Source organism: Daphnia magna, linkage group LG1 (assembly GCF_020631705.1).
Source record: "Daphnia magna isolate NIES linkage group LG1, ASM2063170v1.1, whole genome shotgun sequence".
Taxonomy (NCBI): domain Eukaryota; kingdom Metazoa; phylum Arthropoda; class Branchiopoda; order Diplostraca; family Daphniidae; genus Daphnia; species Daphnia magna.
Window position 1 is genome coordinate 17,502,157 of NC_059182.1, and position 113,996 is coordinate 17,616,152.

General features: G+C 39.8%; 12 protein-coding genes and 5 long non-coding RNA genes across 51 annotated transcripts; 8 read left to right on the forward strand and 9 right to left on the reverse strand.

The window, feature by feature from the left end:
* The first annotated feature begins 2,327 nt into the window (after positions 1-2,327).
* On the forward strand, positions 2,328-3,151 carry LOC123475620. The gene is made up of 3 exons (XR_006650996.1): positions 2,328-2,556; positions 2,772-2,890; positions 2,956-3,151. It is a non-coding gene; the product is annotated as an uncharacterized LOC123475620 (long non-coding RNA).
* A 4,690-nt stretch (positions 3,152-7,841) lies between these two features.
* LOC116932952 (protein odr-4 homolog) lies at positions 7,842-10,040 on the forward strand. Of its 2 annotated transcripts, none has more exons than XM_045178593.1 (8): positions 7,842-8,222; positions 8,298-8,503; positions 8,593-8,770; positions 8,842-9,027; positions 9,092-9,202; positions 9,266-9,359; positions 9,437-9,603; positions 9,727-10,040. In XM_045178593.1, the coding sequence occupies exons 1-8, from the start codon at positions 7,950-7,952 to the stop codon at positions 9,925-9,927; spliced, it is 1,416 nt and encodes a 471-aa protein (XP_045034528.1). In that variant the 5' UTR covers positions 7,842-7,949; the 3' UTR covers positions 9,928-10,040. The 2 variants fall into 2 exon arrangements, with proteins under 2 accessions (XP_045034528.1, XP_032796752.2); XM_032940861.2 differs by having other exon boundaries at positions 7,843-8,222; positions 9,440-9,603.
* A 12-nt stretch (positions 10,041-10,052) lies between these two features.
* Positions 10,053-18,342, reverse strand: LOC116932939 (tolloid-like protein 2). The gene is made up of 17 exons (XM_045178582.1): positions 18,135-18,342; positions 16,652-16,967; positions 14,799-15,239; positions 14,594-14,708; positions 14,441-14,504; positions 13,389-13,495; positions 13,203-13,329; positions 12,904-13,128; positions 12,711-12,833; positions 12,308-12,649; positions 12,119-12,241; positions 11,884-12,044; positions 11,560-11,746; positions 11,233-11,486; positions 10,942-11,155; positions 10,630-10,880; positions 10,053-10,482 (listed from the first exon to the last, which is right to left on the reverse strand). Exons 1-17 carry the CDS (start codon positions 18,340-18,342, stop codon positions 10,324-10,326), a joined length of 3,417 nt encoding a protein of 1,138 aa, XP_045034517.1. The 3' UTR covers positions 10,053-10,323.
* Positions 11,678-18,704, forward strand: LOC116932971. Its single transcript, XR_004399817.2, has 3 exons — positions 11,678-11,805; positions 17,428-17,645; positions 17,721-18,704. It is a non-coding gene; the product is annotated as an uncharacterized LOC116932971 (long non-coding RNA).
* A 3,880-nt stretch (positions 18,705-22,584) lies between these two features.
* Positions 22,585-68,894, reverse strand: LOC116928664 (collagen alpha chain CG42342). Of its 20 annotated transcripts, none has more exons than XM_045178605.1 (30): positions 68,047-68,893; positions 34,491-34,561; positions 33,974-34,009; positions 33,591-33,626; positions 32,536-32,571; positions 32,074-32,145; positions 31,405-31,473; positions 30,657-30,710; positions 30,110-30,155; positions 29,830-29,981; positions 29,552-29,630; positions 29,436-29,453; positions 29,278-29,366; positions 28,194-28,311; positions 27,984-28,072; positions 27,774-27,863; positions 27,542-27,586; positions 27,232-27,261; positions 26,637-26,663; positions 26,141-26,179; positions 26,024-26,057; positions 25,886-25,956; positions 25,782-25,826; positions 25,648-25,710; positions 25,284-25,364; positions 25,009-25,035; positions 24,790-24,825; positions 24,562-24,702; positions 24,142-24,245; positions 22,585-23,869 (listed from the first exon to the last, which is right to left on the reverse strand). In XM_045178605.1, exons 1-30 carry the CDS (start codon positions 68,471-68,473, stop codon positions 23,755-23,757), a joined length of 2,340 nt encoding a protein of 779 aa, XP_045034540.1. In that variant the 5' UTR covers positions 68,474-68,893; the 3' UTR covers positions 22,585-23,754. The 20 variants fall into 20 exon arrangements, with proteins under 20 accessions (XP_045034540.1, XP_045034537.1, XP_045034553.1 ...); XM_045178602.1 differs by having other exon boundaries at positions 31,405-31,476; XM_045178618.1 differs by lacking the exon at positions 33,591-33,626.
* Positions 68,895-69,846: 952 nt separating this feature from the next.
* Positions 69,847-71,783, forward strand: LOC116928759 (protein Peter pan). The gene is made up of 6 exons (XM_045178675.1): positions 69,847-70,004; positions 70,065-70,544; positions 70,620-70,804; positions 70,873-71,127; positions 71,188-71,399; positions 71,465-71,783. The coding sequence occupies exons 1-6, from the start codon at positions 69,972-69,974 to the stop codon at positions 71,710-71,712; spliced, it is 1,413 nt and encodes a 470-aa protein (XP_045034610.1). The 5' UTR covers positions 69,847-69,971; the 3' UTR covers positions 71,713-71,783.
* On the reverse strand, positions 71,768-73,583 carry LOC116928806 (protein phosphatase PTC7 homolog). The gene is made up of 5 exons (XM_032935930.2): positions 72,924-73,583; positions 72,681-72,863; positions 72,424-72,622; positions 72,108-72,364; positions 71,768-72,053 (listed from the first exon to the last, which is right to left on the reverse strand). The coding sequence occupies exons 1-5, from the start codon at positions 73,183-73,185 to the stop codon at positions 72,004-72,006; spliced, it is 951 nt and encodes a 316-aa protein (XP_032791821.2). The 5' UTR covers positions 73,186-73,583; the 3' UTR covers positions 71,768-72,003.
* Positions 73,584-73,719: 136 nt separating this feature from the next.
* Positions 73,720-76,984, forward strand: LOC116928748 (leukotriene A-4 hydrolase). The gene is made up of 15 exons (XM_032935848.2): positions 73,720-73,933; positions 74,084-74,199; positions 74,272-74,411; positions 74,502-74,613; positions 74,715-74,783; positions 74,874-74,992; positions 75,066-75,171; positions 75,235-75,375; positions 75,428-75,533; positions 75,665-75,765; positions 75,843-75,987; positions 76,054-76,234; positions 76,300-76,542; positions 76,602-76,706; positions 76,769-76,984. The coding sequence occupies exons 1-15, from the start codon at positions 73,882-73,884 to the stop codon at positions 76,887-76,889; spliced, it is 1,857 nt and encodes a 618-aa protein (XP_032791739.2). The 5' UTR covers positions 73,720-73,881; the 3' UTR covers positions 76,890-76,984.
* An 81-nt stretch (positions 76,985-77,065) lies between these two features.
* On the reverse strand, positions 77,066-78,941 carry LOC116928767 (cytoplasmic tRNA 2-thiolation protein 2-B). Of its 2 annotated transcripts, none has more exons than XM_032935868.2 (6): positions 78,735-78,941; positions 78,606-78,680; positions 78,345-78,550; positions 77,886-78,274; positions 77,698-77,826; positions 77,066-77,641 (listed from the first exon to the last, which is right to left on the reverse strand). In XM_032935868.2, the coding sequence occupies exons 1-6, from the start codon at positions 78,797-78,799 to the stop codon at positions 77,108-77,110; spliced, it is 1,398 nt and encodes a 465-aa protein (XP_032791759.2). In that variant the 5' UTR covers positions 78,800-78,941; the 3' UTR covers positions 77,066-77,107. The 2 variants fall into 2 exon arrangements, with proteins under 2 accessions (XP_032791759.2, XP_032791768.2); XM_032935877.2 differs by having other exon boundaries at positions 78,606-78,675; positions 78,735-78,939.
* A 156-nt stretch (positions 78,942-79,097) lies between these two features.
* Positions 79,098-80,416, forward strand: LOC116928815 (eukaryotic translation initiation factor 2 subunit 2). Its single transcript, XM_032935940.2, has 4 exons — positions 79,098-79,258; positions 79,325-79,703; positions 79,757-79,958; positions 80,024-80,416. Exons 1-4 carry the CDS (start codon positions 79,241-79,243, stop codon positions 80,340-80,342), a joined length of 918 nt encoding a protein of 305 aa, XP_032791831.2. The 5' UTR covers positions 79,098-79,240; the 3' UTR covers positions 80,343-80,416.
* A 100-nt stretch (positions 80,417-80,516) lies between these two features.
* Positions 80,517-82,472, reverse strand: LOC116928780. 3 transcript variants are annotated; one of them, XM_032935896.2, is made up of 9 exons: positions 82,330-82,472; positions 82,131-82,255; positions 81,944-82,011; positions 81,753-81,870; positions 81,561-81,692; positions 81,324-81,493; positions 81,185-81,265; positions 81,009-81,119; positions 80,517-80,946 (listed from the first exon to the last, which is right to left on the reverse strand). In XM_032935896.2, the coding sequence occupies exons 2-9, from the start codon at positions 82,252-82,254 to the stop codon at positions 80,566-80,568; spliced, it is 1,185 nt and encodes a 394-aa protein (XP_032791787.2). In that variant the 5' UTR covers position 82,255; positions 82,330-82,472; the 3' UTR covers positions 80,517-80,565. The 3 variants fall into 3 exon arrangements, with proteins under 3 accessions (XP_032791787.2, XP_032791796.2, XP_032791779.2); XM_032935905.2 differs by having other exon boundaries at positions 81,561-81,686; positions 82,131-82,455; XM_032935888.2 differs by having other exon boundaries at positions 82,131-82,452.
* A 244-nt stretch (positions 82,473-82,716) lies between these two features.
* LOC116928650 (cleavage and polyadenylation specificity factor subunit 1) lies at positions 82,717-88,578 on the forward strand. 2 transcript variants are annotated; one of them, XM_032935748.2, is made up of 17 exons: positions 82,720-83,254; positions 83,314-83,835; positions 83,899-84,230; positions 84,293-84,427; positions 84,488-84,625; positions 84,689-84,808; positions 84,870-85,175; positions 85,231-85,358; positions 85,418-85,522; positions 85,740-86,135; positions 86,238-86,331; positions 86,402-86,554; positions 86,618-86,784; positions 86,839-86,947; positions 87,154-87,465; positions 87,549-87,925; positions 88,136-88,578. In XM_032935748.2, the coding sequence occupies exons 1-17, from the start codon at positions 82,882-82,884 to the stop codon at positions 88,524-88,526; spliced, it is 4,158 nt and encodes a 1,385-aa protein (XP_032791639.1). In that variant the 5' UTR covers positions 82,720-82,881; the 3' UTR covers positions 88,527-88,578. The 2 variants fall into 2 exon arrangements, with proteins under 2 accessions (XP_032791644.1, XP_032791639.1); XM_032935753.2 differs by lacking the exon at positions 88,136-88,578 and having other exon boundaries at positions 82,717-83,254; positions 87,525-87,563.
* Positions 88,579-88,586: 8 nt separating this feature from the next.
* Positions 88,587-89,995, reverse strand: LOC116928796 (HAUS augmin-like complex subunit 4). Its single transcript, XM_032935918.2, has 3 exons — positions 89,566-89,995; positions 89,277-89,505; positions 88,587-89,218 (listed from the first exon to the last, which is right to left on the reverse strand). Exons 1-3 carry the CDS (start codon positions 89,803-89,805, stop codon positions 88,689-88,691), a joined length of 999 nt encoding a protein of 332 aa, XP_032791809.2. The 5' UTR covers positions 89,806-89,995; the 3' UTR covers positions 88,587-88,688.
* Positions 89,996-91,117: 1,122 nt separating this feature from the next.
* LOC123475707 lies at positions 91,118-92,398 on the reverse strand. Its single transcript, XR_006651009.1, has 2 exons — positions 91,668-92,398; positions 91,118-91,521 (listed from the first exon to the last, which is right to left on the reverse strand). It is a non-coding gene; the product is annotated as an uncharacterized LOC123475707 (long non-coding RNA).
* Positions 92,399-94,388: 1,990 nt separating this feature from the next.
* Positions 94,389-97,995, reverse strand: LOC116916608. 7 transcript variants are annotated; one of them, XR_006651011.1, is made up of 7 exons: positions 97,723-97,995; positions 97,424-97,643; positions 97,255-97,349; positions 95,346-96,020; positions 95,138-95,186; positions 95,015-95,078; positions 94,389-94,575 (listed from the first exon to the last, which is right to left on the reverse strand). It is a non-coding gene; the product is annotated as an uncharacterized LOC116916608 (long non-coding RNA). The 7 variants fall into 7 exon arrangements; XR_006651013.1 differs by lacking the exon at positions 94,389-94,575 and adding an exon at positions 94,630-94,922; XR_006651010.1 differs by having other exon boundaries at positions 95,138-96,020.
* Positions 97,996-100,170: 2,175 nt separating this feature from the next.
* Positions 100,171-101,339, reverse strand: LOC123475722. 5 transcript variants are annotated; one of them, XR_006651017.1, is made up of 5 exons: positions 101,245-101,339; positions 101,060-101,188; positions 100,834-100,960; positions 100,343-100,493; positions 100,171-100,230 (listed from the first exon to the last, which is right to left on the reverse strand). It is a non-coding gene; the product is annotated as an uncharacterized LOC123475722 (long non-coding RNA). The 5 variants fall into 5 exon arrangements; XR_006651016.1 differs by having other exon boundaries at positions 101,150-101,188; positions 101,245-101,315; XR_006651014.1 differs by having other exon boundaries at positions 100,834-100,993; positions 101,245-101,314.
* A 2,644-nt stretch (positions 101,340-103,983) lies between these two features.
* On the forward strand, positions 103,984-108,355 carry LOC116928003 (protein Wnt-9a). Its single transcript, XM_032935090.2, has 7 exons — positions 103,984-104,205; positions 104,291-104,460; positions 105,434-105,693; positions 105,790-105,888; positions 106,006-106,304; positions 106,788-107,060; positions 107,672-108,355. The coding sequence occupies exons 2-7, from the start codon at positions 104,294-104,296 to the stop codon at positions 108,248-108,250; spliced, it is 1,677 nt and encodes a 558-aa protein (XP_032790981.2). The 5' UTR covers positions 103,984-104,205; positions 104,291-104,293; the 3' UTR covers positions 108,251-108,355.
* Positions 108,356-113,996: the final 5,641 nt, after the last annotated feature.

Genomic DNA, 113,996 nt, shown 5'->3' on the forward strand with positions numbered 1-113,996 from the left:
CGAACCGCAGACGTAAAGTTCGTTCTGGAACGACCTCAGTCGTACTCAAAGACCAAGATGGTAAAAGGACTCATCAGATATGTCTTATTCAATAGAGTCTCTAACAGTGTGATGCTCTTTGAGCCACACCATAATGTTTAATTGGACATTTTTCTTTCTTTTTTTCTTTCTCTTTTCCTTTTAGTTCATATAGCATCTTCGGCGAAGACATAAAAGAGAATGTGAGATAGATCCTCTTGGATTACGTTCAAGTCTTACCTGGAATTCTGTTGTCGAGTTCTGGATAGACCCAGCCCTCAGTAAACTAGTAACGTTTGAGTGAATTAACTCGGTTCAAATAACCAGCCCATGGCTGGCGAATAGTCAATAAGCAAAATCTTCTTTGAGGAAGTCAAGGAGCTAGAAACGGAATTCTTTTCTTCTTCAATAAGCAACAAAAAAATACGGTGGTTAGACGGCAGTATATAGTTCGTGAATGAAGTCAACGACCTGGAGTTAAACACAGGAAAAGAGCATCATTCGACAGACTAACAAACAATACAGCGGAATGGAAATGTGTCAAGCGCTTGGTGTATTGCTGTTTCCTCTCTTTTTCGATTGCTCAAAAAGTTGCTGCTCAAAAGCTGAGTGAAAAACAAAAATCCATGGCCCTCCACGAGAAAGGAAAAAGAGTTTCGAATGACGGAAGCAAATAGGAAGAGAAAAGCCGGAAGATGACATTTCAATCGCAAGGTAACCAAATGAACGCCATCGCCTCAAGTACGACACCCAGAGCTCAAAAAGAAAGACGAAAAATGGGAATAGATTTGCCCTTTTTCTTTTTTGGTTGTTGTGTTTCCTATATAGGATTGCTCGAACGGGGGTGAAAAACAATCAGACATTTTACTTTTTTCCCTCTCATCCGCTTGTTCGTCATTATTTTTCTTGGTCTTATGATGTCTCGAGATCAAGCCAAACCGAATGTGGCTGAACACGCACACACACGTATCGTTCGCAAATGAAAAGATCACACACTGCCAATTGTATGTCTGTGGTGTGGCACTCGAACCAGACTTCTCGATCTATCCCTTCTCTATCCCCCCCCCCCTTTTTTTTAAATTCTTGTCTAACACTGAAGTGTGTAGGTGGATATCTACCATCTCAAGAGGAGGACCTGCCTCAAGTTCTACTTGACTTTTTTTTTTTTTCCTGTATGTGTCAAGGGAAACCTTGACCAATTAGTTGAATCAACTCTTGCATCACCACTCGACGTTATGGAGGTTATGCGGCCTTATCCTCACATCAAGGAACGTTACCACTTCACGTGTTATTGCACGAACTGTCTATATTTTTTTATTTTCCTCAACACGTATGTTGTTTCTTTGGCTTTCCTTGCTTTTCATCTCGACTGCGGTTTTCTTTTTCTTATCTCTGTTGTTTGTTTGTGTGTACGTAAGAAACTGCCACGGTGCCATGTACAAGTTTATCCCGCGGTGATCAGCACGCCGCCAGCGAAACTCTGTCGTCCCCTCTTGAGCACACTTGTCTCTCTTTCGTTTTTCTATCCAACAAAATAAAAACACAAATATCATACACCGACATATTATTGCATACGTGTGTGTTCTAGCTCTCAAGTCGTGAGCGATCTGGAAACAATAATAAAGAGCACACGGATAAGGTACGGGTATATCAGAAACGGGATTTACCGAAAAAAAGGTTGTTGTTGACTCTATAACCTTCATGTATATAAATAACGGCATGAAATCTATATATTTATGGAGAATACCTATCTATATCGAAATCGGGATTGTTTATTTAAAAACGGAGAGGGGGGGAGGAGACAGAGATAAAGGACTGGGGAGGACGTGGGATAAGGGAGATGAGGTTTGTCTATAAAGGCACGTAGCTGAGAACGTTCACAAAGAATTCCACAAGTAGATTTTTGGAATTCATCGTTATGTATTGAGCCATAGACAAACCATCACGAGTCGTAGTGTATACTTTTATTATTCATGTACGGTCGATTTGTCCTTTAAAATGTTTCGTGCGTATTTTGGATAAAGCTCATGCACTTTTCTTGGAATGGCAGCATATTCATGACATTTTCATTCCAAAGTGTCACGTAAACATCAAGAAAAGATATACGTGAAATAGAACGGCCATTTTGTGTTTTTATCGGAGAGAGGATCACAACTTTCAATGGTCCATCAAAATCCATTTCACAGTTTTGTTTTTTCCTCAGCTTTCTGTAGATAGAGAAGGAAGATCTATAACATGAACGTGAGGGTGAAACTACTTTCTTATTATTATTTTTTTTTTAAACAAGGGTCCTAGGACTATAGCCGATATGAAGCAGCACAGTAGCGATGTGTCTGTGTATTAACCGGAGGAAATGGATGGATCGTATAGCCTATTTAGATCCCGAGCAGTAGGGAACACGCAACCACAATCCCCCCAGCATTCCCTTGATTTATGGCTCTAATTCAGCCAAAGCAAAACTAGCTGTCACACACTTGCAGCTGAAACAAGTCCCAGTTTTAAGGCACGAAACTTAACATTAAAGTCGTTGCATTAAAGGTACGAAACGAAATTGAATTCATTTCTCTGTTGCTATCGATTTGAAATGGAAATCGATTCATCACATTGTTGTCTTACGTTCGCAGCATTCCTCGTCAGCATTCACTACATTAATTACCTGATTTACCTTGTTTCTATGCTTTATACCCTTCGATCGTTCTGTTTGTTCCTTCGACTGATTTGTTCAACTTCTTTCTGAATTCGATTTCTGACAGCGAGTTTAAAGGCAACCTGTCAGCTGCTGTCATGAAAGTTACCCTGCCAAACGCAGTTGCTAACGGGTCCATGATATCGATTCAAATTCGCCTATAGATCCCATCGGTTTGTGGCCTTGGTAATAAGCTTCAGCCTTCCACTGGAAACTTCTTGTATTTTATTTTATTTTTTTTTCAATTCCAGGACTGTCGACGTTTCTACAAAAACTGCAGCGTATTGTATATGTACACATACTATGAGGATGTTAGAATTTTTTGTTCGTTTTATTTCCGGAGAACTCTGCAGCTACATATACATAAAGGAGCATTGAATCTAAGTATGAGTAAATATAGAGGAGAGTGCATGACTTCATGTCTACAGTCTTGTTTGCGGTCTGTAATACCCAGCTCAAGGGCATAACAAATTCAAAGAATTCCCTTTGAATATTTTTCCATATTTATAACGCAGATAGTTGAAAAGAATAAAAGAGAAATCTAGAACATGGATCGGTGGAAGTTACAAAACAAGAAAAAAGACCAGATATTTTTTAACACAATTTTGAAGGCCAAGGAAGGAATAAAAAAATCTAAGAGCTGGAACAAATAAGTGTCGTTGGGTGTCGTTTATCATTTGGCTAATGACGCAGGCTAAGCTGAGGAGCCATTACAGTGATTCGCCATGTTTCCCCCAAGAAAAAAAGGGGACTGTCTACCAAGAAACGATAATTAATGCTACACGAAACGAAAATATATAAAAAAAACTCGTGTTTGTGTATCTATTGCTGCAACTTTCAAGGATGGAAGGCCGTATACTGTGGCAATTGAAGCATTGGGGAGCAATGGTGCTGGCCCATAGCGACCATTAGTGTCACGTTCTACCGTCTAGCTCGTCGGGCCGTAGGGTACCACTACACCAGCTATTTTTCTGGCCTTAAGGTTTGCCTTCCGATACAGAAAAAAAACCACAGAAAAGATAAAAGGAAGAAGCTTAAGGTATCTGTACATCTTATCCATTAGTACATGGAGCCATACGAAGCCATGGGACTTATTTATAGGACAGCTGGAGGTACTAATGACCTAGTCATTCATTTGCCCTGTAGTCGACATGGATACGACACGGGCCCAGCTGTCCGCCTTTTCGTGCGTCTTCCTCCTCAAGAAGCGATCCAAGGTTTCTAGATGTTGGCTATACCGTGACGTATATTCTGGATGAAGCTAGCTTGTATAGCACGCACATGGTAAACAACGAAACGGGATGACAAACAATATACACATTTACGTAATCGATATCTTTTGTTGGGTCAATTTCTTCGATGTCTTGAAACTGAAAATGAATCACTGTCCAGAAATTGAAATAAACAATCAAATTAAGAATATACATTTGAACGATAGTTGTGGTATCGATTGGCGCCGCAGACAAGGGCAAGTATAATTATTTGAGTTGTTGGTTATGTTACGATGAATGTACGTACATTACAGAATGTGTATATGAATAGTACTACTAGACACAATGGTGAGTGTATTGATGTTCAACTATGCGGGTATGTGTATCACGCACGGTAAAAAAAAAACACTTCAAAGATAGGAAAAGTCTGAAAAGGCAATATCTTTTTCATCTCCCCGTTAAAAAGGCATCTAGATCCTCGTCCGATTTACACACAAAAAAAAGGGGGACGCAAAGAGAAACTGCTATAGGATTAAGTTACCTCGGCCCCGCGATGAAAAATGGACTTCTATCCACGCTCTTCACCAAGTATGTAAACAAAAGAATTGAAAAACACACAAAGAGAAAAATCGAGTATCTTTCTAAATAAATAAAAAAACATGGACATTTTAAATTTGGCGCGGATTGTCAAAATGCGCAAACGTAGACACAATCCTTTTCTATTCAATAATTCCGGTGCCCGTTATCATCATCATCTCGTCCGAAAACAGCCATCCATAAATAAAAAGGCCTTATCTGGTTATCTCTGTGCGACCGCATCCTCTCCCTTTTTTTTCTTTTTTATATATCTTTTCCGTAACCCACGTAGACGTAATGCAACGTGCTTTTATAATGCTGCTGCGGCTGCATTTCCTTTTTGGTCATTGTTCTTTTAATTTCCTGAATCGCGTGGATATATAGGAAACGTTCTTGCCGAGACCCAAAAGTCAGCGTCTGTTCATTGGCTTTTCGATGTCAGCGGATGCCAACTAGGATGAGACTCCATCTGAAGAAAAGAACGAAATAAAAGGAAAAAAAAAAAAACAGTGGAAAGCGGAACTAGTGGTATACAGGAGCCTTAGAGAGAGATATAACAAACGCGCATAGGTACATATATATATATACACAAGGAGTGAAAGGAAATGTCTTGCTATTTTTAATTGGATGCTTCTAAAGCATGTGCTACTTATTGGTTTTTAAAGGTAAAACAAACATGTACGTTCATAATAAGGAGTATAACTGCGTTCATTTTCGTGAGTGAGGCATTTGAGGACGCTGTAGTATATCTTCAACACGTTTTTTAAACCGTCAAATTTCTGCTGATAAGAAAGAGACAGTTGCAGAGGCATTAATCATTTTACGGGTCTAGATTTTGTTCTGTTTCAATGTCATTATTTCATTCCGAATGCTAGCAATGCATCAACAACGAATACAATATCATATGACATGTGGAGTATAGTTGTTTGTGTTGATGGAGGGGACATTGTTAGAATAGTGATGATTACCAACAATTCTGGGACAATCCTTTGTTGCCAGTCTGTTAGAAATTAATGACATTCGGTCATGAATCCGTGCTGCATTTTGCGAATTCATCATTCTACGCGGGAAGAACAAAAATGACAACAGATTTGCATTTAGGATGCAGACGGGACGTGCACAAGTATAACGAAGGGTGTTTTTATACCGTACACCATCGAAGTGAACCTTAGCTTATATGTTTAGTGAACGATTTTAGTGAACTCGAACCACATGTTCCAATCACATCGATTTGCATAACCGTCAATAAGAGAAACAAAAATATAAGACAAAAGAGCCGTTAATAATAAAAGAATCCTTCTTTTACTGTATAACTTTCAGACAGAAAAAAGGCCAGGTAACACGGAGGACGCTGCAACAACAAACTTTTCGTCCTCAACAGACAATCCAACCAAAATCCTCAGCTAAATATTATTTATTAAATCTAACCCGAAAACATGTCCTGTCGTATTCAAATAATTAAAGCATTTGATTTTATGTTAGAGATGCCATGTATACGAGATGAACGTTAGTTTTTGTTATTTTTAAATTTCCCACTTCCCCGGTGGGTGATTAAACCTCCTGTTTCTCCATCGCATGCGTCGTGTTAATGAACTCGTTTTCGTCTTATTGGCGAAAAAAGCGCCGCAGTAGCTAGGCCATAACAAGTTGCTAAGACGTATAAGTTGATCAGGTTTCAGTTCCATCTCCTCTCCCTTTACCAAGAATCGATGGATACAAACTTGGCCAAATCATTTTGGCCGTCTAATTAGTAAAATTCTTTTTTCTTTCTTTTTTCTTCGTAATGACTTTGCATGTTACTCAAATTCACAAAGAAAATCTGCTCATTATAATGGCTTGTGGGAATCGTTTGAATCATCTTATCTAGGAATCAAAATAATTACACCACTACGTCCCGTATAGTTTCAGAAACTCAAATTTCCAACACGTTGTCCCCGAGTCTATCTTTCGATCGTGAATACCCGTTACATTAAACTAAACTTATTTTAAAACATTTAAAAATGTATATATTATTTTCAAAAATGCAATAGCACTGGCAAGAAAAGTGTAGCAGACGTCTATGCCAAGAAAAGGATCCAGAACTATCAGGCGGTGTAATCCCACGGCTTCACTAACCTGAGAACTTCCACGATATCGTCGTGGGTGCATCCAGCAGTGTCAAGCTTCAATGTTTTATAAACTGAACGTATTTGAGAAAATGAAAACAAGATTTTGTGGTGGACCTGCAATTTGTATCCATTCTAGGTACCTAATCAGCGTCTTCAAACTGAGTAGAAACGCCTAGAGTCCAATGACTATAGAGGAGGTTGCATGTCTTTTTCTCTAGAAAAGGAAACTGACAATCTCGCCGAGCACACCAGCATATATCCCTCTGATTTAGAGACGGCTGATTGATTAAGACAGATATGTTTCAATCTGCTTATACTGCCTCCCCACGATAAAAAAACAAACAATCAAAAACAAAATAAGAATGCAACCCGAGCGGATTTTAGAGTTGGGAAGAACCTCTCTCGTTTTTTTTTTCTCGCCAAATATCTACCCAATGTCTGGGACTATCCTTATAAATCCTTCCCTAAGCTGCTATACTTAAGGATCATTTATAACAGAAAAAAAAGGAAAAAATAATGCAAGGCAAATAATAGAGCTAGCGAGCAACGAGAACGGGTTTCAAAGAAGAAAGGGAAAGCTGGAACGCTTGCACGCGCATCTGATATCGTTCATCTTCTGTGGCGGCTCGTTTTTATTTTCTGTTTCTTTTCGTTTCTTTTTATCTTGGTTGTGCGAAATTGATATGTAAAGCTAACAAGGTCGAACAGCAATATTGCTCCGGAAGCATCAAGAGAATCATGGAAGGCCACATCCTACGTTAGGGACGACGGACAACAACGCATGATCAAATATGATTAACTGTCATTTGCGCTATAGGCTACTCTTTCAGTCACTTGATTTTTCTGTCACGGTTGCTATTGAAAAAAAAGAAACGTTATAGGCAGTCATTACCCTTTTTTTTGTTACCTCTGCCACACTTCCGTGGTTTAACGGGAAATCCAATTGCAAGTACAGACTTGTGTTGGTTGCCTGACAATGTAAAATGGCACGTGAATAGTGACTCTGTGCACTATTCATATTTTGTGTGTGTGTGGCACAGTGTGTGAAAGATAGACCATAGTTCGCGTTTTCGCGGGGCATAGACGTAACATGATAAAAAAACTATTAGTTCACGGGTATGTAACTCAAGTTAAGCAATGTATGTACAACTAAACACTTTTAGCTGTTTGAATTTCCAGCATTCCCACCAAATTTAGTTCTTTGCTGAATATCGATTGAGTTTCGTCTCGATACGATTCATAGTTCGATATACTGGAACATGCTAAATGTCTTCGCTGACGGTTTATTGTTGACGTATTCTTTTCTTTTAGTTTACGTACAATCAACATTCCAGTGTTCCAGTCGTTGACATGGGTCGGACTGTCATTGCTGAGGATGGAATTGAGACTTATGTCGCAAGTTTGGCATCGAAAAAAGCAACAGTGGTTGGTTTACTCTTTGGCCAGGAAATTTCTGCACAAAAATCATGTGTGATACATTTGGCACGAACGCCTGATCCCGCAATTGAAGATGAAGAAGAGGAGTCGGAATCCTCATTAGAAATACAAAATAAAAATGTGCGCAAAGTCAACAGTCCAACAGAAGACTTTGATGACTCTTTAGTTCTTGATCATGCTCGGCAGGTACATTTCAGGTCTCTTTCTAATTTTGTGCACAGCCAGCATAACTAGAACATTTTCTTCCTTGTCGTAAAAAAGGTGATGAGATCTCTACCTGGAGGAATTACCATATTGGGTGTTTTTATTGTTTCGAACACAGATCCATTTCAAAATCCTGCCATGAACAATCGTATCAGAAAGCTACTGACTTCCATTGATGTTATCATTGGGAAGAGTTCCATTACTGTCAGACAGCAATTGACATGTGAAAGGATTGCATTGCATATATCTAATACTACAATTAAGTAAGATGGTTCACAATGATGGTTAAGAAGATTCAGTCTGATGTTAATGAATTCTTCACATTCCTAAAATTTTAATGACATTTATGAAGGTATACTTGCAAAACCTTGGAAATTGATAGCCCATTAGCTTCACCCAAACCTGCCGATTGGAAGTTTGTTAATGCTGCTGGTTCCCCCTGGATAGAGTTGCATTGCACCACAAATGTTGAATTTTTCATTGGCCTGTCTGATTCAGAATCTTCAGGTACCCTGAGACAACAACTGGAAGTATTGTGAATTTCTTATTAACCTGGTGACTTATGGTCAACTATAATCTGTATTCTGCTTTTCAAATTTAGACTGGGATAGATCTGTATGGCAAAGCTGTCAAGCAATGCATCTGTCTCTTTGGTGGAAAATTCTCTACGGATTTGGAGTTAGTGGATGATGCGTCAACGGTAATGGGCACCGGGAAGAAAAAATCAAAACAACAGAATAGCGAGGAACGAATGAAAACTATTAATGTTCAAATCCTTATTCCAGAGGTAGGTTTTCAGGTTCACGGCCTTAATAATATCCCTTCTCTTAACAATGTATTTAATTTTTCAGCTTGAAGTTAAACAAGAGAAACAGGAATGTTCTTCAGAGCTCAGATTCGGAGGTCAAATGTGCATCAAGGCATACATACACGGAAAAGCCACTGTTCGGGAAGCAAGCCAAGTAAGTTATCCCCCTCCCCTTCCCAAAACTGCTTTATTTTAATGACTTGCAATCAATCGATAGGTCATCAGAGAGGATATTTTGCGTTCGCTATGGGCTCGATGTGACATGCACTGCGATTCGCTGATTGGAGAAGAGCAACGTGGACAGCCAGATGGTACATTTGCTTCCTTTGTCCTTTTTTTTTTTTGCCAGTCATCCTTTTTAATGAGTTTCACCTTGTCCTAATAATTGAAGTGAAAGCTGTTCTACACGAACCACCACGGCGAGTCTTGGCTCCTCTTCCGTTCAGCCCGATATCTGTATCTGATTATCTGTTCCCAGGCGAAGGACCAGCGGATTCATTGACGTCGCTCGCTGATTTGTTGGACTTGGGCACGCTATTGGATGGCGATGTTCAGGTATTCTAAGTTTTCCCTTCTTTGTCTACGTGACACGTGTTTTCCCTCTTACTGTGCTATCGATTTCTTTGGTTTTCCTTCATCTATTAATTGAAACATCATTCGGTTTCTATGTAACCAAAGGATTATTGGGAAGCAGCTGCTGAGGTTAATGATGCCGAGCTACAGATCCAGTCGGACAGTACCCTTTTAGAGACGACTATTTCCAAACAGAATTCTGTGGCACCTTCCACGAACTCCCGCGCCATTTTGCTGTCTGGGCTTATCGCTCTTCTTGCTATAGTTTTGTCATACTTGACACTTCAGATATTCAGAACTAACTGATATATCTTATCTCTCTGGCCTTTGAGGTTGGCATTGGTTGACCTAGTGATAACCTGTTACTATGGCTCATGAATTTATTTTACGTGGTAATAAAGAAAAGGGGTTTGGCTGTACGTCCTTTCTCCTTTTCTTTTTGTATCTTTTAAGGTTTATTGTGCTCCAAAGGTAATATCTCCAAATGACGAATACGAATAATAGTTAAATTTTTGGCGCAAATAGATGCATGCACTTTTTTCCACAAAGAAAAAACAGAGAGCTGGAACAAAAAAACAGAGAGAAAGGAAAGAAATTACGTAGAAACAAACACTGACGACAATGTGGATTATTCACACGTTTACCAACCGTTTGCTGTTCCTTCATCTTTTATAATTATTAATTATTTTTTTAAAAATTCTCTCAGTTGTATCTAACATTTCGTTGCGATTTGGGCAGATCCTCGTTCTCATTCTCGTCGATAGCTACATATGCGGCTGAGAAACCTTTGCTGTTGATGGTGTCGTCACTCTTGAAACGAACTAGAAGCACCTCGTTCGTCGAAACGATCTCCGGAGGTACCTAATAATTCAAAAAAATAATGATCCTATTATTAGCTTGAAAAGCTTCTATTGAAGACAACAAAGAAAACAAATGCAAAGTGAAATACTTTTGGTTTCATTCCACATGCGAATGCAAACTTTGCGTGAGTAGAAAGCTTTTAATTACCCGATTGCCACAATAACGCCCATTAGTGGGTCCTGAGTCATCGAAGCCTTGATAGACCTCGATGGAATCATATCCGCATTCGTGTTCATCTTCCAGCTCGAAGGTAAGGAAAGTCAAATGGACGTTTTTCCCAGGTGGGGCCTCAATAACCCAATCGCAATCTTCTTTGTTTTCGTAGTTATGGTCACCGTATTTGGCGTGAGAGTAAAAGTGTTTGACACCATTCGCTGCCTGCAGATGGCCTCCACAAACTGTTTTGAAAAAACGAGAATTGTCGAATCGAGAGCCAGATAAACATATCCAGTTGATTACCGGTTGCGTGCGTTGCTTGAAAGCCACGACGTTGAACGGATGAATCCGATTTGAATACCAAATAAAGCTGATTGCTGGAAGCCACTATTGGATGAGGTGCTTTCAATCCGCAGAATCGACCCAAGGTCTGATCGTCGCTACTATCTCCATCGTACAGGATAACATGGTCGTAAGCACACTCGTGATGAGATTCGATTTCAAATTCGTGGAAAACCTGAAGGAAGTACGAAAAAGATATCGAACGTTGTTATCATCGAAGCTCATCACGCAAAATGTAAGCGATTGCCATACTAATTTGATGCGATGGCCTGGAGTTGTTGTGAAATGCCAGACGCATTCCTTTCTTGCTGGATAGGGATGCGGGTAATTAGGACTCAGAATTTCGCCATAGGGAGCTCGAATTTCATGTTTACAACCGCCTTCTTTACAATCGTGACCATTTTCGTGAAGTGTAAATCCATTGTGGCAAGCACAAACGTAAGAGCCGATAGTATTGCGACATTCCTGCTGACATCCGCCGTTGTTCACTGCGCACTCGTCCTTGTCTTATGAAAAAGGAATAGAAATGTTACTCCACTTTGTTTTTATCATCGGAATGCTATCAGCCTGTGAACGAACCGGTAAAATAGACGGCGGCAAAGCCCGTCTTCTGGACGGAATTGTCTGAGGCGAACTCGATGCGAAGGACGTTGCCTTCTGAAGTAACGACGGGAGGCAGGTGGGTACCGCAGAAGACGCCGTGTTTGCGCAGTTCGTTCTCGCTCAATTTGCTCCTCACCTCTACGTGATCGTATTCGCAATCTTGCTGCAAGAGAAAATCAAACCAATACATTCCTATATCATGTCAAATGATTCTTGCTAAAGGTAAGAAAACAATCAAGATATTCGGCGGGTGTGTCAGACAATTTTGCGCCCACTTATATTCCCTGATTTGCGACTCACATTGTTTCCTTCCAGATCAAAGTGCGTAAAGTTGAGAGTAATGCGATACTGAGGCGGGGCGAATATCTCCCAAATGCAGTGCTTGTTGCTTGGATACAAATCAGGAAAGGACGGGCTGATTATTGTCCCGTTGGGTGAATCAATCAAACCACCGCAGGCATCTGTAGAAATACCGACATTGTTTGATTATTTTCTGAGGCTTCGTTTTATTGATTGAACTGTTCGTTGATATTACCTTCGCATCTTTTGCCGTCTGAATGGAGCTCGAAGCCGATTCGACATTGGCACTCGTAACCGCCCAAGGTATTGACGCAACTATGCTCGCACCCGTGATCCAGCGAAGCACATTCATCGAATTCTAGCAAAGAAACGTAGGCAGCGTTGTTAACTTGCATTTAGTACAACGAATAATCAAAGGATTTACCGTTCATGAAAATCGCTGAAAATCCGGCCTTTTGCACGGAATTATCCGAGACGAATTTGATCCACATTTTGTTGCTACTTGATTTGATGTCTTCGGGAATATTGTAACCACAATAGACACCGATCAGCGGGCTGGTGGGATCATGCCCGTCGCGAATTTCCAGGAAATCGTAGACGCAGTTGTCGTGGTTTTCGATTTCAAAAGACTGGAATTTGAGCGCCACTTGATAATCGGATGGGACAGTAATCTTCCAGGTGCACTCCTTGTTGGGTTGATAATCGTCGGGAAAGTTAGGCGATTCAAGATGGCCGCTATCCACGTTCAAATCTCCGCCGCAAAGAGCTAAAATAATCCCGATTACATTGTTACACACGAATCTGTGATGTTTTGAATTTGAGATTACCCTCGTAAGAGGCACTGAATCCTTTATATCCAATCTGTCGAGGTGAACTCTGGAAAGTCACCAGCATCCGACTTCCAGTAGACATGACTGGATCCGGCAGACGTGTGCTGCCACAGAAGCGCCCTAAGCGTGAATGTTACACCATTTAAAGAATTCAAAATCAATGGTAAGAATATCTTTGAAAAAGACATACCGAGTAAAGGCGATTTGTGCCAATATCCATCGCGAATTTCGACATAATCATACTTGCAATTGTCTCCTTTGAAGACATCCAGTTCTGTTATGTTGAGGACAATACGTTCTCCGTGCGTGGCCGTGATACGCCACTCGCATCGCTCGCCATCTTCCGAGACTGTACCCGGTGGGAAAACGGGCGAGGTGAATGAAGCTTTGTTTTCCTGGAATGTCCGTCCACACTCTTTGGACAGAGGAAACGATTGAAATTAGATCTCGGTCATTGAGTTACACGAGTGAAAGAAATGGTTGACCTACTTGGGCATTTGTAGAGCTTATTGGTTTGCGAGATATCACCTTCGCTAAGGCGAATACGTTGGCCAATCTCGGGTCGTGATTTGGTCTCGGGATCTGCTTGCGGCAAAATCGTATCCAAGTAAGTCCCCTGTTTGTTCAAATGCTCACAATTAAGACGTTGTTGACATGCAAATCATTCTCGTGTACCTTGGAAAAGGTGTTGCGTGCGTAATGCATGATGGAATCGAAATCGTAGGACAAACCCAGCGAGTTGACCTCCTCCGATGTCAGTTTGTTGAAATTGTACTCCTGACCTGAAGTAAAACAAAATGGGAAATTTTTTTTTTACGTCTTTGAACACAAGTTTTCAGCTGGGAGAGACAAGAATCGTTATCGCTCTATCCCTCCCCGTCATTCCAATACTATAATGCGTATATCGAAGAAAATTGCTTTGCAGTGGCATCGTTCCAACAACAAAAAAAAAGAAAAAGAGCCATCGTACTCTAACACAGTCATAAAGATTCTGGGCGAACAAACAATGATAGCATCCCACTAGAGACGTATTGATCGGGCTGCAACGTCGGGATCGAAGTTGTACGTTAGGCAAGATTCATTAATTCGACTAGGCGGGTAAATGTATACACAAGAAAGGGAGAAAAGAAGACGTTAGAGACAAAGGAAGCGACACAGAAAGAGACCAGTTAAAGAGCTTGATAAGATAGCTGTAATAATCGGGGAAAAGGGGATTCTCGTATTCTTCGCTATTGCCATGGAAGGCAATAGTCTGTTGATCACCTTGACACTAATTGTCGGGACACGAAAGTGCGAGAGGATGAAATGACGTTGCCTTCGCAACACGAAGAAGTCGATGGACACTTTGAAAATGAAAGCCTGACACGAGCGGAAAGAATGGTAAACACTTTGAGTAGAGCTTTAAATCTCATGCCCCACATCCAATCGTCTAGGATAACTTGACTTTCCTCTCGTGTTGTTCCAAAACAGCTGTCATTTACGAGGAGAAGTAAGGCCCCAACGAATTCGATCTCTTCCTATACGTTTCTCGATATCCGATTATTCAATCAGAACATCAGTTCTATCCACAATAACTATTAGATTTAAAAGAGCTTCCCAAGGTCTTTCTTTCGTCAGATCCTCGCGAGAAGTCATTATAGTTGTCCAGCCTTCATTGTCATTCGCTGTCCGTGTCAACAAAGTCGAATATGTTTACAGAATGACAAAGTATAAACAATAGAACATACCAGTCATGATGTTTTCGCGGATAATGTGCACGTGATTGTCTCGGTCTGGTCTTGTGTGCTCGTGCTAAAGTGAGGGGAGGGGGAGGAAAAAAAAAAGAAAAAGTTAGACAAAATAAACATACACGAGCGGACGTCTAATTCGTTGGGCATTACCCAAAAGCCAACGACGTGTCCCAGTTCGTGGACGACGATCCCAAATTTATCGCAGTTCTTTCCTATAGAAATGGCCTGCGCTCCGTTGCCTCGTTTGCCGACGAAAGAACAACATCTGAAAATAGTTAGCGAGTTCTTTTTCTGTTATTATCTTTGAATAAAAAAATAAAAAAATGGACAGAAAGAAGCGGCTAGACACAATTACCCGCAAGCGCGTTCCGTGAAAACGATGAAATGGGGATGATCGGCCGTGCGTTCGACAAACTTGACGCAGGTAAAATTTTCCCAGTGACGCATGGCTTGTTTGAAGAGGGCCTTGTGGGCCCCGGAGAAATTGGCATCAATCTCGTAGGGGATGACTCCGAAATCCCAGATGCGCTCCTTGCGGGCCGTTGCCGCCCGTCTGGTACGGATTAACGCTCCAGGTTTTTCGGTGATCTGTCTGATCCGATCTTTGCGCTTGTTTCTCCTGGCCTTGATCGTCTTCGCGTTGAGTCTCTTTGTCGTCGTTTTGTCACCAACGGGTCGCGACGGCTTACCCTGGTCGTCATGGCCGTTGCTATGTGCTTCGTCGCTCGATAGATTCCGTTGTTTAGACGGATCCAACTCGACCAGTTCATCCTCCAGCTCGCTCTTTTTCCGACGTCTATGATACACCAATCAAAAAGAAAGAAAATAAAAAACGTGAAACGGAAGAAATCAAAATAAGAAAATGAAAAAGGGAAGAGAGAGTGGATGAAGAGAAGAAGATATCACTCGCAATCAACTGAATCGCTTGGAAAAACGGGGATCGAGAACAAACTTCTAGTTATTGATTCACTCCAGAAAAGGAAGGGTGGGGGGGAAAATCAGTTTTCAGATGACGATGGTCTTCCTCCGGACTCGGGAGTAGCTGAAAAGATTTGCAGAGTCAATCGACAAGGCTCTCTCCCCTCCCCCAGCATGTCTTGGCTGAACCAGCCGATGGTTAGGAGGAAGTTGGTTACCATCACATTGAACATCTTCCGCCCAACATTCATAAATCCTCTTCCTTTCCCTACGCCATGCTCAACTTGTTCTTTGTTCGTCTTTACGTTTATCTTTTTTCCCTTCAAAATAAAGAACCGCCTTCCTTCGTTTCCCGCTCTCGGTTTCCAAATCCTCTGGTCTCTAGTTCCCGAATGGCCAGATTTGTTTCTATCTTTTTTGCTCCGGTAGGTACGCGCTTTGAGTCGCACCCGTTCTCGGGTTCGTGCAGAGCTGATTAGTAAGAAAATATGTTTTCCGAACAGGGTTTCTGAAGCATTAGTGATCGGATCAATAAATGCCCCGCTGCCCATTGAATCCATCGAGATGGATTTATTTTTATTTTTTTCTTTTCTCCTATTGGATGCCGAAAAAAAAAACAGATCTGAATATAGACTCCCGAGGATTGCATTTCGCAACAATAGCAAAGAAGATGAAAACTTGGAAAACGTGTCGCCAGAAATGTTTTTTTTTTTTATTACTTCTTTTAGCAAGTTGGAAATGGCTGGGAGCTGGAAAAACAAATTGGTTTCTAAGATTGCCAGCCTTGCTGATTCAAGATTGGAACTCTTTGAATATGAGAAAAATTTGATTAGAGCGCTACCGATTCTCAAATAAGAATGAAAAACGGATTTGACGAATTGCCATGGCTATGTACTCAGACGTAATCCATCACACTATCGGTGAGATTCTACAGCCCGTTACGAATTGATATATTGCCAACCATAAAAGCTAAAAATGGATAACAATAACAAACATCGACAGCAAAGACGCGGCAACGTTGACGGTACCCACTTATCGATTTCGTCTTCGTATTTTGATGGCTTTTATTTGTTGTATAGAAAGCAAGTTTGGCAAGCGAATTCACACGCGGCGGAATGCTCAATGCTCGAACTGAATTCCATTGCGTGCTCGAACTCGATTTGGCATCGCTGGCCAAAACCAACCTTTCGCGGCATGACTTATTAAGATGGGTGTCCAATGTATCGCAAACGGAACGCCAGGGAAAGAAAAGGGCGGTAGAAAAGCAAAGCAGGATGATGGATGACTTACTCTGTGATGGATGTGTGCTTCCTGCCTTGGCGTTGCCTACCGCCCGGCTTCAGTTGCTGGCCATCGTCAGATGTTTCGTCCGTCTGTAGATGAGCAGAATGATGGAGACGTTGCTGCTGAAGAGCGGATGAGCCGTTGAAGGAAGCGAAACGATCGGCTTCTTTCTCTGCTTCCGCTTGATTGCCGTCGATCTCCCAGTCGATGAGCACTTGACCTGTTTTGACGGCCAATTTTTGCTCTCGATCCCGTCTCGATTGAAGCTCGTACTCCAACTCGTAGCGGACATTGGGCAATGCAACATCACCGACGAATCCCTCTAAAAAGAAAAATTAGATTTGATTGTTACTCAACGTTATTATCATTTCGCGGTGTTGCCCCCGGTGCAATGAACTGGCTCGTTTTTCACTTGCGTAACTAGTCGATTTGAGTATCCAATTACGGGCATTTGGGTCCTCGGCAAGAAGCTAAAAAGGAACTTTACCGTGTGACTGTCTGACATAAGAGTCGCTAAGAGGAAATAAGCAAATTACCAAAAACGAAGCCGATCGTGTGCGCGCACACTTAGGGTTTCCATCGGTGTTGCTTAGTTTTCTTTTTCTTTGTCGCAGGTTTTTCATCGGCCAATCGATAGGTTAAAGAGAGGGGCTTCAATCGATATTTTCAATCACACAAAGACATCATTCAATTGCCGTTGGTCGGACCCCGTGACTCGTTAAAACGATGTTTTGCGCTTCGTTTTTAAAAAATGTTCGCTAATTTTTCTTCTTTCCCGTTAGGGCAAATGGCACGTAAAATTCCCTAACGAGAAGTGCAGCCAGTCAAGGACCCCCACAACCGCTTGCACAAGTTTTAAGCGTTTCGCCATTTGATAGTTGGCTCTCCATTAGCCGGGCTTCCAACCTTGATAGAAGCGTGAATCGTCGGGGAAAGAAGAAACGGGTCAACAGTCAACACTTTGGACATGCCTTTATTGGCCCCGTTTTCCCTTGAAGAGGTTCGAATGGAATGCAAAATAAACCGAAAGTGTCTGCAAAATAACGCACACGCCCTTTTTTTTTTTCTCTTTCAGACTAGAACTGAAGCGTTCGAAGAGCTAAATATTCACAGCAACGATCGCATCAGCACTTGACAAGCTACGAATATGTAGGTCGTCGTAAAAGGAACATCTCCAATCGATTTGATCAAATATGCAACTATGCAAAACTGTTGTTAACTGGGAAAAAGTTCCCACATTCTTTGAATTTATCGATCTAACTATTGAGAAATTGGACTATTTTTCACGAGAATTGGGGCTTCGGGAAAAAATGTACGTCTAGTGCCTGGTCGACGTTCATCAAAAGCTTCCCCTCTATGTGATTATCTACTTGCCTAAGGAATGCCGAGTTGGAACAAACACGATTTGCATAATTTGCCGAAGGTCGTGAATTGAAATTACAACACAAGTGGGCACTGAACTCGATGCACTTGCAATTGGTTTTCTTACCTGCTTTACAAGGATCCAGGTAGATGTCGTCAGATATCCGATGAGGAAAGCGTTTAGTTAGAAGTTCATGGATGCTAAAGTCATCAGCAGAGGCGGCCGATTGCGGCCCGACCAGGAACGCAGAAGCGACGATTACAAGACCCGCACGAAACAAAACGATGGCGGACGGTCGTCTGACTACGACCGGACTCGTTATGGACGGACGCATCTTAATGATTTCCTCTTACAGAGAGGAAGTTGGCTAAACAGAAGAAAAAGAAAAACAAAGAAGAGAACGTTTTTGTTTTGTTTTTCTTCTTGTTTCTCCAGTCGCTCAACTGACCCCCCGCACTGCTCCGACTGGATAACCTTCTTTCTTCGTACGTACGAAAACAGAGACTGTTTAAAAAAAAAATAAATAAAGCACCAAACTAACGCTATTTTTAGGTAGGCTCACAATCGGCTTGTTCTTCCTTTTTAATCGCTAGACCCAATGGGACTGTCCCCTCCAACAAAACGTAGCTGCTCGAAGATGAATCGACTCTCCTCTCTTTCGCCTTTTTTTTTTTTTGTGTGGTGAGGGCTTATTTTCTAATTCTCTTCTGGACAGCAACAGCGCACGCAGACTTGTACATTTGATGATTTGGGAAATATCAGCTGTTTTTAGTTTGATCACTGGAAACTGGAGCCGTCGATTTGGGACCGAATTGTATTAATAAGCAACAAGGGACGACGCGGCTTGTCACTGACACCAAAAACCACTTTGAAAATAATAGACGGGGGGAGCAAGAAGAATCACAGCGCGATGTTGTCGGAGTTAGCTGCTCTTGTTGATGGGACAGATCGATCCGCTTCAGGTTCCCATGTCATCTCAAAATGTTCCAGATTTTTATTTTTGTTGTCTTTCAACGCCGAAAGATGAAATGACAGCATACACTCAACACTGGGCGAAAAAACGAGAAGATGGGGCTGGAAAAAAATATAAATTTTGTTTTTAATTTTTCTTTTAGTTGTCTGTGCTGAGGAAGATCGGGTGGAGGTAAAAATGGGGGCTGACGTCGCTGAGAGCGCGTGTGGACACCACCGCGGCTCAGCGTCGAGTGGTGCTTGTGCCCGTCGCGACCCGGCCAAGAAGAAGATGGGACAAGGAGGGAGAAGGAAAAAAAAAAGAAAAGAGAGAAAGAGAGAAGAGAAGAGGAAAAAGAAGAAGAAGAAGAAGGGGGCTATATCTAACCTTAAGACATAAAGACAGAAGAAGAAACTAAGAAAGAGGGAGGAATATTTACACAAAGACATTTACAACCCTCTCTGTCTTTCTAGTATTCTTTTGTTTTGTTTAGTTTTTTATTATTTTGGTTTCATTGGTTGTGTTTTTTTTTTATTTTGTTTTAACCGAAGCGAAAAAGGAGGTTGAATGTCCAAGTAAAATATTGTGTGAGGGATCCCCTTTTTTTGTTTTTCAATGACGAAATCGAGGATATTTGTTTCCGGCCACCCTTATTATTGAAATTGTTGCTTAACCCGCTCTTCGGGGGATGCCGGCATGGAATGGCACTAACCCGATAGGCCCAAAAACGAGATATTTCCCAACCCGTATCGGCAAAGGGTTTTTTTTTAAAAGAGTACTCACGCTGAGTGTCGGGTGGAGGCATTGATGGATGAGCGGGATCGCATTTTAACATAAGTCAACCAAAATAACAAAAAAAAGAGGCTAACCCATGGGGTTAATCAGATATAGAATAGTTTTCTACGCACTTGTTTGTTTTTGTTTCACAATCAGGAAATAAATGAATAAAATAAAAAGGGTTTGTTTTACTTTGCCCACCTGCTTTTACCAGATCTGTTATGTAACCTATTGCGTTTTGATGTTTTGATGAATGTATACATGATTTGTGGATAGCATTCGATGCGCATGTTTATTGTATTTTTTTTAATAAGAAGGATTATTCTTGATGAAAGTGTTAAGACAACTTTAATTTAATTATGCCAATTTTAACTGGTTTGATAAGAGAACAAAAGCGTTTTCTGAAATCAGCGTAAAATTTTGATTATAAACTATGTTTTTTATTGAATTCAAAGAGATGTCATTTTTCACGGATTTTGACAAAAGTGAGAAGGGTATAGCCTTCTCACTTTTTCATTTTTGGCTAAATTCTACTTATTGTTTAAAATACATGATTTCGATTCAAAATTAAACGAGAATCACGAAAATCCAGTTTGTTTTGACGACGGGCTTTTAGTGTTTTGTTTTTTATTCAAATAAACGTATAGAAAACGGACGAACAGTGCTGGCGCGCCAGTAGCATTATGGTTCCATTATTCCAATTTTAGCTGGTTTGATAAGAAAACAAATACGTTTTCTGAAATCAGCGTAAAATTTTGATTATAATATGTGTTTTTAATTGAGTTCAAAGAGATTTCATTTTTCACGGATTTTGACAAAAATGAGAAGGGTATAGCCTTCTCATTTTTTCATTTTTGGCAAAATTCTAGATTAAAAAAAACTACATGATTTCGATTCAAAATTAAACGAGAATCATGAAAATCAAGTTTGTTTTGACGACAGACTTGTAGTTATTGTTTTTTTTATTCAAATAAACGAATGGAAAACGAACAAACAGTACTGGCGCGCCAGCAGCAATATGGATCCATTATTCCAATTTTAACTGGTATGATAACAGAACAAATGCGTGTTCTAAAATTAGCGTAAAATTTTGATTATAAACTATGTTTTCAATTGAATTCAAAGATATGTCATTTTTGACGGATTTTGACAAAAGTGAGAAGGGTATAGCCTTCTCATTTTTTCATTTTTGGCTAAATTCTACTTATAGTTTAAAATACACGATTTCGATTCAAAATTAAGCAAGAATCACGAAAATCAAGGTTGTTTTGACGATGGGCTTTTAGTTTTTAGTTTTTCATTCAAATAAACGTACAAAAACGGACGAACAGTGTTGGTGCGCCAGTAGCATTATGGTTCCATTATTCCAATTTTAGCTGGTTTGATAAGAAAACAAATACATTTTCTGAAATCAGCGTAAAATTTTGATTATAATCTGTGTTTTTAATTGAGTTCAAAGAGATTTCATTTTTCACGGATTTTGACAAAAGTGAGAAGGGTATAGCCTTCCCACTTTTTCATTTTTCGCTAAATTCTACTTATAGTTTAAATTACATGATTTCGATTCAAAATTAAACGAGAATCACGAAAATCAAATTTGTTTTAACGTAGGACAGATAGTTTTTGAGTAATTCAATTTTAAAGTGATTGCGCTAAAACCACTTTGATTCCGTTTTATTCGAAAACTGCTTGGCTGATAGGAAAACTAATATTTTATTATTTTATTCGGAATCGGCGTTCAGTTTTGGCTATTCCAGGATAGGTTAAATCAAATTCCAAGGCAACATTTTCATTCCAAATTTTTCATCAAAAAGTCGGACTTTAAAAATAAGTTCGACAAAATAAGCCCGACTTTTTCTATTTTTTCTATGTATTTGATCAAAAAGCAATATTTATAGCTATGAAAATACATGGTTTAGATTCAAAATCAAACGAGAAACACAAAAATTGACGTCGCCTTAACGTGAGATTTATAGTTTTTGAGTTATTCGAATTCAAAGTGTTTAAACGCTCAAACCCATTTTGATTGCGTTTAATTCACAAGCTCTACATTATTATTGTTTTATAGGTTACGAATAGTACTGCACTAGTACAAGATCCCACATAAAACTAATGTTACCATACTAACAGGCAGTCTCTATTAAAGACCAACGAACGTGGATTTATAATTCATTCAAGTTGTTGACCATGTTCTCACATGGAAGCAATTGATCTTACACAAGACTCTTCGTCGCTTCAGTCTGAATTCGATCTCTTTGACGCTCCCCAGGTCCCGACTTTGAAGAAAGAAGAACCTCCTTTCTCCCCCAAAAATTGGATTTTTTTGTGATCCTTCTCTTTCCCCAGCTGGTATCTGGTTTCCGATTCCGGTTTCCGAAAGTTGTTTTTCTTTCTCCACCGACAGACAGTTGATTCTTTGAATTTTTTCTTCTTTTTGCTCTACGTGACAACAGACACGCAATCCAAAGCGTCTACAATCTTCCATTATATTCATACGATACCCAACAGTGTGAGAAAACGAGAAGCCGAGATTCCATTTCCTACGTTCAATCAGATGTAGTTATCCATCTCCGGAGACTCACGTAACACGCAGTTTACACGGCTCCGAATCCCAGTTATGGGATGGAAATAAATTACCGTGATAAACATCGCCCCGTCCACACAAACCCATCGCCCAACCCAATCCAACTTGAGTTTTATTGTGTTCCTTTTTTTTTCTTTTTATGTGTCTGTCTTTTAAATTGAATTTCAATTCAGTTTTCAATCCACTGGACACTATGTAGCAACAAGAGCTAGCCAACAACAATTTAATTTAAAAAAAAAATTGACATTTAACAAGCAGAACACTACCAGATGATTCTCTATTGTTTTGTTCGTAGTCATTCATTCTTTTGTAATTTCATTAATGTTTTAAAGTGAAACATCTGTTGTTTGCGGAGGATTCTGTGAACGCTGTGTGATGAAAATGTACAGCAATGTGTAATGTGATAGGATTTGGGGCGGTTGGGTAAACAGAGGTTAGCAAGGGAGGAAAATAACACACCATATTCTGATTTTTTCAAAAAGGGAGGGAGTTAGACGTGAAGAGGAGAAAAAAAGAAAAAGAATTTTGGCGTTTCGAAGACCGTTCATAGAGATAGTTATACATATTTAACAATCGTTTGTTGTTCTGTTAATTAAATAGCATATAGTAAGAGTGGAGTTGGGAAAAAGGAAGTGACAGGAGGACGCAGAGGGGAGGCAGTACATTTATACAAATGTCACGGTGAGTATTTCAGATTGCATATTTAAAAAATTGAAAAAAAAATAAAAGACGGGCATTTTAAATCGATATTGTTGGCCAAAAACTGGGGGACGCCGAGAATGACACGGTGACGCCACGAGCGAAGAGTTGGATGGAAACTTCATTTTGAATTTATTGAATAGAAAAATCAAATCAAATTTCGCGGAGACATTTTGGCAAGACAATTTTTTGTTAATTTTTTTTTTTGTTTTTTTTTTTTCCTTTATGTTTGTGTATGATCGGCATTGGAGCGGATGGACATAATCGTGAAAAAAATCGCCCTGTATATGGTCATATAACGCATGCAATTTACATGATTTTCGGAAAACAATGGTATTTAGAAAACAAACAGAATCACTGCAACTTTTTGTTGTTTACTTGCGAAGACATCAAACTGTTCAAGAGTTTAAAAACAAGACAAAGAAAAAAGAACTAAACAAACAAGTTGATTCTATTTTCCGAGAAAATGTGTTGTCATACTGTTAGTCGCATATGTTATGATGAACAAAGAACGCGCACAGAACGAGAATTTTAAAGAAAAAGGAGCGACATCGAGGCCCAAATGATTCCCGCAATTCATTTCTATCTTCGGGCCTCGTGTTGTAATTTTTGTTAGTGATCATGGGATGGGAAAAAGCGAGCTCTTTTTTTTTTTTTATTATTATTATTACTTTATTTGTTTGGGGTAAATGTTTTGTAAATTTTTTGTTTTCTTTTGTTTTTTGTTTTTTTTTTTACTGTACATTTTTCAATTTGATTTCTCCCTTGTCGCCTCCACTGCTGCTGGTTCCTCCTCCGATCTGTCCCATTAATTTAAATCGTCCGATGCGCTCGTTGTGTTCGGGCGTCCTGCGCAATTTAATTCCATTCAAAGCAAGGCATAAAATTGCGGTTTTTAAGAATAAATCACAAGAGCATAGGGTAGTAGGTAAAAGAATAAATAAAACTTGTTTCCCATACGCTATCGCCTTTTGTTTTGTTTCAAACGTTTGAAAAAGTGATGCGTAGGATGAATGTGAAAATGCTGGGTTCGGTTAACTTTGTTTTTCCGGGTTTTTTGGGGGGGGATTTCTAACAGGAAATGATGAGGGAAGATTCAAGGAAAAGTTTGAAATATTTACACATCGTCATAGTCGTCTTCGTCTTCGTAATCAATGGAGTCGGGTGTGGTTGTTGTCGTAGTCGGCGGCCCAGCTGGGCGGTTGGTGCTGCTCACTCCGTAAGACTGAAATCATCATCAAAAGACGTAGATTCATTAAAAGCCCATTCATTTACTAATTAAAAAAAAAGGGAAATCAAGGACCCCTCTTATTAATAATAGAGTGCACTGCAGCTAACTGAAATGTTCGCCAGCTGTCGCAACTATGTCCGTTTCCAAGGCTTTTTATTTGATTAGTTCAGACTTTTGATGCCGCAACATCCTCATCAACCATACGTGTAATTAACCCACTACTCTGCCCAAAATTGAGGTTCTTCATGATGCTCTATGTCTACAAATTAATCTGATTTTGTCTATCAAGACAGAGACGGTGATTACTCACTGGTATGTTTCCTGGTCTCCATCCGCATCCGGGAACGGGGAAGCCGTCCGAACCTAACGGGCATGGCGCATCCAATCCTGGGGAACCCTGTTCACCCCGCGGTCCTCTTTCGCCCTTCTTGCCTTTCTTTCCCATCATTCCCTACAAAGTAAGACGACACATGGTTAATATACACGTAGTTGACAGGCTAAAAATGTGTACAAAGTTTGATTGATTGGTATTGCTTACCAGGTCACCTTTAGTTCCTTTTTCTCCCTTTTCACCCTAAAATGAAAAGTTAAAGGAGATGTATTAAAATGTGATCGATGTGATGTGACTTTGAATTAGATCGAAGCGTCATGCGTGGCAGCCAGTGCCACTATTTTCAACAGAACCAAAAAGAGAAAAGCCAAGGCAACTATGGAGGCTGCGTTTTTCGGTCAAACGAAAAATGAATGAGTGGACTACCTTGATTCCAGGTATTCCGTCCGTCCCCTGTGTCAAACAACACACCAGCAATCCAAACAAGGATCATCAAAATGGTGAGAGTTTTTTTTTTTTTTAATTTTTAGTCAGAAAAATTAGTTGGGGTTAAACCAAATAAAAAAAAAGGGACTACGAAATGAAACCATGCAAACAAATGTGTTAAATTATTGATTTAGAAACCGAGTCAAAGTTTAAAAAGTATTAACCTAAACGATCTATGAAACATCCAAACTTGTTCGTATATTTAAATGATTTACCGGTAGGCCAGGTTCGCCTCGTTCTCCTTTTCTGCCCGGCTCTCCTCGACCGCCTTTGATTCCGTCCAAACCGTTTGGTCCCTGTTTTCATTCGATGATAAACAAAGTGGGAAGAAATGAACATGTGAGACACGCATTAGACTTCAATTAAACGTGGCATGCCGAACTGATAAAGTAAATTGCCTAAACCAAAGATCTAGTCGCTAAATCAACCGTGGATCGGGAAAGCTATGGCGGTGTTATTGGGGTAAATGCGTGTACACATATAACTATCAACGCTTTTCAAAAAATAACCGGGTAGATGTTAGTGTTGTGCCCATGAAGATTTTGGGCGTGCTTCGATTTTCTCTCTCGTCCGTCTTACCATTGGGCCCATTTTGCCTGTATCACCTGCTCGTCCTGGCTCTCCGCGTAATCCCATTGGTCCCTAAATGAATAAAAGACGATTGATTCATTTTTTTTTTTGTTTTTTCAAGTTGAATTTTATGGAATTATTACCGGAAGACCAATTGGCCCAGAGTCGCCCTTTTCACCTCTTTCGCCCTGTTTGAAAGCAATTAATTAAGAACGTGATATGATGCGAGGAATAACAGGGAACATACCGCTTCGCCTTTAGTGCCATCATTGCCTCTGTCTCCTTTAATTCCAGGTGGACCTTGTAGTCCAGAAGGTCCTAATAGTAATTAAATAGTTTAGCAATTGAAAATCGTTCAAACTCGGACTATAGAAATTTCACATACCTGGTGGTCCTGGAGGTCCTGGAGCTCCCATGACCTATTCGATCCAATATAAAACAAAGGTTGTGGTTTAATACGGGTTATTTACGTGGCATAATGAATTGGATGTTGTTGACTTACAACTTCAGTGAGGACTCCATCGATTGCGCCGTCACCTTGCTGAAAGTAAAGGAAACGTGGTCGTTATAAATAGAGAAACATTGTGAAGCTGCTGTCATGTTAAAAGGATGGACAAGAAAAATGAGGGAAAGTTAAATTCAAAGCGACTAAAGTACAAGTTAGACCTTCGTTATACGACCGTGGAACAAGGCCAGATGAAATTTAATTATCCACAGCATTCAAAACGAGTTTAGACAGAAATGCCCTTCAAAAGTGGACCATCACGAAACAAAACAAAGTGACGTGCACTGCTATATAAAACATTCAAGCTTACTGCAAAACAGGTATCTTGCCAGAACCGTATATAATACAATTAAACCAAAAAGCAGGAGTCTAAACAGTTTTGGTATAACAGCGTATCGACTTTTATGTTTTTTTTTTGTTTTAAATGCACAAAAGGTTTCAACAGGTAAAATTGTGAGTGGCATTTACAGATCGTAAAAAATGTGAAATTTACCTGTCTTCTCCTGAGTTTTTTGTATTTCTGTGCGTTGGGTTTTTTGGTCCATCATAGAGAAGTGGAAGAGAGCACCGCAGACCAAAAGACAAACGTGTTGGGTTGTTTTGAATGAGGAAATGAAAACGGAAAGAGAAAAAACAAAACAAACAATAAAACGAATGAGAAGAATTTGTGATTTTCAATCAACGATCACGAAAGTGGCATGGACATAGCACTATACATGCGCTTTCAATCAATACGCTAATCCAAGCCTCTATCCGACGTTATTTCTCATCTAAAATGTCAGTAGATTGACACAACTATCGAATGCGAAAGGAGCCTGGCCAATTCCTTTGGGTTGCGTCTGCGAATGGCAGGTGAAAAAAAAGAATTGGTGATGCAAGAAGAAAATCCTATAAGGTGCCAACGCTTTGTGATGATATATATATATATACGAAACTGGCAGACACATGTCAGAAAACTACTTTTCGAAACACCTGAGCAAGAAGAGGAGAAACAACAAAATTCATCGAAAAAACTTGGCATTTGGTTATAAAGAGAGGAAATTGGGTTGGAGGAATGATTGGAAATTAGCATTGGCATAGTGACTTACTCGTTTGAAAAGACCTTGTCTGCCAATCGACTGTCGTTGGTGAGAGACACACAAAATTCAAAGAAAAGAAAACCGAAGAGAATCTCAAATGATTACGGTTTCTTTCTTTTTGGCCTTTAAGGAACATATTTAATGCTATACGTTGCTATTCCCCCAAAAAACCCTGACGACGGCGCACTATATTTGAAGAAAAGCAATGATGGCGCATCTTTGTGGCTGGCGAGCCATATATGCGGATGAACGTTGTTTTATATAGCACATGATAAGAAACACGTATAGAAAGACTTAAGAATTTGGGGTCAAACATTACCGATTCTCCTTTGTCGCCTTTTTCTCCCCTGACGCCAGGATAGCCCTATTTTCAGAGAAAGAAAGAGAAAACAGTTAAATAGAATCGTCGCGACCTCACCGCATGAATTTTTTGAGTTGCGATAACGAAAATTGAAAGAAGAGGGGGAGAAAAAAAATAAAATAAAAAAGAGGTGTAACATAAGGGACGACAAGAAACAAACCGAAGGGGAGGATATTTTTCGACTACTTACAGGTGGTCCAGGTAAACCAGGGGGTCCCATCAATCCTGGGGGACCAATATCACCGTACTCGCCTTTCTCGCCTTTAGGCCCCATGAGTCCCTGTTGCATTAAGCCATGGAACATCATAATGAAAGAAAACAAAAATGGTGTGTGGATCAATGTTTCGCCTTTCGCTTCATCATGTTAAGTTGGCGATTGGATTCTTTTATTAACACGTACCGGTAAACCTGGCGGTCCCTGAGCTCCCACCTCGCCATCGTTGCCGTCGGCACCTGGTGGGCCACGCAATCCGCTTTCACCTTGCACACCTTAAATAAAAAAAGAAAGAAAACGTTTTATTTTTCAAATTCGGAATATTTCGGCGGTTTTCTTTTTTGATTCACAAGTTTCTAGAAACTAGTGCGTTTTCTGTTTGGTAGATGGCGTTACCTGGTAGACCCATGTCTCCTTTCTCCCCCTTTTCACCGCGATAACCGCGTTCGCCGACCTCGCCCTTGGGTCCGGGCAGTCCGGGAGCTCCGCGTTCAGCAGCTTCGCCTGACTCTCCCTTTTTTTTTTAAATGTAAAGAAATAAATTCACGTTTTAGAAAATTTTGTTAACAGCTGTCAACACGGTGACCGCAACAATCACGAAGCCTTTTCTGCTCTCAAACCGCAAGCCACAAGCATGGTAATATAAAACGGGAGAGAAAAGCGACCAAACAAATTCTTTTTTCATTATCGTGAATCATGCGGATGGCCAAGACGAGGAAAGTGTCGAATGACATATGAAATAAAGCTTTAACGTGCTGTGTAGATGCAGCTGGGAATATGTTTGTTCAAAAATAGAGAGAAAAGAGAGGCTTGGTTCGCGTTGAATGAATAGCTTGTTACTTACTCCAACCTATGGAAGGATGTTATGTTACAACTCCTGCAACAGCAGAGCTGTTTTGGATGGGGTTGGGCTAATACAACATTGTGTGTACACAGCATTTGAAGAAGAAGAAAAAAAAAAAACTCAAGTGGTAAACGAGAAAAACCAGTTATTTTGATCTGTGAATAATAAGCAGCCAAATGTGTGCCCGGAAGGAAATAGTAAAAAATAGGGGATATAACATGACACTGTTGAACGCAGTACAATTACGACACCGACCAAATAAATACGAGATAAGACACCGATCTCTAATGTGAGCTAAAACAGTAATAGTAATACGCATATGTAAATGTGTAACACAATCCGCCATAGCCCCCTTTTCCGTCCATACAGAACACGATCCATACAAGTCATGTAGGGTTAACAATCTTTCGCATTTTGTTAAACGACACCGAAAGCCGTTATATATGTCTACTTGTATGTTAGACACTAAAGGGTTTGAAAAGAATATTTTAAAAAATAGACGATACATTGATACAAGGCTTAGATTATGCATAAACTGGAGGGACGTGTAAAACGATCCTCGCTAGATGTGTTTTTTTTTTTTTTTAATCTTAAATTCTTCAAACTACCAAATGAAGAGACAAAATGGAAACTTACGCGTTTGCCTCGTTTGCCGCGAGCACCTTTTTCTCCGTCACGGCCAGGTGGACCAATTGCTCCCGCTTCTCCCTTTTCACCGGGCACACCTATTTATTGGAATGGGAATCATATGAATAGATAAGATTATTTTATTTTTTTCAAAGTCATTGACGTACCTGGAGCTCCTGGTGGTCCTGAAGTTGATGAAAAACGTGATTTTTTTGGATGGTAAATTTTGGATTGCTCATTCTTTGAATTGTTTCATTATATTCTAGAGAGTATATAAATGTACCTGGTGGGCCTTCGATGATTCCGCCGGGGAAATTCTTTCCATCTACATTCACGATCGGTCCACGTTCACCTTTTTCTCCCTGTCAGTAACACGGACCCACTCAATTATCTTTTTTTTTTTTTTTTTCTCTCGTTGCAAACAGCAATTTTTGAACGTAACTCTCAATATATTATGCGAGATGAGTTGTGAATGGACTTTTTTTTTTGTTCTTTTTGATTAACGATTCCGACTATGTTTATTACTGGATTTATTAGGTATATATATATATATATACATACCTTAGGGCCAGATGAGCCAATCATTCCTGGAGCTCCGGGGAGTCCGGGAGCTCCTGGGGATCCAGGGAATCCTGGCTGTCCGGCATCTCCTGGCTGTCCAATTTCTCCTGGGGGTCCTGAACGACCATCGATACCGGGCAAGCCTGTCGGTCCTTTTCAAAAACAATAGATCGATATTTTATAGAAACATTATAGCGATCCATTATTGGCATCGTTTTGCCAAAGGTTCATAGATTGAATTTCTCAAAAAAAAAAGACAGGCAAATTGAAGTTAATTTACCTGGAGGACCGGGCGGTCCAGGGGGTCCAGGATCTCCTGGTTCACCCTATAAATAATACCGCGTGAAAGGCGTACAAAAAAAAAATTAATGATTAGAATCAATCAATCAAGAAAGGGTTTGATGGAAGAAAAAAAAAAGGTTTAACAAAAAAAAAGCAGTTTCAGTAAAAGTAAAAAGCAATCAAAATCTTGTCTACTAGTCAAGGCCACCATTTGATAGTTGGCCGGTTCAAAACAAAAGAAGAAGAAAAAAAAAATAAAAATAAAACAACATAAAGGGTTGGTTTGGCTGTAGCCCATTCTTATCCAGGAATCCTGCTTCTCATTAACCGTACAGGAGGACAATAGATATATAGTTTGATTAAACAACCCAAATTGCCTATTTTACCATTTTATTAAGTCTTTTGCCCAGTTGAAAAATGTTAGAAAAGAGAAAGACCCCTCATAACCTGATCTACTAGTCATATTAGTGATATAAACAAGAGCGAGAATAAGAGAAAGAAAGAGAACATTAAGGAATCGATTCTCGTCAGTCGACCTTGTGTACCTTGAGCATCAGTATCGATTCCGGATCAATGTTGAAACCCAAGCCTTTTAGACCCTGTAGGTGAATGAAAAAAAAACAAAAAAACAAGGGCAGGTGAAAGGGCGTGCATTTCTACTGCTGTCATACATGTAACTATATTAGGTATAATTTGAATGAGAAACGCCGCCAAATTTCGCTGGGGATTTATAACTGCAAAAGAAGACAAAGGCCAATGATTGGTGATATGAAAATGTTCGACAGCTACTCGAGAAATTGCATATCAAAATGTAAGAGAAAGTGACCTCGACTGCAATATAGCCGCAAACATTAATTTTATATTCATTCTTTAATTTTTTTTTTTTTTTTTTACTGGAGGGTTCTTGTTCTTTCTAGGATCTTTTATCTTTGAAATCAGAGAGGTATTTTTCTTTGTTTGTTTTTATTTCTTTTTGTTTCGGTCAGCGTGCAGGTGCAATTCGAATTGCAATGAAAAAAGAAACCGAACCCCAAGACTTGAAACACCAAATTTGGAAGGTTTTCGAGTTTTTTTGCGTTGATGTTGCACTCGAGATGATCTCCCACCATAGCCAATGTCTACATTCAGACGGTTCAAATCAATTGTGCATTAAAATCCCATGCCCTCAAGCCAAGAAAGCGGTTAACTCAAAGGCCAGGTGATACAGCAAAAGGTGAGAAACAAAAGATTGTAAACAAGCAAACAAAACTAACAAAGTCGTGCGATCATGAGGATGAATTCATTAGTTTTCACCTTGACCATGTAAACGGTGCCATAGCCGAACAGTTCGGTTTGCGTCGTGATGGCAGATCGCTTGATGTTCTGCTGCGCATCCCAAAATGAATGGTACAAGCGTCCCAGCACCAGAGTCGATTCAAAGATTCAAAGCGACATGCAATTTTTTTTAAAAAGAAGACGAAAGAAATGGAGGCATAGAGTTATAGCGTTAGCCAATGCAATTGAAAAAAAAAGACGTTAAACTCCAAGAAGAATAAATTCTTCTAAGTGAATTATGCAACGAGGAGCGTCACGAATTTTAGAATGGAAAGTAAGATGACGCAGCTTCACTTTGGCGTACGCTTTACACACAGAGAAAAAACGCATCATAATCTAAATGAGAAAACATTGTTAACACAGTCAAAACCAAACAAAGCGGGGCTTTCCAACTATTTAGAGGCTTTGATCCACTGACGATGCATATAAGACAACATTCCTGTTGTCGGATATGAATCCAGCTGATTACAAAGAACCCGGGGTGTGTTAATAGCGTCTGTGCGCCTTGGGCCAGTGATTAAAACGTTCGTCATCATCATTAATTTTTTTTTTTTTGTTTTTGTGTTTAGTAGAAATAAATACACCGAAGAGAGGATAACAATTGTAGTCCTTTTTTTTCACGTGTTAGTCGTCTACCAGCATAAATACCTTGGATGTGGAGAGAAGATCGTAACCGCTGTTGCCCGTTTCGCCTTTGTTGCCCTTCTCGCCGGGACGGCCCTACAATAATTCAAGACACAAATAACAGTGATATAGAAAATAAAAAAAAAAAAAACATGAGGGCAATCAGAGATAATATCTAAAGTATTTGCATTGTTATTGCTCTATCTAAAATGAAAAGGAGGGAAAAGAGAACTAAACTAAACGGTGGGTCTTAATGACAAGAATTTGTTTTTTATTGTCCCAATGTTATCCCCCAGGTAAGTTGAAAAATCCCGGTTAAGGAATGGGTTTAAATGGATAGAGAAAGCTCGACAGATTTAGGCTGATTTTATCAGACAAAAATTATTGATCGTATTTAATTTTTTTAATATCTTAATTTTATTTTTAAAGCAAAGGAATGCGAACGGAGGGAACTGATGAGCGCGCAGAAGCGTTTAGGAAACTTACCGGTTCGCCTTTCGGCCCATCTAACCCAATAGGGCCCTGCAATAGCCGTAAAAAAAAAAAGATAATTTTTAGTATTAAGAAAAAAAAAAATCCATGTTAAAAAAAAAGCTTGATTAAAGAAAATGAAGTTAACGCTACAAAAAGTTCGTGTTACGTTATGTCGACTCAATACAAGATGTACCAGAAAATACCAGAAAGTTCAAACACCAATGATTTATGAACTAAAAGCTGATGAAAGACACGTGTGTTGAAGCTAAGCAAAATTCTATAAAGACAAGAAATCACATAGAAGATACGTCCGACAAATTGATGATGTCAAGGCAGTATACCACCAGGTGAAAACTCAATGTCTATTTTGTTTTAATTATTTGTCTAAACATTTCTTGTTAATCTAAAACAGAAATTCATTAGTGCTGATTTCAGCGTTGCACACAGTCCCGAAACACGAGAAAAAAACCTATATATATATATATATATATACGTTCATGGCTCGTGTGTTACTCCCGCATGTTTGGACGCAAGGAAAAATCATCAACCGTTCGAGCCGCTCAGCTCTCTAGTTTATTTTGGATCAACCAAAATAATCATACAGAAAAAAAAAAAAAGAAAAATCATCACAGCTGACGGGCTTTTGACGTCAGGGTCGAGCCCCTCACCAGTGAATGTGATGTAATAAAATGAAATATAAGGGAGGAAAAAGATCACGAACCGACCGCGTCTATATAACCATGGCAGCTAATATCGAAAAACGTTGCGCATTAGGGTAGAAAGAGAGGCAAAAGACGTAGAACGATGGATGGGAAAAGTTTGTGTTACCCCCTGGACCCATCGGCCATGGCATAGAGTAAGTGAAAGGTGAAAAAAAACAAAAAACAGCTCGCTAGAGGAAGACCGTACCCACTTGAGACGTGTTAGTATATTGATTTGACTTAACAAGGAAGACGTTGGGAAAAGAACTAATAGTCGGAAATCATGAAAACTAGAGAAGATTTTTTTCTTGAGAAGGGGGGAAAAGAAAATATAAAATAACAAAAAAAAAAAGCACATCCACCAACCGGAAAACCCGGGTAGCCTCGTGCGCCAGTCAGTCCCTGTAAAAAGAAACATAACAAAAAAAAAAGGGATGTCCGCTGTGTTGAAAATATCGAGAAAAAATTGATGGAAATTCGCTTTTCTTTTAAAGAACCCCGTTATTAAAAATAACTAAATTTTTAAATTTAATTCCTCTCTAGAGGAAACAATCAAATATTCACAAACGCAATTTTGCATGTCTGGGGTATGTGTACAAGTGACGTCACACAACACCTGAGAATGTCGACTATTTTTCACAAAGAATTTGTCAAGAACAAATGCGTGCCTTCCAAAAACGTCACAAAATGCCACACAAATTTCAAAGATAAATCAGCAAACCAAAAAAAAAAAAAAATGTTTGACTTACAGGAAATCCGTTTTTGCCGATTGGTCCGGGCGGGCCCTGCACGTAAAACCAAACACAAAAGTGTTACATTTTTTTTATTTTTTTAACACATCAAAGAAAAATACTTTAGGGGGGAAAGAAAAGAACTTTGACACGTCATGGCCGGGCAAAATGAAACGACTAGATTAGCATCAGTTGAAACCGAGCCGTCACAAACCAAAGAAGGAAGAGGGGGGGGGGTTGAAAAATCTTCCCTGAAGCCCCGTCAATAAATCAGGAAAAAGAAAAAAAAAACGAGTTGTTCGGCAACGCCGATATCCATCTAGGATCTACGTGTCAGTGAACAGATGCTAGATCCCCAATTCCTTCTTCAGCAGGGGAATAAACAAAAACAAATCAGATCAGTTGAGCCCGTCATCAACATTATAAATATCAAGATGTGTCTTGTGTTATATAGCCAATAACATTACTCTTCAAAGGTCGTGGAGTACAGATATAGAAAGTATTTTTAAAATTTCGTTTCTTATGTTTTTCTTACCGCAACTCCGGGTTCTCCTGCGTCACCCTTCTGACCGCGTTTGCCTCTCTTGCCCGGCGGGCCAGCTGGACCTGAATGTTCGAAAAAGAAAATCAAAAATTGGCATGAGGGCGATAGAAAAATGATTTGAATAGTTGAACACGTGTGATGCAATTCGTGTGTTTAAGTAAACGGACAGGAAGAAGGAGGGAGGACAAGGAAAGAAAGAACAGCCCCCACGAAACATTTGGTTTCATTTTTGATGTTGTGTTCTCATTCCCCACTGCCCTTTTGTTTTGTTTTTTCAATGCCGCTCATCATGCAATTCAAACTGCCTTTCATCATCATCGTCAAAACGCATGGAACGCATGAAAAAGAGAGGGTGGAGGACGAAACTTATTCATCAACAGGATCTTTGCATGGTCGGCTTTACAGCAGGTTTTTCCTACAGGTGAAATGATGGACAAGGATGATGAATGTGTCGGCTGCAATGATGGGCAGACGCACATAACCAGAGGCATAGGAACAGTGTGACTATTACAGGAAAAAAAACCAAACAAGAGAGAGAAAGAAAAATGATGAAGACACGCAATCGCATCATCGGTGTGTGACTTGTTGTAATGGCCGTGATGAGGGGCTCCCCCGCTCACGTAATAGTCCCTCGTCGGTGTTTATTACAACTCCTTTCAAAAGGTCAGGTGAGATCCATCAGGAAACTGTATGAAAACGCACCTGTCGCTTTTTTTTTCTTCTTCTTCAAAAAGCTGTGCGTATGCGTTTATAAACTCATTCTCAGTTAGGACTTTATTTGTCGGCCAACAGCACAGAAATAAAGAAAAAAGGCGGTAACGGTTAAAACGGATAGCCCATCCGATCGGAACTTTAACCATCAAAAGCCCTGTTGGGGGTAGTCAGTAAGTGAGACGTTTCATCGACGAAGACGAAAAGCCCCCATTATTAACATTTTTTTCATTATTATTAATAGTCATTTGACATGGATGATCCGAGTGTTAGTGATGGAACAACAAGCTCCTTGTACGTGTGCCTATTAGTCCCTACCTGATCGTGTAGAAGAACGGAATGCCTTGTGTTAAATCATTCGAATTTTTCCTTTGAAAAGCAAATCGAATAGATGATCGATATAGCTTAAAATGTGATTGAGATTACAGTCCTAGTGTGGTCGAAGGAAGGAGGACAATCCGAAGTTTGACATGAAAACGTTCATTCAAATGACGGACACATCAAGAAACGTGACCTACTCTTTCCTCTCAATAGCCCACGGTTTTTTTTTTTTGCGTTTTCTTTTCTTAACGAGACGAGCATCTGCTCGTTATGAGAGCCGCACTATTTTTCCAAAGGGCGCTAGTCAATTGCGAGCCAACACATCTCACCAGAGCTCGCTGCCACGATGGCCCTTCAGTCTAAAATCAGCAGTTTGCCTTTCTTCAACCGTCTAATGCCAGTTAGACGATTCTGTTTGACTTGGCCACTGGCGAACTCCTTGCGTCATCGAAAGTGTTTCGAGGCCCCTTTCTTCTATTTTCTTTTCTCTTTTTTTTTGGAATAACGTCAGCTTTGAATTAGCACGTCCATTGCAGATCGTTGACAGCAGCGAGACTGCCTCCATTTTCGTGTTTGTTGACATCAACGACTAGAATAAATTCAAAAGCCAATAACGGACCAGCAAGCAATTTGCTTAAACGCATCGGGATACGCAGCCGATATGAAATAAAGTCTGTGCCTTATCTGCGAGAATTCCAGAAAATCGGTGTAGGCCTTTGGCTAGAATCGTTTAACTGCATTTCGGGATGACGTGCGAGGAGTTTCACGTTAAAAGGACAGCAAAAAAAGATAAACGTTTCTTCTTTTTTTTCGTGAATGTTGAACTGCTGGGACCAGCTGCTACTGGTCTGGCATTGCGAGCAAGTCTCTTCAAAGTCTTTTCTCGAAATGGATGAGGGAATAAGTGGGCGATCCCCCGACGCAGTAGGAAAAGTTCTTTTTTGGACCGCAACGCGCTGCGAAGAGATCAACATACCGGCAAAACATCAGACCAGTTTGTACTAAATATACGTCGACTGCTGTCTAGCTTTTCTCCCGTTGGACGACAAGCCGAGAAAGTGGGAAATCTTCGGAGAATTTCTTTCTCGCCCACTTTCTCTCTATCACTGATCGCTTAAATAATCCCCTCTTTTTCTTTCCTTTCTTCAAGTCGTAAAAGGCCTAACGTGTCAACAGCTATTACCGTTTAGTCCATTAAGTGTCACGACTGGCTATAAAGAACATTTTCGGACTTTAGTCACGCCAGCAATACTTTTAGCCAAGTAAATAAGAGCAGAAAAAGTGTATCACGTACAAATTCAAAACAAGCAAAAAAGGAAAGCTAATTCAAATGAAATCAATTACGAAATGCGTGTGTACCGATGTACACCTATAATAATAGCATACGTATACATGTTTGTTCTGACCGATTGGAGCAATCCAATCACTCTTTTTTTTTTAATCCCCCCCCCCATGTGTATATACACAAAGCGCAGGGGGGTAATTCAATGAGCGATGGAAAACAAAGTTTTTTCTTGTGTTTCAAATATCATCTGTTCGTGATGGATTAGCAGCTGAGAGCTATGGAAAATATTATAGTCCGTCTTTTTCCCGCTCCATCTTCCACGATTTCTAGACACAGGAGCGCGACCTTCGTCCAAGCTCCTGGATGGAAAAGAAACCCCTTCAAGGGAAGTCTACTCTTGGTTGCACATCAACAATAGCCATATATATATACTCATTTTTCAGCTGTTGGTTTTTTTTATTTTGGCTACTTGCCGCGCACTACTGGACGCTGCAAGAGAAAACCACTCGCCATGTGAACTGTAATTTCGCTTTCATTTCAAGAAGACTGGTTGTTCTTCTAGACGAAAGGTTCGGGTTTCTTCATGTCGACTCTCTGAGTTTGCGCATTGCGGGGGAAAAAGAAAAAAAAGAAGAGTGGGCCGCCCTTTTGGCAGACCGTGTTTCTTCCTCCATGTTCTGTGCAACGTCTTGGTGACCGACGCCAAAACAGCACTCGGGATTTTCAAATGGGTTTTGTTTCTCCAAGTGGCTCTATTGACTGACGTACGGTTTGTTATTTCTTTAACCGCGGGAGCTGTTGTCTCCAGTCCTAAGAGGACGACGCGGGATTTTCGGGAAGACGAAAAGAAAAACTATAGAAAATAGAATTTCTAAAGAAAGTCCTTGTCTCTTTTCCTAAGTGGCTATTGCCAAACGAACCAACCGCTGAGGGAGATCGTTGTGTTCTTTTGCTCTACTTATTACCACACGACGCCGGCTGTCTATATGCAACCAAACAACGAAGAGCAAAAGAAGGGGAACAACATCCTTTCAGGATGAATGAACCCGGCACGCGTACGCCTCGGCCTAGCCAGAAGGAATCACAAAAGGAAAAAAAGAAAAACTTCAAATAATGAGAAAGCGAAACGGAGTCGGTCACGTTCTTGTAGTTTGGTCCGTTTGGGCGTGGCCTATAGATGATATTAACGGGGTCAACAGAAGGGCGTTTGGTGGCACCACAAATGAGCTATACAGTGAGCATATATATATCTATATACAATCTACACTTAATATAAACGAAATGGTTCGGCCGCGTGTCGTGATTGCAAAGCACACCTGTGGAGTTTCGATGAAACTATAAGAGGCCCCGACTCGGTATGCAGAATCTGATGGTGACCGGTTGAGTGCAAATGGCCAGGTGATAAAACGCAATCAACAACAACAAAAATGGGTGGAAGAAATATTGATAAGAAATGACAGAAGCCATTCAAGTGTTCAACTTTGCAATCGCATTTTTTTTGCCGTGTTTCAACACGAAAGTCGTAAATTTCTTTGTCCATTCCTGCCCAGGCCAAATTTGAAAAACGAACATGAGTTACGTACGCTCGTTACACGTCAACCAAACTAATACTCGGAAGCGAAGGATTTAAAATAGACACGACCGATAAGAAGAATGAACGAAGTTCTTTAAAGCTCCTGCGAAAAAACAAAACAAATGAGAATCGCACGAGCCAGCAGGACGAGTGATGGATGGACTTGATAAAAGATGCTGCTTAACAATTCCAACGTGCCTAATGTTTTTTTTTGTTTTTAGTTTATTCGTTTTATAGGTGCTGCACAACATCAAGAGAAGCCAACAAAGATGAATTGGAGTTAGTGCCTTGTTATTAGCGCTGTCTGTTTGGCGTGAGCATCGTGTACACGCGCGTGTAGTTCATTTTCTTGGTACGTTTTTTTTTGCTTCTTTTTTGGTTTTGTTTTTAATTTGTTTCCCCATTTTTCTCAATGAGGCGAGTCGTTTGAATATTTTTTGTGTCTTCACCTTTTTTTAGATTTGCTTTTTTTGTTTTATCGACAAGGAAAGGGCGTGACGGAAATTGTGCCGTTACGAAATCCGCGCAGCGCGCGCGCACTTTTATTTCCCTAATTCAAAATGCACAAAATGCCGGTCGACAGAGAAAAGGAAGGTCTGGTTTGGACGCACTTTTGTGCCACAAATCCCGAAAAGAAAAAAAAATAGGATGATTTTTATAAATATTCCTTTTTTTTAAAGAAAATCATTCGACCGAACGACGGTATCCTGTGCAACAACAGAACACGAACGCGGATACATCAACCGACTCTATTTCATTTTTGAATTAAACTGTTTAGGGAATGACATTTTTCCGAATAAAAGGGGGGGACTGAATGGTTGCAAGGCATTTGGACCCGTAAAAAAGGAGAGTATACGCAGTGATTCACAATTGTGTGTGTAGTCCCGTTGCCGCTGCAGGGCCATTTCTCTCTGAACGAAATGGTTATTTTAAACATTGTTAGATATGCTAAAAAGAGAGACATCAGCTGCTAGTGTTGCGTATATACGAGAGCATAAACGCTCAAATCGAGCAGCCAACGATTGTGGGCTGTCTCCATTTTCCTTCAATCCGTTTTCATTTCAAATCTTATACAGCTATATGAATATATACCTGGCCGCTTAAACTTATTCATACGGTGGGTAGCGGTTGGTAGGGAAAAAAAAACTAGTTTCTCCCGCACGCAGCACCATTCATTTAACGAAGATGCATTCGGCCTGAGGCTAAACATTGGACGGCTTGAATATGTTTCCCTCTTGCCAGAACCACACAAAAAAAAAACACACCATTCATATTTGAAAGGTGGGAATCTCCTTAGAAAAACATCGTTTGGCTGATCCTTTTAACATTTAAAGAGGCCCTGTCTTCTTCGGTCTTTGCCTGCTCCTTCTTTTTTTTTTTCATTTCTCTCAAAAGGCCAACACCAGAATCAGAAAGATGATAACTGGATGAATGTGTATAAAGAACTCGATGGAATGTTTGCTCGCCGGATGATGGATCAGCTCCAAGTGGCAGCTGTCTCTCTTCCCTTTTTTTTTTTTTTTTTTAAATAAATGTAAAGGGTATACATCAACGAAAGCATCCGCCCCTTGTATATAAACCTCTGCTGATTTCCAGTATCGTTTCAATAGATCTCATTCCAGGCTATTCGTTCGTATGCATTTTTCCCCCCCCCGTCCGCATATTGGACGTCCTCTTTCTTACATGTGCCGACAAAAGATTATACAGTTCATCTTTTGCATGTTGAAATGGTACGTAACACATACGCATGAGAAATGGAAGAAAGAAGGTGGACGCAACCCTTGCGCGATATATCGCGATTGTTACGCTCTTACCTGCAATGTCCTCCACCATCGAGCAAATGTCGCAAACTGTAAGCAGCTGGGGCACATCTGGGGGATTTTCTTTAGCTATTCGAGCATCAGATACAAGCGGTGAATGGTTAAGTAGTAGGAGGTCCACATAGCTTATCTCACCTATTGAATCACGTTTTCATGCATATAATTTTGTGCTATTCTGAACACAAGGAATCCGATTTTTTTTTTTGCCTGTCTCAAATAAAAAAAATGAATGGCTTCGAGAATTCCATACATTATATCGACATGCCCTAACAGTTTTCTTACACGACATGTTCGTTTCTGCCTTCTTCCCTTTTTTTTTTTTATATTTGAAATCTGCTGAATGATAGCAAAGGGCTGCGCATTTTTTCGGTTCTAACCAGAAACAGACAACCAAAAAAGGGGGAGGATGAAAAGAACCTTTTGTGCCTTATACCACACGCCAAACTCTTCATGACGAAAGAAAAGGCAATGAAGAAGAAACTCGCGGCTAAGCAACTGAGAACAATCGGCAAAAAGAAGTCAGGAAACGACTTTTTGACTTTGAAATGGGGGGGAGCTGCTGTGCTACTCGATGTATTTACGAGCCCCACAAGCCGATAGAAAATGGCTTGCAAGATTATTGAAGCCTCTAGCTATATTGGTGGAGGAAGATTCATGCACGCGCACTCACGCTCTTATTTCCAATCAAATAAATCACTGCAATGAGAGAGAAATGCTTGGAAAAAGAATAATGAACAAAATGCATATACAGCAAGAATATAAGAGCCAAGTGAAGAAATCATTCCAGCAGCAAGGGTGGAGAGGTCATCATAAGTGAGGCGGACACGATGTGAAATATACAGGTGAGTTTAAAGTTGAAAATGGTTAGAATATCCATCTCCGTCATTTTCATCGGTACTCGCAAGGAAAACAAATATACGACAAACAAGAAAAAAAACCTTGGCCTTTTCCATTTTAATATGCATGTATTCTCAGTGGAATTTTTGTTTTAAAGAAAGAAATGCCAAAACCTCTTAACTTGTTATTCACTCAGTTGAAAGAAAAAAATAAATTCAATTTTTTTTTCTTTTCTTCTTCTCTTCGTATTGCTATTGCCGGTCTGTGAAAATGTATAGAGAACACACCTTCGAAAAGAAGTTTTTTTTTTCCTATTTCCAATACGTGTAGAAGGGGGGGAAAAAGAAATAGACATATCTATATACAAATGGCTGTTTTCTAAGTAGACGAGGCTCGTGTGTGACGAATTATTTGACTTGGGGTCCACGATTTGTTTGGGTGGAAAAGGGCGGATGAGAGACAACACCGGAGGGGTTCAACGTGAAAAAGTTCACGAAGGAAGAGGCGAACGTTCATCGCCCTACGTCCGCCACATGTGCAGCATTTGTCAAGCCTATTCTCCCGTCAAAGTCACGGCATTCCTCATTATAGCCGCAGCCAAAGCCCCAAACTCGTCGCAAAGACATCGGCCAAAGAATTTAAACAAAATAAAATAAAAGGATAGAACTTTTTAAAAAAAAAATCGTCAGTTCTATGTGAACTGTTATACATAGCTGAAGGACACGTGATAAATCAAAGCTATATACGCAACTCTTTAAGTTCAGCCCTTTCCATCTAGTTCTCATATTATCGCGGACGACTCGAAACCACAGTGACTCATTTCGAGCCAGAGGGGTCCCTATTTAAAAAAAAATTATATCCACCTTCTTTAATATATAGTAAAAAAGAGCTTTAAGGTTTGCGAGCATGTCGTTCTTTTGAAAGGTAAATTCAGGTGCTGCTGATCCGGATGTGGGCAAAACACGTGTCGTGAGCCGTTCAATCCGATTAGTCGGCTAACTATATTTTATAGTAGCTTATATACGTTTTCTCATCATCTGATTATCTGAATTGTTTTCAGCTTTTTTTATGATAATTCCAGTGTCTTAAAGTCAAAGGTAAGCAACGGGTATAAGAAACTCTTGAAAGGGGCTAGCCATTTAGTGAAATGCGCATGTGAAACAGCTCATTATGTCTTGTTTTGTTTTTTTCCCCTCCGCGTGCTGGCGTAATGATCGGTTTCGGCGTATTTCGTTCAACTCTGTATTTTTTCACGTTCCACGAGGCAAGGTTGTCTTTTTCGCTTTTGTTGTCTCTGATGCGCGTAATGGCCTTATTTTTACAGAGGCGCCAACGAAAGGCTTGTCGCTGGCAATCATTACGTCGATGATTACCAAGCCTTCTTCTTCTTTTTTCGTTAAGTATATAGGAAAGAGAAGAGAATCTCACTGCACATTTCGTCTCCTTTTATTTTGACTACGCCGAAACGGAATGTTTAAATTTTAATTTTAAATAAGAGTTTTTGTTTTTGGTTCTTTTCTTTATTTTCCTGTTTTAACCAAGTGTTGTTTTAGAGGCACAGACTCTTTTCTTTTAACGGCCGTTTGCTAAAACAAAGAAGAGTTAGCCTGATTCTCGCGCAAAGAGAAATCTATTTACACATTCCCGAGAGAACCTATAATAAACTTCAATTGTTTTTTTTTTTCTGGGATTCTTTGTTTGCTAAAAACAAAACCCGAATTTTTTTTCATTTTCGATTCATCGAGTCTTTGGATTATATAGAGACGAACATGTTGGATCATCGGAGAACTCGAACCACACGGCACAGGTTAACTATATGGTTATCATATGCGTATGGAGATGAACCAGAGTCTCTCCGGCTGGAATCGACACGTTCGTTTCCCTTTGATTTTTTGTTCGTTTACACATCACGACACAGCTGACGGGTTAGACAGTAGAAAAAGAAAATGTGGGAATTAGTCAGCCACTCAACTTGTAAGAGTTTTGAATGACGGGAATGCCTTTTTTTTCTTTCGACATTTAAACTAAACATTCCGTCCTCGCCAAGGTAAAAAAAAAAAAAAGAGAAGACAATTGGAAATTATTTTTCTTTGATTGAACGTGCGCTATTGTGTCAGCAGTCAGAACGAACGCGTAAAAAAAAAAATGTTGGGAGGTACACACACGAATAGGTCATCACTGCCATTTCAGGGATTTACGTCTTTCCTTCGAGTCGTGTTCCGTTTGAAAGTCTTTTACTTTCAAATCTCTTCTTGTTCCCGCTCATTTTTTTTTTTCTTTTAAAACTTCGATGGCCTATTTCGGCCCGTCTATTTTCTGATAATCTGGTGTTTGTGTGGCCAAAAAAAAAAAAAAAAAAAAAAAAACATAAGAATCGATGGGGCACTCCTCGTGGAGTCATGGCCCATTGAACCGTTGGTTCTTACAACGTATAGATAGACGGTTAAAATGCATTTTTTTTTTCTCGTTTTGTACAAGTATACGTGTGTAAGGACGAGCAAGTTATTGTTCGTGCTCCGATCACGGGCCGCGCTCTTCTACCCGCAACCGCAGGGGAGCCGACCAAATGAGACAAAGTTGTCAGCGGGGAGTCGCTGCATCGCACACAGGGCACAAGACACGTATACATTCAACCGAGAGAAAGAGGAACACACACACACACACAAAATGAAGGGGGAGGCAAAAGGAAAAAAAAAAATTTTTGAGTTTTTTTGTTGTTGAAGGGGGGAAAAGAAGAGAAGTCGCCATTAGGCCTATAACATTCAAATTGAAGGAGCGGCTGGAAGAAAAAAAAAAATTCTTTCTCCCCCTTTCAAATGACAGGGGGGGGGGGGATGCATAGGTGAAGAAAAAAAAAGAAAAGGTAGTTTTACAACATTTTTTGGTCGCGTCCATTCTGTGCTGCATAAAGAGAGACGGACAAAAAGAGTGGGCGAGAGCGGCGTCGCGATCTGTTACACGGTGCGCATTCTCCGCCTCATAAATATCCAATAAAAACCCGAAACTGCCAACTAATAGTCACCCCCTTTCTTTCTTTTTTCTCCCATTTTTCTAGGTTTTTATTTTTACTTACAGGGAAGTCCCTTAAACTCAAAAAAAAAAGGCACACAAAGACCCAACCCTTTTCTCTCTGTGATAAAAGAGTTTGAGGAAGCAACAAAATCAAAATAACGTTATGCCTTAACACGACAAGGATTTTTTTCTTTTTTTTTGGGGTTGTTGTCTCTTCCTTCTCTTTTCTTGTTTTCTGGCCATCAAAAAAAAAAAAAAATGTTCCCTGTTTTGAATATTTTACAACACCAACCACACAAACAGCAGTTTTTATTTTTTTGAAATCGAAGAAGGACATCAGACGCTTTGAGCTCCGGTCAAAGTCAGTCAGTGTCAACTTTTTATATGAAGTGGAGGTTTGGGGGGGAACCTCGGCGTGAGCTTCTCCCGGCTCCAGCAGCCGTATTTAATAACCATATACGAGGCCGTGCGTATAAGAAGATCTGACAAAAGCGGACAAAGTTATGACATTTTATAAGCCTCTTCTCTTTCTTAAAAAGGATCATTCTTTTTTTTTTTTTTTTGTTTCAAAAACAACAAGAGGAGAAAGAGAATTTTTGGAATGTATAAAGTCTACATATTATGACGAGGCAAGCAGTCGATTTTTGTGGTTTGATTATTCCCGAAAAAAAAAGAAAACGGGATCGAACACCTACAAATGCCGCAGGGTATCAGTGACGTGGCTGTCGCCCGTCAGCGGTCTATTAGACCCTTGTTGGGTGTGGTACTTTTATAGAAATTCTGACGATGATGATAATCAGCTGATTAACTATATTTCTTTTATCCCCCCCCCCAAAAAAAAAGAGCCATTCCTGCTCCATCTGGCTGGCGCTTGTGATTATTACTCACGGTGAGAAGTTGGCGATAAAAAAAAAAAAAAACCCCAGTCGCCATGGAACTGAAAAATAACAAAAATGTACCGGTTTTCAACGCGTCCGGCTATCACCTGCACGGTGTAAATGAAAACAGACGGTTGAATTTATATATATTTATACATCGCCCTCATATGTCTGTTTCTAATAACAAATAGTAGATCTTATTACATTTGTATCTTTCCCCCCGTCTATGTAGCATCGTATCAAAAATCGTCATCCTCCTGGCCATGTATAGAAAGTTGAAAGAAAACTTGCGTTTGTGTCTTGTTCACGGACCTTGTTTCAACGTTATTTTCCTTTAGCTATCTTTATAGTGTACATTTATTTAGAATATAGTCATCCCCCGTTGGCCCGTCTTCAAGGTTCATCCGCATCGAATAAATCCGTGGCGCTATCAGGCCTCGCAGCTGCAGTTGGCGTGTGATTTGTCGTGATCGACGCACGAGATGTCAACGTTTCTCTTCTTCTCGCCACGAACACAAGCGACGTCCCCCCTCCCAATAATGTACACCTTTTCCCTTTCCTTTTTTCTAATATGGCCGTGTCTTAATGACTCACTCGGCCATTTCAAAAAAAGACTTTCTCTATTTCTTTTGTTTTCGTCTTGTTGTTGTTGTTTCGTTTTTTTTCCCGTTAGAAGGTCTTAATGTCTATTAAACCGCGATTGAATCCATTGTTCAAAGTTGTTTTGTTTTTCTGGACGCAATCCAATGACCAACATTTTTTTTTTTTTTTGTCGGGTTTTTCATATCTTTCCCGCCGGCTGATTGCGTCCATCACTAGCAGTCCGTCTGGGCATGAAAAGAAAAGAAAAAAAGCTTTGGTACCTTGCCCACAAGGTCGTGATTGAGCTATAGCCCTACGGGTTACATCAAGTTATATGGTGCTGGCATCAGTTTGGGCAAGTATATAGACGATGAAAAAAAAAGAAGGAACGACTGTCCAACAACAGTGTTCCCCTTTATAACATAACGGCCGTCTTACCATGAGCATGGACATGACAGACTCGATTTCTAGCTGGACAGTTGTACATGTGTGATTTCTAAAGAAGCGGGGAAATGCCTTGCGCTGCCAGTGACATATCGTAAACGATGGTCAAACTCTTTCGATGTAATTCCAATCAGTTTTTTTTTATTTATTTACTTTTAAAGGAATTATTTGCTTTAAAGACGTTGGTCGTGTGACGGTACCAACGTTCGTAATGTACTCAACAGGTTGGTGGAGTCAAAGCCAAGGCCATCAGATCCATCTTGCTGCTCATTTCCATCGAGTCTATCCATCAGCCCGAAAATGTTTCTTTAAAGCCTCTCTCTCTCTATGGCTAACTATTTAGTTTTCCCGTTGATTTGAATATTACATTGATTTTCGTTAGTTCCGGTGCCATACCCAGAATTTTTCATTCAAATTGACTTCAAATTAGAATGTTATTAGTATTTCCTAACTGCGTTCTCTTGGCTGTTTAACGTCCATTCCAGAGACTGAAATTTTTGTTTTTTGAACCACGTCAAGGTATTTTAATAGCCCACCACCGTAGGAACTCATTAACCTGATGAGCATAGAACGAAGGCGCTATATATGTACTAAATCCTCGTGCTTTGCGGGGGGGAGAGGGGGGGTCTTTTCATCTTGCATTGATTTAATGCGAGTTACGCCGTCCGTTGTGTTTGGGCTAGAAAAGACGGCCCAGTCACGAGATGATTGGAAAGAGCTTTTGTTTTTCCCATGTCTACTACCTTCTAGACGTGTGCGTGTTACCAGCTCACAAGACACTATCCCCTTGATGAAGACATTCGAGCACACGGTGATCTATAAAGCAAGAAAATAACAACCCTAACAAGAAAATGGAGGGAGGCCTTTTAAGATGATGAAGCCCACCGGAAAGGACTCGCTCTGTAGGGAGGAGGGGGAACAACGAGAGAATGGATAGATTCATTTACCATGTCGTATATAGACACAGAGTTTACGTTGTTAGGCAAAGAGAGGCAGAGTACCTCAGCCAAACAACGACGAGGTAAGGATTTATCTTCTCCCATTTCTTGATCAAACTCACGCTATGTATACAGAAGGGGTCGTCTGACTGTCGAAGACAAACTGACGATGTGAAATTGTTATCAAAGATATAATTTTCTTATTTTTGGTTGGCTGTGCCTTACGTCTACATAATCCCCTTGATCTTTCCTTTTGCTATTCGATCGTGGGGAAGTAGAAGAAAAAATATCTAATCTATTATCGGCTCCATTAATAGATGGCCTTTGTACACGTCCCTCTTTTGTGTACCTCAAAGGACGTATAAGATGGAAGGCACACCAGTAAAGGATATCAACCCAAACAGCCTCAAAAAAGACTAGCACTTAACGTCTGAACACGGAAGGTATACGCAGATTGCTGAAATAACCTTGTCATATTACTGAGGGGTTAGCATGTCCTCCGTTTCTACAAAGTGCCCCCCCCCCCATCTATCTTCTATAGATCGATACAAGTTCATTTACTTTCTAAAAGATTCCCCCACCCCCCTTTTTTTTTCTCCCTGCCTAACGGACCACATACGTCTTGTTTCGGTTAAGAAATACCTGATGTGTTTTTCGCTACAAAAATAAAAAACCCTACGTCCAAAACAACAGCCCAGTCTCCCCCTGCTGGGCCCCAAAAATGTTTCAGTTTCATGGTCATAGAGGCCTGATGTTCAAGGAGTGAGATGTTATATTTCACTATATTATAGACATATATCATCTATATATTTTATTCGAATAATAATTTAGTGAGGGGGGACACGTTCCAGCAACGCTGTTGAAATGCGGAGGAATTGAAAAGGTATTTAGGATGATGAAGTAATGCAATGAACGACTCGTTTATACGCTCTTCAATAGGCGAGTAAATTGAGAGAGAACGTTATATACACATAAGAGACCGCAACTCCATTGAAAGGCTACATGTTATTCAAATGAAGACATTAAAATCTATAAAACGTAAGCCGCGTTATCCGGATAAGCGATTTTTGTTTACAATTATTCAGAATGTTATTTTTTTTCCATGAGAGTTGGGAGAAGAGGGCGAGAGAAATGAACAGGGAGGATTCGGAATTATTACATGGGTTAGTGGAGGTCGCCAAGGGGGGGAGGAAATTTCCATGATACGATTTACGAGCGCCGTTTATTTTCTTCTTCTCGACTTGACAAACGGATTATCCACTACCACCTCCTATATTTTCTCGTTCGTTTCGTCCTCATTTCAAGTTCTATTGAACAAGACCTTTATATTCAAAAATGTCTTTATAATAAATTTTTTTTTTTTTTAATTCCCATAGAGTTTGAATATACAAAATATCTTTCCCCTTTTTAAAGAAAAGTTTTGTTACAAGTCTCTCCTGTGTATACAACCCAACCACCCGCGGCCGTGACGATACGAACGAGTCGAACGTATGCACAGCCCTGCATTGAAAATCATCCAGAGAATTTGTTGCATTACAGAACCTTTTCAATGTCAAGAAAAAAAAAAAAAGTTTTTCTTGCCTCCGTTGACGGATGCAGACGTGGCACATAAAACTTGCATATTCCCTATTCCGTACGTTCAAATTGAAGTTATATAAGTTTTAAAAAAAAGGGGGGGGGGGCGTAGAAGAGAAATGAATTTTTCAAGTTTGTTTCTTTGCTGGATGACGGTGAAGAAAAAAAAAAATCAAAATTAATTCAGTATAAGAAAAAGAAAAAGGGCGAAGATATGCTGTGCGATGCCTGATCGATGGTCTCCGGGACCGCCCGGCTATAGACCCGACATCCCCTATGTGATGTAACATTCTCCCCTATATATATATACGTACATATACGTTGATGAAGAAAGAAATATATATTTTTTTGGGGGTGGGGGAAAGAAAAATACAATTTTTTAAAACAGCATGACGATTGAATCAACAGAAGGGAGATGCCTTCTCATTTCAGTGGAAAAAAAAAAAAATGCGAGTTGTACACATAAAAATAGTTCCGAAGGGATGGGTTCCAGTGTCGTATATATATAGACAAAGGTGAGCCCGAATGTCACATTTTGTTTAACGATTTTTGAATGATGGCTAAAATGTCTGGAAATGTGACCGTCAGGGCGCTGTTCGTGAGAACGTGAAGAACATTGTAAAACTGTACACATTTTTAAAAGATTTTATTGTTACATCTCTATGGTATGGCCGTGTCCTTTACCTCCAAAATTCAACAACAAAAAAAATACAATAGACTGTACGGAAAACTTTGTTTGCTCAACAAGGTCAGTCGGGAGCAGTCAAGATTGTCTGCGTGATTTGAATGCAAAAAAAATATAAAATAAATAATAAATCTATACGGTTCATTTATGACAGTTAAACCCCAAGGCTTGAAATGTTCTACTTTGATATACTAGACACAACCAGATGATGAAAAATGTACGATGAGAACGACAGCATGTCAAACTAGGATATATTTAATCAAGGAGTAATTCAACAAGTCGGAGAAGCAAGAAGATGGAATGGGATGGAAAGATGAAAAACGTGACACGTAGATAGCCCACAGTTAGATGGATCCTACCCCTCCTTGCTCGTCGTGTATAGCAAACAGAAGCGACACTCAACAAGCGGTTAATTATACACATCCGTCATCTACCACGTAAGAGAAAAAAAAAACACACATCAACTGCACCTGTTTCTTATCTGTCACCTGCTGTGATCACGTGCCCTACTTTTTATTTCAAGCGTATATACGTTCCTTGAATTGTATAATATTTCTAAACATATAAAGTCAATCATTAAGTTACAATCAGTCGCCTTGGCTCTTCAATGTCATTCTACCGTGAATGTTCTGATTGATTGCGGTCTCTGCACACGAGAGTGGCGAGCCTGCGAGTGATTGAGTTCCTTTTCAATCGCATTCGGTGGGGAATTGAATGTGTCACTTCGTTTTCTAACTCTCCATTTATCCGGTGGGGGGGAAAGAGCCGCCAAGACCCGAAATGGAAATAAAAGGGAACCATCAGGACCAGTTGTGACTTCATTTTCGTGTGTCCGACATGTCGATGAAGAGGCAACTGCTGACAAGGACAGCACCCGAAATTGTGTACACAAACCGTTGACGAAAGTCGGTCAACATCCAAACGCAGCCTGCGGGAGCGTTGGCCTTCTTCTTCTATCAATACATCCCATCAAAAGGAAAAGGGTCCGATGAACTTCTAAACGGTTTTGACGCGCTCGCATCTTCTTTATTCCGCGTCCAGTGGCGAACTCATTGCGCACCGTTCACGACCTGCTGTTTTGGCCTTTTCTTTCATCGGTTTACTGAAAGGCAGCACTTGTTGAATTCTTCCTTCTCCCAAAGTGTAATAAGAGTCTTGTCAAATCGACATTCTATCCAATGAATTGCGAGTGCTTTCCATAAGAACTTGTATAAAAAAAACCTCCTTTTATCGCAAGATTTCATTCGCTTTGAATAGACTCTGACACATATTTCTTCCAACAGAATTCGACCGCCTCATTCAATTAAAAGAGCGGCCCGTTTCTACATAGCCGGACCTCTTGTTGTTCTTTTCGCATGATGGAGTATAAAACGAAAGGAAATAGGGAAGTTTGCCGAATAGAAAAGGAAAGAAAGCCGAGACATCGATGAAGACAGATCGACTGCGTGGGTTTGAAGCAGCGCGAAACATGGGTCTATACGGGCGGGTATATTTTTTTCCCTATAACCATTCGGGTAATCACTGTGTTATACAGCTAGCACGAAACGGACAAGGAACAAGAGAAACCCCCCCCCCCCAAAAAAAACGAATGGATGAGTTTGCGCTGCGCATTTGATTTCGTGTATAGGGGGGAGGAAAAGATAACCAAAAAATAAGGAAAGATATCTTTCAACCGCAGTTCACTCATATTCTGCCAGTACGAACTATATGGCCTGTAGGCCTTGATGGGAGAACACGGGCGCTGTATGGCCTTCTTCTTGCTGAAGCATCGATATCTTCTCGTCAGATGGTGTATAATGGATGACCTAGAGGCCCGTCGTCGACCTTCCCTTTTTCTCTCTTCTTAAATAAGATAACTTATTTAGTGTTACAAGGAAGACGATGGCCATAGGGTGGAGACTGTTGTGTATCTTTGGTGGATTGTCCAAACCAACGGTGATATTGAAACGCAGCGAGCATTCATCAATGGCATGGGTGGTGTATTTCGGCTATTTAATTCTTTGTTTTTTCTTTGTGTGGAAAGAATGCGGGATACGATCACGGGACAGATGAGATTCCGAGACAGTTAAGCCATTGATATATGGCTGCAGTGTGTTGTTTCCCTCTTATCGTCATCATCAATACTTGTACGATATTATCCGTTCATTTTGGAATACACCGAATAAATGGCGCCCACTTCATCTTCTATACGTTTACGTTTATTTATTTATTTTTTATTTTTTATTGTCCTTGCGGCCGACAGTTAATTATGATAAGAAACGAGAGTAAGCATCGCTAGCGGCTTACGATTGGGCCACCCTCGTTTTTTGTCGGAATCGTTCACTTAATAAAAAGACTCAAAACAATGTTTGGCTGTTGCGGTTCTCTCCACTTTTGATTAGATATCCCTGCCTCGAGCTTATCCGAATAATGAGTCTGCACTTTTTTTTGTATTTTTCTTGTTGTTTTAAGAAAACAAAAGCCGCACTACTTAACATTCTCAAACAGCACGAACATGGAACAAACAGAAAAGAGAAAAATGAGCGATTCATTTTTCTTTTTCCATCTCATTTCTCGCGGACCATCAAGGGGGAAAAAAAAATCAATAAAAATTTCTTTCACACAACTCCCCCCCTTCATAGCGGCAGATCTGTGTCTAATTCCCCGTGTTTTTTTTTTTTTTAAATAATGATCAGGTAGTTTTTGATTGGCGTCATGGGAGCCCTTGGCTGCCGCGTGGCCGCGCTACACCGGCAGCGAAAACAGCAAAAGGGCCGACCGATTTCTCAGAACTTGTTGTCGCCCTCCGTCAGCATTTAAGCGTTACTGTACAATTTTTACCCATCGAATCAAAGACCTAATGAAGAACCATACCAAAATAGGTCATTGAGATAGGGGAAAGTTTCACGGCTAACCATCAGATTTTTCTTCAAATTGAAAAAAAAAAAAAATACAAAATTAAGTATCGAAATAGATAGGAGGAAATGGACAGGTTCTTTTCTATCGAGTTTTGATCAAGAAATAGCTGGGTGAAGTACGTTTGCCGGGGGGGGGGGGCGTAAAGAAATTCTGAAATCCGTAAAGTTGCTGATGGTCTATCCGAATTAGATGAACACGATTAGATTTGCTTGAACCTTTTTGGCTGGTGGAACAAAAAAAAAAAAGGGACATTTAGAAATGGTTCGACTCTGATTGAGAGGTCAAAAACTATAAGAAAAACGACAGAAAAAAAATATGCCAAAGAGTCAACTGTAAAATCGTTTCTTTTTTATATTGAAAACTCAAACGATTTCGATTGTGCCATCTAAATTGCTCGGGGTCGAAAAGGACAACCCCCAAAAAAAAATCTTTATTGGAATGGAAGCCTCTTTTCTCGTGTGATCCGATATCTATTATCTATGCTCGTTTAGGGGGACAAGAAGAAGAAAAAAATAAATAAAATTGGGTTCTAGCAGCAGCCAATGCCAACAACGCGCTAGATTGATAAATGACTCTAGAGGGCATTGTAAAGTCCCCCCATATCTTTCACTCTTCTTCTATATGCACGTTGTATGGACCTCAGGTTGTATACAACAATCCTATCTGATTGGCAGCCACCAAAAGACTTCATTCTTTTTTCTTTCGGTCGTGTGCCCCATGTTGCCTTTTAGAGTCCAAAGAAATCTATAGATATATAGGATATAGACCGTATATCGATGCATGTCAGCTTTTAATATGTATACACATGTGTGCCACGCAAAGAAGAAAGAAATGCGCCCTATAGCAATAGATCAGTGGCAAACTGACAAGTTCTTTTTTCTATTTTACAAGGAAAAGGTGCGAAACAAAAAGTGGCAGTGGCTTTTCGCTGCGTGAAATTCAGGTTATCGTGTCCAGGGGGTCTTGTCTACTCTATATGCATGCGTCTAAAATATATATAGATGAAAATGTCCAGCATCTGTTTGAAATGCTCATCGTACTATCTGCTCTGCTGATCGCCCCCACTGGATTCTATTTCCTCATTCAAAATGGTATAGACATTTCACACCATTTGTCAAGAGTCCTCGTCTTCATTGAAAAGGCACCGTCGTAGACCCACGAGTCCTTCGCATTCCTTGGCTTGTTCCAGCGTAGTTTACTGCCGTGCATCTCTGGGATGGATATGTACATCAATATATTCACTGGACATTATTTTCAAACATTGTTGTTTGAAAGTTTGGTTCGATGTGGGCCATTTGTGGGGTTCCCTATTCTGACCGAGTCTTTGGTTAAGGCCAAAACGAAGAGCCCCGATGTGTTCCATGATCTCCCGCTGCGAACGCAATGTCGATGTCATGATCTTCCATTTCTCCCTTCCTTCCAATTCATTGTTAACAATTAGCTTGTTATACGAAAGCTCTTTTCATTTAACATTCTTAAATGGAAAGGCACTTCAAATTTCCAATTACGCGATTAAAGTTTAAAAAGGGAAAAGAAACTCGTAAAACTCTAAAAAAAAGCAGCTGGACAGCGTTCAGGTAGCAATTGAATTTGCTCCCCCCTCCATCAACATAAACTTCCCCTTCAAACAAAAACCCAGAATTCAATTTTATGTTTTTCTTTCTTGATTTGATCAACTTTCCACAGCCGTCCATGGCATCTGTGAAAGCCGTTGATCAGTAAGGATTAAAGCTTTAATCAGTGGGCATAAATAAACAAAGGCAGCTAGCCTCTTCTTATATCCGATAATATGTCGTCTTACTTCAACCCCCTATAGCTGCACACGCACAAAATGTCTGCGGACTGATCCGGATTGAGCTGCTGGACAATCCAATCTTTCTATATACGTCCGGTCGGCAAGTCCATAACCACAGCAATCATCGCATCCGTTTGTTCATAATCCTTCACTCGACAATGTCGTGCAGCTCTCAGCAATGTCGAATTGACGCTGCAAAGCAACAGAATTTATATCTCGCCGTTACTGGATGGAACCGGACTTTGAGACGTTCTTTTGGCTCTGCCCCGTGTGGTGCTCCTTTCTTGGCGCTGATGTCAAGTGCGTTCGGCAATCGCTTTCCGTTGCCATGGCTTTTTTTCGAAAACGAGGCTTGACCGCGTTCAAGTGCTAATGCGCTCCCTCTATTGTTTCCTGGGGGACTTTGCGCGTGTGTGCAATAACGGTTCTCGGAGAGAGGCACGAGCAAAAGAAGAAGAAGATATCAGTTCACGCGGCACACACTCGACCGCCAAACCTCACCGCCGCATGGCGGAGAAATATATCAAAAGATACGGCACCTAGCCAAGTGGCACATTGCCGCCCTTCTCTCTACGGTTTTTTTTTGCCTTTTACCCTGGCCCATTCGATGACGGACATTCTGAACGAAATTCAATCAAATTCAATCGTATATACGTCGGGGTGTAGTCAAGATTCGTCCTCCTTGTTCCGATGACCAATGCAAAAGACTCTATACATATATAGATAAGTTGAGGTGATATCATCGGGGAGACATTGGATATATATATACTCCGGCCGGGAGAAAATCTGTGCGTGAACGAGCGTGACACATCGATCGAAACACCAACTGGACTATAAGCTTCTTCCTTCGGCGCGATGCGCATAACAAGGGGCCATCAGCTATTCATGCCTCTCGTTCTTCGGCTGCTGATTCATTACCGAGCGTCCCTTCCGATTGTTAAGGAAGACACACAGTCCCTCTTTTTTTTTTTTTTACCTTGTCGACCCCCCTCTCCACTTTGAAGAGACACACACTATAAATTTAGTGCCGTTGCATTGACGCCAGCATCGAAGGGCGACTGCTTTTACGGATCGAGGTGGGGGGAGGGGATCATTGACGATGGAGAGCGGAGAAAGGGAATTTGTATAGAAAAAGAGACAGCAGCATCCCAAACGTGTCGACCATCACCATCGTTTTGGATGGGCTGTTTGGCATCGATCGATCGGCGTTAACAGAGTCTCACACACACACACCTCCGTGGCCGTTCGTCTTCTTCTCGCTGTGCGTCACTGATACGTAAGACTCGTTTCCTCGAGTTATGTCGTGGGCGTAATCTATTCCAATCTTCAGCACACGTCGAAAGAAACGAAAGAAACATTTTTTTTTTCATTTTGTTTTAATTTTCTAAATCAAAGAAAGAGAAGAGGATGTGGTTTATTTTATTTTTTTTTTCGGACTCCAAAAAGAAGGCCGGATATGATGAGGATCACTTTAAACGGGAAGTCGTTGACGTTTCAAATAAACGCCACCACTATATATCCTTTTGTGGTTATTTACTGATGTTGACCTATCTGTCCATATCTTTTGAAAAAAAAAAAAAAGACTTGCATGCACTTCTTTGAGTTGATATGGCAACGTTTGAACGTCTGTCAACGATTAGCCAAACGGACGAGCGGGGGTACTACAGTCGAGGGTCCCCCACTTATTAGCTGCTATGGGTGTGTGTCATTTTACGACAGCGGAAACGCGAGACTTATCGCGTTATCGCCCGTTAAGTTGGCATTTGTCAACTGGACAACGACAATGAACTCTTCACATGAAGTCTTAAGTTAATCATGCACTCGATAGTCGTTTGTGAGTTTCCTTGTTTTCACGTTCAATATATACGGCTTCGCTTTATCTTTGAAAAATGGTTTGACTTTTTTTCGATCCAATTCTATTTATCTAACTTTATTATTACGATGGGGGGTGGGGGGGTATAGTGTTATTCGTTTAACGCCTGGGCCGCTGGCTATACCCAAGCCTTGTATCACGCCTCGGCTGATTGACTGTCGGCGGAACTGGCCAATTGGATTTCCTAACAGATCGAAACGGAGACAAGAGGTACAAAGGGGAGCAATAGCCAATCGAAAAATTATTTTTAAATTTATTTTTTTTCTTTTTCAAAATGACTTTGCCTTTCTTTTGATTTATTTTTTGGAAATTCTTCTCCGTCTGCAAAGCTTGTCAGCCCTGATTAAAGTCGATTGTTTTTTCTTGTTGTCTTTGGCTCTGGTTTCGTCTGTCTATAGAGACAGCTGACCGATTTGGGTGTTTCGCCTCCGCCCTGTATGTCCGTCTCGACCACCACTTGAGACGGGCCGACTTTATTTTTGGGCGGATGCGCCCGACACACAGCAAAACGGCGGAGGCTCGCAACTGTATACTCAGTGAGACTATAGCAACAACAAGCAATCATCCAGTCTCTTCTTCTTTTTTTTCTTTTTGAAATCTTTTCTTCCACCGAGAGAAATAAAACAACAAGAAAACACAAATACCAGAGAAGGAAGAAAACAGGATCAGATAACACGGACACGCAGAAATTTCTTACAGAGAAATTGAGGCTGCATTTATTTCCAACAAAGGAACAACAAGGACTGTGTATGTTATACTACCCTTGACAAAAAAAATTGGCTTCGGTTGCGCGTTGTGCCGCGGAATAAACGCGCCGATCAATTACCTGGCCGTATTTTTCCAAGGCAAATGTGTCGATATATTTGGATTCCCTTTCCACTTGTACAGGAAGTTCTCCTGTTTTTTTTTCTCGATGTTTTTATCGCTGACATATGATCAGACACCCTTCTATTTCAGTAATATTCTCCACCCTTGTCCAGCTGTCAAAAATTCTTGTGAATTCTCTTCGTTCTTGAAACTTGGTCTTGTCTATTTGTTCACAAATAAATGATGAAAAAGAAAAAAAAAAGACAGTCGGACGTCCTTCGTTTGTTGTCCCCCTTTCGTTTCATATTGAAACGAGAGAAAAGAAGTAGATTCAAAGTAAATAAAACAAGGAAAAAGGCAGAGCCACTTCTTCTCTTTTCTTTGCACTGGGGTCATGGAAAATGGAGGTACTAGTCGAAACGTTTTAAAAGCTTTAGATATACACACAGATAATGCCAGATATGAACTGACTATAACCATAAGGTTAAAGAGACGATTCACTGACCGCTGTAACCCAAAAGGTTTTTAACAGAGAAATGACAGCAACACAACGCAAAGTTGCATAATCTCCAGACGGGAACGGATCATAGTTTATGAAGGCGATTCAATCAAGCGTATAAAGCATTTCTTCCTGCTGTAGAGTTAATTCTTAATGACTTTTTCCTTTTTTTTCTGTGTGTCTCTTTTAGCGGCACAACGTGGAATAAAAACAAACGAAAGTGAGACGATAAAAGGCTCTTTAAAATCAAATGTGTGTGGGGCTGGGCTATGATGTCGTTCTTCCTCCTTTTTTTGTATAGTATATAAATATATTCCATCGTTCGTTAATGACCCCCTTTTTTTCCCGTTGTGCGTCGTATTCATACGCGGAATTTGTCGATTCGCCGCGCCGCATACGACGAGAGAAGCTAATCACTGTTACATATAAAAATGGGAAATTCCAGCATTCCTACATTTTTTTTTATCTTGTTCGTCTTTTGTTCAAAAGAAATTTATTTTTTTTTTTTTCAAATTATTTTTTAGTTTTGTTGTATCGACAGGATAATATCATTCACGGCCCAGTCACGCTCTCTTCGGTTCAAAGAGTCAGGTGAAGGAAATAGAATTTAAAATAAAAAAAGAGGGACGACGTTATATACAACTGAAAAAGAAAACTTTCTTTCCCTTCGTCGTTCCAGACACACACAAGAAAAAATCAAGTGAAAAAAAAAAATGCTTAGATCACGGGGCCATTTTTATTTTTTTTCCCTTACACCCGAGCCGCCAAGACGAAGTTCCTCACTCATCCGGGTCCTTCTTTTTTCTTGGGAGCCTTGCACGCGCAAGTGTCGGATTGCCTTCATACACCCCATGCTGTTTTTAAACTTTTTTTTTTTCTTCTTTTCCCCTTTTCTTCTTTCAATCGACTCGATGCCTCTGAACACAAGTTGCCGGAAGCTTTGATTCTTTGTGGGCCGATGGATCTGCTGGTTGTAGAGCTGTCCCTTTTTTTTTTTTCGTGACTTAATATATTAAGACCATTCAAAGTGCCTTGTAACTCTTTACGTCTCGAATTCTCTTGTCGAGCGACGATATATACACGTACATTTCGGAGTTTGTTCGATGCTGTTATTCTCTTTTACGCCCTTTCGCCGTCCTTATGTTTCTTTCCGCCATTTTCTTTTTTTGTGTGACTCAAGTCTCGTTCCATGTGCTCATACCAGCTGGATTTCTTTTGCTTGAACTTTTTGCTGTCAACGCTATGAAACAAAGATGTCAACTGATATTCCGCCATAAACCAAAAAACAAATAATTATGTCCGTAAAAAGTCAAGAGAGAAACGGGTGGACACACATCCGCTCGTGCATCAACTGTAAAAAAAAAAAAATCTGAATTTCTGATGCATCTATAGGCTTCCGTGCGAGGCATCTTTAAACATCGCACAAGCCGCTACGTTGTATACCAAAAAAGAAGAAGAAAATACCTAACCAAATCACATCCATCTTGTCGAAAAGAGCTCGAGATTTCTATTTTTCCAGCAGTGTTGACATGTCCAGCAGTAGCCTCAATGGTCGAGACAAACAGACACGCAAACAAACACACACACAAACTCGGCCTTTCGTTTTTTTGGTCGGTCTACAGTCTCTGGTTACATTCCTCCTCTTGAATTGAGTAGGAAGAAAGAAAGGGAACTTTTCTTTCTTTCCCTATTTGCCGTGTCGTTTCACGTTAAATGCGTATACTGTGTGTGTGTGTGTGCGGCTTGTACAGAACGTGTAACCCGAGTCCTGCCTTTCTGAACACACACCCTTCAGCCTGTGTAGCGGAGACATCAAATCTGGAACCATTTCAAGAAGGTTTTCTTTCCTTTTTCGTTTGTGTCGCTTTGCCAGTTTTGGTTTTGTTTCGTATTTTGATGATTTTTTCAACTGAATACACACAATCCACTTATCGTGACGTGGATTTGTGGATGAGAGAGAAAACCAAACGAGCCTCTATATCCTTTTTATTTTTGTGAGGATATAGGGGGAGAGATTGAAATAGAAAAAAAAGGCCGAGTCATGGTGCATTGGTGCACAGCACGAAATTTCGACTTGAGTGAATCTAAGCGCACGAGCGCCGCACCCGATATTATTTACAATTCCCCCCCCAAAAAAAAAAATAAACGAAGAAAAGAAAATCAAAATTGAACAAAAAGAAAATGCACAAAAAAAATAAAAAATAAACTAATCGCTAGATCGACATTTGAAATTCAAAGCCATACACTCGGCAACATGTCCTACGTGAACGTATAGAGTAGCCCACTTGGCTATTATTTATCACGAAAATGATAAACATCTTTACTCCGGTGTTCACTTTCCAAGTCGTATATATATTTATCAAATACTGCCACCAACATACCGCCTCCTTGTTGCTCTTTCGTTCTGTTTACCTCCTTGGCTATACTGTCGTTCTCCAAAGCTTATTATCCCGCCCTTTTTCTTTTTTTTTAATGTGAAATAAAATTCTAAAAGACAAGGCGAACGATATACTTAAAAAACAAACAACAAACGCCGCGTGACTCTCTCACGACTTTTTGGCACGTCCTTGCGTCATCACTCGTCTATATATTCCTCGTTGGTCTTTTTTCGGGTTGGGTTATTATTTATTACGGCTAGTTAAAAGCACTAACATAGTTATATATACATCTATTTAAAAAGCCGTGAATATATAGCGTTACAAGGTCGTATATAAAGTCAGCATCGGTTTGCGTGGTTTTCAAATTGAACAGACCAACGAAATGAAATAAAAAGAAGAAATGAATCAATGTGTGGAACAATAAAAAGTCCAGCTATTTTTTAAAAAAATTCTTTTGGATCTCCAAATTAAAACCACAATGGCACGCACATGGACTCAAATCACGCAATTCCAAAGAGGGAGGGGGTGAATATCAATCGGAAAACACCTATTGTTGCCGAAAGGAAATAAAGACAACAAACGAAATGACAGACGGGACAGGATTACGCATGTGAACAACGTGTGACGATGATTGTGTGTGTACATTCTCGTACGATTGTTTTATCGTGTTCTTTCTGGCGTACGATGACGATAAGATGCGAGAATGCGCTCGATTGGCCATCGCCTCCACACGTGGAGAGACAGACACATGTACACAAGAAAAGAAAGGAAAAATGGCCCGCGTGGCCGCGCCCTTGACGTTTGTGTACACACACACACACGCCTCAGCTCGATTACCATAAATACCCCTTGCTGTGAAATGACCGACAAGGGCTCCCGCGGCTACCTCCCGATGCTTTAGCTGCCGGTTATTTCCATTCAAGTGTGTTATTTTACTTCTTTCTTTCGTTTTTGGGTTGCTGCTTATTCCTATCTCCCTTTCTTTCTCTTCTTTCTCTAGAAAATCTAGAAATATAACGGAATGAAATCGTAGGAATTCAAGACAACAAAAATCTTTTCGTGTGAACGACGTGAGGTACAAGAGAAGCCGGCCGAGAGGCTCAACATTTTCATCGGCCTATAAAGCTTTTAAAAGGATCGCTTTTTGCTCCGGTGCAGTACCGTAGCGACTCTTTTTTCGGAGTAAAAAAAAAAAAACTATAAAAAGAAAACAGGGAACCGTATCGTAGAAGACGCACAGCTTCAATGAATTTCAAATCGAGGAAAGAGACGAACGATATACATTAAACATGAGCTAAAAAAACAAAACAAAAAAAGACCTTAAAGAAAAGAGATAGACGAACAAGAGGAGCAAACAAAGTGGCTAGCAAGAGGAACACATCAGTGATATACGAAACAGAGATTTTGTCTTATTTTCTTCGAGTCACTCGTTAGTTTGTTGAATAATGCACAACCACCAGCTCTACTTCGAACCCAAAGTTTTGTTTCCCCTTCGAATTCTTATAGGCATTTCTTCATCCTTCTCTTCTTTATGATTCGATGCTCAAATAAATTCGAGTGCCATTCTGTTATCAATAAGAAACGATTTCTTTTGTCCTGGCGCATACATCGTTTACAGCAAGTAGCCAAAAAATGTCCGATGATTCTCTTTGTCACTGTCTTTCAAGATGTGAGCCGTGGCTAAAATTGGCCATAAATAAATCACTGAACTGCGACATGAATCGTAGTGTTCAATGCATTCCAATCTGCTTGGCTATCCATATCCAGGTAACGCGAAATAGCAGATCACATCACGGTGAAAAGTTTGTGCGGCGTGTCGCAAGTTTGATTGTCTGTCGCCTATATGGATGGCATGAATTTCGGGTTCACCGGTTATTGCGCCATCAACTCCGGGCATTTTTCTTTTGATTATTTAACAACCGTACAATGCGTTGCAAAGGTGGAAGAGAGAAAGCAAGTTCATCACACAGGACAACAGAGTTTATATAGGGCCCAACATTCGAGAGGACCACCACTATAACTAAAAGAAAATAAAGTATAGTCGAGAGGGGTCGACCACTGCTGGAACCCCCCATCGTTCAAACATTATTGTGTCGCCCATATAAAATCTGGACGCTGAACTAAAGGTGTTCAGTTCTCCAAAACACTATAAGGATGTATTCTTTCTAAGCTCGGCAACACCAAGAATAAAACATTTTTTTTCTTTTTCTTCCCTCTTCCTCTCGGGCGACCCCCACTTTACCTCCCGGGTCTTTATTATTGACTGATTACTCTGTTATACACAAAATATAGCCAGTGGCGGGGGGGCGTTTTCTTTCTTCATTTTTCTTTTTTTTTTTTGTAACCCCCCTTAAAAATAAAAAAAAAATATATTCATTTCTTTTTTTCAAACTCTCCCTTCTCTACGGCCCTCATTCTCATGCGCAATTGCGGCTCTTCGGACCAATACACTCCAGCAATTCCAAGAGGTGTACAGTATATAGAAGAGGGGGGTCATTTCAAACCTGGCGGGCGCCCTGGAACAATGGAAAGGCCATAGGCCAAAGCTAGTGGAAGAAAGAAGAGGAATGATGGCAATAAGTCCATGTACTATGGCAGCTACCACTAGCGACTACCAGCAGACAAGAGAACTTGACATTTATGAGCATTCTTCAGCAGGCCGCCGTGTTCCCTTTTCCCCTTCGTTTATATAACACGTAACGTCTGCGTGTGTACGTACATACACTAGAGAGAGACGTGTTTTCTGTCGACAGTCATAATGAAAAAAACAAAAACAAAAACAAAAACCGACACTTGAATGAGACGACCGGGACCCCTAGAAAAGAAAGAAGCGCCCCGTGAATTGAATGATTCGAACGTAGCAACGGTAATATAACGGTCTAAGCTCACGGACCCGACTTCTTTTCATCCCCTACTGTATTCGTTTTGTTTCGTTTTTTTTTCATGAATACAAATAGAAAAAATGCATTTTTTGATTTTTGAGACAAAAAAATTAATAAATTCTAAGAGAAGACGGAAAGGTACGAGAACAAAACAAATACACAGTGGGAAAATCAAAGAAGCTGTCGAAACAAAGGGGAAGAGTCAATCGAGTGTGAACCTTTTTTTTTTTTGTTCCCCTGCGTGTTGTCAGGACGAGGAGTGTAGAAAAACGAAAATGGACGCGACAGACCAATTGGGGAAAAATACGAAAAAAAAATAAAAATAAAAGGTGACGTGAGCGCAACACCTGTAATTTGCACCCGGAACTGGAACAAGTCCCCCCCTAAGCATAAAAAGAAAAAAGAAAAATTGGGGAGAAATACAAGAGGAAAAAAAAACAACACAAAAAAAAACCTCTAAACAAAACAAAAAAAATTATGTACAATGACGACCAAACGTGACTTTAGCTCTACGACGTGCGTTCCGGCAACAGCCGAGTTGGCCAGTTCGGTGCTGCGTCTGACCCTTAACGCGCACACACTCCCCATCCGTATGTTGATTTTTTTGTTTTGTTCCTCTCACTCTGTTTCCCCCCCACAAAAGTTGTTTATCAACTAGGACCTTTAAAAAAATATATATATTTAAATGCACCTGCCGATGTTTGTTGAGTTCGACACTTTAATCTACTGCCATATACGCTTGAAAGAGAAAGAAAACGTGACGGGTGGTCAATCCAGCCGGAAGATGGTACTCGACTGACGATGTTCGATATTATATAGTCGCAACAGAATGAATGTCGTGAATATACGAGAGGCCGTTATATTTGTCGATGGAGGAATTTTACCGGGAATGAATTGCGGGATTATCTGAAAAATCCACGCACGTTTCCCTCGCCATCCCGCAAAAAAAAAAAGGAGTTACATATATATATTTTTTTTAAAGGTTTCACAACCCCAAATAAAAAGAGAGACATCACGGTACTATAAAAGTAAGGCAACAATGCGCTTCGTCTCAGTCGTGAAAAAAAAAAAAAAGAGAAGAGTTCGAGTTCTGTTCAGGTGAATACGGCAATCAGTTCTTTCATTTTTTTTATTTAAAAAGGTTGGACTAGCATGTCCCCTTCTCTTATTGCGCCATTCTAAACCAATAAATATACACCCCGTCATTGTGCAATGTTCCTAAACAAACCGGAGATGAATAAACCATCAAGCTGACTAGAAAAAGAAAAATGTTAGAACGAGCACGACAACTCTCTCTTTTTCCTTTTTTTCTGTCCAACTATAAACACAACAACAAAAATAAAAAAGAGCGGGTATAAAATTGTGGTTGGCAGTCCCGCGGACAGCGGAAGTCGTTGCCTCTGCATCCGCAGTTACACTATTGGCAAAAAAAATATATAAAAATAAACTAACCCATCGCATCACGCAATGCGAAAGAAAATAGAAAGTCAACAAGTGATCCATCGATTGAAAACAAAAGAGCTCAAACGCAGCACTCATTTGAATATAAGGAAAACAAATAATGAGGGGATTTGTCTAAATAGAAGCGATTGTTACGTTCAGCTTTTGCGACCCTGTTAGGTATCTTTGCGTTGATTTGTTGCATTTTCTTTCTCTTTTTCGTTTAGAAGACGTATGTCTTTTCTTTTGTGTGTCGACGTTTATGTTAAAATGCTTGGATTTGTTCTAAAACGGGTCCCATATTTCATCCCATTTTCTGCCAATCCTATTGATGTCGTCATGCCAGTTCACACGCACTCAACGTTTAGTGATCGTGTCACACACTTGGCCGCTTCTACGTTCTCTTCCTGTTAGAAGAGCGCGGGGCCATGTCGAGAAACGAAAATCGGTTGGTGCGTGTCAGAGGTGTACAGTGTTATACGTCTGTCGTGGAGCGGGGGAAGATATACAGCAAGGAATAATAAGAGCACTGGCTGTGAACGACAGAAAAGGGAAGTAATAAGCGCACAGCGAAGAACACGTAGAAAGTAAATACATATATATGAAAGACGATGGCTATTTAGACTAACTAGTACAAGGAACTGTACACGTCTAGGGTTTCCATGATATCTCCTGGGTAACTCAAACCATGGCAACGTCAACTTTTGGCAGCTCTTTATTTCTCATCAGCTGTTGCGCTTCCTGTATGACACCTGAGTCGTCCGGAATAAGGAAAAATGATGACGGGATATACTCTAGTAGGTCTTTTGTCTTATCCCGTAAAGGGAACCCCCTCATGTTACAATACCAACCTGAAAAATGTGTCAAAAATCTTGCTCGACAAAACGAGAGGATAGAAAAACACACACTAACAAAAAAAAATGATTTCCCTCTTCAAAAATGATCAACGAAAAATCTCGCCTGCTTATTTCAACGTGCCTTCCAGGTAAAACAAACATCCAAATTACGAATATCTCCCCCCCCCCCATATTTGAAAAATAACTGGGGGTCTCGACGAGGAAAGCTTTTAAAACAGGGCGTAGGTTCTGTTGCGTGTGTGGTGGTTCCTGGCCGTTACGGGTCCAACTCTGGATATGCATCAATGAAGGAGAGCCCTCTCACTTGGAAAACGGGGAGATGGGGGGGTGAACTCAAATAAGTGGCTATATAAGAACAGGGAGCTACCTATAAGAAAGACAAAACAAAATCCGTTTTTCTTCTTTTTGTGGTTGTTGAAATACAATAAGAAAACTAAAAGAGAAAAAGAAAAATCTCGATTCTGTTATCGGTCGAATCCCAGTCGCAACATGGAGCTGCTATTAGCGCCCCGGCATAGCCGTGCCTGTTAGCACAGCCCATGGTTCCAGACACACACAAAAAAAATGCTAACTCGGTCGACTGTATCAGAACGAAAGAAAGAGAGGAAAAAAAAAAGACTTGACGGAGGAAAAAAGATGAAAAAGACCGGAGAAGGGAAACGAGGGAACCGAGAAAAAAAGAAAAAGAAGGAGGAAAAAAAACAAAAAAGAAGCCTGACAACAATTAGCCGTGACTGTATCCTATATAGTATATTTATATATTATATAAAGAGAGAGAAAAATAAAAAAAAAAAAAAATGAAAAGAAATTCAACGTCTTAAACAAGACAGCCAAGAGAGGCACACACACGAGCGGACAAGCCATTTCCTTCCCCACTCTTTGCCTTTAGATGTAATCGCATTTCCCTTCGTTAGCCTCTCCATTTGGCCATAGTCTCTTGTTTCTTTTGTTCTTTGTATGTTCCTTGTACCAAGTAAACCGTTCGGTCAAACATCAAAAATAAAGGACGAAGTCGAAAGCGTTTTAGAGACGTATAGTGCGTAGCTATGCGCTCTTCGACGTCCTTCTATTCGTTTTTAGATTAAAAAAAAAAAAAAGTGAGACGAACCCTTAGAATAAATAGAGGACTCGTGTTTTGCATCAAGGCCACCATTAATTATACATCGCTCGGCTCGTTGGCTGTCGCCTAAAAATTTGAATAAAAACAACACAACTGGTTGGTCCATTTCAATTTTTCGATCGCCTTTTTTTTTGTGTGTGTGTTTTAATAAAAAAAAACTCCGAACGCTACAGCAAAATGCCGAAGTGCGTCGCGGTTAGGTTATAATCTTATCGAATCGTGTGTCTGTGGAGCTTCTGCCTCAATGGAAAATAAGAAATGGGGTGGAAAAGAAGAAAAAAAGGAGAGACATATCTATCGTCTCTCATTTGGAACCGTCCCTTATCGCTGCAAGGAACTTGTATAAGTCAGCCAGCCGAAATCTCGTTATATTATTGAGAGGAAAAGGTGTTGGGTGTGCGTCATTTGTTGCGCCTTTTTTTTTGTCACTTCTTTCATCGCTCTCTTATTTCCTGCGCGTTGCGTTTTTGAAGAAAAAAATTTAAAGTTAAAAAACAAAACAAAAAAAACAAGGGACCTTAATGTGCATTCCCTATAACGTTGTCATGATCGCTCCCGTAAACTCAATTGATTGTCAATCTGATCTTTAAAAAAACCAAACGGGAATGCTGTCTAATCAACGTATAATTAAATTTTCCGTTTTTATTTTTGTTTTTTTACCTTGGAGATTGTTGGACGTGAAAACGGATTAGTTCCATTCAACTTGTCGACTTCATGTCGTTAGAAGAATGGGATAATAATAGCTGCCGTCATAATAGCGTCTCGAGGAATGAACGATGAAAAAGAAAAGCGAAACGAAAACGTGAAAAGCCATCCGTCAGAAAATAGACACCAGTCGGGGGGACGAGTTGGACGCCTCATCACATTCCGTCTTGTCGTATAACACGCAGATCACGCTGACCGGAGAGGCAGACCGTTGAAAGAGTAGCCCTTTTATCCCACATCGTCATAATGGGGGAAGCAAAAAAATCAAAAAAGGATCAAGGAAAACAAAAGAATTCTAAACAGAAAGTCTCCATCACGACAAGAGACTTGCATGGGGAAGACGGGATCCGAACGCAAAAACATATAATCATCGGTCCCGGCGCCAAGAGTTTTATGTGTCACGGAAAGGAGAAGCCGATCACGCGCGTCACACACACTCATGCTCTCGTCCGTCTTCTTAAGACCTTCTTATTCTTGTCCAAATATGAAGATAATGTAACACATTGTGGCCAAAAAGAATATGACTCATCGAAGGTTATGTATAGGTCTGCAGCCAGCCTTTTGTTACGAACCTCCGTCTTCATGCATTTTTTAGTTCTTGCCTTGTCTCACCTGTGTGGTTCGGCCTTTCTTCTCTCTTTCGCATTGCCTCTCTCTCTCTGTTTTTCTATTCCCCCTTTTTTTTTAAAATCATTTCTGGCGCGAGGAGAAGCCAAAATAATCGCACATCGTCAGTCGCTAAACGTTGGACCCATCATCTGCAATTATCTCCTTCTTCTCCTTTCGGCCAAACATCGATGGGACTAGCACGTCATAATGCGACCTCAAATCGCTGGCTCTTGTGCCGCAAAGAATTTTTCTTTCAACAACAAAAAAAATTGATAACTTGCTTCTTTGCTTTTCGTCGTGAACAAGATTTACGTTCAGAGATACCGACGTACGCATAATACGTATGCATAGATATTTTATATATTTTTTCTTCTTCTTGTAAAACCACAATGCTGATGGGTTCATTTTTTCCGAGAACCAACGTCTATACGCGCTGTACAAACCCAATAGACTCCCTCCATTTTTTATTTATACACAGCACTCGTGTTCTTTTCTTTCCCTTTTTTTCTCTCTCTCGAAAGGATTCAAATCGGCTGTGTCGTAACAGACTTTACACGGAATAAAGGGTAAAAAGAAACACCACTGGTAAGCTGTAATAATCCGGTAAACGGACCGGCACTGGGTATAAAGAGGGTGAAACGGTAGAGAGATGTATATACATAGTAAACGTTAAATACATTGTCCTTCTATATGCATTATCGCATTTTCTTTTTTAGACTTTAATCACAGGGTAAGAGTCGATGACGATAGAAGTGTAGGGTATAGGGGGGGAGACACGGATAGGAGGGGGGCAGATATAATAGCACCACATAGTAGCGCAAAAGGAAGAGAAGAATCTTTGTAATTTTTTTTTTAACGCATTATCTGAAATATTTATTTTAAAGTGTTTTGTTGAAGAGAGAAAAGTGGCGGTTGTTTAAAGAAAAAAAAAACAAAAAAAAACGAAGGTGTAAAAGAAATGAGAGGAAGAGACGTATAGTATCCAAAGGTAGTAGAGAGAGAGAGAGGGTGATGAAGAATTACCTGGCGGGCAGAGGCATTCTGCCGGTGTTGAAGCGACTTGTCTTGCGATGCGGCTGCGAGCCTGACTGCTACCGCTACCAGCATCAGCGCTGGCGGGTAAGAGCATCAGTTTGCTGTCCAGCAAGGCCTGCAATTTAGCGTCGAGCTGCGGGTCGTCGATCGTCAGCGAGGTCTTTAGTCGTTGTTCGACTAGCAAAAGACGCCGATGAGCTGACGCGTTTTGAGACCAAGTCACCGCGCACAAGAGAACGCTCAGAGCGGACAAGACGAGCGCCAGCGCACAGTACCGTCGCCAAACCAGGTGATTTTTGCTGTCCAGCTGACCTGACGGTAACGAATTTCCGACTCCGCAATAGCAATCTGATGACGTTAACAAGGTGGATGGTTTCTTCTCATCCGACCGGCCGGTTGGGTCGTGGTCCGTCATTTTCTCGCCTTTGATTTGTGTGGCCTAGTTGGCGCTGAACGCTTCCGCAATTGTTCAATCGGATCGATCTTGATTAACGCAGTGATTAATATCCCAATGCCAATCGCATTCGCATCAATCAATTGAAATTGACATGATAGTTTCACTATCGATCCCACTCTTTGCAGCTGAACATGCGCTAGGAAATTGAATAAATACTTGTCGCAAAATTCAAAGACGCACGCACACAAAAATCTTTTTCCTTCGCTTTCTTTTTCTTTCCCCACAACGTCCCGAGAATGCAACACACGAAACACGGCAATGCTATTTATCTGCTGTTGGAGAAATATTATAGATATATATATATATATTTTTTTTTCACTAACAACGCACTAGACACATCCAATCACGAAGGCAGTGGGCAAACTACTGACGGAGCATGGAGAAGCTCAGACATACAGACCTTAACGGTCCCCCAGTGCTCGTTTCTACACCACTAACGGCTCCTCCCCCTTTCTACCTCATCTTCTCGCTAGCTGCTTCTAAAGCGCTGTGAAAAAAGCAAATAAATGGAAAATAAAATGTCCTTAGTGAAACTTTGAGAGAAAACAAAAACAATCGTACCCCAGTGATATTTACCGCAATGACCAATTTTTTTTAGCAGACCATCTTGGTTCCGTGCTTAATAAGAACACAGGTCAGCACTTTGCGCAGTATGAAACACGAAAATAAGTAAATAGTATTTGATGTATAAACTTTGATATGAGTAATTTGATTGCTCTGTAAACATTTTATTAAATATATATATCTTTTTAGATTCAAAACTGTCTGATTGATTAAATTTCTGTTGCGGTAACGTTCTTATTTTATCCATACCGATTATACGCTGCAACCCTTTCTTGGCTTGTTCTAGGGATAATGCACATACACCATGAAACGGTTAACGTGTAGCAATAACTTTGCGCTGTTGGCTTATTAGTCAACAGTTACCAATAAATTTTTAACAAGATTAGGGTTTTTGACCTCATGATTCAAAATTGTAAGACAGCCAAATGGCCTTACCAAAATTTATTACGCTGTAGGTATTAGAATTTGTTAGTGTATTAGTAAAATGAATAGTGAAAAACTTCTTCAAAGTAGTCAGACTCAGCTATGAGGATAATTTTGAGAACATTTGCAAACTTTTTCATTCATTCTACAGCGTTGATGGAATAGCAACCTACAATAGGCGATCGAACTTTTACAATGCCATCTGGTGACTGAAAATTTTCTACCTTAACAGAAGTTCAAATCCTTTCCACTAGGCGAAAAACAATCGCCGTGCGGTAAAAATTGTAACCACCATGCTACAAGCTACATGTTATCTATCGAGTTTCATTTTAAAAAATTCAGAAATTGGAATCGTCTGCTTCCTTCCCTCGTGGTCTATTCATCAAGCATTCATTACTTGTGGCTGTCGGAAAAGACGTGTTGGTCTTCAACTTCATTACGATTGAAGCTTATTACTTAGCTGAAAAGGATGCCACCTAAAAAACAAAAACATAAAAAGAGGGTAAATTCAATCTTGTGTACTTCACTTGACAAACTTACAAGAGGAAATTCCATTTTCTAGAAAAATAAGCCCAAGAAAAACTGGGACGAGCCAGAAGAAATTAAACGGGCACCTCACTCTATTGTTGTTTTCCGTGGAAATGTCGGAAAATACATCGAAACATTGATGAAGGATTTCCGACGAGTGATGGAGCCTAATACAGCATCTAGCCTCAAAGCAACAGAAAAGAATTCCATTAAGGATTTCGTGGCAATTGCTGGCCCACTTCACGTCACTCACTTGGTCATGTTTTCACGTTCTGAACTGAGCCCCTTCCTTCGAATCTGTCGTCTTCCCCATGGTCCAACATTAACCTTCAAAATTTTGGAGTATAGCTTATCCAAAGATGTTGTTTCAATTCAAAAACGACAGAACACGTATGACAAACAATATCTGACTCACCCACTAGTTGTTTTGAACAACTTTGCTGGTGAAGAACTTAAATTAAAATTGATGACATCCATGTTCCAAAATATGTTTCCCTCAATCAATGTGGCTAAGGTGTGTAAGATTAAGATTATTTCTATAGGGAAATATTTAAAAAATTATTACTTATATTTTGCCCATGCTTTATAGGTGAAATTGAACACAATTCGTCGTTGTGTTCTATTACATTATTATCCTGAGGATGGAAGCGTGGAATTTCGTCATTATTCTATCAAGGCGGTGCCTGTTGGTGTTTCCAAAGCTATCAAAAAGCTTGTTTCAAGTAATGTACCTAACCTGGGAAAATTGAACGACATTTCCGAGTTCATTGAAAAGTACAGTCAATTTTTTCGAATACTGTTTTTGAAGTTGCGATAACAATTTGTCATATTTTACTTGTTAGATCCGGCCAATTTTCAGAGAGCGAAGCTGAAGACGATCCTGTAAGTAATGTGACTCTACCGCAAAACTTAGCTGGTAGAGGCTCCAAAGCTGGTGCAAAATCGGCTGTACGTATGATTGAACTGGGTCCAAGAATTCGTATGGAACTGATAAAAATCGAAGAAGGTATACTTGATGGTGAAGTTCTTTACCACCAGTTCATCCAGAAGACTGAGGAAGAAAAGAAAATAATTCGGCAACGTAGAGAAACAAGACGGTATGGCATATGATCACACTTATCCGTAAGATGTCCCCTAACTTTTGCTTTGAATTTTAGGAAAAACGAAGAGAAAGTGCGTAAAATCCAGGAAGCACAAAGAAAAAAGAAAGAAGAAGTAAAAGAGAAACACAGGGAAAAGTCTATGGAAGGTATGAAGCGGAAACAAGACAAAGAAGCTCTCGGAAAGTTTGCTGAAAACGAGGAAGAGGCTGCAGAAGATGACGACGCGGAATATTATCGAAGTGAAGTCGGACAGGAACCGGAGAAAGGTATGGAATACTGCAAAGGGTTTGAAGCCAGAACTGAAAAGATTTAAATTTAAAATTTGCCTTAGATCTGTTCACTGCACGCGCCAAAAGTGCCAAGTCGTCTCTGTCTGGGCCAGCAGCTAAGAGGGCTAAAATCGAGAAAAAGAAAATGGAGAAAAACAGTAAAGGCAAATCTGGTGAGAAAAGATCGGCCAAAGATCCGGGTGATTCTCGGCGAAAAAATTTCAAATCTGGACGATCTCCAAAATCAACTGGAAAACCGAATAGTAAAATCGGTTTTAAAGGCGCTTCAAAAGTACAGCGGAAACGGTAATTTTCACGTTCAAGTCCCAAGACGCAATCCGAAAGAATTTAAATGCATTAATACACACAGTTTTAATTGCGTTTTGTATTACATTCGGTATTCGCTTCCGATTTCGATAGCAATTCTCTAACGTGTTTGAAACTACTTATTTACAGACCAGTGAGCATTCAATCTCTAATTCTAAAATCACTCTGAAATCACGACTGGTTTCACTTCTGAATGTTTACGGACATAGCGACATACAAACTAATCCACACTAACACTTCAGACTACAGAACTGTAAACGCAGCTTTATTTATTTCAAATTGCGACCGTTGCTAGAAGGACCGTTATATCATCAGGTTTTCCACCTAGAAGAAAAAATTAACACTTTTTCCTAGTGCAATAAGTTTTGTTCGTATTACCAACAGCTCGAATTCCATAATCTCGAGCTCTCTGGGCAAACGGCGACATGTATCTCCCGTCGAAGGACAAATTTCTCGCCATCAACGCAATACTGTTCGCCGTTTGTTGAACACACAACTGATCTCTTACTCCACCAAGCTTGCTAAGTTCGGCTACAAGTACTGGTTGTGGAACATTGTCAAAGACCCCATCAGTCGCCAGTAGAATAACATCACCATCTTGCACAGCAAATTGACTTTGGCTAGCAGACTGTGGACTGCAATAAAACAAATACTAGACTAGTTTTATTACAAAAGTTAATTGGTTTCTAATTACCTATCACTCAAGGCAGAGCCATGATGTCCTGGAGGAGGTAAGGCCAACTGAAAGGGAGTATTGAAATAATGTTGCTGTTCTTCAGATTTATGAACCACCTGGCCTTTTCTAACCACCAAAAATCCAGAATCTCCAATATTTACTGTAAATAAATTATTTGATTCATGCTCCAAAATTAGAATACATGCAGTGCTGCTTCCTGCAATAATAGTAGATATTAGTCTGGTGATTCTTTAATTTTGATGATGAAGACCTACCTGTAATTGGCCGTTTAGAATGCAATAATTCATGAAAGGCAGCAGACAAGAGATCAACAGGATTTCGAAAATTACAAGGGTTGCTGATTGAGGTTATTCTTTCAATTGACCTCAACAATGACAATGAGAAATCACTTGGATCAACTCCATAATCTCTCCATCCTCCAACACCATCTGCAACAGCTAAAAGAACAAGAGCAAATATTTGGAGGAACAACAAATAATGAGAACAGTATCAGTTACCTAAAACATCTGCACTGTCTACATTTTTTACAAGCCAAGCATCATCACCTATTTGGCTTTTTCGGACTTTGCCAGATTTGAAACTTTTTGGGAAACCAGCAACAGCAGAAACCAATTTTGGTCTGGACTTGGGGGACACATTTTCATTTGTAGTATTTGCAACTGCCGTACGGGAGGTTCCACTAGAGCTGCTTGATGAGGAACAGTTATACAATCCATTGACTATTGAACGCGACAATAAACGGCCATAAACACTATGCATGGTTACGGTGAGTAAGCTGCCGTGGTAAAAAATAACTCAACTAAAACGTATCTTTTTAACCTCTGAAGTATTTTCTGTTTTTAATATGGACGCTGTTGCATGATATAACACAAATAGCACAAAAAGAACGAATCGAAGTTACCGATGACCACTGAACTAAGTTCTTTTACACTTTTACACAACAACCAGACGACGACTATTTAACACCAACACGACGTGAATGCATAAATCAGACTCGTTTTCAATAACATTCTGAAAATAACTTTCAACCGAATAATTACATATGGTGTTTGTTCCTTCTTTCAGTGTTACTGCACTGCTTAAATTTCCCAGAGGCAAATCATTATAGTCATGTGATTTGGATATTTTTTGTAGAAAATGGATAAAGGAATATATTTGTGTACGCAGAGCTGCAGAAGTTGCTTATATCTCCAATAGATGGCTTAATTGGTCAATCATCCACCATGTTTTGTCTTGCAGATGGCGTTGCCTTTGTATTCTTTAATTTTCTTTTCTCTTACCCGTCCCCCTTATTGGTCAGGGTAAATTGTCGGCGCTCAGCAGCGATGACAGTAGTCAACGTCAGTAACGTAAGGTAACGTGTTGTTATACTGCGTTGGAAGTAAACTTCAACGAAAACTATTTCCAAGAGGGTTAAGCTATTTTCTATCAAATTTGTATTGTCATTCATCACAAATGACAGCTGAAAGATTAAGTCCGGGAGATCCAAACTCATTTTCAAGGCCAGGTAATTTCCGATCGAACTCGATATCACTATAGTTAGTATCACACTTGGGGATTGGTAAATACTACCCTAGGCCAAAAACCTAACTCCAATTGTGGATCATAATGCAAATTTGGACAGTAGACTAATTCTAGAGCTTGGCATATTTAATAGATGAAGTTAAAGTAACCCACATGGACCTTGTGTTGGATGTGAGTTTTGATGCAAAGACATTGTCAGGTCATGTTGTACTATCAGTTGAGAAAGTTAATGTTGAAGCAAATGTATTGGTAAGTTACAGTTTTCATTAGAAGGTTGTTTTAGTGAGAATGTAATCTAATTGCTTGGAGTATTAAATGTAGATTCTTGACAGCAGAGATTTGACAGTATCTATGGTACAGGACTTTGATACTAAGCAATCATTAAAGTATGAACTTGCGTCAAGCTCCACAACTTTTGGTGAGAAACTGGAAATTCATCTCCCAGACAGTCCAAACTTCAAGTATTAATTTACATTGTGTCCTTAAATTTGCCTTATCTTCAAGAGTGTCAATACTTAAACAATCAATAAGCATTTGATACTTCATCTTAGGCCCAAAATATCAGTACATTATACTACTTCACCAAAATCCACTGCCTTACAGTGGCTCTGCCCAGAACAAACTTTGGGGAAAAAACATCCATTTCTTTTCAGCCAGTGCCAGGTAATTCACAGCATTCTAGACTGAAAGAAAAGAAACAAAAAATAAATAAATAAATAAAAAAATCAACAGCGACAACAACCATAAATTTAATTTTTTTATAGGCTATTCATTGCCGCTCGTTGGTTCCTTGTCAAGATACACCAAGCAATAAAGTTACCTACGAAGCCAAAGTATAGTATTTTTCCCTCCCGCCCCGCCCCCCTCCTTTCTTTTTCGTAAAATAAAATATATTTTGTTGTTGTTGTTTTTTTTCCTGAAAGATAACGGCGCCGCATGACTTAACTGTATTGATGAGCGCCATTCGCCAGGGAGAGCCCGTCAAAAATGACGATAAAAAAATCCACAAATTTCATCAGCCGGTACTCATCCCCTCATATCTGTATGGTCAAGTCCAAGCATAAGATAATATGTCATCTATGTTCTCTCTTCTCAATCAATCACGTTTTTGATAGATTGGCCATTGTTGTTGGAGATTTAGAATCCCGTCAGATAGGCCCGCGGTCTCACGTTTGGTCCGAACCCGCTTTGCTAGATAAGGCTGCTTACGAGTTTGCGGAAGTATGACCTGAATGGTAAATTCTTTAAAATGGATAGACCAATATAACTATTATTATTTTGCAGACTGAGGCTCAGCTGAGTGCCGCTGAAGATGTTTGCGGACCATATGTCTGGGGAGTGTACGATTTGCTCGTGTTACCTCCTTCATTTCCCTTTGGAGGCATGGAGAATCCTTGTTTGACTTTTGTCACGCCTACTTTGATAGTTAGTTTTCTTTCATTGCAAGGCGAAACCTTATTGATTGTTTTTGGTCTAGGCAGGAGACCGTTCGCTTGTAGATGTCATTGCACACGAGATTGCCCATAGTTGGACTGGAAACTTGGTCACTAATAGCAACTTCGAACACTTTTGGTTGAACGAAGGTAAATATTTACTCTATGCATAATACTAATACATAAGTAAAGCTAACCTGGATAAATATCTTGTACCATACATGTTATGCTTGGTGTCAATACTTTCCACCCCGCTATAATAAATCCAATTTTTGAAATAGGTTTTACTGTTTTCGTTGAGCGGAAAATCGTGGGGCGTCTTCATGGCGAACCTTTTCGCCATTTTGCAGCCATTGGCGGAAAAACATATTTAGCCGATACGGTATGCTTTGGTGTTTTGTTCTTGTCGTTTAATGAATTTCCTTCAAATGATTTGCGGCACACTTGATTTTTTCATAGATTGAATCGATGGGAGCATCGAACCCTTTGACGTCCTTGATGCCAGACCTTACTGGTATCGACCCCGACGATTCATTCTCAACGGTTCCTTATGAAAAAGGACAAGCATTTCTCTGGTATCTGGAAGAATTAGTTGGCGGCCCAGGTAAATCTGATTTTCTTCATCCACAATATCGAAGCGCCATAAAATGATTTACTTCAATGTTTGAAGGCGAGTTTGACCCTTTTCTGAAATCGTATATCGCCAATTTCCAATATCGCTCAATCGAAACGGATGATTTTGTTCAGTATCTTAAACATTACTTCCAAAATACTGCAGCCGCCGAAAAACTTGAAAAAGTTGATTGGCAAACTTGGTTTCACTCTCCTGGAATGCCGCCAACGTTTGTCAAGTAACTTGATTAATGATGTTGATCTGGGCGTCTTTTTTTCTTTTCTTAATAAAATGTTTTTATAGCTATGATGACAGTTTAGCCGTACCTTGCAAAGAACTCTGTCAGCTGTGGAGTGATTGGAATAACAAGGGTTGCCCCGAACCTATCCCTATGTCGCCTGAGGATTTAAAGACACTGTCTCCCTCACAGATTCAAGAATTCTTGGCCCAATTATTGCTCGGACCTCCTCTGTCATGCCAAACTATCGAAAAAATGCAACAAATTTATGGCCTCAACGGCGTCCAAAATGCGGAAATTAAATTTAGGTATGCTTTTTCTCTTCGTGTTAATGTGATCAAATTCCACAGTCGTCGTATGAGTGCAGGTGGTTACGTCTGTGTCTGAGAGCGCAGTACAAAGAATCGATTCCTTTGGCGGTTCAGTTTGCAACTTCACAAGGACGAATGAAGTATTGCCGACCGATTTTTAGGTATTATTGGTATTTTTGTTTAGCATTGCAAGTTTGTGTACACATTTAAATATATTTTTTAGGGATTTGTATAACTGGGAAGATGCCCGGTCGTCGGCATTGGAAGCCTATGATAAAGTAAAGGACCAATGGATGTACGTGTGTGCGTACACAGTGGGAAAAGACCTTCATGTAATCCAGTGATTTTACTTCGACAATAGTCTAAATGGCGATTGAAGTAATGGTTTGAAAGAGAAAAAAAAAACAACTATAGTAATCAATAAAAAGACTTCGGGGAATTGCTTGTAGAACCAATTTTTTTCCGATGTTGTATAATTTTTCATGTAAATCACTTACAGGAATGTGCACGAGTGATAAAGTACAGCAGAACGCCAAATGTATTAAAAACATGTTGCTGATAACTACAACAAAAACTGCTCTACTGATTGCCTCATCATTTGGCGACGGGATCGCAGTCGAAGCTCTTCTCGAAGGTTTATGGGTACAAGTTCAGGCGTTTTTACGTCTTCCATTGTGACTCTACATCCATAACAAAGAACAACACTCCAATCTTTCATTGTTCCGGCATCCATTGTTTTGCAGCATTGTTTTTCTGGATTACTACAGTTAGCATTACAGGCTGCTGACTGCTGTTGAGCGTTGGTGCTATATGGCTCAGATTCAAGATCGTTTAAACCACTCGGTCCACTTCGCGAAATAGTCTGCGAAATGCTTCGAGCGGTAGATGCACTACAGAGAGTTGACTCTTCAATGGCTGAGAGGCATAACAGACAACGAGAATCGTCTTTAAACTCGGAAGAACTCCTATCGACACCGACGTTCGATTTGAGTTTGTCGCTGGTACGAAATAAAGTTGATATCGTAGCAGGAAAATTTGCTTGTAATGTAACTACAAACTCTTCGGTTAATCGCCCAATACTGGCAGTCGGACCTAACTAGATAGTGCACTTCGTTTTAGAGCCCTGCTGTAGAGTGGTTGGAAAGAGATTACCTTTGATGACAATGTTGGTAAACACAGGGAATCAACCTCCAAAAAATTTGCTAAATAGGCAACTTCTTTATCGACAAACTCGCGCATGGGTCGCAGGAAAACTACACCTGTGCGTGAATCGGCAAATCCCTGTAACAGGTTGAAATTAATTTGGGGTAAAGGTATATGGAAAACCAGCAGCTACTTACAATTTCTTGAGCAATTTGTGCCCCTCTTCCTTGACCGACAGCAGATAGTAGCTGACCAGCCAATCTAGTAGCATTGGGACCCAAAAACACTTTAGGGTAATTTAAATGGGTAGCTAAGAGCGTAATCAGACGCTGTTTCAAACGTAGGAGCAAATCTTCCTTTGCCGTAAGGCTTTTTACGGAACCAAAAAGTTGCTCAAGTTGGTTTGCGTAAACCGAAGGTTCAACTTCGTAAGAATTCTTCTGTAGCTTCACACCACTGATGTCTGCCGCCAAGCTGTATTCAAGGCTACAAATGTAGACATCCAGGCAGTTTCTTTTAGCATATTCAAGGATAAAATCTGCACTAGCCTTTCTTTCTTCCTTGGGAAGATTTAAAATTCCACCTTCTGAAAAACATATACAACTCAACAATTATTCATAATTCTCTCATTAAGATATTCTTTCAGGTTTACTTACCATCTATGTGCAACAAACTGGGTTTGATAACCAATTTCATTTTGTTGGAGTCTGATGCTTCTAAACCTTGCTTGATAAGGTGTATCATAGACCCACTAGACAATCCACCAGAATATGCTAATAAAACATGTTCGTTGTGCTGGAGTGCACGAGCTTTTCCAAGGGTTGAACGGAATTTATGGACAGCATACTTCATGAAGCAGTCCCTGAAGTGGGAACACCAATATTAAAATGCTAAACCAGGAATTAAATTTACCTTACCGGCAATATGGGTCTGTTTTACGAAGAAGAACCTGGGCCTTTACAATCCGACATTTGCGGCATACAGCATCTTTACTAATAAGAAGGGGTTGAAATTGTTTTTCCTCATTGAACTTATATTTATCTTACAAAGGTAATGTTGGAGTTGCAACCATGGTATCGGCGAGTAAATTTTCTTCATTAATGGAACACATGTTGAACTTTTTCACATATGTGAACGTCAAACAATTCAAAAATGTAGCAGAGGATTATACCAGATCGGGCAAAAATGAGGACACTGCACGAGCCGTGGAAAATAACCGAACCCTCCAAAATATCATGTCGTCTGCTTCAGACAAATTGTGTTTGCCAAAAAACTATTTTCTGCCTAAGCAATCTAAATGAAAAATGTTTAATTCATGACTGATTGAAATATTAAAAAATAAAAAATTTGAATTTGTACTAATTGACAAAACCAAAGTTCTTTCATCGCATTAACCTGCATTAACCTTCCATGAAATCTTGGCAACTCCCAAGCCGTAGCTAAATAGCATCTCGTCTCCCATTGCATCAGCTGGTGTATCCCGGCTAGACACGTTTATAACGTGATATTTTTGGTTAATTGCTGGTGTTGCAGGATTAATATTTTTTCAACCATGGCTGAAGAAGAAGCAGTAAGTCTTTTAGTTACCACTGTTTTTTGTTTCAAATTATCGTAACATACTTATGTTTTTGTCAAGATCTTCGATCCATCTTTGAAGAAGAAGAAGAAAAAAGCAAAGAAGACTCCATTTGATTTTGATGCAGCTCTAGCCGGCGGAACAGCTGGTAATGAACCTGCCGAAGTGGAAGTAGGGAAAGAGAACGAGAATCCTGAAGAGGAAGAAATAAAAGAAGTTGATGACCTGGATCTGGAGAGCTTTGGCAAGAAGAAGAAGAAGTCAAAGAAGAAGGCTTTCCCAATTGAGGACCTTGAAGTAGCCTCACCTGAAGTAGAAGGTCAAGATGGAGAGGCAGTTGAAGATCAAGAAGACTTAGATCTTGATTTTTCTAAAAGTTTAAAGAAAAAGAAAAAGAAGAAAATCACTGGTGCTGTAGAAGAAGAAAAAGATGAAAAAGGTGAGAAAATGCTGTGTTTAGCAGAAGATTTTTTAACCATAAATTCTCTGCAGAGGAAAGCACTGGTGTTGCATGGACCACTGATGGAGACTACACATATGATGAGTTGCTTAATAGAGTTTTCAACATCATGAGAGAAAAGAATCCAGAAATGGTAGCAGGAGAAAAGAAAAAGTTTACAATGAGGCCTCCACAGGTTGTCCGAATTGGAACTAAGAAAACATCTTTTGCAAATTTCTCCGAAATCTGCAAAATGTACGTGCTTTTAAAAAACTATTATTATGCTTAGTTTTTATTGTAATATAACATTGATTTGACAGGTTACATAGGCAACCAAAACACGTATTAGCCTTTCTTCTGGCCGAGCTTGGTACCAGTGGATCTGTCGATGGTAACAACCAACTCATCATCAAAGGTCGTTTTCAGCAAAAACAGATGGAAAATGTGTTACGTCGTTACGTGAAAGAATACGTTACTTGTCATACGTGCCGATCGCCCGACACAATTCTTCAGAAGGATACTCGTCTCTTCTTCCTACAGTGTGAAACGTGTGGTTCAAGATGTTCTGTGGCCTCGATTAAGTCGGGTTTCCAGGCCGTGACCGGAAAACGTGCGGCCATTCGAGCCAAAACGGCGTAAATTGGTTCGTTTTGAAAAGGAAAATATGTGCTGTGTTCTGTCATAACGTGAGAAATAAATTTCTTTCGTTTTAATTTAATTTTTTACTATTTAATAATTAATGGCGTAATAATAAATATTTTACAGCACAAATTTCACTTTCAAGAGAATGCAAGTTAAGGTAAATACTATGTCTCAATTTTGTTCTCATTGAATATTAGCTCCACTAGTCATTTTACATAACTTAAAGATGCTCGACATACACATCGCTTTGATCTGGAGGAACACCTTCGCCAAAGCTTGTTTCTGATCTGGTTATTTCGTAAGGTTTGTCTTCGTTTGTCGCATCCCTTTTTTCCTTCGAAGGAGAAACGCAATCGCGCTGTATCAAAGAAATATGGTCAAGCTGTGCATCCACGACGCCTTCAGTATCTTCCGGCTGAACAGAGGAAAACCAATTTCCAATGATCGGTACCACTGACAGGCCCCGGATACCAGGCGGAGCTGGTTGTTCATTGGTCTCGGAGCTTAGCAATCCACTTCCGTTCAATTTCGATTGACCTTTGTAAAGTGGTATGTATAGAGCCAAGTCGTCATCGTCAGCATCCATCCGCTTTCTTTTGCGCTGTAATATTAAAGAATATTATGAAATGAATCTAAGTTGCTTTATAAAATGTATAGACTTACGCCTGATCCAGGTGCAACGTCACGAGGCGATCCAGATTGCCGTACCGATAGCAACTCGGACAGCGATTTCCACAAGCGGACGAACAAACTGTTCTTTGATATTCTGCGAGGCTTCACAGTCAATGAGAAAATTTGAATAGAAATTTTTATGTTGTTTTAGAAATATTGTTACTAACAGGTTCAGGAGACCAAGAAGGGAATTCCTCTGTTCCTTCCAAATCTTGAATAGCCAGGCGCCACATTCGAATTTTAGAAGCCTAAGAAGAACATTCTTTGAACACCTTTGCTTTTTTTTTACTGAAAGTGAATGCTTACCATTTGTTGGCGCAAATCCCGAATTGGGGTTGAAATTGTGCTTTGAGACAAATCTTCCATCAACGATACGCAGCTGGGATCAAACATACTTTCATCGACGGTAGTAGATACTGACGAGAAGGGTGTCCAATTTTCTGCTTCAGATGATTTTTCTTTGTTACAGGGTGTACCTAGTTTACACACAAAAAGGTTCATAACAAAATACTCAACTAACTTGTTTTATAATGAGACAATTACCATTTGAAGAATTTGATATGTGACGGAGATTCAATAACTTTGGAAGTCCATTTATTTCGGTCCCGATAGTATTTGAGGATGCTGACACCAAATAACTATTTGCCTTGGGTGATTGCTTATCTTTTACTGTATCTTCAAAATGGAAATCAGCATACACAATAGTCTATTCTTCTTTCAATTACTGCAACTTACGATTAGGAACAACTAAGTTTTCCACCACATGAAGTAGGTGATCAACTGCATTCAGAGATATCCTAACCACCTTAAATTTTTTTAATTTTTGGAAAAATCCTCCTTCTCGATTTGTGACCTTAACATGAATTTGGAAGTAACAAATATTTTTTTAAGGAATTGTCCACACAAATTTTGAATTAAACATTTACCATTCTTCTTGTAAAAAAATGTGAGCCTCCAATAAATAAAGTTGATAAAACCAAGGTACCCAGGGCCACTGAATAAAAATATTTAGCAGTTAACTTTATTTCTTGCAGTAACTAAAAATCTGGGTGCGTGGGAGGAAATAATTCCACAGAGTTGCAAGAAAGATCTGCTTGATTAACATTAACTTACTAAATTTGTGGACAAAGGAAACTTTTGCTAGATACGCCCCAGAGGTACGAGTAAATTCGTGAAATCCTGCGGCAATCAATGCCAGAGTGCTACGTTGATCTTCATGGCGGCCATAGCTAGCCATACTATTGAAAATGATGGGAAATTCAAGAAATTACTGTGACGAGCAGAAACGTAGGCAGTGAGTTTCGATACAAACTCCGAAAGACTGAAGGATTCTTTGTCTTCAAGCAGCTGAGTTGGCTAATCGTATCCCAAGGGAAAATAAACTAGTCACCACAAGGAAAGCATGTATCGTGTATTTCGCTCATGGACAACTAGGGGCATATACTTTGAATTTGAAACAGTCCGGCGCCGCCATGAGCGTAATTACTAATTGCAGATTTACGCTGTTGCCACCATTGGAATAAAAGCAAAGCAAAAGATGTTTCCAAATTTGTGTGCAAATCCAGTAATATACTGGATGAATCAATTGTAGTTTGATTTCTATAACAGTTTATTTGCCAATCTATGTGTTTATGCATAAGGGGTTGATTCGACACTGGAAAAGATCTTCAATAGTTGGGGTTAGTCGGCGAATTTTCGCTGTGTCAACAGCGCATACGTTACAGCGGACGAAAATAACGTCGTTGTTGTCTGTCAAGTTTTAGTTAGGATTTTTTAAAATCGTCATTTGTTGTAATGAAAACGATTTAATAATCGGAATAAATACCAAATTCAAAACAAAAAGAAAAAAAACACATGCTAAACAATGTTTTCTTTGTTCAAGCAAACGTATCCTGCAACTAGTGTGGAACATGCAATATATTGCCGTTTCTATGGCGGCCAAGAAAAAAACTTGGTGATTGCCGGTGCTAATGTATTACGAATATTTCGACTCATTCCAAATACAGACGAAAAGATGTTGAAAAAAGAAATGTCTGATGGTCTACCTTCTAAAATGAAATTAGAATGTTTAGCATCTTACAATCTCTTCGGGAAAGTCATGTCCATTGCAGCCGTCAGTCTTCCAGGATCATCTCAAGATACAATATTGATGAGCTTTGCTCATGCCAAACTAAGTCTCATTGAATATGATCCTGTCACTGATAATCTTAAAACATTATCACTTCATAACTTTGAAGGCAAGTAACTATTATGCCAGCTTAATAGGATTTTATAAAATTAATACTCTTCATTTTAGATGAAGGCATTGGAAGTAACCATAAAATACCAGAAATCCGAGTGGATCCTGAAGGGAGATGTGCAGCTTTGTTAATTTTTCGCAACACACTAGCTATTCTCCCGTTTCGGAAGGATTCTACTCATGATAGTAATGTCACTCTTTCATCCTACATTATCAAGCTTACAGATCTTGAAGAAAGAGTAGATAATGTAATTGATGTGCAATTTTTACATGGGTATTATGAGCCAACATTGATTATCCTCTATGAGCCTGTGGGAACATTCCCAGGACGAATAGCCGTTCGCCAGGATACTTGCAATATGGTGGCCGTGTCTTTAAACACTCAGCAGCGAGTCCATCCAATTATTTGGTCACTCAACAGTCTTCCATTTGATTGCTCTCAGTTATTGCCAGTCCCTAAGCCATTAGGTGGGGCATTAATCATGGCAGTAAATTCCATCATTTATGTTAATCAAAGCGTCCCTCCCTATGGGGTGTCTGTCAACAGCATCGCGGATCACTGCACCAGTTTCCCATTGAGTACGTGGTAGCTATTATTGATAGGTTTACGAGGTCATAACTAATGCAGGTCAATTTAAATAGAAACGCAAGAAGGTTCAAGAATAACCCTAGACTGCGCCCGAGCTGCTTTCCTGCAGTATGATCGAGTGGTCCTTTCACTGAAAGGTGGTGAATTGTACGTGCTGACGTTATTTGCAGATAGTATGCGATCTGTCCGCAAATTTCACCTTGAGAAGGCTGCCGCCAGCGTCTTGACTACTTGTCTATGTATCTGCGATAGCTACCTGTTTCTCGGCTCACGGCTCGGCAATTCCCTACTCTTGGCTTTTCAGACTAAGGATTACAACCAACATCCCACTTCATTTGCCGCCAAAAAACCAAAAATGGAACAATTCAGCTTGCTCTTTGATCAGGTAATCGATTAATATTTGTTTCATTTTAGTTTTTATTAAAATTAAAAAATATTTTGAGCTAGGAGTTAGATCACTTAGATGAGGAGGAAATCGACAATTACCTTTACGGAGAAGACCACGAGTCGTCTGATAGTAAAGCAATTAGCTATCAGTTTGAAGTTTGTGACAGCCTCCTCAATATTGGACCTTGTGGACAGGTTGGCATAAATATCGCTGGATTATCAGCTGTTAAGTAACATACAACAATGGAATTTTAGATGGCAGTGGGAGAACCTGCATCAACATGCACGGAATTCGATAAAAGGAGTCCAGATCCAGACGTTGAAATCGTTACCACCTCGGGCTATGGGAAGAATGGAGCAATATGTGTTCTTCAACGTTCAATAAAACCGCAGGTAAATCTCTTGTATTGTAAGTTGCACTTGCTTTTGAATTCTGTTCGTTTAACTTGTTTCTAGGTGGTCACCACTTTTGAGCTCCCAGAAGTCAGCGACATGTTCACGGTCTTTGCATCGCGCAATAATGAAGAGACGCTCATGCATACTTATCTGCTACTTTCACGACCTGATTCTACAATGGTACACATTTCTCGCTTACGCTTATTCTATGTTTATCGAGAAGAGTACTACCCTTACCTAGGTTTTACAAACTGGACAAGAAATTAATGAAATGGACCAATCAGGATTTAACGTGACAAGTCCTACTATATTGGCAGCAAATCTCGGGAAAAATAGATTCATTGTTCAAGTGTGCCCTTCAAGCCTACGTCTACTTGATGCAGCTGCTACAGTGGTTCAAGAATTAGAAATGGAATCAGACTTTCTTATTAGTTCGGCATCGGTTTCGGATCCCTACATTGCCTTACTAGCTCAAAATGGTCGAGTCAGCCTAGTCACATTCGTTGAAGGATCTAAACTGGAAATGGCTTTTCCTGTCTCCTCTAAGGTAACAGTATTGCCATTTGAAAAAGAAAATGTCTGAAAAAGTCATTTCTATCCAGAATTCTCCAGTGGTTTGTTTGTGTTTGTACCGTGACATCAGTGGTTTGTTCAGCACAACCATACCTGAGATGGATTTGTCGGAATCAACAAAATTAAATACGGAAAGCAAGTCCGTAAGCGCCAAAAGGTATGTCCTGGATGCCTATTTCAATGAGAGGAAAACTTAATAAAATCTATCATATTCAGAGAGATGGATGACGAAGAAGACTATCTGTACGGCGATACCAACGCTGAACAAAACAGCCACCCTGTAGAGGAAGCTTCTCACACAAAATCTTCTCCTCAACAGAAGTAATAATATTTTACATTTCGTTTTCACTTTCTTTCATTCTATACTAGTTTAGTTTAATACCTAAAATATTAATCTGAAAAATTTTTACTTTAAGTATTGACTTAGAACTTATTTAGTTTGTTTATTTAACCCTTTTTATCTTTTCCATTTGCGGTTCTTGTACGTTGCTTTACTTTACAGCTTTTTATGTTTACGTATTTCTTTCTTTTCGTACAGAGTAACTGATTACTTCCGAGAAATAAAACCCACCTACTGGCTTTCCATCATTCGGCAAAATGGGGCATTAGAAATCTTCTCGCTTAATGGAAAATTTGTGCTGGATACCTTTCGTGCCGGCCACGTTCACCTAGGTCATCGACTACTCGTCAATGCCATGTTCGACGAAATGTCTGCCGTATCCTCAATTCGTTGCAACATAGTCGAAATGGGTATCTTTGGTTTGGGACACCTCCATAGGCGACCATTATTGGTGATGAGGACTTCAGATTTTGGAGTTTTACTTTATGAAGCCATACCTTCATTACCAGCTTACGAAAGCAAACAAAAAAATGAACTTAAAATTCGATTCAGGAAACTGAATCATAGTCTCCTTCTGAGAGAAACAAAAACATAGTAAGTTGTTTGAAGGGAAGTAATAACTTGACGAAAACATGTTCTCTAAACTTTTTCAATTGCATTCATATTTTTTTTAATATTTAATATTGTGTATTATAGTGTTCGAAAGGGTGGTCAGTCGGTGGTACTTGAACCCTACGCATGGAAAACTAATCAGTTCAAATATTTTTCAAATATTGCTGGCTATACCGGGGTAAGGATTTTTTTTTTGTTCCTAGGTAATCAGGGCTTGTCATTAGTCACGTTTCACCTTTGTTTTCTAGGTTTTTATTGGTGGCCCCTATCCACACTGGTTATTTATGACTTCACGTGGCGAGTTGCGTTTACATCCCATGAGTATCGATGGACCAGTAAAGTGCTTCGCGTGTTTCCATAATGTTAATTGTTCTCAAGGGTTTATCTACCTGAATCGCAAAGTAAGATCTTCTTATGTACGTTGACTATAATCTCCATAAATTTATTTTAATGGTTCCTCGTAGGATGAATTAAGGATATGTCTTTTACCAACATTGTTTAATTACGACGCCCCTTGGCCCGTCCGTAAAGTGCCACTTCGTTGCACTCCACATTATCTGATTTATCATGTTGAAACAAAAACGTATATATTGGCCACTAGCCTAGCTGAACCCACAAATAGGATTTATAGGTAAAATAAATTTTTCGCGTTTAAAAGTCCATTCTGTAAAGCTGATTCCTTAAGGTTTAACGGAGATGATAAAGAGTTAAGCCTAGAAGAACGAGATGACCGTTTTCCATACCCACATGTGGAAAAGTTTGCCATCCAGCTGATTTCACCCGTAACTTGGGAAGTAAGAATGATCGAATATTTGTTTCCCATAAGTTGCATTTACTAGATTTCCCTAGCATGCCTTGTGAGATTGCTGTTCGTGAGTATTTATTTTGCTAAAGCATTCGTTGGAGTGCCAAACTGTGTAATTCGTTTTTGAAAACGGACAGCTTCACACCACATACCCTGTGCTACCTACATACCATTGATCATATTGTATTTTATTAGGCAGTTCCGAACACCCGAATGGACTTAGATGACTGGGAGCACGTTACATGTCTGAAAACTGTTAGTCTAGAATACGAGGGTCACGCTTCCGGTTTGAAAGATTACCTGGCTGTCAGCACAAATTACAACTATGGAGAGGACATCATTAGCCGGGGTCGAATCTTCATTCTTGATTTGATCGAAGTTGTTCCAGAGCCCGGACAGCCGTTAACCAAGAACAAGATCAAGACACTCTATGCTAAAGACCAGAAAGGTCCTGTTGCTGCTATAAGCAGTGTTTGCGGTTACCTTGTGGCTGCAATCGGGCAAAAAGTGAGTGGCCAATTTCTAATTTCGTGACCTGCTTCCTCCTCTTTAAAATGTTTATATAGCAACTTCTAACGCATAAATTCTAGATTTATCTATGGCAGCTCAAAAATGATGATTTGGTTGGAATCGCTTTCATTGACACGGAGATCTACATTCACCAGCTGCTTAACATTAAAAGTTTCATCTTGGCAGCGGATGTATACAAGAGTGTGTCAGTTCTACGTTTTCAGGAAGAATACCGAACATTATGTATTGTAGCTCGCGATTATCAACCCCTCGAAGTCATGGCCGTTGACTACTACATCGATAACACACAGCTTGGCTTCTTAGTTAGCGATGCCGAAAAGAATTTAATTCTCTACATGTACCAACCAGAAGCCCGGGAGAGCCAAGGAGGACATCGTCTTATTCGAAAAGCAGATTTCCATGTCGGCCAAGTTGTCTCGACAATGTTCCGAATTAAGTAAGTTCAATTCTCTTTTATATATTAAGTTCCTTTGTAGTTCTTCATTTGGGAATCTGATATGAATAGCATGCTTTAAATAGATAACATTTGAGATTAGTAGTTCAAAGATAGATGTTCTAAAGGCTAGTTCAATGATGTGGAATTTTAAAGAGAGGTAACCAAACGATTTCAAGTGTTTAATTATGGTCTGTCTTTGTGTTACGTTAGGTGCAAGATCAGTGATCCAACAACAGAAAAACGTTTCCCTCCTCTTATCGAAAAAAGGCAGATGATAGGATTTGGAACTCTTGATGGCGGCTTAGGATACGTGTTACCTATCCCAGAGAAAACTTATCGCCGTCTGCAGATGTTACACAATGTGTTACATACTACCATGACTCACGCTGGAGGACTGAATCCTAAAGCCTATCGAGCTTATCAAAGCAAGAATAAGAGCTTAGTTAACAGTACAAAATCAATTGTTGATGGGGAACTTGTCTTCAGTTTCCTTACACTTCCATTTGAAGATCAGTTAGAAGTGGCAAGAAAAATCGGAACTAAAGTGGAAGAATTAATAGACGATTTCATTGAAATAGATCGCTACACGGCTCACTTTTGAATAGAAACTCGCATTCAATACACGATCGTTCATCGATAATTTTGTACCAAAATGAGCAAAGAAGAAAAAAATCCTGTTTTATTGAGGTATTTAAAATGGAATAATCAAAAGTTGCGTATCATGATGCATTTAGAATATTTGTCCATACAGCTTTTTAACATATCAGTTGGCAGAATAGCTTTTTAGTTTGTCGAGTGTCCATCTTTTTTGTTTTATTGCTTCTCGTAGTTTACTATATTCTTTAACGAGGCAATTAAATTCCTCTCCAACCGATTTGTAGCGGTTTAACCTTAACTGGGAAGCTCGGATTTCGTTTTCAATTTGTTCGGATTTTGTTTCTACTTCCTTAGAGATTTTCTTCAGAGCAGGAACGGTTTGTTCAGTGTACGTTTCGTACAAAATTTCTAAGTGTAACGATTTAATTTTGAGGTAAAGAGCGTCACATTGAACTTCGAGGGACTCGCTTTTCGCAATATTCCGTCGATTTTCACCGTCAACCATGTGCTCCTGAAGAAGATTTTCCATGATGTGCAAGCTCTCAAGAAGAATTGTAGTGTACTTGGTGTACTGCTCTTTCAACAACACATCATTTTCTTCCATAATTTTCTTACAATTGTCCAAAGTTTCCATTCTTGAACTGACCAGAGATGAAAGCTGGCTAATTTTTGCCAAAATCAAATCACTGTTGTTTCCTTTTAAAAGAAATAGTGATAAACAAAGGTTTTATTAACACAATTTAAAGCTAATTACCTTGAATATCTTGCCCTAGTTCACCTAGCAACAAGACTCCTTTTTCAATAAGTTCATTTTTTAACTGTTCTTGTGCCCATAGTGTTATGTCATCATCTATTGGTTCTTGTTTGAACTGAATTCCGAAGACATGCAAATTGTCATCATCCTTCAATTTCTCTTCTTTTATTATTCTCATAGATTGATGCAATTCAGATGATATAAATGTTTTTTCCAACATTTTAAAAAACTGTTGCAGATTTAGAGAACTTTTTTAGCTGCTAAATGTTGGAACGGATCATATATTTACCTTATCGTTTTCCACTCTGGGATTAGCAATGATGTCCCAAACACTGTCATAGATGAGCTTTACAGCATCATAACTTTTTTTTGTTCTTTGATACTCCCGAGATATTTCTCGTCTTTCGTCATTTTGAGACTTCGTAGCAAAATTATTGGGGCATATTTTATGCTCAAACAAATTTTTTAGGAACTGTGCAAAATGGGGGTATCTTTCAGCTTGAGAAGGAGTTATAAAAGAACTTGCCATTTGAGTTTCCGTTAACCCAAAACAAGAAAAAAAAACGGTTTCTTCGACAAGATTTACAGCAAACCCTTTTAAAGACACAATCCAAACATCGGCGAGTCTTTGCCAATTGTCAAACAAATGTTCAAAACATTTTAAAATTAGCCTAAAACCTAAGCCACGTTGCCAAAGTTGGGTTTTTAAGTGGATGGTATCTTTTTGTCGCTAGATGGCAGTGCACTATATTTGTCTCAGCAGAGTCATAGAACCTGATTGGTTCACGCTGAGAGGAATCCCTATACCGCGTTTCGTTGGTCTGTATGTCTAAAATTTCGACGGTTTTGGGGCGGGGCACAGCGGTGGAAACTAGAATCAGAGTCATCTATCGAGAGAAACTGAGTTATTCAACGGCCATAGTCAGTGTTTCTTTTCGAGCTTCAATTTTTCTGGTGTCGTCTGCTCCGTTCGTTTCCTTTTGTTGTGATTGGCTGTTGAAGTTTTCTAACACATTTCCCTGATTGGTGCATTCATCACACACCCGCTGGAGGCTCTGACTGCTATTTCCGAAATTAGACACAACGACAGACGATTTTCCACATGTCGTGAACTAACCAAAACATCAGACCTAATGCGCTAACACAGCTAGTAAATCAGTAAGTGGATTTCAGTATGTATAGATTTTGTATCTGGAATTTTAATGTGTAGTATAATTTTTTATAGGTAAAAAATGACTTTATGTTTCATATCACATGATGATGTGGTTGAAACATTCTAGCATAAGTTACATCTAACTGTAAAGTAAATTTGTTATATTTTATAGTTATATCACAGACTAGGAGTAGAATAATTTAAATACAATTGAATAATGTAATACAGTAAATAATAATTAGAATTTACAATAGTACACTAGGTAGTTTTTACATCACTTCTGGTAAAAGTTGGATCTTTCGGACTGAATAGGATTCTCAACCAGCAAATTCATACATACACATTTCTATTAATATACTGAACATAAAAAGTGTGTTGGTGAATATCATCAAGAAAGAAGGTGATATATTTGGTAATATACACTTTGAATTACAGAATTTAGCAAATATACTGTGGTGTCCAGCTAAGCGAAAGCTTTTAGAAACCACAACACTTTCTTCCTGTCAGTGGTCATTTTACCAAGCTAAACTACACATGAAAATGGTAGATAAAACCCATAGCTCCCTGCTATCATCAATAGCAAGAATAAACAGTGGAATCAAACTTATCAACTGTGACTTAACTACTAATCTAACTATATTAAATTAATCACCCCTAAACTTAAATTCAAGGATACACAGGTTTGCTATTTGTTGTTCCATAATCCTTGTATTGATCTTCTTTTCATAGGCTATAAATACAATAAGCTGCAGTCAACTACGCAAGTGCCACAATTGGTTGCCACAAGGTAGATAACTATGATATAACTGCAAGAGCCTGATGATGAGTTTTCTCAAGGAAAAGGTTCAAAATATTTAATGAACACCATTTCTTTTAATTTCCTACAATTATTAATCTATATCTGGGAAACATTTAGTAAGATTAGAAACAAGCTATAATCAGTTGCATAAGATCACAATGTGTTTAGTAGACATGTTCCTGTCCAGCAATGTCTCTTTCCATTTGGGAAAGGGATCTTGGTTTCTCATAAGGCCACAACAAAGTTGTGTTTCACTACCAACATTGTTAAAAATTAAACAATGAAAGTAAGGCCTGTAGAATGAGGAATGGAATCAATATGATCAAACACTTGACTTATCCCTTATCAAATCAGTAAAAAAACATTTATTCTGCTTCCTTACTTCCATTTAAATTATAACAACAAATTGTCTTTTAATAATTCTCACTTCAATACTTACTTCTATGCGAGTCTTGAAGCAGATTAATTATTAATAGACCAGACGAACTGTTTGACAAACTAATTTTGCCCATTGTTTGGAAAAGTACTGTTGCTGGCACCGCCATCTAGTAGAAAGTTCGGTCAAATCATGTTAGAAAATAAGCCCGACTTTTCATTTTTTTTCCCCCAGTAAACACGTTGTTACAAAATTACATGATTTGGATTCAAAATTCAAAGACAATGTCGAAAATTTTCTTCAATGTGACTTGGAAGAAATAGTTGATGAGTTATTCAAATTCAAAGTGGTTGCAATAAAACCACTTTGATTTCATTTTATTCAAAAGCCGCCTAATGTGCGGGAAAAGTAATATTTTATTCGTTAATATTTCGACTAATATTTTAAAAAAGAAAATTGAGTTTTCATCGAATTCCAAGTCAAAATTCGGGCTTACTTCGCTTATGGAGAGGTGGGAGGGTTTCAAGTTTGGTTTCGAAGTGGGTGGTGCCTTAACCACTACTGCATATTTTCAAGACATCTAGAGGAGAAATAAACAACTCCGAATCATTTTCATGGCCATATCAGCTGTTCTGTCAGCCGTTTCATTTCGCGTGGCGTCGGATTGAGGATGGTAGCTCAAATGAACGTCTTCTTTCTTGAAATTTCACCGCCGTTTTCGTGTTTTTTTACCTGGATTTTGTGAATTAAATCCACGCCAAGTTGTTAAAGGTATTATGGCAAAAATTCATATCCAAAATGCATTATAAAACACGTTCGAAGTTTTTCAAAGGAGGAGCATTGCAAGGGTTTGCGAGCACGTTTTTCATCTCCGTTAATGAAATACACAGTCAATACATCCATTTTGGTAGTGAAGGCGCAACGTAAAGAAAGCAGTTTTTTATTGTCCTTTTCACAATCTCTCTTAGATTCTTTCAGGTGCCATTAGGTGATGTTACAATTTATTGTTAACTGTTTTAATATTGTAGTCGTACTTTCAGGTCCTTGGAAGGTACCTGATATGCTGTGATGGCAGCAGAATTATTCTGTGACAGAAATAAATGCCATCAATGTTCTGTTGTCAGCGTAATAAAAGATTTCCAGTATCATTGTTGTGTTGGTGAATTATTAGCTCACACGCAAAAACAAATAGAAGTTAAAACTGATTTTGATCTTGACGTTGTTCCTTAGTCCTTACTGATTAGTCACATTCTTTCACATTGTAAATGTCACTGAAAACTTGGAATCTTAAAAAATTCTTTGTCAATAGTGGTTTGAAGAATCTTTTTTTTTCCAAAACAAAAAGTAAATGTCTTTGTTGGATTGAGAAATAGTTGTTTATTCACATTCTAAATCAATTGCTTGAGATTTAGTGAAACAGGTTGGTGTAACAAATTATCAAAATTGTTTATATAATTAGCAAATATTTTATATTTTATAATGAAATACAAAACGAGAAATATGATACATTTCTTTTATTGTCCCACCTCCACCCAACAATTTCACCACTATTTTACATAATACATTACATACAAATTACATACAAATAAATTCATACATAAATATACATATACTTAACTAAGTTAACCCGTTGGCTGCCAGGCCATGCAACCCGTAGGTTGCTTAAACTACTATTGCTACGCATCGCGTCTGAAGGATCACGAACAAGGTGAGACTTGTCCGAAGACAAGTCCGGGCTGATACGGTGATAGAAACCATTCCAGGAATGCACACCCCAGGAATCTATCACCGCACCGACAAAGAGAAGTCCCTACTGGTGCATTGCCTAAGGCGCCTAAAGGCGCAAAGCCTTTAGGCGCGACGACTGTTCCGCCCATGGCATAGACCATAAGGCAGAACAGCGCCCGGTCCCTACAAGCTAAAAAAAAAAATGGGACGCAAACGGGGTGGCAGCCAACGGGTTAACTTATACACTACAATGCAAAACAAAAAAATACCGATCCGCAGTGAACTCCCTCCATCGCCGTGGACTGTTTTCTGAACTGCATCCTTTTTCGGTATACTTTTCCGTGAAGGGTGAAGGCAAAGGCGGGGACGGCGACGAGACGATGGTGAAGGCGAGGACGGTGAGGACGGCGACGAGACGATGGCGAAGGCGACGGCGAGGACGGCGACGAGACGATGGCGAAGGCGACGGCGAGGACGGCGACGAGACGATGGCGAAGGCGACGGCGAGGACGGCGACGAGACGATGGCGAAGGCGACGGCGAGGACGGCGACGAGACGATGGCGAAGGCGACGGCGAGGACGGCGAGGACGGCGACGAGACGATGGTGAAGGCGACGGCGACGAGACGATGGTGAAGGCGACGGCAAGGACGGCGACGAGACGATGGTGAAGGCGACGGCAAGGACGGCGACGAGACGATGGTGAAGGCGACGGCAAGGACGGCGACGAGACGATGGTGAAGGCGACGGCGAGGACAGCGACGAGACGATGGTGAAGGCAACGGCGAGGACGGCGACGAGACGATGGCGAAGGCGACGGCGATGGCAAAGGCGACGGCGATGGCGAAGGCGACGGCGATGGCGAAGGCGACGGCGATGGCGAAGGCGAAGGCGATGGCGATGGCGATGGCGATGGCGATGGCGATGGCGATGGCGAAGGCGACGGCGATGGCGAAGGCGACGGCGAAGGCGAAGGCGATGGCGATGGCGAAGGCGATGGCGAAGGCGACGGCGATGGCGAAGGCAAAGGCGATGGCGATGGCGAAGGCGACGGACGGCGACGAGACGATGGCGATGGCGGAGGCGACGACGAGACGAGACGATGGCGATGGCGACGGCGAGGAGACGATGGCGATGGCGATGGCGAAGGCAAAGGTGATGGCGAGGACGAGGACGAGGACGGCGACGAAAAGATGTCGAAGACGACGATGAGTCAACTGTCAGGAAATTCTTTCCTATTGGCCCTGTGTAACAAATGTAATTAAATCAGACTAAAGAACAATATAACATTTGATTTAAAAAATTTCTAAGTTTTTGGTTTACTGTGGTTTAAAAAATTGCACATTTTTAAAAAAGATAACTAGCTTGGGTCTTTTCCTGGTATTTCTGGAACCATAACGATGAAACTGACACAAGACGGGGTGCTACTTCTGTAAAATAGCTGTTCATTCTAAAAATAGAAACTTTTGCTAAACGGCAATAACATGTTCCTTATCTTCAATCTTCTTTCAAAAAGAGCTAGTCACAAACAGCTGTGTCATAAAGTTTTGCTTGTTGAATGAAGGCTCAAGGAGTTCAAACAAGGAAATATCTAGTGCAAACAGAAGTCACAATATTGAATAGAAAGGTGAAAAAGTTAATATGCCATTAAGAACTCTAGATATAGATGAAAAAGTCAGATACCTTAAATAGTAGTAGCTTAACAAGTGGGCCCATGCTTCAAACAAATGAGCTGATCCTTTTGAATCTACTCACGATTCAATGTGTGAGATTCATTGCAAAATAATACTCTAGCATAAAATTTACCAATAATATTTCTGCTATGCTTTGAAGAAGAACTGGGAGACATTTAACCCTAGACAAATCAAAAGATTGCATTTTCCAAAGCACAATCTGAGAATTGAAGTATTGAATTGCTTGCTATATATATTCAATTGATCATTGCTTGTTAACATAACAGGCAACAATAAAGCAAAATAGTAACACATAGATAAGTATAATGATCATTTGTTACTTATTTGTTGCTATAGATGCACAAAAGAATGGAAAAACTTTCAAAATCAAGACAGCAAAAGCTTTTGCATGTTTACATGTTTACATTACAATTTACATAGGAAATGGCAGACATTGCAGACGACAGTAGCATTCAATCTTTTAGATTTCAATCTGATACAACAAAGGTTTGTTAAAACCTGTATAATTAATAGGTATTCTGGAATATTTAGATCCATTCTCAGTGAATGCTCGACTTGATTATTTAGTTAGACTGCCTTTTAAAAATACCCTTTATGCACATTTTCCGGAAATGATCCAGAAGTAACAGGTTTACAGTTAGCGAGATGAAGTTTCGTTACAAGTGATGGAATTTTGTATTGACGATTCTCTACATATTTTCTTTAAGGTGCAATTATCCATACAGGGGGAGGGATGCATTTAATTATTAACGGACAATCCAACTTGGTATAAGGAAGGATGAAACGGACTCACGGCAAATTATCAGATCAATAGATATTGAGATTGACACATTTTGAACTGTAGCTCAGACAAAATAAGCTTTCAGCAGCTGCCGACTTTCATGCCAAGAGAGAAAACATGAACCAGTGGAATTGCAATTGCCGTACTTGAGACGGTAGCAATGACTGCAGCTTACTATCATGGTGCAATTTTCCTTGAAATTGATACGGCGTGCCTATGGACCAATGTTAGAATAACTCCTTGAAAACAAAGAAAAGGTTCCCACAATACACCAAAGCACTTTTCCTTTTCAATAGACACAGGACTGGAATTGTTTGCTAAATTAGTTTGCTATATGAAGTATTTTTTAAAACAGATATTCCATGATAATTCTTTCATTAACTTGCAAAAGATTGCCCTAGGGTTAAGTTTGGATTCACACTAAAGTTTGCAATTATGGTATTACTTAAGTTTTATACCCTCCCTATTCGACATCAAAAGTAAGCCCGAATGCTCTTACATTCTAACAATTCTGTTACCAGACAAAGATACCAAAGCAATTTTGTTTGCAAAAACTTGTGTTATAGTACCCCAAAAAAGATTCAATAATAGCATGCGAAAAGTGGACCCCCCAAAACCAGCCCCCGCCCCTACCCCGACACCAATTCCGCCCCTACATTGGCCCCCCTCGTTTTTGTCGTGTGGTAGCACGACACCAGCTCCCCCTACTCCCCCTTCTAAAATTCGTTCAACTGCGTAGATATGGCAACCGGTTTGCCCTCTATGGCAATCCGTTTTACCCGTAAAAAATATTTTTTTTTTGTTTCCTATTTTTTTTTAATGCTCTGTCAATCTAGCGGTCACAACTTTAAACCCCCTTTTGTTGTCTTGTAGACAGACCAGTGTTACAGAGTTGCAAATTTTCTCTGCTGGAGTAAGTAATAAGAAGGCTGGTGTCGTGCTACCACATGACACCAGCCCCCCCATAACTTCAACGAATTTTACAAGGGGGGGCTGGTGTCGTTCTGAACGGCATTAAGATAAGATGGATAGATCAGCAAAACATGTCAGCTTCTTCTTTGATATTAAGAGCTTGATAAGATAATTAACACAAGACTAATTCCAACTTCCAACTAAAAAAATAATCCATGATTAAGAAGAAATTGAAATATTATTAGTTAAAAAATTCTCTGGCAGGTAGAAACATCCAACATTTTATAGGTGGCAGCTAACACTTCACTGCAAGGTATAGTAATCTTCCATACCTTGCTTCACAGCTTCATGCTGAAATTTCACCATTTGATTTTTTTTTGGTGTCCAGAGCCTTTCAATTTAGTTCAAATGTACAAGTCCAAATTAAGTATTAACCTATGCTCATCTTCAGCATTAAAATAAGATAATATAGCTATTTTGATTTAAAGCACTGACTCCATCAATTGCAACACCCACAGCTAACTTTGACTACTTACATTATTATTATTTTTTTTTTTCAAAGTTTCAGCTTTTCCTTTGAATTATATTGGCCTTTCATTCAAATAGATGATCACTTCTACAAAACTTCATCCTTCAAATGATTTCAGTAAATTAAATCATAAAAACCACAAGAAAATCATGGTTTTCTACAGAATTTGCATTTACCCATCATGTGGCTGAATATCAAACAGTTGTACTGCTTATTCCAGTGTTTGTTGGAAGCTGAGGACTAATCAGTTCGAAGTTTTTATATTATTATAAATGTTGGATCTCTTCTGTGACCTCATGCGTTCATAATTCCAACGGAGACCGAGTCATTAGTACACACGCAAAATGGGTTCCATGATTGAGAAATATACGAACTCGCAAGATTTGATGAAAAGTACTGTAAAAAAAAAAGCTTGTCTTTTTTAGTTTTAACAGTGATAAAAAATGTAATATCCATGTTGAATGAGTAAATTTACCCGACCGAATATCACGTGATTGCGCTGTGATGGGCTGATGGCACTGTTCCTGACCAAGATGGCGGAAACGCAATTGAACCGTCACGGAAGAAAGGATGGATATTCCTACCTAGAATGATGAAGGAGAAAAAGAGCGAGTCGCGGATGCCATCTATCAACCAAAACTCCCAAGTTCTTGCTCATTGACGACTAAACTGAAATTGTAGAATGCCATCTATCAACCAAAATTGCATATTCATGCTGATTGACAACTGAACTCGAAATTGCAGAAAGAAAACACAACTTGGTCTCCGCGAGACGGTCTCGAAGGGTCGAGACCGTCACCCGTACATCCCAGTGGGACTATCCCGGCCCTCTGATTGGCTCTCTTCACCCTTACATCCTTCTATGTCTTTCTGCTTTCCGTTCCCACATTTTCCTGATGTACACAGTGTGGTTTTCCGTGGGGCTGCCGCTTTGATTTGTTTGTTTCTTTCATGTATTTTTATTATTTACATTTATTGTTTGTTCTTTATTAAGTTTTACAAATACAATATTTTTACTTACATTAATTGTTTTTTTCATTTTATATAATAGATTGAATTAATTACCAGTGTGTTTTCTTAAATTAGTGTAAATTGTCATCCCATGGGCCTTGGGTTGGCGGTTCCAAAACCCGATCTTGTAATGATCGGGGAAACTATAAGTCCAAAACTTAAAAACTTATAGGAATGGATATATCTGGATAAGATCTGTCCATTTCTGCAAAAATATTGCTTAAAAACTACTTATTGGAAGAGTAACCCGATTTGCCATTTTTCCGGTAGGTCGGTGCGGTTTAGCGGGTATCTTGTAATCCCCACCCCCGAATAATACTTAATATTTAAATAATTTTTTGCGGGAAAACTATAAGACCAAAATTAATAAATTTTACAGAAATGGATAGCTCTTATCAAGAGCTATCCATTTCTGTAAAATAGTTAAGACAATTTTCATAAACAAAAAAATTTTGGGCAAGAACTTTTTGTAGTTTTTGCGCTCTAGAGATATACTCGATCCTATAGACTTAAGTAATAATTTTCATTGTTTTTGAAACTTTTTAGTGCATGAATATTTTTTCATAAATTATAGAGAAATAGATAGCCCTTATCAAGAGCTATCCATTTATATAAAATTTATTAATTTTGGTCCTATAGTTTCCCCGAAAAAAATTATTTAAATTTCCCGTATTGCTGGGAGATAAGGGTTAACTTAGACCCGCTAAACTGCACCGACCTACCTGAAAAATGCCGAAGCGGTTTACTTCTCCAATAAGGAAATTTTGAGCAATATTTTTACAGAAATGGATAGATCTTATCAAGATATATCCATTCCTATAATTGTTAAAACTTTTGGACTTATAGTTTTCCCGATTGTCCCAAAATCGGGTGTTGAAACCGTTTTTCTCCAGCCCGCACCAACCCAGTTGCCCATGAGAGTTCATTCACAATAATTCTGATGGAAACACACCGATGTTTAATTCATTCCTGTTTTATAAATTGAAAAGCGATTTAATAAAGGTATAAGTAGTGTAATAGCATAAATTAATAAATAAAAAACAAAAAACGAACAATAACGAAAAAATATTCATACACAAAAAAGTTTTAAAAAAATTTCAATTGTTACTTAAGTCTATTGGATCTAGTATATATATCTAGAGCGCAAAAACTACAAACAACGTCTTGTCCAAAATTTGTTTGTTTATGAAAATTATGTTAATTATTTTACAGAAATGGATAGCGCTTACTAAGAGCTATCCATTTCTGCAAAATTTATTAATTTGTTCCTTATAGTTTTCCCGCAATAAATTATTGAAATATGACGTATTTTTATGAGGGGGTTCCTTTGACCCGCTAAACCGCACCGACCTACCCGTAAAATGGCGAAGCGGTTTACTTTCCTAATTAGTACACCCTAAGCAAAATTTTTGCAGAATTGGATAGACCTTATCAAGATTTATCCATTCCTATAAGTATTAAAACTTTTGGACATATAGTTTTCCCGATTCTCCCAAAATCGGGTTTTTAACCTTTTTTCTCCGACCCGCACCAACCCAATTGCCCGTGGATGACAATTCACAATAGTTATAATGAAAACACACCAATATTTAATTTATTCCTGTGCTATAAAATTTAAAACGATATAATGAAGATACAAATAGTTTATTAACAAAATAGTAAGTTAGAGACAATAAATATAAACATAAATAATCATAAATAAATAAACATGAAAAACAAACAAATGAAGGCGGCAGCCCGACTACTCCACACACGCCACAGCCCCACAGGCCACACACCACAAGCAGAAGGGGTGGAGGGGCTATAGGGTGAGGAGAGGGAGAGAGCCAATCAGAGGGCCGGGATAGTCCCACTGGGATGTACGGGTGACGGTCTCGACCCTTCGAGACCGTCTCGCGGAGACCAAGTTGAGAAAACAAGCAATGAGTTAGGTCCCAGATGGCACCGGCGGCCCGCCCATTTCCCCTTTTTTCTGATAGAAAATAAGAAATATTTCATTAATGGTTAATTTTCAGTATAGGGATGTTTAGTAAGACAATAATTATTTTTTAATTTTTAATTTAATAATAATAAAAAAAAATTACATGGCCGACATAAGAATTGTCGAAGAATCCCGTCCTTAAGTTATAGTAGTCCATGCTAGTTCCCCTCTCAGAAAAGGGGTACCGTACCCTCTTGCGGGGAATACTATACAAAGAAAAAACGAGGGTTTCAGGTTGTCAACGTTCTATTACTCTGGAAGGGAAAAAAATAATTTGTGTTGGTGTGAGAAATTAGGAGCTCTAAACAAACAATTAACACATTTTTAGATAATGAAACTTATTGGAAAAAAGACAGGCATGTTTGCAATTTAGATTTTAACAGAGTTATAGAACCCCGGGGTCTATGACTCTGGATTTAAATAAAAATCCTTAGTCTGACAATGACATGTTTGCAGTTACAATTGAAATGAAATCCTCAGATATGATTCTTAAAACTGTTGTTTTTAAACAGATTTTTTACTTCACAACATGCTAATGGAAACTACATTAGCTGAATAATTTTTTTTTTACATTCAAAAAGAAAATCAATTTACCTTGTTGGCAGAATACATCTTTCTTTCCAATTTCACTGGTTCATTGTGTTGAAGTAGTATACATGCACACCAAGCTAGATATCACACAGATATCTGGAAGCAGATTAAATGTTGGTTGCACACATCCCTATAATGACGACAAAACATCATCATAATATACCTAGGAATAAAACATCTGAGTCTCATCTCTCATCATTGAGAAAAATAAGTTAGATAAGGCACATACATTTAAAAAACACTATTGTCTTCAAAATGCGGATCATTCTCAACTAATACTCATACAATTACGTAGTTTAAATAGTACATAAAAAATTACCCGTAAGCCATTGTATAAATTTTGCAATGACCTTAACAACTGAAAAACAAATTATTCGTTACTTTTATGACTATTAACTAGACTAAGAGCTTTACCTGGCTTAACCGGCTTAACGAAAACAAGAATTGAGCGTGGAGTACGTCGATGAATAGCAGCAGACAAAAAAAACTATGAAGTCACGATGCGCCCAGCGCCATCTATGGGATTTCAGAGGTGTTTCTGCTACGTTCCAAAAATGTGAAACTCACCGGTTCCCGGTGTTCGCGAAGTTCCCGATAGCCTTGGAGAAAAAAAAATCGCACAGTTTTATCAAATTAAACATTGATTTCGATTAAGTTATTTGTTTTCTCGTTAAACCAGCCATTTGTTAAATAAACGAAAACAAAGTGCTGTTAGCGCACCAACTTTGTTTTTTACGTTTTAATAAAAAAAACTATAAGACCAATGAAAAAATAAACTTGATTTCTGTGATTTTCATTCAATTCTGAATTGAAATCATTTATTTTAATCAAAATTTAAAATTTGGCCAAAAATGAAAAAGTGGAAAGGGTATATAGCCTTCCCACTTTTGTCAAAATCTGCAAAAAACCACATCTCTTGGAATTTGACAAAAATCACACGAAATAATTCAAATTGAACGCTGTTTACGATCAAGTTATTGTTTTTTTCATTAAACTAGCCATTTTTTAAATAAAAGAAAGCAAAGTATGGTTAGCGCACTAACTTTAATTTTTTTTTAAAGGATAGTTCAAAAACTTTAATGCCAATTGAAAAATAAATTTGATTTCTGTTGTTTTCATTCAATTTTGAATCAAAATCATGTATTTAAAACAAAATTTAAAATTTTTATACGATACGATACATAAAATTTGGGGGAAAAAAGGTATTGGAAAAAATGTATAGTTTTCTTCGCATAACGTATAGTTGGTACTGGTGTAGAAACGGCTATTACCCCCATATCATGAATAATTTTCATGATGTATTTCTTAGTGAAAAGAAATTAAAGGATAAATCCACATTAGAATAATATTATTATTTGTCTCTAGTAATAATTTTTGCTTGTGAGAGTTGTTGTGTAAGTTTTCTTGAAAACAGGGTGGCCGCGATCGTAAGGTAATAAAACAACATGTTTTGACATTGGCAGTCCTCGAAATCCGGGGGTAATTAAAGCGACCTTTAAAAAATGTGAAAAAAGTTAAATTTTTTTTTATAATTTTTTTTTTTTTTTGTACGTTGAGAATTTCTATTGAATACCTTTTCTAATTACCGAGATATTCTCATGTTCATCTATTCCTAGATTAAGGGAACTCTCTAATGGAAACCCACGTTTCAATTGCCCCGACATTTTGGCATTTTAATTGTTTTGAGTTTTCGACTGTTAAGGTCTATTCATAATTTTGTAACTCTGCCAAAAAAAAAAATATAAATCTATTACAGAACTTTCTTTTCATGTTGCATGCAGACTGACAGCGTTCTTCCTAGGCGATTGGAAGATAGTGTCACATGGACGTTTTAAATAGAATAAGTGATGTCTCACAGGCTATTTGCATCAAGAACTGGAGGTGTCGGATTGTCAGGAATGTTATTTATTTTCTATTTTTAGCGCATGTCATCTAATGAACTCAGAAAGAAAACATTAGGTCCAAGCTAGACATGTGCATTAATAATCCAATTAACAGGTCCCTGCGTTCTGAATCATCCAGGCAAATCAAGGATGCGCCAAAAAATTAAGAATTAACTATATGGAGATGGGCTAACAGCAATTATTATAGTTTTTTTTTTGCGGCAATAATATATTTTTAAAAGAACTATTCTAACTTCAAAAGAACGAGGAAAATGTGTAACCAAGTTAAGAAAAATATTGTATTGTTCGCTCTTTCCACATTTGATTTAGAAGTCGGAATATCTAAGAAATTATTTGAGCCTTCCTTAATCAGGCGAGGCATTAAATACAGTATTAATTCGCTATAATAATTTTTGTCCTGAACATGTTGACAACTAATCGAAATGGTGTTATCTTGTAAGTGCGTTGCATAACCACGAAGGCTATTTGGGGAAACGTTGTATATCCAGCGGTTTGTAAACTTCGGCGTGTCTGGTCTTCCTTGGTTAGTTGACTGTAAAAACGCAAGAAGCATTCGTTCGGCGAAGAAGCGCGAGGGGGGAAGGAAGGACGTAGTTACGGTATACTATGCACTGACAAACAGCTTATAGAAATTGAAATGCGATCCACCTCAGCTTCCTTTTCAACAACAACAAAAAAAGATGTTGATTGAGACAATCCTGGAACGATAATCTGGACGCGCTCGGCTTCCTTCGCGGTTCTTTCGCTTGTCCTGTTAATAGTAAAACAAGGCCTGTATCTCATCACGTGTGTGGCACCAGAGGACTTCACTTCGATTCTTGCTCAACAGACTGCCCCCCGCTTCTTGCCTCTGCTTATAAGCTAAACACAAACGGCCAACCGGAGAGCTTTTAAAAGTTGGTCTGTCAAACATACCCGTTGTTTCTACTAATTGGGTCGATGACGAAAAAGTGCTATCCCTTTGATTCTTTGTTTCGGTGAACCTATGGCTCTTGACTACAGTCAATCGCTCTCACCGTGACACTTGAAAAAAAGGCTATAAATTAGCGTATCGGTGTAGCTAATGCTGTGGGCCGGGTCTTTCGGCGTAGGTTACATATTGCAGCTGCATGCGCGACAAGGCTGCATTCTTTTTCACGGTTTGAGTATAAAAAGATTACGAGTGGGCCGTCTTGTTTAGTGGGTGTAGAAAGCGGTGGATGGCTTTTTTATACAGAGAGTGGAGAGCAGAGAGACCTTCCTGGAAGCAGCCCGGGAGAGGGTCAGTGGTTAACGAGGGGTACGGACTAGCTTTGACGTGCTTCCACATGTGCAGTCGGCCCCTTCCATATTCTCATACAGACACACATATATATATGTTGCGCGTCTCACTCACTGTCCGGATAGTGGAGTCCAGGTCAGACCGATCGACGGACAAGAATTTCATCTATCCACAATCATATTGCAGAACTGACAGCGCGTTGAAGAAAAGGTATTTTTGACGAAGAATATTTCTACGAGCGAACATTCAGATGGCGTGAAGCGTGATACCCAGTTCATTTTGACCTTCATTCCAGCTGATGCCAATGGGTCGCTCCTTGTCGACGATCGGCTATTGCGCATTTTTCCCGTGTCCGAAAGACTTCTGTCAGTGCTCCAACCGCAAGCGGATGCTGGCTTCATTGCTTCTCACTCTGCTCTTCTCCCGACATTCGGTTTTCGCTGTTTCGTCATCTTCGTCTTTTGGGTAAGTTACTTCTACCCCGATTACGCATTTTATTCCCCCAAAAATACTTAAGGCACAGGCTGATTTCCATTCCGTTAAATCTCGACTGCTTACGAGACTTTTGTCCAACAGATTCGTTCGTGTTGAGTGGATTTACATTTGAATTTATGGGGATTTGTTTGTGGTGAACGACGTAGTGGATAGATAGTCAATAACTGGCAGCTGTGTAAACTACTGTTGCACTCGTTTGATCGGTTAAAATACGCCCGATAATCAAAGATGCAACTATGATAAATGCGATTGAACGCTTTTGAAATTTTTACTCGGAAAATCACGGGCATGTTCCTCGATTGCGGCGTGGGCGTCAAAACGTCTTAGGAGGTCCCTGTTGCAGCCTTCAGACGTCATTGAAAGCTATACGAAGGGTACGGCGCAAGTCGGCAACCAAATACCGGCTGTGTTGATGTTTGGCCAACCATAAAAGTTCGACGCCTCAGCACCAAACGGAGTTTTATGATCCGTTTGGTGGTTTTGGTCTTCGCTGTTTGCCTGGCCTGGTCCTGTCGCCCAGCGTCTAGCACAGCGGCCCAAAGTAACACTCTTTGCCACAGATTCGTTAGATAAATAAGTTCCATCAGCTAACCGAAAGAGATTTACTGTTGTATACGCTACTGGCTGTGCGGGCTTCACATCGCGCTGCAGGGGGGGAGAATTTTATTGGCCTTACACACTGCTCTCTTGCGACAGACTTCCTACCAGCTTTACGTTTCATGGCCGTCTTGGCCACTCCAAAGTCTCCGCATCGGCCCATTTCTTTCCGACTCAAAAAATAAATAAATCGTATAATGCTACTATTCCTACTGTCCACAAAGACTTCGTGGAAGTCTTCTCGTATTGTGTGATTATATTATTAACGATTAAACGATATCTGTGATTTAAAAAAGGAAAAATCAAATAAATACTTCCTTTTCTACGCGCTTTTCTTCTTTTCTAGGATCAGCGCACCGGCACCCTTGTCGGTGGAAGCGCTCAGTTTGCCGGAAGATGTTGCTGGTTCGGCCCGGCCAAGTCAGCGGAACGTTAGCGAATGGCAGTCACCGCCAAACGTAGCGAATAATGCCAACGGAGTGATAGCTAAACAGCCAAATAATCAGCAGCAATCAGCCGATCTTTGCGATCAACTTCACTTAACGCCACGTCAAAAACAAATGTGTGTACAAGGAGGAGATGGTCTTGCGGGGACACTTTTAGAAGGTCTGTACTTAATTAAGATATAATCATCTCATAGATGCCGAGATGGCTTCATAGTAGCCATTTATCTGATGATCTTTCTATTGTACTGGATTGCAGCCATCCGCATGTCCGTGTACACATGTCAGCAGCAATTCGAGTACGAACGATGGAACTGTACACTAAACGGCTTCTCGCGTATACTCACGCTAAAAAAAGGTCAGACAGCATCACTTTTGCACGCACAAGATAAAAAAAAAAAAGGAAAGATACTGAAGCCTATGGTCGATTCACGCATTTTGCAAATGTTGGTTTGACTTGTATATACATACGCAGCGTACAAGGAAACGGCGGCATTGTACGCGTTCTCGGCGGCTGGTGTCGCTCACGCAGTTGCACGCGCTTGTGCAGCCGGACGACTCCGCAAGTGCCATTGTGCCGAGGCTGACAACGAGGTCGAAACGCGTCAGACTTGGAGGTGGGGTGGTTGCGGCGATAATCTCGCTTACGGTCGGTCGTTCGCAATGAAATTTCTAGACTCTGGTTCGACGGCCAAAGTGCGGCCAAGTGGCGGCGGAAAATCGGACTCACGGCCCCACACCAATCCCGACAGCAAACTCAACAAAAAGAATAAAGTGAGTTGCCCCATCATCAAGTAAGAAACCCAATAATGAAAACGTGACGTTCAACAGTGCGATAAACGACTCTTATACACATAGAAGTTGAAAAGTGGTATGACCCACATTTGATTCTTTCCTCTTTGAATCGTCAAAATAAGGGCCTTTTTGCCATATTTGATTATTATTTTTTTGTGCTTGTCCGTAATAAAATACATCTGTTTATTCCGAGACATTTTCTTCGATTCAAACAGATTGCCTCCGACTATTTTTTAGAGCCTGATGTGTTGTGTTAGCTTCAAAATCGAGGGCCCACGTAACCAACGACTGGTGGCCATAAATGTCTTATCTGTTTACTTTGTGTTTCCCTTTTCCTTTTCTATCACTTTCGGCAACAACCGAAGACCCACACAGATCATTAGACTGATAGCCTATAATATTCCTTATTTTTTTTTTTCCGGGCTTCTTTTAATTCTTACAATGTCATTTGGCCTTTTCAAGTCGAAATCTAAGGATGGCCTCCAAGCCGAGATGGAGGCAGTTTCACGAGTGCTGAGAAGATGGAGGCGCACCATTACCTCCAATACAGCTTTAGCGCATTCCAGTCGGATGAGAAAGGCGTCGTCGTCAATGTCTGCCGAAACGGGCGGTGGAGGTAATTTCGTCGCCAACGGTCCGCATCCCATAAACAAGAGCAAAGCTGGCGGCAAAAAGCAGAAGAATGAAAGTCAACGCCAACGTATCAATCGCCACAACAACGCTGTCGGCATGAAGGTATTCTTATCTTATTGAATGATCAATTTGTGTGTGTTTTTTTTATTTTTTAGGGGATACCTTTTCACTTTCTTATAGCATTTGCCTACCTGTTTTTCTTTTTATTATTGAAGGCAGGCCCCATCATTTTCCCTAAATTCTATTTAGCTCATTTTTCTAGTTTTTCTTCCCGTTTGTGCGTTGCTCCGAAAAATCCCACGTCAATAAAAAAAACGAATAATTCAGCCCAACCTTTGTTGTTTTGGAATTCAGGTAGTCTTTATTTACATTTATATGTGGAAGAGGTACAAACATCAGGAAGCCAAAATCTTGGAATTAAATTCTTCTGCGCATCCATGCAGACAGGCCCGCCTTTGGAAGAAATTTCAGTCTGAATCATCCATAGAATTTGTCAAAGCGATAATAATACATTTCCATGATAGTAGCTTAGCCTACAATCAGTATCTTGATAAACGACAGGCTGACTATAAGATTTATTAAAAACTCAACAAACCATCCCGAAATTGTTAATCATTAAGTTTCAAAAAAATATAGGCGCTGATTTGCACCAAATGCAAATCGTAATTAATTTTTTTAAAATTATTTCTACCTCTCTCTATCCATCTATAAAGGTGGTGGAGCAGCTGGTGAAACGAACGTGCAAATGCCACGGTGTCAGTGGCTCGTGTTCGGTAAAGACGTGCTGGAATCAATTGGCTGTTTTCAGCGAAACGGCAGCTGTCATCAAGAGCAAGTACGACAACGCCGTCCAGGTTAACGTCGAGATCCGCGAAAATTCGAGTCACTTGAAGATGGAGTCTTCAACTTCGTCCAAGAATCAGGAGAGCAATCGCATCCTTCCTCAGAGCCGGGCTAAAAAAGGAACGGATCAAGTGGATGAAGCGATTGCAGCCGCTGCACTGGCGAGAAACGGCGGCAGCGGATCGGTGAACGCGGCCGACCGAGTCGACCGGAAGGAGATGATCTATCAGCAGAAATCACCGGATTTCTGCGTGGCCAATCCGCTCGGTCCCGGAACGGTGGATCGCCAATGTTTGCGCGGCGAAAATTGCGATATCCTTTGCTGCGGACGCGGCTACAACGTGCACCGGTTAACCGTCTCAGCGCCGTGCAAATGTAAACTCGTCCTCTGCTGTCAAGTGGAATGTCAAACATGTTTAGTGGAGAAGACCATCCACACTTGCAAATGATTCGGTGATTGGGTGGGGCATCAACAATATAATTTAAAAAAATTGAATATATTTAATCTTATTTATTGAAGCTTGCAGAAATACAAGTAGGATTTGGCATACTTATAGTGAATATCGTTTAGAAATAATAGCGATATTTTTTGGCGATGGTGTGGCAGCGGTAGTTCTGGTTCAGTTGATGTTATTATCAATTTTATTTTATTTTTTATTGTACGCTGCTATCTATGTATATTTACATCGTCTGAAGTGAACCGCATCTTTTAGTTTCATTTTCAGCATTCAGATGGCAGGAAACTTTCTTTTTCGGTTTTAAATGCGACGAGGATTTTCGTGCAACTGGTGAAAGGTTTGAGCTGAACTGAAAGAAAAATGTAACGGAAAAAAAATTATTATTTGATTTATTTGAATACGATAACATCCTCGAAGTCAACGCGAACGATATCGCCATTTGATTGTCAACTGCGCGCGCAACATCAGCCATAACAAACGGTTTATTTGATTTTGGATTTTTGGTATAAAGCGAATGTATTTGATATGTGTCGGCTTGATTCGCTAGATGGCAGCTAAGTTATCTTCGCTTTTCAAAAATTCCCCCATCACAAACTGCTTCATTGTTCGTTGACTACAATACAAACGGTATAATACTCTCCCTTCATCAGCGCTTGAACGAAGCGTGTCAACAATTGCACTATATTTCCCTGACAAGCTCGTTATGTGTCCCTTATGGTCAACTAAGTAAGAATCCCTCTTACACGCATGTTTATTGCCCACATAACAAATAATAAGCGAATAGAAATATGAAGAGAGAGAGAGAAGCCCCTTTCTATAATGCGCGTCTTTGTTTTCCATCCTTCTTCCGCCGCTGGTTCGGCTCGCTTGTGTCTCTGTGTGCTTTTGGTTCCGCTAAAACATATAGTCGTAGTAAAAGGAAAATATACTAAGTATTCTGTACAACATACAAAATATCAAAGAAAGGAGATAATAAACAAAGGAAGAGGGACGGCCGTGGGTATGAAACGGAACGCGTTTGTCCGTCTTTTCTTCCTGCATGCCTAAAAATAAATTGATACAACCACTTCCAGCTGTTGCCAAACCCTTGAATTTGGTCACTTGGAAAGGGAAAAAAAACAAAATAGGGACACAATAAATTGGCAAGCATTTAACAAATGGTGGAGGAGGGTCGATGAACAATAGAAGAAAAGGACTATATGCTCATCACCCTCCTTCCGTCTCACCTTATAACGGGCGTGTGCCGCTTGATTAGTTCGCTGGTATTTCACCTCCGCCACACATGACCCCCCCCCATCCGACAGCTTTCGGCTCTACAGGATTGAAAAGAGTATCATCCTCACAACCTATTTCATGTATAGAATATGGGATTCGACCAATAATGAACTGTTTGCATCCCCACTTTATAAATCCTCGGCTTAAATGGATGATGGACTCGAAGACCAGACGCCACTGTTGCTCATCTCCACAAACATGCGATCCAACTAGTTTTCCAAAGCCAAAATGTGAAACAAAAGAGGCTCGTCTATTGTTGTACAGATATACCTGCTCTAATTCCGTCAATCGCGGAATGCACCGATCCTTCTGTACATCATACAATTGTCAGCCGATCTACAAACAAGATCGAACCAAAGCTTTAGACAGCCTATTCAGCAATCAGCTTTTGTGCGTTTTTACTATTTGTGCGTACACATGTACGTACAACACGTCCAGCAGCCTATACATCGATACAATCCAGTGTGTATATGTGAAACAAAAAAAAGGGAAAAGATTAAATCGCTTCTTCTTTTCAAGAATAAACTGAAACGACTTAGATATTCGTTTCATTCTTCCTCCTTTCCTTTTGTTTGCTCAAAAGTATTGGAGCGTATGAAAGAAAAAAAACTACGAGAATTAAAGTGGTCCGCGTCCAGGCCTACGGGTTCGTCAGCATCATCAATCGTGCGCTGAAACTTAGCTGGGCGAGTGGTTAAGAGGCTGGTACGATACGGGCCACTCTTCAATTGTTAAGTGTTAAACTCGGTGGTAAGTGTGGGTGGGAGGAATTGAGATATTATTGAAGAAGAAGACAACACACAGAGGGGTAGAAAAACAAAAATGGGGAAATGAAGATGAGATAGTGAGAAAGAGAATTGGAATTGACGAGGGCCCGCGCCTTCTTTTTTTTCTCTCTCTCCTTGTGTTTTGAGCCGCCTTTTCAGGTTCGTTTATTATTTTTCCTTTTTTTTTTCTTCCCTTTTCTTTTTTCTATTCTCCCCTCTGTTCTGTGATTAGCAGCTAATAGAGTCATCGCAACCCAGTGTGTGGGGGGTCTATACCTATGCGCAGTCCGGTGCTACACACCTTCAGTTTTGCCTGGAATATATTAAAAGAGACCAATGCTTCTCTGCTACACTTTGCTCTACTGTGACTGGTCACACAGTATGTCCATTCGGTAGGAGTTCACCTATGCATGATCAGCGGCCGTGGGTTCTTCACCTTTCCAGTGTTTTTTCTTTCTCGGTCGGTACGAAAACGCAGACAGAAAGGAGGGAAATGAGAGAGAGGAAGAAAACCAGGTGCGGACTGATGGATTGTCGAGTTGAAAAACTGCGCGCATTCCTCGGCTCTTTTTGCTCCCTCCTTCTTTCTCCTCCCACCTTTCCATCGGGGGGGATCGCCGGAGCTGCTCCGGAGCGCACAGAGAGAACGGAAACACTGGCAAAAGCCACACCATCTCAAGCGATATCTAAAAAAAAATAAAATAAAAATAAAACCACGAGGAAATGAGCTGAGAAAAAAAAAAAAAAAGATGCACCACGTATATAAGAGGTTCTCTTTCACATCTATATTTATAACGCAGGTAATGTTAGGCCTCCTCTTTTCTTCTCGCACTCGTTTCAATCCTCCGCCTCTCTTTTTTTTTCTTCAAGTGAGACCCCCCTCCATTTCTCTTTCGGAACTGCCACACGGACGGACGCTGCTGGACGCTGATGTGTGGGCCTTTTCAGCCTTTCTATCGCCTTCTCACTCTCCCTATAGCCTTCCCCCCCTTCCTACATTATATCCTATCGAGCAAGCACATTATAACAACCTCCCTGTCTGTCTGAGCTGCACACAAAAAAAAGAAAGATACATCTATTTTCAGTAGGTGTGTTTTGCACCCCGAGTTTTGTGTGTGTGTGTGTTGAGATTGGGGAGTTTTTCGCGCGCGGTCCCTACCGAAAATGATGGGGGCCTGGTCGACCGTGTTCTCAACTATTCAAAGATGACCACCCAATAGACTTTTGGTACATATATATATATATATATACAACAGTAATAGTATAACTGATGAAAGGTAAAAAGAAAAAGCAAGGACTTGGTGGGGGTCCTGATGCGCTCCCATTCACCTTTTAAAAGCAGACAAACAGCCGCAGAGAAAGAGAGCCCCAATCGACGGCGTTCACTGCCCTTTCATTTAGACCTATAACAGCCGGCCGGAGAAAAGAAGAGAGGAGAAAAGCATTCAAATAAAAAAAAAAAAGGAAAAGAAAGAGAGAGAGAAAAAAAAAAGTGATAATAATAATAAAGGGAGGCAGCTGTCTTTCCGCCAAAGAGGAAATATGTGTATAGACTATATATATCGATAGGAAACTGGAAAATGTCCATAAACAATCGATGCATGTATAGATTCGCATATTTAAAAAAAGACACGTTTGAATTTGACCGGTCAAAGTAACTGATTGAATTCTTGCTCTTTTTCAACGTCCGAGTCTGATCACGATTGCGACATATGCAGAATAAGTATAGACATAATTCGGGGATGGGAAACATGTGCAAATACGTGATGCTCTGAGGGCAGGGTTGAAATTTAAAAAACAAAATAAAGAAAGAAAAAAATGAAAATACCGAGACACTCAAGAATGAAGAAGTGAGCAGAGTAGAGCATTCGTTCGTGATTGGTGGGATTAGTCAAAAAGAAAAAAAAAAACCAAGTTTTGGCCGGAGGAAGAATGAAAAAAAAAAAAAAGAAACGCGGCGTGTTTGACACACACACACACAGCACAGACAGCTGAGAGGCAAGTATTGCTGGTAAATAGTATAAGTATATACTTTGCGAGTTAAGCGAGCGAGTCAAGTCCAACCGCAAAAGTGGTAGCTCTCACCTAACAGCCACACACGGCGGGATTCGACGTCACTTCTTATAGTTATACTTTACTTATATACCTTGTAGACTTCATCCCTTTGGCGTCTGCGTGCACCGGCCCTCATCGCATGTGAAGAGGTCGTCTCTTTTCTCTCGTCTCTCTTTTTGAATATATGAAACTTTAAATAACTGAAACCTCCGGTTCTGTTTCTCTTTTAACCCTTTTTTTTTTGTTTTGTTTGTTTGTTTTTGTTTCCGCTCCGGCACGATGGAACAAGTTACAGGTGAATAGCAGAGCCTATTATTGTCTGTGTAATTCAGAATTTTCTATATCTATACGTTGCATCTAGGGTGTATATATGCTTTTATTTTTGCATTGTTGTGTCAAAGACTTCTCATGACTGATGAGAAAGCTCACAACTCGTGTCACATCACCACCCCTCTTTTCTGTTTGCTAGAAGTTTTTCATAGTTCTCGTTATAGAGGCGACGAAGGCAAACCGAAAACTTGTTGTCTCTTTAACTTGTTTTCTGGTGCATGTTCACATTTCTTAAATTTATTTAATTTTTCGAAACAAAGAAGACGAACAAGGAAAGCGTATTCAGCTTACACGGAGGCTTTTCACCTACTGGATAGAATTGGAACGAAAATAACAAGGACTATCTGAAATAAAATAAAAAACAAAACAAATCCGATGAAAGAATGTTTCAGAAATAAAACAAAACAAATAGCAAAGAGTTCTTTATCGTATGTTCTTCGCCAGGTTTACCAACTGTCGGAAGTTCTTCCTATGTATGGGGCCGTACAATGGGCAAGCATTCAAGCTAGTACCTATAAGACCATCATGGTAGGGTCCTCCTGCGAGATGAACAAAAGGAAGATGATCGTTCCTCTTCATCCGCATACATATACTGACGATAAAAGATAAAGACTTTATATATATATACGAACGGGATAATAAAGCGACCATTCTCTAAGCCAAAAAATAAAGAAAACAGCAGGTGAGGTATGAAGAACCAACATGTGCGGGATGACTGTGTAACAGGAGTTTGAGAGAGGTAGGAAGAGAGAAGAAAAAAAGAACAATCTAATGATGGCATCATCATCTCTAATGGCGACTACCTACCCTTGGCTAATACAAGTAGTTCGTATAGACTCTTTAATAGACGAATGCCTAGAGGATGGTGGGCCTCTTACAGAGTAGCTCCATCGAAAGAAGGAACTCTTGGGGGCTAATGTGAAGCAGCAAAAGAACATCGAAAAGAAATGGACGAAGAAAATTGTCCCACGTGAATTTCGATGGCAGTTGTTTTAAATATTCATTTCTTTACGCATTTTTTTTTTTTTTTTGCGCCTATGGAAGAATGCGATTTAGGAGAGGGGGAAATGTTATTAGATTTGGAAGGGGGGCCGCCATCAAACTAATTTGCAGGCGGTGGGTCTGAGGCGCGAGACCATTCAAACCACAAAACTTCACGTCGCCTTTTTCACAGCCATTCGAAAATGAGGAGCCCAGTTAGACCCACAGCGCGGGTCCTTTCTTATAGGTACGAATAGAATGTTATGCATCTGCTGTGCGCACCGGCTAAAAAACGGAGAGGTAAAAAAAAAAACAAAGGTCATCAAGAA

Excerpts from the sequence above, each read along its gene's own strand:
- LOC116932952 (XM_045178593.1), top strand. The coding sequence starts at position 7,950 with ATGGGTCGGACTGTCATTGCTGAGGATGGAATTGAGACTTATGTCGCA. Across the intron at positions 8,504-8,592 it reads ATATCTAATACTACAATTAA|GTATACTTGCAAAACCTTGG; the intron begins GTAAGATGGTTC and ends ACATTTATGAAG. Across the intron at positions 9,360-9,436 it reads GCAACGTGGACAGCCAGATG|AAGTGAAAGCTGTTCTACAC; the intron begins GTACATTTGCTT and ends TCCTAATAATTG.
- LOC116932939 (XM_045178582.1), bottom strand. The coding sequence starts at position 18,342 with ATGCGTCCGTCCATAACGAGTCCGGTCGTAGTCAGACGACCGTCCGCC. Across the intron at positions 12,650-12,710 it reads ATTCAGTGCCTCTTACGAGG|CTCTTTGCGGCGGAGATTTG; the intron begins GTAATCTCAAAT and ends GGATTATTTTAG. Across the intron at positions 11,156-11,232 it reads CAGGCCATCGCATCAAATTA|GTTTTCCACGAATTTGAAAT; the intron begins GTATGGCAATCG and ends TACTTCCTTCAG.
- LOC116928664 (XM_045178602.1), bottom strand. The coding sequence starts at position 68,473 with ATGACGGACCACGACCCAACCGGCCGGTCGGATGAGAAGAAACCATCC. Across the intron at positions 28,073-28,193 it reads AGGAGACATGGGTCTACCAG|GTGTGCAAGGTGAAAGCGGA; the intron begins GTAACGCCATCT and ends TTTTTATTTAAG. Across the intron at positions 24,703-24,789 it reads AAGGAACTAAAGGTGACCTG|GGAATGATGGGAAAGAAAGG; the intron begins GTAAGCAATACC and ends CTTACTTTGTAG.
- LOC116928759 (XM_045178675.1), top strand. The coding sequence starts at position 69,972 with ATGCCACCTAAAAAACAAAAACATAAAAAGAGG. Across the intron at positions 70,005-70,064 it reads AACAAAAACATAAAAAGAGG|AAAAATAAGCCCAAGAAAAA; the intron begins GTAAATTCAATC and ends TCCATTTTCTAG. Across the intron at positions 70,805-70,872 it reads ATTTCCGAGTTCATTGAAAA|ATCCGGCCAATTTTCAGAGA; the intron begins GTACAGTCAATT and ends TTTACTTGTTAG.
- LOC116928806 (XM_032935930.2), bottom strand. The coding sequence starts at position 73,185 with ATGCATAGTGTTTATGGCCGTTTATTGTCGCGTTCAATAGTCAATGGA. Across the intron at positions 72,864-72,923 it reads AGACAGTGCAGATGTTTTAG|CTGTTGCAGATGGTGTTGGA; the intron begins GTAACTGATACT and ends TTGTTCTTTTAG. Across the intron at positions 72,054-72,107 it reads TTATGGAATTCGAGCTGTTG|GTGGAAAACCTGATGATATA; the intron begins GTAATACGAACA and ends TTTTTCTTCTAG.
- LOC116928748 (XM_032935848.2), top strand. The coding sequence starts at position 73,882 with ATGACAGCTGAAAGATTAAGTCCGGGAGATCCAAACTCATTTTCAAGG. Across the intron at positions 74,993-75,065 it reads GTACTCATCCCCTCATATCT|ATTGGCCATTGTTGTTGGAG; the intron begins GTATGGTCAAGT and ends CGTTTTTGATAG. Across the intron at positions 76,235-76,299 it reads ATGCCGCCAACGTTTGTCAA|CTATGATGACAGTTTAGCCG; the intron begins GTAACTTGATTA and ends ATGTTTTTATAG.
- LOC116928767 (XM_032935868.2), bottom strand. The coding sequence starts at position 78,799 with ATGTGTTCCATTAATGAAGAAAATTTACTCGCCGATACCATGGTTGCA. Across the intron at positions 78,681-78,734 it reads GCAACTCCAACATTACCTTT|TAAAGATGCTGTATGCCGCA; the intron begins GTAAGATAAATA and ends CCTTCTTATTAG. Across the intron at positions 77,827-77,885 it reads CACAAATTGCTCAAGAAATT|GGATTTGCCGATTCACGCAC; the intron begins GTAAGTAGCTGC and ends AACCTGTTACAG.
- LOC116928815 (XM_032935940.2), top strand. Across the intron at positions 79,704-79,756 it reads AGAAGAAAAAGATGAAAAAG|AGGAAAGCACTGGTGTTGCA; the intron begins GTGAGAAAATGC and ends AATTCTCTGCAG. Across the intron at positions 79,959-80,023 it reads TTCTCCGAAATCTGCAAAAT|GTTACATAGGCAACCAAAAC; the intron begins GTACGTGCTTTT and ends TTGATTTGACAG.
- LOC116928780 (XM_032935896.2), bottom strand. The coding sequence starts at position 82,254 with ATGGCTAGCTATGGCCGCCATGAAGATCAACGTAGCACTCTGGCATTG. Across the intron at positions 81,871-81,943 it reads ATTTTTTTACAAGAAGAATG|GTCACAAATCGAGAAGGAGG; the intron begins GTAAATGTTTAA and ends ATTCATGTTAAG. Across the intron at positions 81,120-81,184 it reads CTTCTTGGTCTCCTGAACCT|CCTCGCAGAATATCAAAGAA; the intron begins GTTAGTAACAAT and ends TTGACTGTGAAG.
- LOC116928650 (XM_032935748.2), top strand. The coding sequence starts at position 82,882 with ATGTTTTCTTTGTTCAAGCAAACGTATCCTGCAACTAGTGTGGAACAT. Across the intron at positions 83,836-83,898 it reads CTGCACCAGTTTCCCATTGA|AAACGCAAGAAGGTTCAAGA; the intron begins GTACGTGGTAGC and ends CAATTTAAATAG. Across the intron at positions 86,555-86,617 it reads TTATCTACCTGAATCGCAAA|GATGAATTAAGGATATGTCT; the intron begins GTAAGATCTTCT and ends GGTTCCTCGTAG.
- LOC116928796 (XM_032935918.2), bottom strand. The coding sequence starts at position 89,805 with ATGGCAAGTTCTTTTATAACTCCTTCTCAAGCTGAAAGATACCCCCAT. Across the intron at positions 89,506-89,565 it reads CCAGAGTGGAAAACGATAAG|TTTTTTAAAATGTTGGAAAA; the intron begins GTAAATATATGA and ends AATCTGCAACAG. Across the intron at positions 89,219-89,276 it reads ACTAGGGCAAGATATTCAAG|GAAACAACAGTGATTTGATT; the intron begins GTAATTAGCTTT and ends TTCTTTTAAAAG.
- LOC116928003 (XM_032935090.2), top strand. The coding sequence starts at position 104,294 with ATGCCAATGGGTCGCTCCTTGTCGACGATCGGCTATTGCGCATTTTTC. Across the intron at positions 104,461-105,433 it reads TCGTCATCTTCGTCTTTTGG|GATCAGCGCACCGGCACCCT; the intron begins GTAAGTTACTTC and ends CTTCTTTTCTAG. Across the intron at positions 106,305-106,787 it reads AACTCAACAAAAAGAATAAA|TCGAAATCTAAGGATGGCCT; the intron begins GTGAGTTGCCCC and ends GGCCTTTTCAAG.